Below are 112528 nucleotides of genomic sequence, written 5' to 3'. Positions count from 1 at the left end.
ATGCCAGATTTATTTGGTTATTTTCCATAACTGCCAATTGGGCCTCCTGCTTTTTCCTTTTCAGCGAGACCTTATATTTTCATTTTAAAAAAATCCGCATAGGGAACAACAGTTATCTCTGCTGACCCTATACATTTTGAGTAATTTGGTCTTGGCATCAACACATGTTCAGTCAAACCAAAGCTTAGAATTAAGCTAGGTTCTGCTATTCTTAACCAGAACTTGACCTACTAGTATCTTCTGAATTTTACTGATCTAGTTCTCAGCCCAGGAGTGAGACAGGCTGGTGTTAAAGCAGAATATCCCTCCCATATTCTAACACTATTCAAAGGAAGTTTCAAGCAAGATCTGTTTAGGAATTGATCACCCATTCGTTATTTTACAGCAGTGTTTCTCAAACTTGGCGACTTTAAGATAGGTGGACTTTAATTCCCAGAATTCCCCAGCCAGCAAGCCAAGTTGCAAGATTTTAAAGCGAAACGAGACAGTCGATAATAACAGGAAAAAAGTTTGCGATCGGCCAGGACGGCAAATTTCATGCGGATACAGTTTTCCGCCATTCAAGGACAGGCGGAGAACAGACGGGAAAGACCTCTAAAGCGTTCTTCCGATTCAGCCTTGCTTCCTCTTGTAGAGCGAACAAGTCCGCTATCGGTCCACATCTCTTCCTTTCTCCATGGGATAATCGATCCTTCCTCTCGTGGGATCCGCGCATAACGATTGGACCAATTATTTCCCCCGCCCCTAAACTCACTTTTCCTCTCGTGATTGGTCCCACCGAAACTTGGAGCATAGTCCTCCGCTTCCGCCTCTGAGTCCTGCTGCCTCTCAGCAGCGAAGGAAGTCGAATCCCAGTCCGCGAGCGCCTTTCCCTCGCGGGGGCAGCCATCGCGGCTCCGGGCCAAGGGCGTGCCGTCTCCGCCTCACAGTGATGCTCTGGCCTATGATTGGCGAGCCCTTCCGGCTGGGTTTCCGGTGCGATAAAGCAGCCCGGAGACGGGCGGTGGTTGGTTTCTAGATTGCTGCTGTCCGAGCCAGCAAGATGAAGCGCAGCGCCGAGAAGGTGGGCGGGCAACCTCGTGCGAACGGCTGCAGCTTCCCAGTGCATGGTTGCGACCAGAAAAACGGTTACGTACGAGGCTTCCCGGGGTCCGAGTCCCACAGCAAGGTAAGGCGGTGGTCGGAGCATCTATCTGAAGGCGCGCCCGCCAGGATGCCTGTTCGGGTGACCGGGGCCTGGCCGGTCGTCGCTCCCGGTCCAGAGGCCGCGGCTGGGCTGTGCCTTGCCGGAGCCTCTCGCTGTCAGTCACGCGGCGGGGCAAAGAAGGGGTGGCCTTGAATGGTCGACTTCCTCAGTGGCTGTTTTCTGCCCTCGCTTCCTGGTGCGGCCGAGGCGGCTTGGCGTCTCCTCGCTTTGACCCCGGCAGAGGAAAAACTTTCCGTTTTTTTCCTCGTAGGGGTCCTTAAAATAACAAGGCTCGGCATGGCTTGGTTTCTCCCTTTCTTCTCTTGTGGGATAGGAGGGTTGTCCAGGAATGCTTTACGGATTCAGTTCTGCTTTCTTATAAGGGTTGTTCTTTGCAACTTTGGCCTTATTGGGATACCTACATTGAGGTTTTCCGGGGCCGTTTCTCATCTGTGGGACAAGAGCCATCTGGAAGAGAAATTTTAACCTTTTTCAGCTTATTCTTCTGTTTAAACAATTAACGGACCACTACTATATGCAGTTGTCTGGTTCTTCAAGCGCGTTAGTAAATTAAGGGTGCCCTGGAAAGGATGGTGAAGACAGGAACCACTGCTGTCTTCTGCTGTGGGAATGAGATACTGAAAAGTCGTTAAAAAGCTTGACAAAATACAGGGTTAGGCAGGATGGGACTCCTGCTGATATATTAATGTTAGATACATCTTATTTAATTTGTAATGTAGCTTCTAACCCCTAAAACTCATATTGGCTGTTGTCATGGTACAGTTGGTCAAGATTAACTGAATCATAGTTGACTCAGTCTAGTTTTCTAGGTGTACATGGCACACTGAATCCTAAGTTAACTACACAGGTTGGGTTTACACAATACACTAGGCGGTGCTGCCCTGGTTTGTGTCTCTGTGTGTTGTGCAAATACTGCCTTTTCAAAGGCTAACTATGGCACTGTGTGACATGGGTATGCTGGGGATGTGAGTGCAGATGCTTAACTAACAAAATGTTGGATCTCTCCTATTGAATGTATAGCTTATTTCGGGAAATCCTGCTAAAATATAAACTACTTTATTATAAGCAGTATACTAGGATAAGCCTGCCTTTATTGAAAACTATCTTGGTTTGTGATTAGTGTGTCTTTCTCCCACAATCCAAAGCTGTGCACATTTTGTAACTTATATGAATTGACAGTACTCTTCTGTGCAAACTTATTAATGCAACTGTAAGACGTGTAAGACGAATCTATTTAAGTGGGGCTTGCTGGCTGATGGCAATATATTATGTGAATGTGGAGAAATCCAAGATCCGGCGTATCTGATGGTGTGCCAATTATTGCCGGAGCCTTGTACTGTCAGTGACCTACAGCAAATTAATGACAAAGCTGTGGCAGTGGCTACATTTTGGCAGAGCAAAGTTTGGTCTGGACACAAAATAAATAAAAGCAACTGTAGTCTTTTATTAAGTTGTCATGAGTCTCATCTAAGATTAATAGATAATTTTAAATTATGTTTTGGTAAGATCTTCCTTTTGTCTTTTCATAATAGAGTACAAAGCTCCTTCAGGAGCTTTTGATTATATTTAAATTTGAGTGTCACAAAGGATTTTGTTAAGAACATCTGAAGCAGGAAAAATCTGCTAAACTTGAACTCTAATATTTTTAATCATAGCTGTTCTATAAATGGTTCCTCCCCACTTCTTTAATTTTTCACACACTTATGCAAGTTACAAAAAAATTGGAGGGATTTACTTATCAGGTAACATAGGGTCAGCTTAAAAAATAGTGTGTACTTAAAAGTTATTCTGTCAATTACAGCATAGGTTTTTACATGAACATTCATAGTCTTAGCTCTTGCCTTTATTAACAGGAGACTGATATTCTATCCTATGTTATTCTTTATCTCATTTAGTCTGTCTAGATGTTAAGACTCAAAAACTGAGTTTGCTCAAAACCTTAGCCAGAATTGCAAAGGATAATGTTAACTAAAATCATACCCTGAACTGAAATCAAACAATCTTTTCCTCCTCTCTATTTTTAGTTGGGAAACCCTGCTAACAAAACTAGCAAAAATTATTGACTCAACCAAATGGAAGTTCTCATTCAGATTAGTTTGTAAAGCTTCCTAAATTTCCACAGTGTTGAAACTTGCACACTCTTACAGAAAATACAGTTTAAAGTTTGTCTGAGTTTCAGCCTGGTTAGGCTTTTTTCTTTTTCAGAGTACCTCACCTCTTTGGCAAGTCACCATAGTAACTGAGTAAGGTTAGAGAGTATTATTATAAAATTTGCAGATAACACAAAAATACAATCACCTTAGGGGGCAGTATCACAATATAGGAGGATCTTGACAGATTTGAACAATCAATCCATGAACTGCACTGGCTCCCAATAGGCTTCTAGGTGCAATTCAAGGTGCTGGTTACCACCTATAAAGTATTTCATAGTATGGGGCCAGGATCACCTTTCTGTGAATGTTTCTGCCCAGCCCACTATATCTGAGAGGGTGGGCATGCTTCAGCTCCCATCTATTAAATAGTGCTATGTGGCAGGACCCAGGAAGTGGGCCTTCTTTGTTGTAGTGTTTGCCTTGTGAAATACTACACGCCCTGATATTTCTCTGGCCCCAACTCTATTGGCATTTTGTAAATCCTTGATGACATGGATGTTCCTCATGATATGGGACCTATAGGTTGGATGAGCCCATCATTGTGGTTTTCTTCAGCATGACATGATTTATAGAGCCACCCAGAGTCACAGTTGAAAGATGGGTGGTAATATAAACCAATATGATAGATAGATAGATAGATAGATAGATAGATAGATAGATAGATAGATAGGAAAATTGGTTTGGTTGTGGCAGGATATAGATGTAATAAAAAACAAGGCAGTAGATTTTGGTTGGACATCAGGAAAAAAATCCTGATGGTAAGAGCTGTGTAACTATTGAACAAAATCTTTTGGAAGGTGGTGGATTCTTTTTTGTGGAGGTATTTAAAGAGAGGGTGAATGGGCATCTGTTTGCGGATGCCGTATAGTGGATTCCTGCATTGGGAAAGAAGTTGAACAAATGACCTCCAAGGTCCATTCCAGCCTTTTTCTTCTATCATTTAAGTGTGACAACCAGAACTGTACATATTGTTCAGAAAAACAGAATCATGATGAACATGGAACTCCACTTCTCTACCCATTGCATTTTGTTTACATTGTACAGAGAATGAAGATTGGCGAAGTTGGAAGAAATTTATTTCCACAGTCTCATCAAATCAAGTCTTCATAATACAGGTCAAATTACTACACTTTTCCAAGATCAGATGATGATTATAGGCATTGAGTCAGTGTCAACTCTTAGCAATCACATAGATAGACCTTCTCCAGGATGATTTATTTTCAACCTGGCCTTTTAGGTCTTCCAACAGTGCATGCATGGCTGCTGTATCAAGTCCATCCACCTTGGTGCTGTTCATCCTCTTCTGTTCTACCTTTTCCAAATGGCTATTGTTCTACTGACTTGGCATTCTTCCTCCATTCCATGAAGTGCCACTGCCTTCTACAATGTCCCTCTGGCTGTTTTTCAGTTCTTATGAGAATTAAGCAGTAGTAAACTTAACCTAGAGGTACCAAATCTAAGGTGCAAAAATCCAATTATGCGATGGCATAGAGTTACCAAAGATTCTGCTGCCATCTAATGAAAAAAAAAGGTGAAAGGTCCCCTGTGCAAGCACTGAGTCATGTCTGATCCTTTGGAGGGATGCCACTTTCAGGACGTTTTCTTGGCAGACTATAGCGGGGTGGTTTGCCATTGCCTTCCCCAGTCATCACCTTCCCCAGCAAGCTGGGTGCTCATTTTACCGACCTCGGAAGGATGGAAGGCTGAGTCGACCTGAGAATCCAGCTTCCGCTGGGATCGAACCCGGGTCATGGGGAGAGTTTCGGTTGCAATACTGCCATCTAATGATCCTCCAGATTTTACAATCCAGAGCTGGTAGCCTGCCCTTATCCCAATGTTCTTTGCACTTGTATTCCTAATTGGTTCTGACAGCGGTTCAAACCACAAGTTTCCAAAACACGGATCATCTTAATTTGGCCAATATCATCCTTTCAGAGCTATATATTAACAGACCAATAAATAGACAACATCACCACAGTTGACTGCTCCCTGTTGGATTGACCTCTGCAGTTGCAGATTTCTTTTTAACATTCTGACAGTTAAAACTCATAATTTATTCTTATCATACTTCAACATATTTAGTAATGCAGTTCATAGTTTTGTAGCTATGCAGTTACTGTTTATTTAATTGACTTCTCCCTAGGAACCAGTGGCTCTCAGTTTAAGTCTCATAAAAATGGTAACTCTGTGCTCCAAAAGTCTAACATCCATGATAGACAAAAACTTGGTCATTCTAAGAGAAACCTTTTCAAAGGCATGCTTTTTGAGATTTTTTTATTATTTGTAATTCTTAAAGAAAATACAGGGAAAACAACTTACAACAAAAAACCCACTAGGAACAATTTTTTAAAAATTAAAAAATATAGAAACTGTCTATCAGATAATCTAACTGTTAAATTCAATTACCAAAACAAAAAAAGAACAGAACAGAACAAATTGGCACAACCCCCAATAATTAACATATTTAATGAATATAAATCACCTAAATACTGTATATCACATATATATTTGAATGACAAAATATCCAAATATCCATAAAGATTGTTCTGGTAAAATTTTGTAAAATCTATGTCAAAGTGAATGGTATAATTTTTGATTAGCAGAAAAATTAGCCTTAAAAAAACTGATTGAGTTACACATTTCTTGAATCTAGTCCTGATGTCTGATTTCCCAGTCTCTCAGTATAATTCTCTTAGCTATTCCCGATGCCCTCTATAACCACAGTTCCTCAAAATTGGTCAAATTCCACAATTTTGGAATATAAAACCTGAAAATATTTACCCATAAAACTGTTTTATATCTAATAACATCTATTATTATGTTATAATATTATTCCAAAAAGGAACCATAATGGGCAAGACCAAATCCTGTGGGCTAATGTACCCTCCCATTTCTTAGATCAATGACAAAACAAAGCAAAGTCTACAGTCCCTCTTCTGATGCATTCTTGGGGGTATCCAATAAACTTGGAATGAAAATTAGATGAGATGTTTTAAGACTTGCATCCATTGATGTTCCATTGTTGGATATTCCATCTCTTTATGCCATTCATCATTAAATATATATTTAAGTTTCTGGTATAAAGTAGAATTTTCCCATAAAGTTAAATATTCATGACACTCAGCATCAAATCCAAATATCTCCAGCTGCTCTCAGATCAAAAAATGAAAGAGCTTTTTATTGATCCAAGTAAGTGCCAAGATTTTAACAGAAATAAGTATTAATCTTCCAATAAAGCCTATAAAGATTAATATTCAGTTAAATTCTCATTCCACATAAATATAGGTGGTAAATGCCCAGTGATTTTTTTTAAAGTCAGGTAAATGAAACTTTCTTCATCACAAAATAGTTTCAGTTTAGACAATGAAAGTCTTGGTGGCCTATCTTCCATATAACATTCCTCAATAATGTCTATCTGAATAAAATATCTATTTGGAATTAACATGGGAGTGCCTCTTAAAATTTAAATCAGTTGGTAGCATTCAGTTTAATAACATTAATTTTAACAATATTATCCTTACTGCACTAACTTAATGGAATTTTAATCAATATCCATAGAATTTGTGCATACTAGAATTTAGCATATTCATTTCCATATATTTTGAATTGTCTTTTGGTATATGTTGTTGTTTATTCGTTTAGTCGCTTCCGACTCTTCGTGACTTCATGGACCAGCCCACGCCAGAGCTTCCTGTCGGTCGTCAACACCCCCAGCTCCCCCAGGGACAAGTCCGTCACCTCTAGAATATCATCCATCCATCTTGCCTTTGGTCGGCCCCTCTTCCTTTTGCCTTCCACTCTCCCTAGCATCAGCATCTTCTCCAGGGTGTCCTGTCTTCTCATTATGTGGCCAAAGTATTTCAGTTTTGCCTTTAATATCATTCCCTCAAGTGAGCAGTCTGGCTTTATTTCCTGGAGGATGGACTGGTTTGATCTTCTTGCAGTCCAAGGCACTCTCAGAATTTTCTTCCAACACCACAGTTCGAAAGCATCGATCTTCCTTCGCTCAGCCTTCCTTATGGTCCAGCTCTCGCAGCCATATGTTACTACGGGGAATACCATTGCTTTAACTATGCGGGCCTTTGTTGTCAGTGTGATGTCTCTGCTCTTAACTATTTTATCGAGATTTGTCATTGCTCTTCTCCCAAGGATTAAGCGTCTTCTGATTTCCTGACTGCAGTCAGCATCTGCAGTAATCTTCGCACCTAGAAATACAAAGTCTTTCACTGCTTCTACATTTTCTCCCTCTATTTGCCAGTTATCAATCAAGCTGGTTGCCATAATCTTGGTTTTTTTGAGGTTTAGCTGCAAACCAGCGTTTGCACTTTCTTCTTTCACCTTCATCATAAGGCTCCTCAGTTCCTCTTCGCTTTCAGCCATCAAAGTGGTATCATCTGCATATCTGAGATTGTTAATGTTTCTTCCAGAGATTTTAACTCCAGCCTTGGATTCCTCAAGGCCATCTTGTCGCATGATATGTTCTGCATACAAGTTGAATAGGCAGGGTGAGAGTATACAGCCCTGCCGTACTCCTTTCCCAATCTTAAACCAGTCCGTTGTTCCGTGGTCTGTTCTTACTGTTGCTACTTGGTCGTTATACAGATTCTTCAGGAGGCATACAAGATGACTTGGTATCCCCATACCACTAAGAACTTGCCACAATTTGTTATGGTCCACACAGTCAAAGGCTTTAGAATAGTCAATAAAACAGAAATAGATGTTTTTCTGAAACTCCCTGGCTTTTTCCATTATCCAGCGGAGATTGGCAATTTGGTCTCTAGTTCCTCTGCCTTTTCTAAACCCAGCTTGTACATCTGGCAATTCTCGCTCCATGAACTGCTGAAGTCTACCTTGCAGGATCTTGAGCATTACCTTACTGGCATGTGAAATGAGTGCCACTGTTCGATAGTTTGAACATTCTTTAGTGTTTCCCTTGTTTGGTATGGGGATATAAGTTGATTTTTTCCAGTCTGATGGCCATTCTTGTGTTTCCAAATTTGCTGGCGTATAGCATGCATTACCTTGACAGCATCATCTTGCAAGATTTTGAACAGTTCAGCTGGGATGCCGTCGTCTCCTACTGCCTTGTTATTAGCAATGCTTCTTAAGGCCCACTCAACCTCACTCTTCAGGATGTCTGGCTATAGCTCACCGACCACACCGTCAAAGCTATCCCCGATATTGTTATCCTTCCTATACAGGTCTTCTGTATATTCTTGCCACCTTTTCTTGATCTCTTCTTCTTCTGTTAGGTCCTTGCCATCTTTGTTTTTGATCATACCCATTTTTGCCTGGAATTTACCTCCGATGTTTCTAATTTTCTGGAAGAGGTGTCTTGTCCTTCCTATTCTTTTGTCTTCTTCCACTTCCGCGCATTGCTTGTTTAAAAATAATTCCTTATCTCTTCTGGCTAACCTCTGGAATTTTGCATTTAATTGGGCATATCTCCCCCTATCACTGTTGCCTTTTGCTTTCCTTCTTTCTTGGACTACTTCTAGTGTCTCAGCAGACAGCCATTTTGCCTTCTTGGTTTTCTCTTTCTTTGGGATGTATTTTGTTGCCGCCTCCTGAACAATGCTGCCAACTTCTGTCCAGAGTTCTTCCGGGACCCTATCTACTAAGTCCAGTCCCTTAAATCTATTCTTCACCTCCACTGCATATTCCTTAGGAATATTAGTGAGCTCATATCTAGCTGATCTGTGGGTCGTCCCTAATCTCTTTAGTCTGATCCTAAATTGTGCAATAAGAAGTTCGTGATCTGAACTACAGTCAGCTCCAGGCCTTGTTTTTACCGACTGTACAGATGTCCGCCACCTTTGGCTGCAAAGGATGTAATCAATCTGATTTTGGTGTTGTCCATCTGGTGAAGTCCATGTATAAAGCCGTCTCTTAGGTTGTTGGAAGAGAGTGTTTGTTATGCAGAGTGAATTGTCTTGGCAAAATTCTATCAGCCTATGTCCTGCTTCGTTTTGTTCTCCCAGGCCATACTTACCTGTAATTCGAGGTGTCATTTGACTGCCCACCTTAGCATTCCAGTCTCCTGTGATGAAAATAACATCTCTTTTAGGCGTGTTGTCCAGTAGGTGCTGCAGATCCTCATAGAACTGCTCTACTTCAGCTTCTTCAGCATTTGTGGTTGGGGCGTATATTTGGATCACTGTGATGTTAGATGGCTTGCCCTGAATTCGAATTGAGATCATTCTGTCGTTTTTTGGGTTGTATCCAAGCACTGCTTTAGCCACTTTACTATTAATTATGAAGGCTACTCCATTTCTTCTGTGGTCCTCTTGTCCACAGTAGTAGATCTGGTGGTCATTTGATGTGAAGTGGCCCATTCCAGTCCATTTCAGTTCACTGACGCCCAAAATGTCTATCTTTAATCTTGACATCTCACCAAGAACCACATCCAATTTGCCCTGGCTCATAGATCTTACATTCCAGGTTCCAATGGTGTGTTGATCCTTAGAACTTCGGATTCGCCGTTCACCACCAGCACCGTCGGCCGATAGCCGTCCTTTCGGCTTTGAGCTAGCTGCGTCATCACATCTGGGGCTAGTTGAGCTCATCCTCTGTTCCTCCCCAGTAGCATTTTGACCATCTTCCGACCTGGGGGTCTCATCTTCCGATGGTATACCAACATATCTCTGGTTGTACTGATCCATTTAGTTTTCACGGCAAGAATACTGGGGTGGGTTGCCATTACCTTCCCCAGGGATCGCATTTAGTCTGACCTCTCTGTCATGACCTTCCCGTCTTGGGTGGCCCTTCACGGTTTAGCTCATGGCATCATTGAGGTGCTCAAGCTCCAGCACCACGACAAGGTAACGATCCTTTGCTGAAGTTTGGTATATTTAAACCCTAAATATTTAATATATTCTGCACAGATTACAAAACCCATCCTTTTACATTAATTTATTAATATATCAATAGCTAGTTTGGTCTAGTGGTTAAGTCAACAGGCTAGAAACCAGAAGACTGTGAGTTCTAGTCCTGCCTTAGGCATTAAAGCCCATTGGGTGGCTTTGGGCCAGTCACTCTCTCTCAACCCTGAGAAGGAGGCAATGGCAAACCACTTCTGAAAAACCTTGCCAAGAAAACTGCAGGGACTAGTCCAGGCAGTCGCTGGGATTGGACATGAATGGCAAAAATAATAATAATAATAAATTAATATATCAGATCCTGAAGGAAATTAATTAATTTTCTCCCCAATTAATCTTCCAACTGAAATATTTGCCAGAGTATTGAACCATCAGTATCAGCTTAGACAGTGAGATAGAGTAATTATCCAATTTTGCCAAAATTCTATTAGCATATAAAAATAATTTACACTCAGAACCTACCAATTTATTTATCTTATTAAATTTAGAGGCTGCTTGACTATAGACTACTCTAAATAACTTATATTTTAAAAAGCAAGAACAATAAAATAGAAGAAATTGTATATGTCCCGTTAAAAAAAAATCATATACAACACACACAAAAACAGCCAACAGGAGCTCAACATGTACTCTGCCCAAGAATTGGGGAAAGAGACAGGTTTTGAAAAAAGTTCAGAATATATTATCAGGGTGAGAGCCATACAGATCTCTGGGGGTTTATTGGTCCAGACAGCAGCAGCTGCAACAGCGAAAGTGTGTTTCCTAGGTCCTGATAGGACCTATCATACCAATAATAACACAAGATTACCTAACATGAATTGCTAATGGTTCAAGAATTAAATGAAAAAGCAACAATGGAAGTGGGTGACCTAACTATATGCCTCACTGTAACTCAATTGGTCCATAAATTAACTGATCCCCTGATTAGTTTATATTTATATTATATTATATTATATTATATTTATATTCTATTCTATTCTATTCTATTCTATTCTAATATCCCCCAGTTATTTCTTTAAACTTAAAGGAAAAGAGAAAGGAGTAAAAAGTGCAAGAGAAAAGTAAAAGTAAAAATATAATAAAGAGAAAAGAAATATGTAAAGAAGTGACTTCCAACCTTCATCACAACAGGTATAAACAAATGTAGTGCCCCCCCCTCCCGGTAAGGTTACAAACATTTATCTGTTCATTCCATATCCCATATCTTAATCTATAAATAAATCCATAAAACATCATCTTTTTAGTCCTGGTGTCAGCAGAATGTCCGTAAAGGGTTGCCAGAAGTAACAACGTATCTTATTTTAACCTTGATCAAATAAACCAACTTTACATTCCTTCCTTTTACTTTCAACTGTCTTAATCTTTAGTTCGTTCAAATTTTGTTGTAGGATTTGATTTCCCTTCATTTCTTCTTTGTCCCATCGCACAAGCTTTTGTATATCCAATAGGAAAAAAATTATCCAGGTCAGTCTCTTGGTTTGTCATTTTTATTTCCCTTTTAAATTTTAAAACCTCAGCCAGTTTCTTTTGTAGATCCAGTGAAATATCCTTTTCTATGTCACTCTCTTGGCTTGTCATTTGTAAGTCCACTTTTGTTACCATCTCTATCTTGTCAGATAAAATTTGTTCTACATCTGTCATTTCTTCAGTAACATCTTTTAGAAATAGTCTATCCATAGAAGAAGACATCATTACTGACACTGTTGATATTGTGGCTACTATTTTCTGATTCCATTTTTGAAAAGTCTCCTTCAGTATTTTTATTGTTACAACATTTTGCAACATTTCACAGGCTTGTAAATCTTTCCTTTACCTAAAAACTTTAGTCCCCTCTAGTATCATTTTTGAAATCATGAAATTGCTTATCTTTCTTTTTTCTTATAAAAACCAAACCAGAATCTATTTCCCACAAGAAGCTGTTTGTTTTTTATAATTAATTCCAAAATCTTATTGTTAAAGTTTCAATATTCCAATTTTATCTGGACCCTTAGTCTATTTATAACTTTCTAAGATCAAAACCTTATTTAGCTTTTTGCTGTTTATTTCAGATTCTTTAAATTATTAAGCTTATGATTAAAATTTTCTTCCATTCAGGATTGAAGGAAGACTCACCGGCGCTTTCCAACTTGTTGTTCCAAAGGTCTCTAATAGCTTAGAAATAGTTAATGAGCTTTTGCCAAAAGTGATTAGAAAGTGAGGTTTGCAAACTTAGTGTCCTGTAAAAGTCTCTGCTGCCATTGTGAGCAAGATGGCTAATCCCGTCATCTCCCGGCACTGAAACCTGTGGAAAAGCACTGTCCTGTAGTCTGTTTGCAAGGAGCAGCTGTCTGGAGCACATGTGGGTGATCTCCTGTCCTCTCCTTATCTGGAAAGGTTCCAACGAATCAGTCTACTCACCAGTTCCTTGATCTTTGCCATGGTCATCAGCTCCACTTTCACAGAGCCATTTTCAGTTTGACATACAGTACTTCCCCGGAAGTAATCCCAGCTGGAGGGTTCTAATTAAGGTCACAGAGCTGAGCTTGTTAACTTGCAGTTAGCACTTTTTAGGGGAAAAAGCAGTTAAGAAGAAGTAGCTTATTTAGACAATCTCTCTAGTCTGCAGTGGGGGAGAAAAAAATGGGTCAGGCACCGGACAACACATACCAACTGACTGTAATGGCAAACTTGTGACTGAGAGAGAGAGAGATGCTGTTAAGGTCATAAATGTGAGCATTGGTCACAAAGTTACTTTTTCATTACTGTTGTAACTGTGAACAGTCACTGTCCAAGTTGGTCACTAAACAAGGACTACCTGTAATCCAAACTAATCAAATTAAAATGAGCAATAATTGCAGGTATCCAGTATAGTATAAAAATATTCAAGTAGCAATTGGTGGCTGGGAAAAAAGGGGCGGGAGAAGGGAGGGCTACTAGATTGCTTTTTCTTGTAGCATTTTTTCTTTATCTTTTGTTTGTTTTGCCTTTTTAAAACAACTTTTAAAAATCTTTTTATAGTCATATTTTCATTTCATCTTCACTGTGATATATTTTCCTTTGTTTTGCTTTTTTCCCTGTTTAACTTAATTAATAAAAATGATAAATCCATACTGAGACAGGTGAATTAGGTACAGAAATCTCTGCAATGACCTAGGAAGCAAAACAGTTGCTTAGTATCTACCTTAGTTACTAATATGGGTCTATAACTTGTACAGAATTTAAAATCTTTACCCAGTTTTAAAATCAATGTTATGAGAAAAAGCAATCCTTTATAGTCCCATGCTGTTTAGACTAGTACTTTGCTCTCAGAAACCATAATTTTTATGATTTCCTGCACAAAGTACAATCACAACTTGTAGGTTGCCTATGACTGCCAACATACAATGATTTTCTTGATAATCACAGTTATGTATTGGCATCACTCAAAGTCCCCTTCTCTCCACTTCCTGAACTAATGCTACATTAAGAGCTTTACAACTGTTACCTTAGCTGGCAGCTGTCTCTCAGTGTTGTCCAGCACTATAATGGAAATGCTGTTACTGCTTTTAACCATGATCTGTTCAAAGTGTTGATGCTGCTGCTTTAGTTTTTAATATGGTACTTGATGTCCACTACTCATGTCAGTGAATAGGCATTGGAAGGCAAGAATTCTGACAAAACCATTTGGTTTTGCAAACTGGTCATTCATCAGGATCTGTAATTTAGTACATGCTTCTCAGAAGGCCACAATTTACTCATCATTTCCAGAATTAGCAAAATCTCATCTCATGGGACTTGCTTACGTTTAAAAACCTGCCGGATTAATGTTTCAGAGCATCATTGTTACGGATTGAAAATCAGGAAGAGTGTTAAATAATGTGATTATTGTAACTAAAGGAGTGCGAGGTATAACAGGCAAAACATAACGCTGAGTGTATTTGTTTCTAGATAGAGTAAGAACTTACTATGGAGCTCAAAGGAAATTGATTGCTCCCGTATTGTTTTTCTTATATTTTCCTGTTTCCTCCAGATTCATCATACTGCCCACAATGGAGGTTTATATAAGAAACCTTTCAATGAAACTTTTGAAGAAACACCAATGCTGGTTGCTGTACTAACTTATGTAGGCTATGGTGTGCTCACCCTTTTTGGATATCTTCGAGACTTTCTACGGCACTGGAAAATTGAGAAATGCCATCATGCAACAGAAAGAGATGAACAAAAGGTAATGTTTTGACTCAGAGGCAAAGTAGCAGTTAATGTGCTTGCAGTGAAGTAGACACAAATGTTAAAATAGGCAATCATTGTTTTCTGAGTATACCCTTCAATCTGTATTACAGGTCATCTTTGGCCTATGACCATTCATTCAGCAATAGTTCGAAGTTATGACTGCTGAATGAATGGTGGTTATGACCAGTCCTCAGAGTTATGGCCTTCCCAGCATCCCTGTGGTCACATGATTGCGATCTGGGTTCTTGGCAACCCGTTCACGCTTACATCCAGTTGCCAAGCATCCTGCAATCATCTGATCGCCATTTGCAACCTTCCTTGCTGGCTTCCCCAGAAATTCAATGGGGAAGCCAGCAGGGAAGGTTGCAAGTCACTGGGGTTTCTTCCACCCGCGCACTCTCCCCAGCCTGTCTGTGCTCACACCGGCCCCTCGCACACCCCCATACACCCTCACCAATCCGTGTGGCACCTCTCACGCACCTTCCCGGACCCACAGAGCACCTCTCACATACCCCCATGCACCCTCCCTGACCTGCATGGCGCTTCTTGCATATTCTCGTGCACCCTCCCCAACCCACGCAGCACCTTTCATGCATCCTCACTGACCCTCCCCTGCACCACCACGCACCCCCTCACTTCCACCTCACCCAGCAGCAGCCACTTTACCTGCCTGCCAGCCTGGGACTTGCAACCTCCTGCTGACTTCCCCGCTGACTTTGGTTGTGGGAAGCTGGCAGGAAGTTGCCTCGCCTAATGACTGTGGGATTCAGTTAATGAGAGCAACTGGGACTGCAGGGATTGCCATCACTAAGTGATGCAGTTGTGCTTTATGACTGCATTGCTTAGCAACGGAAATTCCCAGTTGTGTAAGTTGAGGACTACCTGTAGTTGACATTAAAACATAGATTGAAGCATGCTTAGTTAACTGTAGTTTAAAATTGTATTCAAAATGACTAATTAAATCATGATTTGTGATGCTTTAGACTTCTTCTGATATCCTCTGAAACTATCTTAAATCATACAGTACTGCTTTATATCAGTGTGTGAATTACACTCTTACTGTTGGCTGCCAGCTAAGGTGAGTTGAAAAAACTGAGTACTTGCCTCTTCGGATGGGTCTTGGCAGCATTGAAAATAGCACATTCCCGGGTAGTTCGTTCAGAGAGAGAGAGAAATTCCCCCTTTATTGCTTCCCTCATCTCATTTACAATTCTGAGAATTATTTTTTCATGCTTTTTTTAAAATAAAGTATCTTATGTATCAGTGTGATGTAAACAACAAAAGAAAGAAAAGAAAAAAATGCCTGGAAATATTTATCATAAACAAAACTCCTCCCTACAAATTTGACCATATTGGCAAAAGGTTATAGTTCTTTGCTTCTCTATTGAAAATACATATATAATGCTGACAAAACACATGCACACACACACACACACAGAGCCAGCAATCCACTAGTATAAAACACATGACCTTCCACCATTGTGTAAAAAGTCTTTTAGGCACAACTCATGTGCAAAGAGCCCAAAATGTTGTATTTTGATGTTCCAAATACAAGGGGTTCTACCCAAGGAGACATTAGCATCCTTGACAAGCAGCAGTTTTTCTGAAGAAGTGGTATGTGAATCTTTTGTGGTTTGTAAACAGTATTCCTTTTGGGTAAAGTATTTCTTTCTCAGATTTTGTGTGTTGCTGTGAACTGGTTAGAATCATGATATGAGATGGGCAGCCATATCAGTTCTGTAAATAAATAAATGTACCGTCCTTGCCAGTCAGCAGACTTAGATATTCACAGAGACATCCCCAATAAACATCCACAAGCAGAGGCAGATACCCTTAGCCCTTCATTCTCTTATAGAAGATAGAGAAAAGTCTTGTTCTTTTTTAAAATAAGGCAGAAGCTGGGAATCAAAGTGAGGAAGAGGACTTGGCTCTGTCCTTCTCCTCAGTAACTTCAATCCCCAGAGAGTGGGTAGTTCAAGAATAATTGAGACAGAAGGAAAATCTATTTCAGATAATGATTACCTTGGAAAAGATAGGTTTAAAAAAATTAAGCAGGAATTTCTCTTTGAGTTCTTGATTTTTCTTTTTTCTGTGACATTAAGGCAAACCTCATTCCTTCATTGTTGTTATTTCTGTGGTAGAGGACTAATAATATATACATGGCATAGAAACAGAAAAAGAAGCAAACAAACTACCTGATTATCCTGGAGGGAGAGGAGACAGAGAATAGAAACCAGGCTTTTCTCTGGTGTGAAAGGAGTCAGTATATGGACACTTTATATGGACACAATAAAAGTCAATGTTTATGGTATATGGTGCTAGCATCTATACAAGGGGAAAGTTAGTCGTGTTAGTAGAATGGAATTTAGAAGTGCTTGGGCAGCTTGTAGTGTTATCAGATGCTATGTTCCGATTGTAAAGGTCACAACATGTTGTACATTGCTTTCTGTATCATTCCTACATAACATTTCTGGGGGTATATAACCCATAATCTTGCTGAAACCAGGGCTGTTTTGCATTCTTCTGGTTGGGAGGCCAGTGATCACTATAATTGTACATGCCAATGAAAGATACTTTATTTCCAATGAAATATACTTCCTGAAATGCTTTGGTTTCTCATTTAGGTGGGTATTTTCCCACAACAGCATGGCATACTTTGCAGGATCAGAAGGTCAAGAGCTGGGTCAGTCTGCCATGTTCAGTGTGTCTGTGCCATTTTCACAGGTTCACAGTTTCTGCCCATGCCCTTCTTTCTCGCCAATCCAGAAGTGGTTTGGAGGTACATGATTGGAACTAGGTTGCAGAGACGTATGTGTCAGGGACTTGACAGAAGCAAGTCTGGGTGACTTGTAACTCTGAAGGGCTAGTCACCAGTTCCTGCCATCTGCAGTAGAATATTCGAAGGACAGCTTGTATGGATGCATTAGGATAAATTAGGAATTTCAATGCTTGATGTCAGCTTTATTTTGTCTCTTCTTCAGGCTGAGAATGAATATAATATTTTTCTTTAGAATCTTTTTGTCATCTCTTTATGAAGGCTTTGTAGCCAACCAATGGCACCTGTTTAGTTAATCTGTTTATAATATTGTACACTATAGAGTTGTTTCTGAATTAAGCAGTCTTATAAAAGCAGTATAAAAAAATTGTGATCTAGCCAGAGCAAATGTTTTTTTTTAAAACCCATTTAGGAACTGTTTTACTGTTTTATTTTCACCCTTCAACAGGGATTGTTTGCATTTTAATATCTGAAGTTAAAAACAGGCAGTATATGTTTTTAATAAAGTTTTCTTTTGTTTATATTTAATTTATACTTAAAAATTATTTATAATTTTGATTTTTAAGGCCATCCCAACTCAAAACTCACTCGGGTGATGTGCATTTGTAAGATTGGTTTATCTCCTGGGGTGGGATGGAGACTGAAATCTCTATATACTTCACAGCCAAGAGGTTGGACTGTTGAAATTATTTTACTTTTTTTACCTTTTAATTGCCAGAAAGGCAGTATGGGTTATGAGACCCCTATGTCTTTCACACACCAGGGATTAGGGAGACAATGCCAGGTGAAGCTCACCTGGAAGACAGGTAGTGGCAGTGGGAACTATCAACTTGCTGCCTCAAAACAGGGTATGAGGATCTAGAGGGCTATGGGGAGACACCATTTGAGACCTCCAGCCTTTTATCCTATAGACTCAGTCATTTCTGCTACAGTATATTACATTGTATGTCTTAAATCAGGGACACGGGACTGAAACCTGCTCAGAAGATAGATTGATCATGCTATTGTGTAAAGAGCCATAGAGATGACCTTGGAGAAACTATGGAATAACGGTTACAAAAACAAAAACATGCTTTAAACCTGGGAAGCAAAGAAAGTATAAAATACTCAAATTGTCACCACCCTTACTCCATGAAGTATAAGAGGGAGGGAATACACACTCAGCCTTTCAAGATTCTGTACTATAGCCTGTATGAATAAAACTTAGTTCCAGTCAAACTTATGGAGTCTGTTTTCTGACCTGGAATACTCAAAGGGCTGACGTCAATACTGAAATCTTCATATTCTTTATTAAAAGAGGTAGAGAATCTTATTCGTTATGGTAGAGATGACGTCAAGCCCTCAGGGTACCCTACTGTCCATGGAATAGCTTGCTGCAGCATTATTGCAACATTAACAAGTGGAATTACAAATAATTTATGTGCAAAATGCCATGATGCAACTAACAGAGCATTTAGGACAAGAGTTTCCTCAGCCAGCTACCCAGCCACTGTGAGCTAGTCCTGAATTACAATGCACCACACCCTTGGAATTGACAATAAAACATCACATAGAAATCTTGTTGCTTTATGTGACTGCTTCCTTACACATTCCCATTATGCTGGGGAGTGATTGGCAACAAATGAATAATATGGATATGCACTGGAAGCAAGGAACTATTTCTTTTCATCCTCAAATTGTCAACAACATCAATTGCAACCTTCCCATTCTTAGCATCCATGCCTGTGAAGCTTGCTAACTCGCTTACCCTTCCTCCTACTAAGGAAAATACTCAGACTTTGCAGATGTGTTTGGGAATGTGGAGGCAACTGCATTGCTTCCACACTGGATATGTGACTGTACCATTAATTTTAAACTGGGAGCCCAAATGCCAGTGGAGAGGCAGTATCCCATGTCTACTTGAGAGTTAGCCATCTTGAAGAAATTTTTGGATGACAATTTGAAGAAAGGATTTATCCAGTGTTCTAAATCTCCAGCATCTACATCTGCATTTTTCATCCCTAAGGGAGGTGGTTCTGTTAAAACAGTGCATGACCATAAACTCCTAAACCATGTCACCATTAGGGACACTATCTGGTGCTTCACCTGGACAGCCTCCAGAATATACTTGTTTTCATGGAGTTGGTCTTGAGAAGCACAATTTGATCAGGATGAAAAAGGGAATACTTCTGCATTGGACACCAGATATGCCAAGTTTGAATACACAGTAATGCCTTTTGGCTTGGTAAACTGCAGGGTGGTCTTCTCCAGATTCATGAATGAAATACTTCCTGATGTTTTGGACAAATGTGTAGTGGTATACTTAGATACAGTCAGGACCAGAAATATTGGAACAAGGGTAACTATTTGGACATTTGGCCTCTGTACACTACCACATTGAAGTTGAAAGGAAACATACCCAGATGGGAGCTAAGTCAGGACTTTCAGCTGTAATTCAAGGGGTTTGACCAAAATGGGGCACTAACCATTCAGGAAGTACAGCCAGTGGCATACACACATCCCCATCATTGGTGGCTCATAAGTAATGGAACGAATGGCTGACAAGCAGCTTCATGGCCAGGTGTGGCCTGTTTCCTGGGTACCCCAGGACCAATCAAGCAGATAAAAGGCCTGGAGGTGGTTCTGAGTGTTATATTTGCATTTGGTAGCTGTTCATTGGAATTCTCAACATGAGGTCCAAAGAGGTGTCCATGCGAGTGAAGGAGGCCATCATTAGGCTGAGAAAACAAAGCCATCAGAGAGAGAGCAGAAACATTGGGAGTGGTCAATACAACAGTTTGGAACATCCTGAAAAAGAAGGAATTAACTGACAAGTTCAGCAACAGCAAAAGGCCTGGAAGACCACAGAAGACAACTAAAGTGGATGACCACAGAATTCTGCTCATGGTGAAGAGGAACCCTTTCACAACATCTAGCCACCTCAAGAACGCTCTTGAGGAGATAGGCATGTCATTGTCGACATCTAGTCAGGAGACAGCTTTATGAATGTAAGTACAGAGGTTTCACAACAAGGTGCAAACCACTAGTAACACTCAAGAACAGAAAGGCCAGATTAGACTTTGCCAGCAAACACCTAAAAAGCCTGCCCAGTTCTGGAATAAGATTCTTTGGACTGATGAAACCAAGATTAACTTGCACCAGAATGATGGAAAGGAACAGCTCATGATTCAAAGCATACCACATCATCTGTCAAACATGGTGGAGGCAGTGTTATGGCATGGGCATGAATGGCTGCCAATGGAACCAGGTCATGGGTGTTTATTGATGACCTGACTGCTGATAAAAGCAGCAGGATGAATTCTGAAGTGTATAGGGCTATACTTTCTGCTCAGATTCAGCCAAATGCTGCCGAACTGATAGGACGCCGCTTCGTATTGCAGATGGATAATGACCCAAAACATACAGCAAAAGCTACTCAAGAGTTTCTGAAGGCAAAGAAGTGGGATGTTCTTCAATGGCCAAGTCAGTCACCTGACCTCAACCCAAAAGAGCATGCTTTTCACTTACTGAAAACAAGACTGAAGGCAGAAAGACCCACAAACAAGCAGCAGCTGAAGGCAGCTGCAGTAAGGCCTGGCAAAGCATCTCGAGGGAGGAAACTCAGCATTTGGTCATGTCTATGGGTTCCAGACTCCAGGCAGTCATTGACTGCAAAGGATTTTCATCCAGGTATGAAAGGCGATCCTTATGTTTGTAATGAAGTTGGTTTGTTCCATTACTTATGAGCCCCCAACGATGAGGGGAGTGTATGCCACTGGCTGTACTTCCTTAATGGTTAGTGCCCCACTTTGGTCAAAACCCTTGAATAACAGCTGAAAGTCCTGACTTCGCTCCCATCTGGGTTTGTTTCCTTTCAACTTCAATGTGGTGGTGTACAGAGGCCAAATGTCCAAATAGTTATCCATGTTCCAATATTTCTGGTCCTGACTGTACATTCTGAGCTTTTTGGAAGACAGTTTGCATGAGACCCATCTCAGGAATATTTTGGGAAGGTTCCATAAACACAAACGTTTTGCTAAATTAGAAAACCGTGCCTTTTTCCCTTACCCCAATTGGACTATTTGGGCTCTCGGATCTCTACAGAAGGAATATAAATGTACATGCTTTTGTGGCAACTACCTAGAAATATGAAGGATGTTTTCTAGGCTTTGCTAATTTCTTGCTAAGTCCATCCCTAATTTTATAGACCATTAGGCCTCTGCCCCCAGAGGTGAGGCAGGCCCCTTCGCTCCCGGCCTTCCAGAAGAACCTGAAAACCTGGTTCTGCTGCCTCGCTTGGGGTGGGAGGGGCACCAGTTCATCTTGGGGGTGGCTAGTATCATAGATCCCTCCACAACAAATAAGATCTGCGCTGCTTGGATTTTATATTTTATATTTTATATCTATTTTATCTTTTTATTGATCTATTTATATTGTAATTTATATGTTTTAATCTTGATCTTATTGTAAACTGCCCAGAGTCCCCTTTTCAGGAGAGATGGGTGGTGATAGAAATCTGAAAAATAAATAAATAAAGACCACTGTGTCAGTTCCTGGAGAAATGGCATAATTCGTACAGTCTATGAATAGCATGCAGCATTTCAGGACTTGAAAGCCCTTTCTCTTCACAGCTGTTACCCAGACCCCACCTGCCAATTTGTGGTGCGAACAGATGCCTCAGTTATTGCAGACAGGGCCCTTCTTCTCCAGGCAGAGAAGGGTCAGTGGGAAGGTTCCCTTGCCATGCACATTTATTCTGGGTTACTTCTATAGCTCAGTGGAACTATGCATAGAACATGAAAATTTAAAAGTTCTACAGAAATCTCTCATGCCTTAGCAGATCAAGTAGGCACATTTTTTCCCCATTTCAATGTTTATATCTCATATATTCCTGGCTCTAAGAACAAATGTCCACATACCCTATCACATAAGCTTGAATAGGACCTTTCCTACTCATCTTTCCCTACCACAATGATGCAGCCAAGCAACTTTGCCTTTCCCCAGGGATAAGACATTCCTGAAAGACTGAGAGCAAAGAAACAGATGGTACATCTGCTGGACCAGATTAAATGGAACAACAACAGGATGCACATGCTAGGGCTTGGATGAATGACCCCCTGAGAGCACCACAGACTGATTCTTCACCTTTCACTTCAGATGATGGGCAGTTGTTTTACAATAGCCATTCATATGTTTCCCTTCCTTTGAGGAAAAAAGTGCTACATCTCTGGCATGACAGTAGAACTGCTGGACATGTGGGCACTAAAATTCTACATTAGGTTCTTAGAGAGTTCTGGTGGTTGAGAGTGAGAGCAGGTATCAAGGATTATGTTTTTTATTTTTATTTTATTTATCAAATTTGTCACCACCCATCTCCTCCCACTGGAGGGACTCTGGGCGGTTTACAACAAAATCCTCAATAAAACAATAAATATATAAAATACATTATAAAATTACATATTATTAATAGTATAAATAAAAAATAAAGTCCAGATGGCTATATCTCATTCAGTCTTCATGTGGAAGGGGTACTTCAAGGCACTAGCCAACCCCAGGCATGACTCCTCTCTTCCCCGCCCCAGGCCAGCTGGCAGAGTCAGGTCTTCAAGTTTCTCCGAAAGGCCAGGAGCGATGGGGATAGCCTCACCTCCAGGGGCAAGATATTCCAAAGGGTGGGCACTACTGCAGAGAAGGCCCGCCTCCTGGACCCCGCCAGATGGAATTCTCTTACCAACGGGCTCCTCAGCATGCCCTCTCTTGCCAGATTGGGTGGGGCGGGTAGATGTAACGGGGGAAAGGCAGTCCCTCAGGTAACCTGGCCCCATGCCATGTAAGACTTTAAAGGTGATAACCAACACCTTGAATTCGACCCGGAAGCAAACTGGTACCCAGTACAGCTTGCGTAGCAAAGGTATTATATGCACCCTTGTAGGGCGCCACAAATAGCCCACGTGGCTGCATTCTGGACCAGCTGAAGCTTCCGGATACTCTTCAAGGGAAGGCCCACGTAGAGCACATTGCAGTGGTCAATATGGGAGATAACAAGGGCATGAGTGACCATTCGAAGGGCCTCCCAATCCAAGAAGGGGCATAACTGGTGCACAACATGAAGCTGTGCAAAGGCCCTCCTGGCCACGGCTGCCACCTGCTCTTCGAGCAGGAGCCATGAGTCCAAGAGGAGCCCCAAGTTACACACTGGGTCTGTCTGGGGCAGTGCAACCCCATCCAGAACCAAAGATGACAAAGTCCCAGATATGGAAGAGCCCTTAACCCACAGCCACTCCGTCTTACCAGGGTTCAGCTGAAGCCTGTTGTTCCCCATCCAGGCCCCCACAGCCTCCAGGCACCTGGAGAGGGCAGTCACAGCATCACTTACTTCACCTGGGATGGAGATATACAATTGAGTATCATCAGCATACTGATGATACCCCATCCCATAGTGACGGATGATCTCACCCAGCAGTTTCATGTAGATGTTGAATAGGAGAGGAGAGAGAACTGAACCCTGCTGCACCCCACAATGGAGGGGTCGAGGGCTGGATCTCTCCCCCCCCCCATCATCACTGACTGGGACCGGCCCTGGAGGAAGGAGGTGAACCAGCGCAAACCACGCTGCCCACTCCCAACTCCCTGAGCCACCCCAAAAGGATACCATGGTCGATGGTATTGAAAGCTGCTGAGAGATCAAGAAGAGCAAGGATGGATGCACTGCCACCATCCCTCTCCCAACAGAGATCATCCATAAGTGCAGCTAATGCCATTTCCGTCCCATATCTGGGCCTGAATCCTGACTGCAAGGGGTCTAGATAATCCGTTTCATCCAGAACCCTCTGGAACTGTAACGCCACCACTTTCTCAACCACTTTCCCCAAGAAGGGGAAGTGGGAGACTGGACGAAAATTGTCCAATATAGTAGGGTCCAGCGATGGTTTCTTGAGGAGGGGCTGTACCAGCGCCTCCTTAAAGACAGATGGAAACAACCCCTCACTCAAGGATGTGTTTACCATCACCTGGACCCATCCACATGTCATCTCCCGAGCAGCTTTCACCATCCAGGAGGGACATGGGTCTAGCTGGCACGTGGTGGTGTTTACTCTCCGGAGGATCCTGTCCACTTCCTCGGGTCCAACAGGATCAAACTGTTGCCAGATAACTAGGTAAGTCCGCTCCCTTGATATCTCCACAGACCATGCCTCATGCTTGGAGTCTAATGTAGAGCAGATCCGAGCAATTTTATCCTGCAGATGCTCTGAAAACTCCGCACGGCCCTGTAGGTGGGTCACACGGCCCACCGGCCCCAAAAGGGATCAAGTGATTTTAAACAGGGCTGTTGGGCGGCATTGTGCGGATGCGATAAGGGCAGAGAAGTATTGGTGCTTTGCTGCTCTTATCACCACCAGGTAGGCCTTAATAGCGGCTCTAACTAGTGTTTGGTCAGATTCAGTCTTCGACTTCCTCCAGTGGCACTCTAGACATCTCTTAATCCTCTTCAGAACCCTCAGCTCCTCCGTGAACCACGGGGAGTGTCGGGTTCAATGGGGTAAGAGAGGTCGCACAGGCGCAATCCTGTCCAAGGCCCCAGCCGCCTCTCTATTCCAAGCTGTAGCCAGGGCCTCTGCTGGACCGTGCAGCAGTTCCTCGGGTATAACCCCCAGCTCCCTCTGAAACCCTACCGGGTCCATCAGTCGCCAGGGGTGGACCAATTGAATGGGTCCAGCCTCCCTGCAGAGGGGGGCAGCATAGGAGAATCTCGGGGCCACCAGGGCGTGGTCTGACCATGACAATGGGGACAGCTGTAACTCTCCCCTCAGATCACATTGCCGCTGCTCCAACAAGAAAACCAAGTCCAGGGTGAGACTACTGTCTCGAGTTGGGTCCCAAATAATCTGAGACAGGCCCATGGCTGCCCTGGTAGCCATGAACTCCTGAGCCACCTCCGAGGCATGCCTCAGGGACGGCAGATTGAAGTCCCCTAGAACTATAAGCCTGGGGAACTCCACTGCCAACCCCGAGACAGCCTCCAGCAGCTCAGGCAGGGAGGTTGCCACGCAGCAGGGAGGCTGGTACAGCAGCAACACTCCCAACTGTTCTTGGGAGCCCAACTTGTAGAACAGGGTCTCACAACCAGCCACTTGTGGAGCAGCACCCCTGAAGGCCACCAGAGACTCTTGGATGACAACTGCCACCCCTCCCCTGCCCTGGGGCCTTTGCTGGTGCCATACCGTAAACCTGGCCAGGCACATTTCCAAAAGGGGCACCCCCCCTTCAGGGCCCAGCCAGGTCTACCCCTTCCTCAGTGATCAAATCACATATGAGGGGGGCTTTGTTGTTAACAGACCTGGCGTTAAGTAGCTGCCGGAGTCCAAGGCCCCTATTAATCTGCTGACCAGGGCCTGGGTCTGAGCACAGAGGGCCAGAACACACCACTGGTAACAAACATCAGGGGTGTCTTCCCCAATGATGGCCCACCCTCCAGCTCCCGCCATAACATCCCCTACCCATCACCACCTCAGTAGTATAACCCACCCTACAACCCCCAGAGATTCCCTCCAGCTCTGCTCCTGCACCTCCAGAATCCCCAATCTGAAGTAGGGGGCCCTCCATACACTCATATCCTCTTATGCATGCACACTTACCCGCAGGTGATGGCAGGCCCTCCGGCACACCAGCTCCCGCTCTCAGCACCGTCAGGTCTCAGCCATCACCAACCCATTCGCCATTCACTCCAATACCCCCAGCTGCTCAGCCTCTCTCACTGGTCAGCCGGGGGGATATCTCATGTACTCCTACCCACCTCGTGCCTCTCACTCGAGGTGAGTACTCTCCCACACTATACCTACACACACTCCCCGACTCCCCCCCTCATCTCTCACTCCCAGGAGGGAGTCCTCACTCACACTGGAGGGCCTCTACAGCTCTCCACCATTGCTGGGCAGGTAGGGAGGGGATGGCTATGTTTCCAATGCCACATCCCCCACTCCAGGTCACCGAGGCTTGTCGCGCCGACGCCTGTACTCCTGAGTCTGTCACGTCGGCTGGTTGGTTCTTCCAGGCTCTCCCAGCCAGTCTGGTCTTCCACGAGCAGTCTACCAGTCCGTCCCACCGCTGGTTACCGCGCCGCCAAGTTGCCTAACCAGACTAGCCGTCCAAGGCCGGTCTGCCACACTATCGGGCCGCTGGTCTGTCGTGCTACCGAACTCTCCCAGGCTGGTCCTCCAAGGGCGGTCGGCTGGTTCACTGCAACGCTGGTCCGCTGCGCTGCTAAACCACCCCACCATGCCTCCAAACCACCGGACCACTTCAGGTCCACCATCCGACGTCCCCTCTGGGTCCCGCTATTCAGGCTGCTATTTCATTTTGTCATGTTCGCCAAGTCTGTTCTTGCAGCTTACTCCAGCAAAACTACCCGGCTTACTCCAGCCTCACAGCCTCTGTGATCTTGGGAATACCTCACAATGGATTTTATTACTGATCCCCCCCTGTACAGGGGTATACAAACATTTTTGTGATTGTTTACAAAAAAGGTTTATTCCTTGCAAGGGCCTGGCATTAGGAAACCACACTTTTTTTAGCCCACATTTTTAGGTACAGAGGCCTAGACAATCAGGTGATCTCAGATGGTGGGTCTCAATTTATCTCCAGATTTTTGAAGGCCAATTATTAGGCATAAAAATTGATTGGTCATCTTTACATCATCCTGTTTCTAATGGTCAAACTGAGAAAGTAAACCAGGCACTAGAGGAATATTTAAGATGCTATGTTTGTTATCAGCAAGGTTATTGGACTGAACTGTTGCCTCTTGCAAAATTTGTCCATAAGAAATAAGTGCATTCCTCCACTGGTAGATCTCCCTTTGAGGCAGGAGAGGCAGGCTGCTCAGCTTCTCTTAAAGGAACAGCTAAATTCGGCAAAACCACATACAAGCAAATTAGAGATGCACAAAGTAGGAGGGTGTCAGGATTTCCATGGGAGATTTGGTGTGGCTTTCAACTAAGTTTCAACTAACCTAGGATGTGTAATTTATCAGCATAGTATATGTGCAGATCCAAGCAGTGTGGCTTTTTGTAATTGACAGATTGAAATTTTGTCAATGCGCAGGTTTTCTAAGTGCTGTCCAAGGTGTTTTGGTATGGTACCCGGTGTGCCGATAACCACTGGGACCGCCACGGCTGGTTTATGCCATAATCTTTCAACTTTGATTTTCAGATCTTGATACTTTGTGATCTTCTCCAATTCTTTGTCTTCTATTCTACTATCTCCTGGTATTGCCACATCAATTATCCACACTTTCTTCTTTTCAGTCATAGTTAAATCTAGTGTGTTATGTGCCAAGACTATCAGTTTGTATTCGGAAATCCCACAATATTTTAACCTGCTCATTTTTTACTACTTTTTCAACTATATGTTCCTGTATATTAACTATATTATATATTATTAATTATATGAACTATGTGTTCCTATATATTATGTTCCTATATGATGATGTTGTTATTTCCCACCTTTTTTTTTTTAATTTGGTCAACTCAAAGTTGACCAAATATCTAATACTCCTGCCTCCTATGCAACCTGTGCGGTAGGTTGGGCTGAGAGAGAGCACCTGGCCCAAAGTTACCCAGCTGGCTTTCATACCTAAGAGAGGCCTAGAACACCCAGTTTCCCAGTTTCTAGGCCAGCACCTTAACCACAACACCAAACTGGCTCTCTTGAATCAAACACAAGAAGTACACTAGAAGTTTCCCACAAGATAGAAAGAAATGAAGCAGAGGGGACAAAGAGATAGAGGAATGTGATACAAAGGTCTAAGACTCTCAAAAGAGCTCTTATACTTTTGAGCTTCAAAAAAGATTTCAGGGCCTCTGTTTATAGTAAGTGAAAAGCAGCTGTCAGAAGCCTCAGGGACTGGCTGTAAAAAGGGTAAGATTCTTATTTTTGCTCGGCAAAGAAAGTAATGGGTGGTGGTGACAGAGACTCCCTACTAAGAAGGACTGAAGCATCAGTCTGTTGGCCAAATAGCCTGGCAAGAGAAGTGTGCAGTCTTCTTGGGGCATATATTTGGAATTTAACTGAAGGACTCTCAAGACTCTTTAAGCTGCTGAAATATGTCCCATTTTACCTACCCGTATGGAAACAAATGACACAGCTAGACACAGTCTTGAAGACGCTGCAAGAGATTATGTAGTACTTGACAGGAAGGTGGAGGAGTGAGGGACACAATGGTGTTTTCTTCATTTTTTATCAAAGGGCATGGCCCAAGAATAGAGACAAGAATACTGGAATGAAGAACTGGTCACACAGATACTCCTGACAAGAGATAGGTTGCAATTCACAAGAACTGAGAAGGATGTGTTTCAAACTTGCCTTCTAATCTTGATCCAGAGGACCTTAAACTGAATCCAGTGAGTAAGGGAGAAGAGATGCCAGAAAACAATGTAATGCCAAGTACTAGGAATAAAACTTGGATGAGTGTGCATGAAGTGGAAGCACTCAGTAATGAGTACATAGATGCAAGAAGGAATAGGCCAATGTACATAACCTGAGGATTCCAGTGTCTCTGTATAATGCACAGAAGATGGGGAGCAAACAGAAAATACTACAAGTCTTAATGCAGGAATTAGAATATGATTTATTAACATTACTGAACCTTGGTGGGATGAAAGGAATAGATTAATTAAAAAGAATAGTCCAGACAAAAGAAGTGCTATTATATGTGGAAGAAATGCACACATGTATCAAGATCCAGGAATCTGAGCATTCAAGAGCATTTGTGTAAGCATATAAGGATGAGTGTTTTTTTTATTTCAACTTGATTTTTTTATACAAGTTAAAATGAACAGAAGTGAATTACGTTTTCCCCACTAAAATTGGCTTTCAGCTTTAGGAATGTCAAGTAGTATTTCAAATGTTGTTTTGCACACATCTGAACCAGGCTTCACAAATTTGGTGTGGTCCTGGAGGTAACCCAGCAGATCATGTATATCCAGTTTCATGAACCTGAAATTCATAGTTTATGTTTCCCAAGTAATAAAATGTTCCGAAAATGAAAGCTAGAATGCCAAAATTTTGTTTCAACACAATGTGCAAGCCAAAGTGAGCAGAAATGAGTTGGGTGGGTCATCTCTTCCTACTTAATTAACTAGCTGTTATAAAAAGCCTATATATAATTAATATTTGAAGCTTCTCAAAACAAGAGTCTAACGTTCCCTGGGGCTTGATTGGTACATATTCAACTGTTAGCACAGAGAGTGAGAATCTGGTGAATAAATCATCTGTATGACTGTAATGACTGACTATTCAAAATGACACACAGGTATTCTATGGTTATCTAATTTAATAATGAATAGTATGCAGAAACACAGGCAAAGCTGAGAATACTAAAAGCGCGGGACTTCTCCCACTTAATTCCCAAGCAATCTCAAACCCCTCCCCCCAGAGTCAGTACAATTCCAACCCCCTGCAGGTGTTCCTAACAGTTGCTGGCAGTCATTGGGTAATGTCCTTGACCAGCTGAGATAACCCAAACATGCATTCCTCCAGACTCCCATCATCCAGCTCGCTGCCTGGCACCAAGGAGCAGTAGCAGCCCCCTCCTGTACAACAACACGTGTCAACACCAGCATGGCATGGGAACTCATTGCAATGTTTCAGGAACATTGGAACAGGAACCATGACAATGGCTTCCAAATAATTTTCACTTTCGATTTGTATTAATGCACTTCTCATGTTTTCAGGACTTTGTTCCTTTGTACCAAGATTTTGAGAACTTCTATACAAGGAATCTTTACATGCGCATTCGAGATGGTTGGAATAGACCAATCTGCAGTGTACCAGGAGCAAAACTGGATTTGTTGGAACGAGTTTCTCATGATTACAATTGGACATTCAAGTGAGTAAAATGCTTTCAAAACTTCATAAGTAGCTAAAGTTTAGATGACTTCACTAAGTATTGAACAGTTAGTTTTAGAGGTGGGCTATATCCTCAGTAAGAGCCAGAGCCATTTTGGTGCAGTGGTTAAGGTATCAGGCTAGAAACCAGGAGACTGTGAGTCCTAGTCCTGCCTTAGGCACAAAGCCAGCTGAGTGACCTTGGGCCAGTCACTTTCTCTCAGCCCTAGGAAGGAGGCAGACCATTTCTGACAAACCTTACCAAGAAAACTGCAGGGACAATCCCTGAAATCCGACACGATTGGATGGATTAGAAAAAATACACTCAGTACAACTTTAGAACTTGTTGATGAATTTGGTGACATAATTTCCTAGGGCTTCCTAAACCAGAGGATGATAGGTCCAGTCTCATGCGGCAACATATTCCACAGTGTGGGGACTACCACTGAGAAGGCTTGCCCCCTTTTTAAGCTTCCTTCAGGTGGGGGAGGGATCTTTAGCAGGTGCTTTTTCAGTGTTTGGACAAATGGAGAGAATCATGCTTGGTAAAGTGGTCCCTGATTTATCCTGCTGCCATGTTTTATGAGTGGTAACCAATATTTTGAATTGGCTTGGAAGCCTGACTTTAAGATGTGTAATTCTGCATTGGTGAGTTTTCCTGACAATCAGTCTGAACACTGCATTTTGCACTAGATGCAGCTTCTGGGTCACCTTCAAAATGGTCCTGTGTAGAGCCCATTGCAGTAGTCCAGTCGCAAAATAATCAGCATGTGAGTTACTGTTAATAGAGTTCCCTGACCCTGGGAATGAGAATCACTGTTCGCAAAGCATTGCAGAACAAGAATAGATGATCATTCTGTTCATGTCTCATAAATGGTTAGCCAGCACCCCCTTAAATTAAAAGAAAAAGAACATCAAAATTACTAAGGAGGATCTATCTTAATACACTAGCTAATAAAAGGGGGACTAAAGTACACACATATCCAGTTTCCAAGATTCTGTAACTTAATCCCCTTTTCCTTGAAATAAGCCTGGCTAATGGGAATTTGAGAATCTAGTTTTCTTAGATACCTTTAGGAGGCTTGGCAGTTACTGTCACAAAAGTATCCTGGACCAGGCACAAGTGGCACACTAGCCAAAGTTGAGCAAAGCTCTCCCACCCTTATCGCAGCTTCCATGTCCTGCTCCAGCAGGAGCCATGGGTCCAAAAAGATCCCCAAATCACAGACCAGATACTTCAAGAGGAGCACATCCCTGTCAAGGGCAACTTCCAGTATTATTACCAGATAACCCTGATATTTTTAGACATACATGAACTCCATCTTTTTAGGATTTAATCTGCACTAGCTTCCCCCTGTCTAGTCCCTCACAGCCTCCAGTAACTGGTTCAAAAAATTTACAGCATTTTCAGTTCAGCCTGGTGTATCAACATGCAGCTGAGTATAATCAGTATGTTGATGACATCTCACCCCAAAATGAAAGATAACTTGTCCTATTGGATCATATAGATGTTAAAAAACATGAAGGCAAGGACCAAACCCTGTGTCACCTCAGATTGGAGTGAAGGGTTTGATCATTCATTTCCCCTGATTACTATCTGCCTACTCAGGTAGGAGTAGAACCATTGCAAAACAGTGCATCTCACTCCAAACCCTTGCAAGCTGTCCAGAAGGATACCATGTTTGAAAGTATTGAATATCATCAAGAGGTCTAGTGGTCCAGCCAGGGTGCACTTGCCTCATCCTAGTGAAGGTCATCTGCTAGAACAACCAGTGCCACAAACCCATCCCTCTTGTCCTTTCCATCCTTTCTTAAATGGATCTGGGTCACTCTGAACAAAACTGCAGGGTAAGAACGCATGTAATAAGCACAGAAAGAATTGATGCTTCACTGCTTTCAGTGCCATTGAATATGCTCAAGCATGAGCTTAAATCAGTGCTCAGTCATGTCCACTTTTGATTTTACAGTACATCACTCCAGGCGTCTTTTCAGTCACTTCATCCCCCATAGTTCATTGGTAAGCCAAGTAGCTGCCTGGAATTGGCCTCTGGACAGATATTTTGCAGGAGCAGTCTCATCCAATGGTCTGTACTCCAGAAATCAACTAGGCATGAGCTGGAACTGCTTGCCAAATTGTCAGGGAAATCCCTCCAGAGTACTCTGGAACCTGAGCAAATCCATCAGCTTTCTAGTAGATCTTCTGCCCTTGCAGTGGTTTATTGTACTACAAAATCTTTGGAAGGATAAATACAGTAGAAATTAATAGTTTGTTTTTTTAATAATTGAAAGATCTCAGATTTCTGTTTGGACTTGAAAATTATTTCTAGGTGAAATGGCATGAAATGTTTTTCTGATTGGCCTATATAAGAGGTTCAGCAAATAAAAAGTTCTGGATGTAGTAAGTAAGAAGAGGACTTTGCACTTGGGATCAATCTAATTGATCAGGAATAATGACCAATTGTTTCATGTATCAGTATTACAGTTAACATGCTTTTAGACTGTGCTTGTGTGTTAATATGCTTTTAGCATTGTCCTTTACTTACTACAGCACTATACTGGCTTTCAGATGCATTTCCTTTGAGTTTGTGAAGGATATCCTGGATGAGGAAGTGACAAATATTTGATAAATCAAGTTCTTTGTGGACAGGGATATCTTGAAATTAGTACAAAGAGATATCAAGCTGTTTTAAAATGGCTTCAAAGTTCTGCTTTAATTCTTATGAGAGCTTTCATTTTTCAATCTGCACAGTGGCATTTTACTCATTTTATTTGCTTAAAGCCAATTATATTAGAAATATTTAAAAAGCGATAATCAGACAAAAAATACTACTACATTTTGACTAGTTAGCTTTCATTAGTAATCCCAATAGCTTTCCCCGTTGTATTACGGCGTAACTTTGAAGCTTTTAGTTTTAAAAAGCAGTTTTCAGTATAGCATGGAATCACTGCTTTCAGTAAGTTGCTAGGGAACTGAAAGCTGTATGCAGTATGTCCCCAAGTCTTTTATTTTCTAAACACTGTCTAGATTGCAGCAGTTATTGATAGTTAATGTACTTGATACTGTTGGTGCTCTCTATATAAACATACTGTCTTTTCAATTAAAATGTAGGTATACAGGAAACATAATAAAAGATGTAATTAACTTGGGATCCTACAACTATCTTGGATTTGCAGAAAACGCTGGTGTTTGCAAAGATGTGGTTGCTAAAGTTCTCTCACAATATGGATGTGGGGTTTGCAGTACTAGGCAAGAAATGGGTAAGTTCAGACAAGGAGCTTTTTCACCCAGACTTCACAAAATGTATTGCTGCATGTTCTTTCTTAATTCAGCTTCTAATAATTCCAATATTTTCTGTTCTTACTATAAAAGAAAGCATTTGCATATACAGTGGTATTCTACCTAATGTGAACTTACTTTTTATCATATATATATATAGGAAACCTGGATAAACATGAGGAACTAGAAAGTTTAGTAGCCAGATTTCTTGGTGTGGAATCTGTTTTGACATATGGAATGGGATTTGCCACAAACTCGATGAATATTCCTGCTTTGGTTGGCAAGGTATGGCTTCAGGAGAAGGACTGACCTGATCCTGTCTTTGCAAATCTCTGGTAATAACCTCTCATAGTATAAGTTGTTTAGAGCCTTATTAACTGACATATAGATCACAATAATAAATGAATAAATATTTAAAATGTGTTTGGTGACAGAGAGGAATGAAAGCTCCAGTATTTAATGCAATTGTATTTAGCAAATACAGTTTATTAAAGGAAAAAAACAAATTACTGTTGGAGAACTTACGTTACCAGTATTTTAATGAGTCAGCTTCTTGATATTTCAGGCTGCAATGAGACAGGAAGATATCAGCGAGTTTTAAATAATTGACAATATTACTCATCTTGACTTAATTTAAGTAAATGATTGCGTTCTGTCATAGAAAGTATCTGAAGAAAATTTTCAAGTCTAGAATATGGTCACATTGTCTTGGTTTTGTTGCTCTCCCATTATATTTTTCAAATGTAACCACTATTACCTAATGTTTTAAATTGGTGAGAAGTGATGACAGCAGAAAAGACAGCAAAGCATCCATGTAAGTAAGTCATAGATGCTCTACAACTCTTTACATTCCAGAACCGTTACACCAGTGCTGTGTTTTAACTTTACATGGGAAAGTTGCTTCATAACTTCTTATATTCTTGTGTATCTTTCAAATAACATTAAATAAATTGAGAAATTTGGAAAAAAAATGGAATATTCATTGGTTTTAAAAAAAAAGTTTCCTTTCATGAAAATACACTGTCAGCAAAGCTATAAGACTAAGCATTTGACCTAATCACTGCAATATTTTTGCCTTTTTTTTATCATAAACTGTAACACAAGATTAATAACTTTTTTCCTTTTTTTTTTTTTTTTTTTGGTAATGCTTGCCTTCCTTTGCATAAATTTTTTTCAGCCCTATGAAAATGGACTAAGTTAGAAAACAACCAAGAGAGTAATATATTCGTGAATACTAGTAACCTTTGTAATCTGCAGTCCTATTGCCTGCAGTTTTGAGTATCTGTGGTTGGTAAATACAGATCTGACCTTGTTATCTATGGCAAAGGCTTTCATGCATTTGCAGTTTTTGGCATATAATTCTTTTTGGAGAAGGATTTTTGGAGTGGGGTCTGTGTATGTGTGTGTATTTTATGCATGCTCAGTTTCATTATGTGTGGTTGTTAAGTTGGAAACAAATCCTGTGAATAATAAGGGCCATTCATACTCTGTTGGTTGGAATATGTGGATTTGGTTCCATTGTAGAACAAATTCTGTTGCTTTTATGCATTATGCTTCAAATTAGATGGAGGCTAAGAGAGAAAAAGATTCTGAAGGACCACCAAGCTTTCAGAAAGTAGTTGTCTGTATCTGTTTGAACTATTTCTTTTGCATTGTCTCCTTATGATCAGGGTTGTCTAATAGTGAGTGATGAGTTGAATCATGCATCTCTGGTCCTAGGAGCAAGACTTTCAGGAGCAACAGTTCGAATCTTTAAACACAATAGTGAGTATTTGGCAGCAAATTGAGTTATTATTCAAATGTATGCTCTGTCAGTATACCTGGTCACTCTTAAAGACTGGAAGCATTTTTATTTATTTTACATTATTTATAACCTGCCCCAGTTCTAATAGAATCTGAGCTGTATATTGCAAAATGAAAAGTAGCAATAAAAGCAGTCAATAAATAATTAAAATAAAATGATCCAAAACCTAAACTTCATAGTTGTCCATAAAACTAAACTAATTTTAATTTAATTTAACTTTTTAAATTTGATTTAATTTTGAGAGCTGACTGCATGCTGAAAATAGAGCTGCTTTGGCTTCTTTACAAAACACTAGCAAAGTCAGTGCCATCCCTACCTTTTGGGGGAGGATATACTATCAAATGGAGTGCACAACTGAGAAAGCTTATTACCTGCTCTATGTCTTGTGTGTCTGACGTGGAGCAGCAGTCTTCTCTTGATGGCCAGACCAGACACTAGGCATAATCAGTTCTGGCAATTATTTGATACAGTATACAGTATTGCAGTGCTACACCATAAAGGTTTTAAAGGTAAGGACGAGCACGTTGAATCAGGCCCAGAAGTGTACTGGCAACTGATGCAGTAACTTCAAAATAGGTGTCACTCTAAGAGGGTTGACCCATCAGTAACGGCTGCATTTTATACTGGGTGATCTCCAAAGGCAGCCTTATGTGTGTTACAGTAGTCCGAGTAGTGACAAGGAGAAGAGCTACTATTGCCGGGGTATCTTGGCCCAGGTAATAGCATACTGACCAAAGCTGGGTGCCACAACTTCCATTTGTAGTTAAGCTGGAGGTAAGAGCAGAACTGTGCAGGCAATGGTTTTCCCTGTGACACTCTACGGAAGTGAAAGCTAGACTTAGAAGAAGCAGAATAAAAACCCTAGCATTGGAGAAACTCTTGAGAATTCTACGGATAGCCAAGAAGAAAAACAAATGGATCATAGCGTGTTCTTGCATTTAAAGTTGCTGCAACAGTCATACCTTGAAAAGCTCTTTCCTGAGCTGTCCCTAGTGGTGTTCTAGGAAGCCTCTTGAAATTAGAGGTCAGTTAAAGAAACTGATGCTGCTGGTGGTGGAATGAAAACAAGAGAAACAGGACATCACAGCTTCTAGAAGTCTTTCTAAACTCTTAATAGTTCTGCTTTGGTCACATGACCAGAAAGGAGGGGTATTTAGAATGCAGGAGTCAGCAACATTCTGAAGTTATGCCTGATTGTTTCTCCCATGGGGTTGTACGGCTGGAGTAATCCAATTTATTTCCAGTCTCAGTCTTCCTTTAGTCAGCTTCTCACCCTGCCCAATACCAAAACTGGTCCCATTCTGTTCAGTTTTTGAAGAGTTATTGTGCTGATTGATAGACAGATGGGGCCCAGCAGAATACTTTGTGAATATTGTAACCTGGAGTTTTGGAGTGTGCTTTGAAACTATTACAGTAAAATGAGAACTGCTTATTCTAAAGAAATTGTAAAAATGGTCTGTCTAAATCTTTGCCTTTCTATTGTTCTTTAGTTACATACGTATACCTATACATAGACGCATTACACTATTCTGTTTCAGGTTAAGCAGTCTTATGCAAAATGCAGAAAAAGAATAAGAAAATATAGATAAATTTAGTTGATACCAAAGTCATCCACTCTACTTCTCCTTACCTTTCTGTTCCTTGCAAACCATCCTTGCTTCTACCACATCCATATCTAAGCTCATCCATTGCTTTTTGTTCTTCAGATTACTCACATGTCATCAATTCCATACAACCATGACTTCCTCTGTTTTCCCTTTTCTTTTAACCAATTCACTTTTCCTTCATATATTTGTTTTGCAAGTTGATCCTTATTCATTCTTTATGACCAAATCAGTCAATGTACTACCATTGTATTTGTTACTTTCATATTCAGTACACATTCATCACCCATTCATTTCCCAACCTATCCCTTCTTGTTTTTCTACTAACATTTCTTAAGTAATCCATTCCCACTGGATCAACATACTTGTATATTTCTCTTGATATAACTTATTTACATGTAACAAAGTGAGTGAGTGTTATTTGTATTCTATAAAATAGATGCTATTCTGTGTAACTATTTTCACTTCTTTCTATAAATTTATTCCATGCAACAGACAAGGTACTATCTGTTGCCTTTCTGTAAATGTGTGTTTTATGTTTTTCTTTCCTTTCCCCATCTTTAATAAACATTCTACTCAAACTCACCTGCTTACTCTATTTTTTCACCATCTATATACAGTATAATTTGGAATTGTTAACTCAGTATTCCTGGTCAGAGCTATCTTGGCCTTCATTAAATTCATTTATGATCAGAACTTGTATCATACAGTCTGCAAATCATTTGGGAACTCAGCCAAGTACACAGCATAATCTGCATACCAAAGCACCTGTATATTTACATCCACAATCAATAGTCCTTTAAAGTTTCCACAAGCATTCTTTAAACATTATCTATAAATACTTTAAAAACAATAGGACATTGTACATCCTTGTATTATTCCCTACCAGGGTTGAACCATTTACACAATATTTCATTTATTCCCATACATATCACCTGTCTGGTATAAAGCCATGCTATGTTTTATAAATTTTGCTCATTGTCAGTTATCCTTTTCAATCAGAATTCTGTTAGACATTTTCCTATGGACTTTTAGGAAATGAATCCCTTATAATTTTTGCATTCACTGTTGCTACCTTCCCCCTTATATAGGGAATGAATGCAGTCTGATCGGAGTCTTATCAATTCAGTTTAAAAAAACTATGTATTATTTTTGCAAAACATTTTATTCAATTAAAAAGTAGGTCTATATGAGTCAAGGCTGTTCAGAAGATTTCCTTTGTAAATCAAGAATATGAAAGCTTTTCCCACAGTGAAGGAAATTCTTCACATTTCTGAATCTCATACATTGCCTAAGTTAATGGTTTAACCAAAATTCCATGAAAAGCCCTATACAGGTAGTCCTCACTTAATGACCCTAATTGGGACCGCAACTCTGTTGCTAAGCAAAGTGGTAATTACGTGAACATGTGACTGCCCTGCTTAGCAATGGCAGTTCTGGCAGCCCCAGTTGTAGTCGTTAAGTGAATCACCCATGGACATCATGTGACCACGGCCTGCCACCTCCTGCCAGCTTCCCCATTGACTTTCCTTGCTGGAAGTGGACTGGAAAGGTTGGAAATGGCTATCACGTGACCGCAGGATACTGCAACCATCTTAAATGTGCGACAATTGCCAAGCACCCGAATCGTGATCACTTGACTACAGGGACACTGCAATGGTTGTAAGTGCAATGGCTGGTCGTAAGTCATTTTTTTCAGGACTATTGTAACTTTGAACGGTTGCTAAATGAATGGTTGTTAAGTGAGGACTACTTGTGATATATGCAGCAATACTGTCAGTTCCCAGAACTTCATTCAATTTCATTTTTTGTCAGCCTCACCAAGTAAACCAAGCCTGGAAATCAACCCACAGGAAGGCTAAAACTACTTTTACTGAGATTTGCTATAACATCAGAATCTTGCAAGTGTGATTGTGCTGTACCTCTTCCTCCTCATAGTTCAGTGAATTAGGGAGGCATCTACCTGAGCCATTTCTGAATATTTTCTCATTCTCGATTTTAAAAATACTTCAGCCCCTTTTGCCTAGGTAACAGTTCCTGCATATTTCTGTCAAGGTCATCTTCCTCTACAGTTTTTTTAATTACTTCTTTAGTTTTGTCTTCAGTTACACTTTGATTAAGAACTTCAGCCTGTTGATCTGTATATTTTGTAAGTAATGTTCAGATATTCTTTTCCGGATCAAATGTTGGTTTACTATATAATCTAGAATAATAGACAAATTACTCCATCTCCTTTGTTTTAGAAACTTGTCTGGTTCTACCCAAACTGAGGTAATAGTTCTTTTTTCTAGTTCCTTATCTAATTTATAAGCCAGCAGTTTATCTGACATTGCCTTTTCAAAATATTTCTTTTTAACAAAATTCAGCTTCTTATAAGTCTCATTTACTTCTATTAAATCTAGTTGATTATGAATTGCTTTTATCATTCTAAGTCCAAAATTAGGTTATGTTATGCCTTTATTCTAATTGTTTCAAATCAGATAGCAATATGTCTTTCTGTTTCTGCATAATTTTTTATTTGAGGTCAGATAGATAAACAGTCCTCTCACAAATGCTTTGCTAGCATTTCATACCATGGATAAAGAAATATCAAAAGTCAAGTTGGTTTGGAAGAAGCTTTTTACATTCTTGATATCTTCTTACAATAAAAGTTCACCAAAACCTATACATTCCAAACAATTTATGTTGTCATTTTTTTATGTGTATCTCTCAATGACATATAATATCTGCATTTTCTTTTTATAGCTTGGGGAAAAATCTTTTTAAAGGAGTGTTCAGCCCATTAATACTCATTAAGAAGATTTTGATTTGGTCCATAATACCAATTCTTAAATTAATTTACAAAGAAGTACATGCTTTTTGGTCCAGTTTTTGATCTTGTGTCTGTTCTCGGTCTTCATTCCCCTGTTCTGTTATAGTTAAAGGCTTGAGCGTTTTGTTAGCATCATGAAGCTTTATGAATGATGGCAAAGCTTTTCTGGACTTACAATATCAGTTTTTCAAAGTATTACTGAGTGATGAATAGTGTTCAGAGGATTTTTCACCTCTGATTTCTGGGATTTCAATCAATTCATTCCAAGGTTTTTGTTGTTCTGACAGAAGGATTCTGAAGTGGAGGTCACTTCGGCACACTTCTATTGGCAGAAGATGGGAAACAATCTTTGCCAATTTCCCTGTCCCTTGTATTTCCCAGTGCCTCTGCCAGAGGATCCTTCAACCCCCTAGAACCAATGTGGATATTCTAGAGGATCCTTCCAATCTTCAGAGTAGATGCTTTCTTTTTAATTTTTATCTCTAAGTTGCTATGGAGTCAGGTGGCCTCAAAATTTAAATAACAAATAAATCTCTGATAAAAGCCTTATGACAGAAGGATAGCTCTTCAAACCATTAATTTTTGCCTCATCCAACTCACTGTTTACATTACTTTGATCGTACCAATACTAGCTATTCTCTCTATACTTTTGCAGATAAATTTGGCCTCCTTGATATATTCAACCTTTTCCAAGTTTCTTGGTACTACTATCCCCTCTAATTACTTAAAACTGTTTCTTACCTTTTTGCTTCCTCTAAAAAGTAATTCAACCTATGGTATATGTTGCTTTATTTTAGAAAAAAATGTGAAAAATCTTGTGATTCTATTACTATCATAGCATCAGAAATGATGCAGAGGGATCTTAATGTATCTTATTCACTTACTCAGATGTTCTTTGAGTATGTGATGGCAGTTTTTAGTAAAGCACAAAGGGGAACTTCGTGGCCTTTCACTTTTCATTAAAGCACATTTCCCAGTAGTTCAGACCAATATGTGCAATGATGAGGAGTGTTGGCAGTTATAAGTCAGGTCATAGATTCCATACTTTATGCGAATCGTCCATTTCAAAAAGTGAAAGCCTTTTTTCATATTTTATATGTCGGTCCAAACAGACTGTTGAGAAGATTGCATAAAAAATGTAAGAGACAGCCTGCTCCTTCATTCTGTTTCCCACGTGGGCAAAACAAATGGTAATGGGAAGCCCCAGAAGCAAGACTTGTAGCCCTTCCTTGCTTACGTTCCCCAATGATATGAATTGAAAAATATACTATCCCTGATTTTTAAATTGTCATATAGTCATCATAGCCATTGATAGTCTTAGCCTCCATGAATTTATCTCATACCCTTTTAAGTAGGCTGAAATTAATACATCTTGTTGATAGTTTCTTTTGTTGTCCAAGTTATACGCTATGTAGACAGTTTAAATACTATGTGAAATTTTAATCTATCATTCAGTTTCACTAGATGACCCCAGTTTCTACTATAGTGAGAAATAAAACAGTCTCTCTGATCCTCTCTGTTCACTTTAAGGACAACAAAACTCTGTACATCTCTATTAATTCCCTTCCCCATTTAAATCCTTTCTGAAATAAAGATATTGTAGATTTTTCTTCATAGAGGAAATTTTCCAGCTACCAGATGATTTTGACTGACCTTTTCTAGCTTGGTAATAGTTCTTTTGAATGGACAATTAGTATGTGTCATGAGTAAGGATGGCGAGCAGGGGGCTCCCATCCAGACTGTCAAGCGCATGCGTAGCACTGAGGAATTGGTCAGCCATTCAAAGAGACACAGATCGGGACCGCCTTAACCTTTGGGGTTTATATGTCTGGGTTTTCCCATGCTTCTTCAGTTTGTTAGGATTCCTGTTAAGTACTAGCAATAAATATTAGAGACCAGTTCCTTGTCTCAGCGTGTTTCCTGGCTGTTAGGACAGTATGACTGTGCACAGTGAATTAATACTGAGACACTATGATACTATTTGTATCTTCCTTACGTTTATGTTGAGCTGCACTTCCCATTTTACTGCCTCCTCTTGTACAGATCCTTTTTGAATTCTTCACAGTCCCCTTCATTTTTACCATCTGAATATTTAAAGTTGACATAGAAATCTCGTTGTTGTTTATTCGTTCACTCACTTCCGACTCTTCGTGACTTCATGGACCAGCCCACACCAGAGCTTCCTGTCAGTCGTCAACACCCCCAGCTCCCCCAGGGACGAGTCCATCACCTCTAGAATATCATCCATCCATCTTGCCCTTGGTCGGCCCCTCTTCCTTTTGCCCTCCACTCTCCCTAGCATCAGCATCTTCTCCAGGCTGTCCTGTCTTCTCATTATGTGGCCAAAGTATTTCAGTTTTGCCTTTAATATCATTCCCTCAAGTGAGCAGTCTGGCTTGATTTCCTGGAGGATGGACTGGTTTGATCTTCTTGCAGTCCAAGGCACTCTCAGCATTTTCCTCCAACACCACAGTTCCAAAGCATCGATCTTCCTTCTCTCAACCTTCCTTATGGTCCAGCTCTCACAGCCATATGTTACTACGGGGAACACCATTGCTTTAACAATGCGGACCTTTGTTGTCAGTGTGATGTCTCTGCTCTTAACTATTTTATCAAGATTTGTCATTGCTCTTCTCCCAAGGATTAAACGTCTTCTGCATATTCCTTAGGAATATTAGTGAGCTCATATCTAGCTGATCTGTGGGTCTTCCCTAATCTCTTTAGTCTGATCCTAAATTGTTCAATAAGAACTTCGTGATCTGAACTACAGTCAGCTCCAGGTCTTGTTTTTACCGACTGTACAGATGTCCGCCACCTTTGGCTGCAAAGGATGTAGTCAATCTGATTTCGGTGTTGTCCATCTGGTGAAGTCCATATATAAAGCCGTCTCTTAGGTTGTTAGAAGAGAGTGTTTGCTATGCAGAGTGAGTTGTCTTAGCAAAATTCTATCAGCCTATGTCCTGCTTCGTTTTATTCTCCCAGGCCATGCTTACCTGTAATTCCAGGTGTCATTTGACTGCCCACCTTAGCATTCCAGTCTCCTGTGATGAAAATAACGTTTCTTTTAGGTGTATTGTCCAGTAGGTGCTGCAGATCCTCATAGAACTGATCTACTTCAGCTGCTTCAGCATCTGTGGTTGAGGCGTATATTTGGATCACTGTGATGTTAGATGGCTTGCCCTGAATTCGAATTGAGATCATTCTGTCGTTTTTTGGATTGTATCCAAGCACTGCTTTAGCCACTTTACGATTAATTATGAAGGCTACTCCATTTCTTCTGTGGTCCTCTTGTCCACAGTAGTAGATCTGGTGGTCATTTGATGTGAAGTGGCCCATTCCAGTCCATTTCAATTCACTGACGCCCAAAGTGTCTATCTTTAATCTTGACATCTCACCAAGAACCACATCCAATTTGCCCTGGCTCATAGATCTTACATTCCAGGTTCCAATGGTGTGTTGATCCTTAGAACATCGGATTCGCCGTTCACCACCAGCACCGTCGGCCGCTAGCCGTCCTTTCGGCTTTGAGCTAGCTGCGTCATCACATCTGGGGCTATTTGAACTCATCCTCTGTTCCTCCCCAGTAGCATTTTGACCATCTCCTGACCTGGGAGTCTCATCTTCCGATGGTATACCGACATATCTCTGGTTGTACTGATCCATTTAGTTTTCACGGCAAGAATACTGGGGTGGGTTGCCATTACCTTCCCCAGGGATTGCACTAGTCTGACCCCTCTGTTATGACCTTTCCGTCTTGGGTGGCCCTTCACAGTTTAGCTCATGGCATCATTGAGGTACTCAAGCTCCAGCACCATGACAAGGTAACGATCCTTTGCTGAAGAGAGATCTCATTACTTACCTTTACTTTATAAAGGGATTTAAGAAGTCATGGTACCGTTATATAGTTCTTCTGCCTAATCCCATTTTTGGCTGATCAGAAACATGTTTAGCTTTCCTGGTGTATTCATAAAGTCCCCTCACGTTAGGTGCTTCTAGTGTCTTTCCCTTGTGGATCAGTTTAGAAGCTATTCTAATATACTAATATCTAATTCAGTTTCCTCTACAGTTAATGTGGAATGGTGAAATGTTTAATTTTATATGAACGTATATGAACATCATAAATTTAGATAGGATTTTATTTTTGCATGTCATTGTTCCTTTTAGCCATATAAAAGAATATGGCTTTCTTAGTTACTGCTTGATCTAAAAGCATACTGTAATTATGCTTTTTATTTCTGTTCCTGCTTTTAGTCCCTTTCTGAAGTAACAAAGATTTGTAATTGTGCTCTTTGTGTATAGATATGCAGAACCTGGAGAAGCTGCTCAAAGATGCTATTGTATATGGACAACCTCACACACACAGACCATGGAAAAAAATCCTCATCATTGTTGAAGGCATATACAGGTACAGGCCTACAGCACCATTCCATTGGTGTTCACCATATTCAGCTGTTGTTCATTTCCATTTTGAGTCAAAATGTAATTCAAAGCCAAAATACAGGATTCTCACTACTTGATTTTGGCAGTTCTCTTTACTCTAATGTAGCAGTAATAAGTGTCCATGCCCCAAGTAGTACTAATACTAATTAATCTAAATTTTACAATGTAAATATGTATATAGGGTGCTTCAAATCTTAGTACTCATCTCACTTCTTTAATACACATCAGAAATGGAAAAAAAACCCCACTTTCTGAGTCAAATCTAGTCTCCAGTTGTTTGTTTTTTGGCCACGGTTTTTACTTCTCACTGTCTGCCAGGTTAACTTTGGTAATGCTAAGCAAGCTTGATTCAAAAGGTTATATTATACTGGGGATGAACAGCTCACGTTCAGCTTCCTGGTGGAGTAAGTGGAATGCCAGTATGGTAACAAGCAAAAGTGACCTTGTTTCTACTCTAAGCTCTGCAGCATGGCAGTCTTTTATGTGCAGACACATGGACATTTTGGGGAGCCTGGGTGAAATAAAGGAGTGCTTCAGTATTTTAAACAGAAGGCTGTTTCCAAGCTTTACTACAAAACTAGTCAGATTTTTCCACAAAACAAAGAAAATACTGCTTTTGTTGGACTTAAAATGTTAAGTAATGGTTTTTAAAATGGCAGCATTAAAAGTCCTTGCCATGAGTTGTAACGGAACTGATATTCTGATTCTTGAATGTGTGTTATACTAAAAGGTTTGCTAACTTCCCTGTCTATATATAAACCTAATATACATGGTTGCAAAATAGCTTCCCAGCAATTGGAGCTAGAGAACCTTACTCAAAATCTGATCCCTGAAGTTTGGCCACTTCCTTTTCCTTTCCCAGTGGAGGTCTATGACTCCATCTGATTACTATGGGTAATGCCTTCTGCCAACTTTTTGTATAGAAGCATAAAGGCTTACTGTGTATAAGTGTGCCTACTGCTATGATTATTAGAAAATATTGGGTGAACCATTTTTAAAGTTGATTTTGGCACTACTGGGAGATTCTCAGTTTGATCTGTGCTTTTCTGTAACAGCATGGAAGGATCCATAGTCCGACTGCCTGAAGTAATTGCTCTTAAGAAAAAATACAAATCTTACCTGTACTTGGATGAAGCTCATAGTATAGGAGCACTGGGTCCCAATGGCCGGGGTGTAGTCGAATATTTTGGACTTAAGCCTGAGGATGTGGATGTTATGATGGGGACATTCTCCAAGAGCTTTGGAGCTGCTGGAGGATACGTTGGCGGCAAGAAGGTAAAAATAGTTATTGGTTGATTGTAATAAAAAGAGGAAGCTTCTAACTATAATATTAGCAATTTATTAATTTCAGAATGTGGAAGCTGGCTATTAGAATCTCAGGTAAAAAGACTTGTTTCCAAAATGCTGTGCACAAATTTATTTAAAGTTACAAGGAAGAACCAGAAAGCTGGTTTTGTACTGTACTATTTTTGCTTGGTACTGTTCTTACAAAGTGTTCCTATTAAAAAGACATAGCCCAAAGAAGTATACATTTACTACCAACATTTTAAAATTTTAAAGCCAGAAGGTTAGTGACAGTAGTCTGTTCTAGGTGCTGGAGGTGTCTTGCTCAAAGATTGAAATAATATAAAATAAAGCTGTTCAAGGCTTATGTGATTGTTGTTTTAGTGAACATGTCACCTCTTATATGAATATCATGATAGTAGAATTACTTATTCATTTCCTGCGTACTGTAATATGTTTGACTGCCCATTCTCATGTATGTTCCTGTACATATTTCCTTCATGTAATACCATGATATTAAGGTATTCCTGTGCACTTCCTACTAGTGAAAGAAGATTTGATTAACTATATCAGCATTTTTCTGTCTTTTTAAAAATAATTACCATGCAGTTCTACTAAATCTTTGTAGCGCTACTCACGAATAAACTGTATATATATTTGGTTTTATGCTAATTCTATGTTCTCCTTTCAGATGTGTGGAGATACATATATTCTGGATTTTCTATTTATATATATTGATATTCTTTTCACAATAGTAAAATACTATGAAATTAAGTCTAAATATAGGTGAAAATTCATATTGGAAGATGGCCACCTTCTGAAAGAGAAGTGTTCCATACTGATGTACTCTTCATATGAGATGTTGATTTAATTCACTCTGGAGAGATAAATATGGGGTTTGTTTATACTTCATCAGATAGATAGTATGTACACTCTTGATCATTCACCCTCTGTTCCCTCTCTCCACAGAGAACTAGAGTGTAGTAAAGTTTCCTCACTACATTCTAGTTTTCTGGAAAAAAAGGAATGTTTGTATGATAAAGCATTCAGTCATGTGAGCAACCTGTAATATAAAGAAATCAAGCCCTCATACAAGTTTCTCATTCAGTGAAAACAAGGCTTTATTTAAGTAAGAAAATAATTAATGCATTCCTCTACACTTTGCTTTTTTCTCATCTTCATTTCACTATTGCCTAGTCGTATTTCCAATTTTATGTGCTTTCGTTTCTCTTTTGATGGTGGAAAGACCATATCAAGTCAGCTCAGCAGCCCATCCATATCTGTTCTTCTATATTATACTGCCTCAACAGATGTATCCAGGGAGGGCTGCATCTAAAAGTTTGAACACATTGGTGTTATCTGGGAAAGACTATGTACATCGGTTACTTCAAACACATAGCACAATGAATACAATTTTACAGTTCAAAATCAGATGGTTCTAATCTCTTCTGATAACATAGCAACAAACCCAATTGTGGAAGTTGCAGTGGAAGCTGGAATTTTGCAGAGCATGACGCTGATTGTCAGGAACCCAACTGCTATTTAGTGGCAAGCTTGAGAAGTACAAAGCAAGATTTATAGATAGTCCTCAACTTACGATCACAATTGGGACCGGAACTTCAGTCGCTAAGTGAGGTGGTTATTAAGTGAGTCATTCAATTTTACAACCTTTTTGCCACAGTCATTAAGTGAATCACCATGGTTGTTAAGTGAATCACATGGTTGTTGAATGAATCCGGCTTCACTGGGGGGAGGTGGGCGGGAGTACAAATTTGAGAAGTAAATACCACTCAGAGTCCCTCTTTGGGGGGAGATGGGCAGTAGTACAAATTTGAGAAATAAATAAATAAATTCCCCCATTGACTTTGCTTGTTGAAAGCTAACTGGGAAGGTCACAAATGGCGATGTGACCCCGGGAGTTGCAACCGTCATAAATACATGCTGGTTGCCAATCACCTGTATTTTGATCACGTGAACGCAGAGGTCACTCGTAAGTCACTTTTTCCAGCACTGTCGTAACTTTGGACAGTCACTAAACAAATGGCCGTAAGTCAAGGACTACCTGTATTAAACAGTGAGAAAGAAGTGCCAGATTTAAACTGCAGCAAGTATAAGAGAAGACTCACTCTCATGTTAACAGAGAGCAATCAATTGCTTAAAGTGCTCTAATTCTAGTATTCAACAAAGATTCTTATCAAGCCATCCCATGTCTTTCACCAAGAGTGGGCTGGGAGAGAAACTTGGTTGTGATTTTTTAAAAAAAACTTTTTAAGACGGTTTGGAATTGGTTCCTCTTACAAAACTTTCCCATAATGGCCCACAAGATACTCGTTCATGTCATTACATAAATGATGACTATAATTTACCATTGTTTGCTTTGATAACTGGTCCAACCTCATTGTGGAACTTTTCACAGAAGCAGAAATCACAGATAATCAGTGGGTTTGCTGGAGAGTACAAGCCAAGGTAGAATCTCTAAAAGATGCATTTGTACATGATTGGAGTTTCTTCACCCCTTTCTGCCTATCTTGATCACTGATCTTCTAGCCATATTTTTTTGCAGTAGACTACCTGCATATTGAAAACCATATAATAACCAACACAGTGATTGCTTCAGCTGTACAATATTTTGACCCTTGTAAGCAACGTTGCAGCTCCAAAGGATTCTGGATGAAACGGATTATCTGGACCACTTTCAGTCAGGTTTCAAGCCCGGTTATGGGACAGAAACACCATTGGTCGCACTTATGGATGATCCTTGGCAGGAGCAGGATGGGGGCAGTGCATCCATCCTGGCTCTTCTTGACCTCAGTGGCTTTCGATACCATCGACCATGATATCCTTTTGGGTCAGCTCAGGGAGTTGCAGGTGGGCAGCATGGTTCTGCACTGGTTCACCTTCTTCCTCCAGGGCTGGTCCCAAGCGGCGTTGATAGGGAGCAAAAGATCCAGCCTGCAGCCCCTTCTTTGTGGTGTACCACAGGGCTCGGTCCTCTCTCTGCTCCTTTTTAACATCTACATGAAACCACTGAGTGAGATCATCCATCACTACTGGATGAGGTATCATCAATATGCTGATGATACTCAATTATACATCTCCGTCCCGGGGGAAGTAAGTGATGCTGTGACCACCCTCTACAGGTGCTTGGGGGCTGTGGGGGCCTGGATGGGGAACAACAGGCTTCAGCTGAACCCTGGTAAGATGGTGTGGCTGTGGGTTAATGGCTCCTCTGTATCTGGGAAATTGTTATCTTTAGTTCTGGATGGGGTCGCACTGTCCCAGACCCAGTGTGGAATCTGGGGGTCGTCCTAGACTCACGACTCCTGCTCAAAGAGCAGGTGGCAGTCATGGCCAGGAGGGCCTTTGCTCAACTTGGTGTTGTGCGCCAGTTACGCTCTTTCCTGGATCGAGAGGCCCTTCGAACGGTCATTCATGCCCTGGTCATCTCCCATATAGACTACTGTAATGCTCTCTACATGGGGCTACCCTTGAAGAATATCCGGAAGGTATAGCTGGTCCAGAATGCAGCTGCGCGGGCAATTCTAGGTGCCCCAAGGTCGGCACATATAACACCTTTGCTATGCGAGCTGCACTGGGTTCCAGTTTGCTTCTGGGTCCAATGCAAGGTGTTGGTGATTACCTTTAAAGCCGTACATGGCATGGGGCCAGGTTACCTGAGGGACCGTCTCATCCCCATCACATCGATGCTTCCCACCCAGTCATGCAGAGAGGGCATGTTATGGACCCCATCTGTAAAAGAATTCCATCTGGTGGAGTCCAGGAAGTGGGGCTTCTCTGCAGTAGCTCCTGCCCTCTGGAACATTCTTCTCACGGAGGTGAGACAAGCCCCCTCGCTCCTGGACTTCCGTAAAGACCTGGTTTTTCCAGAACGTCTGGAGCGGGAAGGGGAATAGCCATTCCTGGGGATGCTAGCGCCCTAGAATGGCCCTTCTATACTCACAGACTAGTGTAGAATCTTCAGCCATGTGGATTTTATCACATTTTATATTTTTATTGTCTATTTATATTTATATTTATTGTATTTATAATTGTATTGAATTTTAATTTTTTTTATTGTAAATCGCCCAGAGTCCCTCCTTTGGGGGGAGATGTGTGGTGATAAAATTTGATAAATAAAATAAACTTTCTGACCACTTAATGAAATGGGACCCACTTTCACAGAGCCATAGGGAATCTACCAATCTGGACTCTTTTCATTTCATTTTTGTTCATTCCCTCCAGAAGCTCTCATCTAAAGTTCAGGAAGTGCTCAGAATAGTATGCTAACCCTCTACCTGCTTTCTATAATAAGAAATGTATTCTGCTTACATGGGCTTTGGGTTTAAATTGTCTGCTGTCATAGATTGTTTTCCAGGTTTTTTTTTTCATATTTTCCTCTCCATTTTGCCCTTTCATCTTTTAAAGCATATTTTGAGATTATTTCTTCGATAAGATGGATGAGCATTACCTTCTTTTCTCTCATCCACGGATCAAAAGATTTCCAAAAGATCTTGCGGTGTTGATACCTTCCAATGAAGCTTCCAACCCCTGCCTATCAATTCTCTTCATTCTTACATCCAAACCATTCGAACTACTTGCAGCTGAGGTGATCTGGGCTTCTAAGTAGCAGCCCCTGATCTGTGGAACACCTTCCCCACTAAGATCTGGCAGGTCCTTATTCATCTAGCTTTCCAGCTGGAAGAGAGGCTGGAATCTAGGGATTGTGATTTTTAAGCATTAGAGTTGTTTTAGGGCATCAGGACTTGGTGTTTTGTTTTTTGTTTTTGGATGTTGGTTTTTATGTTGTTATCACTGCTGCTGTGAGAATTTGGCATCTTATGAGCCCTTTGTTTCATAAGAACGACAGAATTCCTGAACTGGTGCTGGCTTTTTTCTAGAAATGATTTCTGTTTTTCAGCTAAATAAGAATATTGTTCTCCCCACCTTCTTTCCCATTCCATCCCAATACTTCTCTGGAATGCTCATACCCTGATATTCATGGGGCCATGGTTTTTTGTACAGGTTACATTACTTCTTAGCATCTTTCCTAAAGGCTGATTCCCCAGTCTCTCAAGATGCTTAATTCCCTTTTGGGGAAGTTTGTTAAGACAGTGGTGGCCAAGAATATGAAGCAGATTATCTGAATCCTTTTCAGTCTAGGTTCAGGCCCAGGTATCGAACAGAAATGGCATTGGTCCCTCTCTTGTCAGAACCTGGATAGAACAAATGCACCCCTCCTGGTGCCGTTGGCTTGCTTCTTGGCAGCTTTTGATACCATTGTCCATGGTATCTTACTGGATCACCCATTGGGGCTGGGAATTAGAGACTTTGTTCTTCAGTAGTTCTATTCCTTCCTCATTGAGTGGTTTCAGGCTGTTTCAGGAGAGGGAGAGAGGTGGCCCTGTGATCCCTGGTATGTGTGGTTCTGCAGGGGTTGGTTCTCATCCCAATACTATTTAAGATATATATGCTATATATGAAGCTGCTGCATGGGATTTTTCAACAATTTGGGGTACAATATCAGAATGCTGATGATGCTGAATTGTACATTGCTACCCCAAGCTGTTAAGGAGATGCTGTTAATATTCTGGTGGCTGCAAGGGTCTAGATGGAGAGACCTATAGATTCATTATGCATCAAGGTTTCATTCATTCTCCATCTATATCCTCTATATTTCTTCTTAACAGTCAAAATCACTGGGTTATGATCAGAAAAAGTTCTTCATAATATCTCTGCTTTGTCAGTCCATTTAAGTAGATTCATGGAGATCAAGTTATGTCTCTCAGAATAGTATTTATATTCTTTTGTATTTCCATTTATATGTGACCAAACATCTAAAAGTTCAAAGTTCTCAACCATTAAAAAAAAGTCTTTGGGCGTTTACCTTGTGTTGTTTTAATTTCTTTTACCAAGATTTGTAGCTTTAAAAAGTTCCTCAAGGAACATCTATATAACTACAGAGCCAGTTTGGTGTAGTAGTTAAGGTTCTGGCCTAGAAACCAGGAAACTCTGGTTTCTAGGCCTCCCTTAGGTGTGAAATCCAGCTGGGTGACTTTGGGTCAGTCATTCTCTGTCAGCCCAACCCACCACACAGGGTTGTCGTTGTGGGGAAAATAGGAGGCAGGAATATTAGATATGTTCACTGCTTTGAGTTGATTAAATTAAAAAAAAAGGTGGGATAAAAATCTAGTAATAATAATAAAATAGTATGTGATTGCAGGAATGACCACTCAAAACAACCTGCCCCATTTGCCTTTCCCATTAATTTTTTAGTGTTATGCTCAAATAATCCACATAAAACATAAAATACTTTAAAAACATAGTAATCGGGAATGCAATATTTGATGACACATTTTAAGAGCGGTAGTACGGAACTTAGCTGCAGTACCTGCAGTGCTGATTTTGGAAACTGAAAGTGGGAGCTTGATGTAATAATGTTCTGTTTGTGGAGTCCTTGGTGCTCTCTGAGCCTTGTGGTTTTCTTGCAGACGTTTCATTGCCAGACTAGGCAACATCTTCAGTGTGAGGGGGAAAAAAGCGCTTCTGTTTGTTCTGGATGCTGTCACAAAATGACAGAATTCTATATGACCCTTTGGAAATTACAGTACAGCAATTACAGTACAGCAGTACATGGGCATTTGTTTCTGTCTCCTCTGAACCACAAAGGCAAACTTGTTCAGAATATTTATTTATTTATCAAATTTGTCACTGCCCATCTCCTCCAACCGGAGGGACTCTGGGCAGTTTACAATATAAAACAATAAAATATATAATAAAATTTCAATGAAATACTCTCTAAAACAATTTCTCAACTACCAAATATAATAAAATCCAGATGGCTGTGGTCTCATGATAGTTGATACATCAGAAATTTCATATGTTTCTTAGTTTTCTCTTAGTTTTGTGTGGAATTATTTTTAATCCAAAATGAAAATATGTGAAAAAAAAATAGTACATTCAGAGGAAGCAGATATGTGGACAGAAATTTAATCCTTTTTCCTATTTAACAAAAAAATATGATAGCATAACAAAAAACATCTTCAATTTTTAAATAAGTTATAATATAGCCAGTTTTCAACAGGCTTCTCTGAATTTAAGAGAGACTATACTCAGCTAAATGGTCCTTTGAACAAAATCCTATTCAAAGCACTATATAAGATTAATATTCTTATAAGAATGTATATATAAATAAATTCATATTTACTTCAAGATGCTTAATTTATATTAATGCTATATAGTATAATCTAAATAGAATGTTGCAAAAGTCGGTGATGGCATACTTTCTGTTTTAAAATAAAATTTTAATGTTTGTTTATGATGTTGGGCAGTTAAATAAAACATTTTTACCTTAATAATGACATGGTATGGTAGCTGAAGAGTACAGCTTTATTGGTGGGGACCTGTCAGTGTCTTTGTTTATCATGGAAAAATGCAGAATTTGATTTATACCCTAAGAACTTAAGATCAAACATCTTAGAAATATTCCTCATGTTTTTTCTTCCTTTTGAATATTTCTTGAAAATTGTTGAGGTAACTTTGTGCTAGGATAAATTTTTAATTATCCCTCAACTTCTTTTAGCATAAGGTTTTAAGAGAATGAGTACTGCATATGCAGAAATGCTATAGATCAAATACATAATAATGTGTTCTATTAGTGTTAACAATAACTATGCTTTGTCATTTTCAATGTTTTTAATCCAGTTCTTTTATATAATTAATTCCTAAAACCATCTGGCTGACTGCAATGATTGGTATATTTTCACAGAACCTTAGTTAATACCATCAACTAAGAGAATTCTCTTTCCACATCCTACTCCTTGACAATTGTGAGATACTGTTTCAATATATCAGTTCTAATTTGCCTATTATGAAGAATGTATCTTCTAATAGTTTGCTGTATTTGCTTTGCCAGGAGCTGATTGATTATCTTCGTGTCTACTCACACAGTACAGTATATGCCACATCATTTTCCCCTCCAGTTGTTCAACAAATCATTACATCAATGAAGTGTATTATGGGTGAAGATGGCACTACACTTGGTGAGACTCAGTCACTGCAGTAGTTTTTTATATCTGTACATAAGGAAAAAGATTTTCTAGCCTTGACACAAATAAAGGAACAACTTCTTCGAGGAGCATTAAGAAAAGAATAGGGCTGTATAAAGCATTTGAAAGAGGCACTTCACAAAGGATACTAAGTGTAAACTGCTCTAAAGGCTGTTCCCTGTTGTCTTTGCATCCATGTCCACGCACAGCAACTTCATTTTGCTGGCTGTTGAGTAGCAATATTTTCTGTGCATGTATACCCCTGAGCAATTAAAAGGCAGCCTTCAAAGCAATTGCATGAGCTTGCAAAGGAAGCAGCTACTTTAATGCTTCTAAGAATGGTGCTTCATTTGCACTAATATGCTATCCAAAGCACCTTTCAAATGCTTTGCACAGCCCTAGAAAATAATTCATTAAAAACAGAATGAATCTGTCTTCTAACAGTTGTATTATAGAAATTAGTAGACTAATGCAGCTCTTTCAGAATGCATACAAATTTCTTTTTTCAAATTGCTAAAACAGCCATGTCTTTTTCAAGACTTATATGGCTATATCAGAAGCTACTCCCAATTGTCTTCACATGCACTGTGAACAGGATGCACATGCATATATGTGAAGACACAACTAAGAACAGCTTCTGAAGCAGCTGTATGAACCCTGAAAAAGATATAGCTCCTTTAATAATTCAAAAAGAAGCATTTAATGTACACTGTTATGAATTCCAAAGCACCATTTCCAAAGGAGCTGCACAGCCTTAGTAAATCAGGTTGATTTCCTTGGGTATTAGTGGAATGAGGTATTGAACGTTCATGTCTAAGTCTTTTTAAAATGGCTACTGTGCTGAGATTAGAGCTGGATTTAAATAAGCTAATGCACTTTTTATTGAACATGTATTAATAGAAACTGAAATAAGCTTGCCAGCTTTCACAGGATTTAAGTAGTTCTTCCTACTCAGCTATATCCAGGATGTTAAAAATACTTGATTCACATTAATAGGATTATGTGGGATGTTGTGTAAAGCATTGGACTTAACACAAGAGACTCACAATTTAATTACAACTATCCAAATTTTGCTGTTGACCACTAGATGGCACTATATATTGAACAATGATGCAGGTTAGATTTCTTAAAACTTTGCTTAATTTTTTTATAGAGTGTTTTTCCAAAATTTACAGCTAATTTTTATCCTTTTTATTTCATATGGATATAACTAGGCATCATTGCCAGGCTGAGACAGGGTATCTCTTCTTTTTTACCAAGGGGAAAACTATAAAAACCTTTGTTTAAGTGGCATATAAGTATATTCTTAAATATTTCTGTCACCTGTAAATGATCATGATTGGATAGCCATGCTGAAATTTAGATAAAAGATATCTTAGGCACTATGATGATTTGTCAATAAACTATATGGACAGGATAGATTGTCTGCACTGAAACTATAGTGGTGTGTTTTTAGGTAAGAAAATTCAATAGTCTTGTGGATTGCCTCTGAAATGTATGTGGAAAGTTACTGTTGATATCTTACTAGAACCCTAGAAGTACAGCTCCAAAAATTTTGTTGCCCCCATCTCAAAGAGAATGACCTTGCAATAGATGTAATTTTATTTATTTTGGCCCTAAACTACAGTTTTTGAATTCAGATTAAAGAGTAGCCAGTGCTAAAATAAAGCTGCTAAGTTTGATGAGCTAGTTTGTTCCAGATGGCTCTTAAAAGTAGCAGTTGTGACATTTTATCAAACAATAATATGATGTTCTTCAATTTGTTCTGTAAATAAGTTTGTTTATTCAGATGTGACTTGGTTTGATTTGATTTGATTTATATATCTGCCCATGTCAAGTGCATGACTGTGGCTCACAAAGTTAAAAAAATATATATATATACAAATATTAAAACAAAACAAGAAATAAAACACACAACAACTAGAGAATCATAAATAAGCCTTCAACATAGCCATGAAATGGGCTCCGTCCTATACCTGGGGCCCCAGGTTTGGGCAGAGATGTGGAGCCCCAGATCTTCAAAACATTCTGAAAGGCCAGCAGGGTGGGCATGTTCAGAGGCTACAAGTATTACCCAAATTAGTGTAAGAGATTGGTCTGCTATTATGTCACACAGAGTCATCTCTCACAGAATAATCAAGTTGCCTAGATTTTGTAGCAGTTATGTATGAAGCAGGATGAGATATGAAATATGTTAGAATATGAGTATTGAGATCCACGAGTAAAGTTTGTTATATGTTTACTTGGACTTTCAAATTACATCTTGTTACACACTGGTTTTGTAATGTTTTCACAGAGATAGTGAAGCCCCATATATGATTAAATAGGTTAGATAGGCTTCCTGTTACAGGAATAGATAATCCATCTGTCTGATCAAAGTTTTGATCAGATCTGTCTGTCTGACAGAATTCTTGTATTCTTCATGAGGAGAGGTTTGTGGGTGAGCATCTTGAGTACTTTCTTCATGTGAGCAGTTTGAGCGGTTGGTAGCTCTCTAAACTTGAAGTTCACAATTTATTTTCAGTGTTTGTAGCATATTGTTAAATATTTGTAATTACTCCAAAAAAGATCCTTGGCCAAACGGTGTTAATCGAAGGCATATGGATAGAACGCTTCAGAAAATAGCATTTCCAGAATAGGACAAGAGGCTAATGAAGAGTGAGTAGTTATAATTAGATGACAGCTCATGAACATGCAATTTGGAAGGGGACAGTGGCTTCCTTTCTTTTATTTCTTATTGTTTGTTTCAACAAATCTTTCAATGCCCATTAGTGTTTCCGTCTGGCACTCATAATGATAATCCCCAGGGATTTGTCTCAAATAATTCATGTAATTTAAGAATACAATTTCTGACAGTTTTGTATCCTAATTTTACAACTGAACCTGAATTAGTTTATATACAGGTGCTGTGTTCTTAAAATCTGTTTCCACTATTTTCCTTACAGTAAGCGTATTAGGTATTGCTGTCCAGTAACTAGCAATTGTATGTCTTTATTCTCAGAATTCATAAGTACATACAACCCCCTCTCTACTTGTGTTTTCTTAAAGTAAAATACGGATTTTGAAACCACTATAGTAAGACTTCTTTAAGACAAAATAATTATTTATATGACTGTTCAACTGAACCAAAGAAATTGAAATATGGAGAAAATGTGGTTTCTTTGAGATTTTATTAAAACCTTGAGTGCTGGAGAAGATTAATCTTTCTTTAGTTTATACAGGTGGAAGGGGATTTAAAGGAAATAGTGTGGGACACACTTTGCACATAACTTCAGATGGGGATCTGAAAAAGAAAAATATTGGTCTGAAGGCATTGTGTAAATAAAAAAAATCACTGGAGCATTTTTTTCTTTTATCCAATTGATGAACTTAATAATTAGTAAATTAAATCAAGTAACAATGTTTTAATGTTTGCAGAATTAAATAATATCAAAAAGCGGTCCATAGCTCATACAGGGTTGCTTGTCTAACTATAATTGACTGACCTATAAGTAATCTGGAAGAATGTACATATAATGTACAATCATTGCTACACATTAATCTACTTGAAGGAATTATCTTTTTTATATATATATTCATAGACCTGATTCGTAGCTATGGTTTGCTTAGCTATGGCTTGCTAACCATAGCTTGTAAAATAAACCATAGTTGGCTAGGTTCATGTAACAGCTAGGCTATTAATCATTGTTTATGAACTACAATGCCTAGATTCACACACTATACTAACCTAACATTTTAGCTTTGTACAATGTGTTTGCCTAGCCAACATTACTCAAAAAAACTTGAAAGAATGGGGAAGGAAAAAATATTCAATTTCTTTCCTTATTTGAGAATACAGGAGAACATAGAGTCAGTAGTTCATGTTGTAAGTTCCCATATGTATGGTAGGAATATGTAAACTACCAAAGGGAGATTAGTAGTAAAATTTTTAGAAGCAAATGTGAGTATGAAGTATAAATATGCCTTGCTTTGAGTCAGCCAGTTGGTCCATCTAACTTTCTAGAGCTTTCCAATGACTGGTGGCAGTCTTTTTTGATGGAACTGTGCCCATGATGCAGTTTTCAATGAAGATTCCAGGAAATATATTACTTACTGTTTATAAATTATGTTTTCTACTTCTGAATCACAGCCCTCCCTTGCTTTCTTTTCCCAGCTCAATCCATAATTCATCTTAAGGAAATTGATCTGTTACACCATTTAAATCATGGAGGTGGGTGGTGGGGACTGCATAGCAGAGGAAGAATCAATGGCATATCCTTTGCCTTGTCCAATGAAGTTATTCTGAGTATTCCCATATTGTTGTTCCAGTCCCACTGCCTTAGTTTACTTTTTTTAAAGATACCCTTTTGCTTAATGGCCAGGGAACTCTACTGTACTGCAAATTAAATGCTCAGTCTTCAACATCAGTTTTATTTGAAAAGAGCATATGGGCCCACAGTATCTGAAGAAAATAAAATGGCTGGAGATAGGCATCCAGTGTTTTGAATTGTGTCTATTTGCTCAGAAAAAGGACAGACATAAGCTGGAGATAGAGAAAATTATAAGAAATGTTATCATGTCTGGTAAGTGGATATTTCATGATTTACCATACCCATTGTGACAATCTGAATGAGCAGACTCACTCCCACCAGACTATTTTGTAAGAATATCCGCAACATGCTCAAGACTCCAAATTGGCTGATTAGTCCCCAAAGTTTGAAATCTCTTGAATTATTTCATAGTAGAGTTTCACTCTTGAATAGTCTAGATCCAACTGCATGTTGCTTCAGAGTGTGAAAGACAATGAATATAGCACATGCCTGCAACTCTTTAAAGCAGGAACACTTTTTCCTGAGACTGTGCAGTTCCAACTGCATGATTCTGGGAAAAGACACAGCTGCTTTAAAGAGTTGTAGACAGGCAGTACATCCTTTTTTGAAATTGAATCCATGCCATCACCTTTTGAAATTCATTCCACAATGCTGCACAGTTCTAATATTTACAGTTTCTTGCTTTAGTTACAGATTGCTTATTTCTTTGTACATACATACCACTGCTTCGTTGACTTTGCTGTGCTTCATGGTGCAATGTGACTGCCTGATCAGATCCTATGCATAACATTAATTATTTTAAGTTTATTGGGAGCTCATTCTTTATAATAAGGATGAATATTAATTAAATCTGGTATATTCCCCCCATTCTGTAAGCCCTTCATAACTGAGAAGTAAATGGAAAGCAAATTTGAGAGCTACCCATAACTGTAAAAGCTCTTGCAGAACTATTTGCTATTTTCAACAATATTTTCCAAATAATGCTAAGTCACTTGTAACAAATTGAATTTCTATCAAATTAGACAAAAGGTTTTGTTTTGAAAGTAATGACACACATTTTAATAAGGAGTCTCAGAAAGGATGCCTAAAATTTTAATTGCTCTATGTTTTCCATGCTGGTTAACTTATAAAATGGTGAAATTGAATTTTTATATTTGGTAATCTAATTGATAATAATAGAAAAGATTTAATCATAGGAAATGTAGTTTGGATTTGTTGGGGTATATAATGGTTGTTACAGTTGTTTTTCCCCAAGAGGGATTATTGCAAGAAAGGTAAAAAAAAATTGAAATGCTATAAAAAACGTTAAGGTTTCTATGGGTAACTTTTCAATCAAGAGTCTAGAAACTTGTTAAGAGCAATGAAATACTTGGATTCTTCTGGAATAATGATTCCAAATAAAATGTTTGTTTAGTTGACAAAGCAGAATTTTGCATACAGTTTAAATATAAATTGCTCTTAATTTGGAAATTAGGTAATTTGCCTCTTCATGCCTTACAAATTATTTTTTAAAAACTTAAATCAAGGCTGAAAATGTTTGGTTGTACCATAGGTATTTCTCTCTTGAATTTCCTCCAGTAACACAGTTGTTAATGTGGTGTTGAATTATCACCTTGGGAACTCAGAGACCAGTCAAAACTAATTTGAACAGAGCAAAACTTTTGTTGTTGTTGTTGCTGACCTCAAGAATCCCAAGCTGTGCAAAGGAGCTGTTGGGAAAACAAATACTTTGTGGGTCATAAAGAGTTTCCTGCTTCTCCTCAGGGGACTGACAACTTTAAAACATCACTTAGTAGTGTTGTAGTTCTGGCAGGGGGTCTTTTAAATCTAACACACTGCTCCTCGCCTTGCAGTTCCTCAAGGCATAAAAGAGGCTTTTGGAAAGTTCTCTTTATTTGGTGTAGGTAGAATGTTTTTGGTTCTTATAGAGGAATGTTCAGAGATGCTGAGCACTCGGACTTTTCATTCGGATATTTAGCCGGGCTTTGGTAGTTCTGAATAGCTGCCCACTTGAAACACTAGCTGAAAATGTTAAAAATACTGAAACAATTGTCTGTTGATAAAAGAAGTGGTGGACATCCGTTTTCCTGTAAGAAGGATAGATAGTGTTTGAACCTATGCCTTCTGCCAAATGACAAATCTGTTTGAACATATGTACTCAACTCCAGCCAGCATCATCACAGATAAATAGGTTATGTTCCAAAACATTTGGAGGACTCCAAGTTGCCATCCTTTCTGAAAAAAAATGAAAAAGTTGTCTGCATTATAAAAAATGTGAAAGTGATATTAAATCAATAACTAAACAACTCTTAGCCTTATCAGTGATATGGCCTTATTTGTTTATCCTATATTTTCTTGAATTTTTTCACAGTAAATTGTAGTTCTTGTATGTGAATACTTTTTTATTTTAAAATACTGCAATCCATTTTATTTCTAAAATGAGTTTATGCCATCCCAGTGTGGAAAACATTTTAATTGGAATGTTTGAATATATTGAATTTTGCCTAAGATTGAGGCTTTTTGCTACATTATCAGTGGACTTGAAAAAAATGGAAAATAATAAGCAAATTTTAAAGCCCTAAGTAAAACAGAAAAATCTTCCTGCTTTCTGTAGTAGTAATACAAAACAAATACCAAAATCTTTTTCTAAGTAAGCCTGGAGTCAAGGCAAAGGTTAGCATTATTGATTTCTCTAGAGAAACACAAGCAGATGGCAAATATAGTCTACACTGTCATGTAAAGCAGCTAAATATTTTGTAAGCATCCCAGATTCCATGGCTTGTAAATGAAGTGCTTCTGATACATGTTCCCTATGTTTCCTCCTCCTGGCATTTCTTGGATGCTGAAAGCACACTTGAAAAAAATATAGGGAGAAAGATTCTTGTTGCCCTTAGTTTAATTCCTGCTTATTTTTTTTCCAGTCCTTACTGTGACTTAGAATATATGATATAATATATTTTGGGTTTTATTCAGTAAGGTGAACATTCATATAAAACTATAAAACAGATCAAAATATGTCAGTTCAGTTCCAGAATCTATATTTTCTGGCTAATTTTCCCTCTTTAAGCATAGATTATTTTTTAATTTATTTCGAAACCTGGGATTTAAGGTGTTTCATCTCTCTGTCATTGATATAGGTATATATGCATGTTGAAAAACATTAATGCTATATTTTATTTATCAACTAATATGGATTTTACATATTACTATATGCTTGTATGATATTCCATTTCAGTGGCTAAAGCTCTGTTAATAAAATGCAAGTGCAGTATAGGACTGTGTATGAAATCATTTTGCTGCGTAAAGAAAATGGCATTGTAGAGAAAGAGCTTAACTTTTTAAGATTTATCACCTCAGTGCAAGAGACCTTTACACAACTGCAGTGATATATCCTATCCAGTAATGTATGACTATCACAACATTATTAAACTGGAAGTTACTATCCAATCGCTTTTTGCGTCTTGGGAATACATCCCATCATCAAAGAATCCAAATGATTGCCATTGAGAATCTTCCTAGCCAGTCTTTCACTTCTTGTATTTGTGACTCTTTTCCAACGCCTCATCCTTTTGTAGAAAGGAATGAAGAAAGCTTTATATATGCCTTCAATTCCTTCGCCCTCCTACCAAGCACTACATAGTCCCTTGCAGTGTCTTCAGGGCTATGTCTGGTTGTATCACTGGTTCCCATGAGGTTTATGACAGCTACTCTTCATCTAGGGAAGCATCCTAAGTGATGAGACGCTGGAGTCTGTCTGACTCTTCTTTACAGGCTTGGGCCTTTGGGTCACATTTGTTCATTTCTCCATCCTGTCTGTTTGGCTTTCATCAATATTCTGGGAGGCTTGCTAGTGCTGTTATGCTTCCACAATCCTTCCTCTGTCCAATTTACCACTTCTACAGAGTATCTGCTTCTCACACAAGGATAGTATGCCTACTCAGGGACTTTGTTGGGAACTTAAAGCCATTCACGGCACACGGCCAGGTTATTCTCAGGACCACCTATCTCCAGTTGAGTCAAACAGTATCATCTAGCAGGACCCAGGAGGATTTACATGATTGCCAGCTGGCCTGTTATATTGTGTGTATGTGTGTGCTGGTTTTTATCTTGTTTGTATTCTTATTTTTTTAATTTGACGTTAGCAACCCAGAGTTGCAATTTCCAGTATGGGCAATTTTTTAAAAAATAAATAAGTAAACCTACAGTTGAAAAGAACTTTAGTAGGAAGCACAAATACTGTAGAGGGCATAGAGAATGGCCTTGAAGGACATTGGGAAGTCCTGTTACCAAGGCAACAAGCAGACAAACACAGTTTAGGATAATTCCAAGAGACTAATTGGTTTCTTAGACTGATCTACAGTATAGGGCTGACACATATATTGCATGTGTCCATAGAAATGGCTTCTGCTGTCTCCTCAGTGCTTTCTCAGCCTATGTAGCTACAGCACAGAACTTTCTCTGTAGTTACCATAGCAAGCTGAGAGGGTGGGAGCATCATATTACTTACTTTGCTTAGTTCTTATTTATTTTTAATAAATAAACAAAAAAATACCTTTGTTTAGGACAGGGATCACAGACCCATGGCTTTCAGGCCACAAGTCACTCTATGAGTCATTTTCTGCATCACTGTGAATCACTACATTCCCATAATCATCTAGTTCAGACCTCAGTGATGCTATTGTTCAATATTTACATTATATTTTGAAGGTGTTAATCTTGCAAAACAGCTGTACTGTAATCTGAAATTCTCTAAATTACAATGAATTTAATAATTTCCCCTGTGCTTAGGCTAACTGTCAGCTTTCAGCCCACAATAATTTGACATTCAAACAGAATCCTGTAACTGAAATCCATTCATAAATGTTCTGCATTCTGCAATGAGGGAAATCAGGTTTTGACCTTCTACATGACATTCTGTCAGATATTTCAAGATTGTTGTCCTGTCTGCTTTTATTCATCTTTTGTGAAGGCTGAGTGTCTTCAGCTACTTCAGACTTTTCTTAGGGATTAGTTTCTAGCATTCTGATCATTCTTGTTGCCCTTCTTTGAATCTGGCCTAAATTTTTCTAAATAAATTGGACATACAGTAGTACGTGAGGTCAGATCTGACCAAATCAGAATAAAGTAAAACAATTACTATATGTAATTTGGAAATTATACTTCTCTTGATGCAACCCAAAATTTCATTTGCTTTCTTTTGTAGCCCCATTACTTTGATGGCTCATACTCAGTTTGCAATCAACTACTACTCCAAAACCATTTTACAAGTACCATTACCAAGACATGTTATCCCCCTCCTGGTTCTTATATATGTACATTTGATTTCTCTTTCCTACATGAAGAACTCTGCATGTATCTCTGTTAAATTGTATCTGTTACTTTCAAGTCATTTCTTTAATCTACCAGGATAGTTTTGAGTGTTGTTTCTGTGTTCTGGAATACTAGCTCTTTCACCCAATGTTGTATAATCTGCAGATTTGATACATACCCCCTCTTCATCAAGTCATTACTAAAAATATTGAATAATAGAAGATTTAGGATTGAATTTTGTGACACCTCACTTGATACCTTTCTTCATGTTGTTGAGGAGCCATTAAGAAGCTCTCTTTAAGTACAGTTTGTAAATTGGTTACGTGTCACTTAGTGTCATGCCAAATAATTATAATGCTTGAAAGATCAATATTCAAAACTAATTAAAATTTACAGAATATCCAGTTTTTATTTTCTTTTTGCTTTGTTGTTGTTTATTCGTTTAGTCGCTTCCGACTCTTCTTGACTTCATGGACCAGCCCACGCCAGAGCTTCCTGTCGGTCGTCAACACCCCCAGCTCCCCCAGGGACAAGTCTATCACCTCTAGAATATCATCCATCCATCTTGCCCTTGGTCGGCCCCTCTTCCTTTTGCCTTCCACTCTCCCTAGCATCAACATCTTCTCCAGGCTGTCCTGTCTTCTCATTATGTGGCCAAAGTATTTCAGTTTTGCCTTTAATATCATTCCCTCAAGTGAGCAGTCTGGCTTGATTTCCTGGAGGAGGGACTGGTTTGATCTTCTTGCAGTCCAAGGCACTCTCAGAATTTTCCTCCAACACCACAGTTCCAAAGCATCGATCTTCCTTCTCTCAGCCTTCCTTATGGTCCAGCTCTCGCAGCCATATGTTACTACGGGGAACACCATTGCTTTAACTATGCGGGCCTTTGTTGTCAGTGTGATGTCTCTGCTCTTCACTATTTTATCGAGATTTGTCATTGCTCTTCTCCCAAGGATTAAGCGTCTTCTGATTTCCTGACTGCAGTCAGCATCTGCAGTAATCTTTGCACCTAGGAATACAAAGTATTTCACTGTTTCTACATTTTCTCCCTCTATTTGCCAGTTATCAATCAAGCTGGTTGCCATAATTTTGGTTTTTTTGAGGTTTAGCTGCAAACCAGCTTTTGCACTTTCTTCTTTCACCTTCATCATAAGGCTCCTCAGTTCCTCTTCACTTTCAGCCATCAAAGTGGTATCATCTGCATATCTGAGATTGTTAATGTTTCTTCCAGAGATTTTAACTCCAGCCTTGGATTCCTCAAGCCCAGCTTGTCGCATGATGTGTTCTGCATACAAGTTGAATAGGTAGAGTGAGAGGATACAGCCCTGCCATACTCCTTTCCCAATCTTAAACCAGTCTGTTGTTCCGTGGTCTGTTCTTACTGTTGCTACTTGGTCATTATACAGATTCTTCAGGAGGTATACAAGATGACTTGGTATCCCCATACCACTAAGAACTTGCCACAATTTGTTATGGTCCACACAGTCAAAGGCTATAGAATAGTCAAAAAAACAGAAATAGATGTTTTTCTGAAACTCCCTGGCTTTTTCCATTATCCATCGGATATTGGCAATTTGGTCCCTAGTTCCTCTGCCTTTTCTAAACCCAGCTTGTACATCTGGCAATTCTCGCTCCATGAACTGCTGAAGTCTACCTTGCAGGATCTTGAGCATTACCTTACTGGCATGTGAAATGAGTGCCACTGTTCGATAGTTTGAACATTCTTTAGTGTTTCCCTTTTTTGGTATGGGGATATAAGTTGATTTTTTCCAATCTGATGGCCATTCTTGTGTTTTCCAAATTTGCTGGCATATAGCATGCATTACCTTGACAGCATCATCTTGAAAGATTTTGAACAGTTCAGCTGGGATGCCGTCGTCTCCTGCTGCCTTGTTATTAGCAATGCTTCTTAAGGCCCACTCAACCTCACTCTTCAGGATGTCTGGCTCTAGCTCACTGACCACACCGTCAAAGCTATCCCCGATATTGTTATCCTTCCTATACAGGTCTTCTGTATATTCTTGCCACCTTTTCTTGATCTCTTCTTCTTCTGTTAGGTCCTTGCCATCTTTGTTTTTGATCATACCCATTTTTGCCTGGAATTTACCTCCAATGTTTCTAATTTTCTGGAACAGGTCTCTTGTCCTTCCTATTCTATTGTCTTCTTCCACTTCCACGGATTGCTTGTTTAAAAATAATTCCTTATCTCTTCTGGCTAACCTCTGGAATTTTGCATTTAATTGGGCATATCTCCCCCTATCACTGTTGCCTTTTGCTTTCCTTCTTTCTTGGGCTACTTCTAGTGTCTCAGCAGACAGCCATTTTGCCTTCTTGGTTTTCTCTTTCTTTGGGATGTATTTTGTTGCCGCCTCCTGAACAATGCTGTGAACTTCTGTCCAGAGTTCTTCCAGGACCCTATCTACTAAGTCCAGTCACTTAAATCTATTCTTCACCTCCACTGTATATTCCTTAGGAATATTAGTGAGCTCATATCTAGCTGATCTGTGGGTCTTCCCTAATCTCTTTCGTCTGATCCTAAATTGTGCAAGAAGAAGTTCGTGATCTGAACTACAGTCAGCTCCAGGTCTTGTTTTTACCGACTGTACAGATGTCCGCCACCTTTGGCTGCAAAGGATGTAGTCAATCTGATTTCGGTGTTGTCCATCTGGTGAAGTCCATGTATAAAGCCGTCTCTCAGGTTGTTAGAAGAGAGTGTTTGTTATGCAGAGTGAGTTGTCTTGGCAAAATTCTATCAGCCTATGTCCTGCTTCATTTTGTTCTCCCAGGCCATACTTACCTGTAATTCCAGGTGTCATTTGACTGCCCACCTTAGCATTCCAGTCTCCTGTGATGAAAATAACATCTCTTTTAGGCGTGTTGTCCAGTAGGTGCTGCAGATCCTCATAGAACTGCTCTACTTCAGCTTCTTCAGCATCTGTGGTTGGGGCGTATATTTGGATCACTGTGATGTTAGATGGCTTGCCCTGAATTCGAACTGAGATCATTCTGTCATTTTTTGGATTGTATCCAAGCACTGCTTTAGCCACTTTACAATAATTATGAAGGCTACTCCATTTCTTCTGTGGTCCTCTTGTCCACAGTAGTAGATCTGGTGGTCATTTGATGTGAAGTGGCCCATTCCAGTCCATTTCAGTTCACTGACGCCCAAAATGTCTATCTTTAATCTTGACATCTCACCAAGAACCACATCCAATTTGCCCTGGCTCATAAATCTTACATTCCAGGTTCCAATGGTGTGTTGATCCTTAGAACATCGGATTCGCCATTCACCACCAGCACCGTCGGCCGCTAGCCGTCCTTTCGGCTTTGAGCTAGCTGCGTCATCACATCTGGGGCTATTTGAACTCATCCTCTGTTTCTCTCCAGTAGCATTTTGACCATCTCCTGACCTGGGAGTCTCATCTTCCGATGGTATACCGACATATCTCTGGTTGTACTGATCCATTTAGTTTTCACGGCAAGAATACTGGGGTGGGTTGCCATTACCTTCCCCAGGGATCGCATTTAGTCTGACCTCTCTGTCTTGACCTTCCCGTCTTGGGTGGCCCTTCACAGTTTAGCTCATGGCATCATTGAGGTGCTCAAGCACCAGCACCACGACAAGGTAACGATCCTTTGCTGAAGTCTTTTTGCTTACTTATATTTAATATTCTAAGACATTTACATAATAAAATATCAAGAATTTCAGTATATCATATAAATATTGTATCAAAATAACTTGTACTAAAATTGAGAATATGGAGCAATATATGGTCTATACAACTAGACTTAGTAATATGTTAAAGGATTGAGCTAGTTTTATACTAACCTTTTATGGATATGCTCTTAAGTTCTACAAATGTTACTTATTTATATAAGACAATGAATAAATGAGTAATTTATTCATTGTCTTATATAAGTGAGTAACATTTAATCTAACAAAATAAGTATCTCTTTCTGATTTTACTAGCACTACTATATTTTATCTTCTGGTTGTTATCAGTAAATACGTAGGAAAAAAATATCAGACTTTGATAGTGAATACCCAGAACCCTGTTCTTTGAATAAGGCAGGACCTCCCACACTCATTATACTTCCCACCCTGATTATTGATTATCATTGATTGAAACATCTGACTCTAATTTCCCCTTCAAATGAATTGATAATCCTAGAGATTCACATACTTTGCCACACAAAAGTTTGTTTGTTTGTTTGTTTGTTTGTTTATTAGATTTTGCCACCACCCATCTCCCCCCAAAGGAGGGACTCTGGACGGTTTACAACCAGGATAAAACATTAAAATACCATAAATAAATATAAATACAAATATAACATTAAAAATAAATACAGTATAAAATCCAGATGACGATGCTAGTTGGAATATCACTCACATTTGTCTAAGAGGCCATTTAGGGTGCTAACCATCTCCAGGGGTGATTACTCCCCCTCCCGCCCCAAGCGAGGTAGCAGAACCAGGTTTTTAGTTTTTTTCGGAAGGCCACAAGAGATGGAATCTGTCTTATCTCTGGGATCAGGATGTTCCAAAGGGCGGGAACCACTGCAGAGAAGGTGTGCTTCCTGAACCCCACAAGATGGAATTTTCTTACAGATGGGGCCTGTAACATACCCTCTCTGCATGATCAGGTGGGATGGGTAGATCTAATGGGGATGAGACAGTCCCTCGGGTATCCTGGTCCCATGCCATGTAGGGCTTTAAAAATCATAACCAACACCTTGAATTAGACCCGGAAGCAAACCGGTACCCAAGGCAGCTCGTGTAGCAATGGTGTAATGTGTGCCGATCTAGGGGCACCAAAAATTGCTCGCGTGGCCACATTCTGGACCAGCCGTAGCTTCTGGATACTCTTCAAGGATAGCCCCATGTAGAGCGCATTACAGTAGTCTATATGGGAGATGACCAGGGCATGAGTGACTTGCAAAGGACCTCCCAGTCCAGGAAAGGGCGTAACTGGTGCACAACACAAAGTTGTGCAAAAGCCCTCCTGGCCACGACTGCCACCTCCTCTTTGAGCAGGAGTCATGAGTCCAGGAGGACCCCCAGATTATGCATCAGGTCTGTCTGGGGCAGTATGACCCCCTCCAGAACCAAAGATGTTAAATTCCCAGATACCAAGGAGCCCCCCACCCACAGCCACTCCGTCTTACCCGGGTTCAGCTGAAGCCTGTTGTTCCCCATCCAGACCCCCACAGCCCCCAGGCACCTGGAGAGGATGGTCACAGCATCACTTACTTCATCCAGGATGGAGATGTATAATTGAGTATCATCAGCATATTGATGATACCTTATCCCATGATGACGGATGATCTCACCCAGCAGTTTCATGTAGATGTTAAAAAGGAGTGGAGAGAGTACTGAGCTCTGCGGCACCCCACAAAGGAGAGGTCAAGGGTTGGACCTCTTGCTCCCTATCACCACCGATTGGGACTGGCCCTGGAGGAAGGAGATGAACCAGTGCAGGACCACGCCGCCCACCCCCAACTCCCTGAGCCACCCCAAAAAGATACCATGGTCAATGGTATCGAAAGCCACTGAGAGGTCAAGGAGACCAAAGATGGATGCACTCCCGCCATCCCACTGCTGTCAGAGATCATCCATAAGTGCGACCAGTGCTCTTTCCATTCCATATCCGGACCTGAAACCTGACTGAAAGGGGTCTAGATAATCCATTTCATCCAGAAGCCTTTGGAGCTGCAGTGCCACCACCTTCCCCAAAAAGGGGAGGTGGGAGACTGGATGAAAGTTGTCCAGAACAGTAGGGTCCAGTAATGGCTTTTTGAGGAGTGGGTGCACCAGCAGCTCCTTAAAGGCTGCCAGAAACACCCCCTCTCTCAAGGATGCATTAACCATCGCTTGGACCCAACCACATGTCACCTCCCTGGCAGCTTTCACTGGCCAGGAGGGGCATGGATCTAGCTGACAGGTGGTGTTTACAGTCCAGAGGGTCCTGTCCACTTCCTTGGGCTCAACAGGATCAAACTGCTCCTAGATAACAGGGTAAGTCCGCTCCCTCGGCATCTCCACAGACTCTGCCTCACACTTGGAGTCCAACTTAGAGCGGATCCGAGTGATTTTATCCTGCAGATGCTCAGAAAACTCCTCAGCACAGCCCTGAAGATAGGCCACCGGACCCCCCCTTACCCAGGAGGGATCGTGTGACCTTAAACAGGGTTGCTGGTCGGCATTCTGCAGATGCAATAAGAGCAGAGAAATACTGACATTTTGCAGCTCTTACCATCGCAAGGCAGGCCTTAATAGCGGCTCTAGCTTATGTTTGGTCAGATTCGGTCTTTGTCTTCCTCCAGCAGCACTGTAGATGTCTCTTAATCCTCTTCAGAACCCTCAGTTCCTCTGTGAACCACAGGGAATGCCAGGTTCGATGGGACAAGAGAGGCTGCATAGGCACGATCCTGTCCAAGGCCCCGGCTGCCTCCCTATTCCAGGCAGCAGCCAGGGCCTCCGCTGGACCATGCAGCAGATCCTCGGGTATGACCCCCAGCTCCCTCTGAAACTCTGCCAGGTCCATCAGTCACCAGGGGTGGACCACTCGAATTGGTCCTGCCTCCCTGCGGAGGGGGACGGCATAAGAATCTCAGGGCTACCAGAGCGTGATCTGACCATGACAATGGGGTAGCTGTAAGTCTCCCCTCAGATCACATTGCCACTGCTCCGACAAGAAAACCAAGTCCAGTGTGAGGCCACTGTCTCAAGTCAGGTCCCGAATAATCTGAGACAGACCCATGGCTGCCACGGTAGTCATGAACTCCCGAGCCGCCTCTGAGGCACACCCCAGGGACGGCAGGTTGAAGTCCCCCAGAGCCATAAGCCTGGGGAACTCCACTGCCAACCCTGAGACGGCCTCAAGCAGCTCGGGCAGGGAGGTTGCTACGCATCAGGGAGGCTGGTACAGTAGCAACAGTCCCAACTGTTCTTGGAACCCAACTTGAAGAACAGCTACAATTATGTAGCTTTGGATCATTTTCCTCAATGAATAAATGAACACATATAATTTTTGACTCCTTTGTTTAATTGGGTACTCTTTATCTAGTTTTATGCCTTGTGTGGAGAACAGATCATGTTTTAGGTTACTCTGTGTGTGTGGGTGTCCCGCCTTTATTATTTTTATAAATAATTCAAGGCGGCGAACATACCTAATACTCCTTCCTCCTCCTATTTTCCCCACAACAACAACCCTGTGAGGTGGGTTGGGCTGAGAGAGAGTGACTGGCCCAAGGTTACTCAGCCAGCTTTCATGCCTAAGGCGGGACTAGAACTCAGTCTCCTGGTTTCTAAGTCCAGCACCTTAACCACTAGACCAAACTGGCTCTCTATTTATTTATGTAGAAATACTGAAAATTCAAAAGGATTCACAACTTTTAAGCACCACGGTAGTTGTTTTACAATTCAATCCACATTCATTCTTTCTATCCTCATCACTCATTCATTCTTGACCCTCTTTTTTTTTTACTACACATGCTTAAGTATTCCATTCCTGCCATATTCATACTCTCCTTTATGTTTCTCTTGAAATATCTAACTCTCAGTTCCATAGAACAAAGTGGCAGAACAATGCTTTTATCACACCTATTTTAGCTTTTTGGAACCTTCACAACAGCCCACATATTACTCACTGCTTTCAACTGACTTTTGCAAATCTTAAAATTTCTCCATTTTCTCATAGTTAGTAAACATTTGACCAAAGTGTATAAATTTATCTTGCATAACTTGCAGTCATTCATTTTGTTTACCTGTCAAACACAACCACAGGTAGTCCTCACTTACTGACTGCAGTTGGGACCAGCAACTCCGTCATTGAGCATGTGGTTTTAAAGTGAAACTTCATGTGACTGCACCCAACTTACTATGTCAGTTCCGGCTGTGGCTGTGAAGTAAATCACCCGCGGGCATTAAGTGTGGTGTCACATGACCATGACTTGCAACTTCCTGCCAGCTTCCCCATTGTCCTTGTTGGAAGCTGGCTGTGAAGGTTGCAAATAGTGATCACATAGACCATGGGATGCTTCAACCATTGTTAAGTGCAAGCTGGTTGCCAAGCGCCCAGATTGCAATCACATGACCGTGGGAATGCTGCGTCAGCCGCAAGTTCAAGGACCAGTTGTAAATCCCCTTTTTCAGTGCCATTGTAACTTCAAATGGTCACTGAATGAGCAGTGAGTAACCAAGGACTACCTGTACCTTAGTCTTCAATACATTAAGTTTTAGATCTGTAATGGCGCCATACAATCTGTCTAACACTCATTGCAAATAATTCAGGTTGTTAGCTAGGAACACAGCACTATCTGAAATCAAAAAACACATGCTCATGTCTCCAACCAACACACTGTTGACATCATCACAACAATTCCTTATACATTTATCTATAAATACCATAAACAATCAAGGGAACATCACACATTGTTTTCTTACTTCCTGCTCTGTGTTGAAGCATTTGCTAAGCATTCAGTTTACTATCTCAGTTTCACTTCCATCGTACATCACTCTTACTACATTCAACAGCTAATCTTCAGTTCTGTGTTTGCACAAAACATATAATTCAGGACTAACGATCATGCATTTTTTAAAAATTCACTAACAAGCAATAAGCTTTTTTTCCCCACATTCTCAGATTTCTCAGTGATACACAGAAGAGCAAAACCTAGTTTGCGCATACATCTGCATTGTACTTCCCAAATTTTGCTCATTATCTCCTCTCAGAATTCTGCCAAATACCTTTCCAGGCAGAATGAAATAATAGTTATTTGATTTAAAAAGCCAATTAATAGACAAGTACTTGAGGCAGCCTTATCCCCTGTAGTTTTTGCATTGTGAGGAACATAGATGATCTTGGAGAAGATCTACACTGACTGTTAGCAAAACATGAGCTTAGTCTGGGGAAACAAGACAGCATGAGAAAGTCACCCTGCCTTGACTCTCTTTATTTTTAAGAGGGAGGGAAGTGGAAATGCTATCAGGTTTTCAAGATTCTGTTATTTACCTTATATGAATAATGTAGTATTCTAGTATTTCTTGTGTCTGTTTTCTGACCTGGCCTACCTCAAAGAGCTAATATATGTTTTCCTTGGAAAAAATGTCTTAATTGATCCCCTATACAAACTTTAGGCATGCATGCAGTCTTTACACAGATGTTAAACAAGTTGCATAGGCACTCCATAAGCAAAATATATCATATTTTAACAATTCTCCAGTTGTATCATCTATTCCTGTACCTATTTGTTTGAGTGTTGAAATATACAGGTAGTCCTCAGCTCACAACCATTCATTTAGCGGCTGTTCGAGGTTACGACGGCACTGGAAAAAGTGACTTGCACAGCATCCCTGCGGTCACATGATCAAAATTCAGACACTTGGCAACTGGCATGTATTTAAGATTTTTGCAGCATCCCAGGGTCACATGATCACCATTTGTGACCTTCCCAGCTGGCTTCCAACAAGCAAAGTCAATGGGGGCAGCCAGATTCACTTAACAATCATGTGGTTCACTTAATGACCATGGCAAAAAAGGTCGTAAAATTGGGCGTGACTTACTTAATGACCACATCATTTAGTGATGGAAGTCCCAGTCCCAGTTGTGGTCATAAGTTGAGGACTACCTGTAATAAAAAATCTAAACAATTTAAAGACCCGCCTGTTGCAGAAGCATATATCAATTCAGCAAACTTGAATGATACACTCTGCAACCAGTGGTTACAGAGAAACTGATGCAAGCAAGAAAAGTTAAAAATTGTTAAGCTAAATAGTTAAATTGTAGGATGTACGTAATGGGATCCTTGGAGACAATGGGTAAATAGAAGAGCAGATTGTGGAAAAAGACAGTTAAGTTCTGGGTAGACCTGCTGGCTCCAGGTTATAGTTTAATTAGCCCCAGCCTCTAAGGTAGTGGGAAAGGGAATGGAAGAAAAAAAAGCAGTTTGGGGAGGAGGGAAAGAGCTAGCTCAGAAACATATACAAAGAAGGGAAAACAACGAAAGGTTTGACAGGGATCCCACTCCCTTTTTATTGGCAGAAAGACTAATTGCAAGCAGTGGTTAGAACAAAGATGTGAGGCTTGGCACAGAGAAACTAGGAGAATCAGCCGACACTTTTCCCAAACGTGGAGCATGAGGAGCCCAAACTCTCCTCTATTCAGCTGGGGGGTGATTTGTTGGTGGGAGAGCCAAGAGGAGAAGCAGGCTAGATTCAGATAGGCCAGAGAAGAGGAGCAAAGTGAGAGAAGAAATACACTCCACCTTTAAGAAGACTGTTAACTCAGTATCTTAGTGTCGTTTAAAGTTCCTGTTATGCTGCGTGTTGTAGTATTCATGTGTTTGTGGGCTTTTTCTTAATGATACGTGTAAAAGCCGTAAAAAAATTCACGATTAGAGGTGGGATATTCTTTTTCTTTCTTACTGGATGCTGGGAAGGGAATAACATCTCCTCAGGTACCACTGGATTGGAGCAGTGTTATTTATATAAGCCCCAGCAAGGTAAATAAATAAATAAACCTTAGAGTTCCCCCTGCTGGTGGAAGGTTTGGCAGCAGTTAACGAGAAAAAATTCATAGGAACTAAAAGGGATCCCACTTGGGAAACCTCTGGGGGAATCAGCTCTCAAACTTAGTATCACCTTCTGTTGCTACAGTAGGAGTTACACATCTGAGCAAATACACCCTAAATAATCTACATATTAGTGACTCCAAAACTCAACAAATTTGCCTGGAAATTTGGATGAATGAATGCAAGATTAGTCTAAAAAATGATAAGTGATAAGCTTGTCCAGATAGCACTTTCCATCTGCAGGCACCTGAAGAAACCAACAGGCAGCAAATCTAGGCATAACCGTGCTACTGTAAATCAGACTGACTTGTTTTTTATGTGTTCCAAAATGTCAAAATTATTTTGCAACCTCTTTTTACATAGGCAGGGAAATCTGTAATATATTAGGTCTGTATCCTTGCTTGGTATCTTATGGTTAGAAGTCTTTAAAAATCAAAATACATTCTCCATCTTCAGTTTCTAATTTGATTTTCTCACATAAACAAAATTGGGATTGGCTGTTCTTCATAATATTGATACTGAAGAATTTTGCTTCAGCTATTTTGTACTGTGCAGATATGAATCTGAGAATCCTTTGAATTCTAAACTAGTATTTAAATATCCTCCTTCCAAAACGGGGGTTATGGGTTTGGGTTTTGGTGAATGAATTTATGGAGCAGTCTGAAGTTTTCTATTTAGAACAGTGATGGTGAACCTATGACACACGTGTCAAAAGTGACACGCCACAATGTTTTGGGTGACATGCCAGTGTTCACCAACACTTGACAACAAGGGGTGTGTCTTGGCATGAAGGGGCCCAAAGGGGTGCCTTTGAGCGAAGGGGTGTGCTTTTGCTGGCTTTGCACAAAGTGGCTGTTGTTGTTGTTGTTATTACACCTTCACGCAAAGCAAATTGCAAGTGGCTTCTGCAGGAACTGGCTTTGCGCAAGAGGGAGCAAGAAGACGGCCAGGTGGGCTGGGGGGATGGAGGGCAGGGCAGCAGGGGTCTTGGAGGTGGCAAGGGCAGCTGCGGCTGGGACTGGGCTGGGGCGACTGCGGCTTTCCCGGATGTGGCAAGCAGTCCCAGAGCCGCAGTTCTGAGGCTGCTTGCCACCCCTCAGGGCAGGGTGCAGGGTGGTCAAAAGGGCAGAGATAGGGGAGATAAGTGGGTGGAGGGAGTTGCCTTTTGTTTGTTCGATTTCTTTGGTAACTCAAACCACACCACACATGACTGGATTGTATTTTTTTAAATAAATGAATATGTAAAGAATTGTTTCTCTTTTATTCAGGGGGTGGGTGACATGCCAGCAGAGTCAAGTTAGGCATTTTCCAAATTTTTGACTGACTGAGCCCGAAAGGTTCACCATCACTGATTTAGAATGAAACTAAATGATATCATGATGTAAATGAGCCAGTTTGTTGTAGTTGTTAAGGCACTAGGCTAGAAACCAGAAAACCATGAGTTCTAGTCCTGCCTTAGACACAAAGCCAGCTGAGTGACCTTGGGCCAGCTACCGTCTCATAAGAGGGAAGCAATGGCGAGCCATTTCCAAAAATCTTGCCAAGAAAACTGCAGGGACTAGTCCAGGTAATCACCAGGTGTCAACACTCACTCGAAGGCCGCCCCCCCACAAGATGTAAATAGCAACATTCCTTGTGTATATAATTTTATTTATTTACATGTTAGATTTATATCCCATTTTCCTTCAAGTACACAAGATAGATTACGTAGCTTTCCATCTTCCCATTTTTCTCAGAACAGCCTTGTGGGATTGGTTTCAGTAAGAGACTGATACTGGCCCAAAGTTGCCCAGTGAGCCTCCAGTGAGGCTGAAGTTGAACCTGGGTGCCCTTGGGCTCTAGTCCAACTACTTACATCGTTACACCACATTGACATTTGGCTGTGGCTATAATCTCAAATTATATTTTTGCGTTTCTGGTTTTAGTGGAGAAGTTATCTTGATAACTTCTCAAAAGTTCTGTCTAAAACTTTTAAGTGCAATTTCTGTCTTGCTGTATGGGATCCAAGTATTCAATCTCACCTGAACATACCTTTTTTTATCCAGCCATTTTGTTGATATCCAAAGAAAAGTTAAGACACTCCTTAATAGTAATCTATCACATTTTAATGGATTTTTTTTCTGTCTTGTATATTTGAGTCTTCATAAGATTGGTCATTAGCTAATATTTAAGATTTGTAGAAAAGCAGTATTAATGAAAAAACAAAAGAATGTATACATATCTAATTAGCTTCCTGATTCAAGAACACATTGAAGGTGATACCAAGGCAGAAATAGTAATATCTAGCTGTATAATTTTTTATGCTTAGATTCTCCTTTTCTCTATTCAAATTCATACTAATATCACAGCATGGTTTTGCAAAAATGTGATAAAACTGGATTCATTATTTTTTTCAGGCAAGCTCCGTATACAACAGTTGACAGAGAACACCAGATATTTCCGAAGACAACTTAAGAAAATGGGATTTATAATCTACGGAAATGAAGATTCTCCTGTTGTACCTCTGATGCTCTATATGCCAGCAAAACTTGGGTAACACTTGGAAATGGTTCATAGTTTACACCCTGAAAAGTAGTCAGTTTTAAAGAGAAAGAGCTGTGGCAAAAGATAAAATTTTCTAATGTTGGAGACTCTTATTTTTAATAGTCTGTATATAACTTCAATATCACTTTTAGTTTTCTTTTTTGTAGCACGTAGAATTGCAGAGCAAAAAGACTGACTTTTCTACTCAGATAGTCCTCAGCAAGGGAGGAGTGTAGTAAAATTCTTAGTAAGTGAACTCTCAATGTGAAGTTGCTGTGTTATAGCAGAGACTTCCAAGTTTAAGTTACAAATCCATTTAGAAACAGCCTGCTGAAAGACGGCCCCTGCTACATAGAACCTTTCAACTCTGAGAATTTAATACAGTGAATTTTTTTGGAGAGGGCCACCTTAAGACTAAACAAAAAGATATTCTCTTTCTAAGTCAAAGCAGTCAACAGTAACCTCTCAGGCATTCTTCACCAACCCCGTCCCCTTTATGCTAAAAGCACTGATCTTGTGTTGTTGTGGTTTCATTAGTCCTGCCTTGGTCCCTTTACAGTGCACTTGGACGAGAGTTGTTGAAACGGCAAATAGGCATTGTTGTTGTGGGCTTTCCTGCTACCCCAATCATTGAATCCAGAGCGAGAATTTGTTTGTCTGCATCTCATAACAGAGAGATACTAGATACTGTAAGTACCTACATTTGTGTCTGTTTTGTTCTTCTCTAAAAACAAAATGTTTGGTTTTGTTTAAATATAATTAGTTATAGCAATTAGACATCAAAGAGCTACTTTGTTCAGGAGTGGATCACATGAGTCTTGTGTCTAGGACACATCAGTAAATAAGTGGGGAGCTCTGTTTATTTCATAATTTATATTAAACAAGTAAAACGAATACAACAACCTAATACAGAAATACATTTTAGACAGACAGACAGATAGATAGATACTATTTTTTTAAAAATTAAAAAGTGCAGGAAAAAACCAATACAAAAGAAAAGAAAAAAGGAAGAAAAAAATAGAAAAAGAAACTTCCCCCTTTATCCCCAGCAAGTATAACCAACGTTAACGGCTTATCACTGTCTCTTAAAATATAGCCAAATACTTTTTCATTTCATACCTCACCCCATTTTCTATAAACCCATCTCTAAATCTTCAGTTCTCCTTATTAATCAGCAAAAGTCCAGTAAGGGTTATCAGAAATAACAACTTAAATATTTATATCTCCATTTCCATTTAAACAAATTCCCCCTAATCCCTCTCTTCAAATAATCAAAGTCCAATCCCAAATTAGCAATTAAACATTACCAAGAATAACCATCATCGTCCAGTCCCAATCAAAAAAGCCATTAAACATTACCAGAAATAGTAACCTGTTATTTATATATCAAAAGTAGCAACATATGTATTACAAATTAATCCATTACACCCATTATTTTATTACCAAAAATAGTTATCATCATCTAATCCCAGTTAGAAAAACCAGACATCACCAGATAGCAACCCATTATTTTAACCATGATCAAATAAACCAGTTTTGTATTTTTTCTTCTTTCTCCCAGCAGTCTTTTAAGTCCCACAAATAAAGTTCTAACATGTTTCCTCAAAGTCTGTCTTCTCTCAAAATTCTTGTCATCTTTATCAAAGTCCTTTTGTAATTCCAGTGTAGTAATTCCAGTAAATCCCGTATATTCCAAAATAAGAAGATAATCCACATCACTCTTTTGATTTATTATTTGTATATCTTTTTTTAATTTTTAAGTCATCATCCAATTCCATTTGTAAATACAATATTTCCATCTCTTACTTTTGAGTTGTAATTTTTAAATCCATCTTAATGTCCATTTCAGTTTTATTCAATGGGGCTTGTTCCTCTTCAATAACACCTTTTGATTCCATTATAGAATTAAATAGCTCAAGAACTTCTTGGACTCAAACATCAAACATTTCCTTTGAAGTAGCCATCTGGTGCCCTCTAGTGTGCACCCTTCAAAGTCTTATTATCAGCTTAAAATATAAACAAAAGATTTTTTCCCACAAGAAAGGATCTTTTCAATTAACTTCAAAGTCTTTCTTTAATTCAAATTCATCTGAACCCTTAATCCGTTTAAAATCTTTCTGAAATCAGCATTATAATCATCCCTTTGCTGTATATTGCAAAAAAAAAAAAAAATCTTACAAAACTTTAAACACATAACTTACTTTCTAATCGGATTGGAGAGAAACTCACCCAGTGAATACCAGACTTGTGGTTCTGAAGGTTTTCTTTAACAAACAATAAGAAAAAATAAACTCCAAAGTGATTAAAAAGATGAGGTTTGGTTGAACTTTTGAGTCCATAAAAGGCTACATTAATGGCTACATTAACAGCTCAGGGTAAGATGGATCCTGCAACTCCCAGCTGATCGCAAGAGGCTGCAAAAACTTCAGTTTCTTCTGTCTACTCACAAAAAAACAGCTGTCTAGAGTACATATGGGTAATCTGAAGATCTCTCCTTGCTCTGGAGAAAATTTTCAGCAATTCGGATCCAGTATCCAGCTGCCTTTTTGGCCGTAATATTTCCCACAATCTGTGGAATGTCTGTTCACCATTCCTTACCAGAAGTGATTCTTTCTGAGTTAGAGACTTCATGTGTTTGTTACTTGGCCCACTGTACTGAATCAACTATTGTTTTATGCACCAGTAGTATTCAAATAGCAAGCTAAAAAGACGAGTATATGAAGATATTCTAGATAACTTTTGTAACTTTATCCTGATGATAATATCTGCACTTGGAAAGATTTGAAGTGACTTTCTCACATATGGGTTAGGATAAATCTAGTTAATGGGAATTTATAAGAGTGCAGGTGAGTGTAGGTGAAAGCATTTTGCTTTTATGTGCCAAATTATAATCTAATTTAACAATAACAGAATTTTAGCATATTGTCAAAAGCTTGCTACATACAGTCTTTAGCAGCTCCTGAGAAATCCATTACTTGGGCTTTTTATTTCAATAAGACACTATTAACTTTTTTTAAAAAGATGCCAGATTTTTCTTTCAAATTATTTAAAAGGTCATGATCTAAATAGTCAAGCGTCTTATGTAACCTTTGTACATATGTGTGGGTACACATGTGCGTGCATACCATAGCTCTGTTAGATTGTGGTATAGGGTAGATATCATTATAATTCCATTGGCTATGCACTTGATGTTATTAGATAATCTTTTTCCTGAGGTTTCACCTTTCTTAATGAAACAAAAGGGAATATTGGGAAAGAACTAAAACTACTAAACACTTGTCCTATATAAGCCTCTTCATGACTCTAATTAGTTCTTTAAATCCTAGCTGTAGCACTTCACCGCACCCCCAAGCAGTAAACTTTCTTTGTATGTGTTTTATTTTTCCAGGCTTTAAAGAAATTAGATGAAGTTGGAAACCTCTTGCTATTGAAATATTCTCGTCATCGAGTGGTACCTCTCCTTGACCGACCGTTCGATGAGACAACATATGAAGAGATGGATGACTGAACTCTTTCGATGGGTTTTGTGAATTGAATATGCTCCCCAGAACTTTATATGGCTCAAAGACCAAGGTTCTTGAGCCCAACACTTAATGACTGCTCAGCATAAACAGAATGACTTTTTACTCACAAAACCAAAGTGGCCACAAGAGCTATGAAATTATGTGTGGTAAATGGCAAAACAAAACCATTGCTTCAAGGTCCTGCTATAGGTAGGTGCCTGACTTGCATTCTTAAAATGCTGCCTCCTTGTTTATGTTGCAGTAAGATCCCACTGACTTCTGTTGGCACATCTGCATTACCCATCGTACTGCCATGGAGGCTCTGTTGGCATGTTAGGGGGTGCTGCAGTGTTTCTGTTGCTTTTATTTTTCTCATTACTAATGTCTGACCTTTGTCAGAATATATGACTGGCCAAATGAATCATTTAAGGTTTCTGAGGAGATTACTGAGAGCTAATGAAAATATATTGAACAGAAAGAATCAAATATTTCCTTTTCCCATTATTTCATGCTGTTGGGAGAGTGCCTTTTTATTATTAAAATGATAGCCGACCTACCAGTTTAAGGAATATTATGTTCATAAAGGCACAAAAGAGGAAGTCTTCCAGAACATTGGCCACTTTGGTTTTTCAGGCTGAGTATCAAGCTTTCTGCATTTGGGTAAGTAGCAAATAATATTTGAGAGCAGGAGAGGTTTTTATGTGAGCATTTTCTTTTTCTTGAATGGAATTACTCATGCATACTCGTTTCTATTTTCTTCATAGAGAGTATTACAAAATTGTATCCTTGTGAATTCAGTTGATGTATTCCATCAAGGAGTTTGTATTTTTCCCCAATATGGTAAATATTGACTATCATGTCCTACAGAGTGAAGCTATAATAGTTACCATGTAAATTTAACATAGTAATTTATCTTGGGCAAGCTTCATCATAGAATGACATTGGAAATTGAGTTCTGGCTGGTTATATTAGGAATTTTCTGTATGAAACATTTTCTATATGAAATTCTGAATTTCAGTTGCTGGTATGATGATTTTAGATTGACTGTTTAGATCTCTGATTATGAAGAGGGTTGAAAAGAGACTGAACCAAAAATTAAGAGCCAATTTTGTCTCTATGGGCTTGACATGATATCATTACTCTTTTGGGGACCACTAGCAGAATTATGATCTGATGGAAAAATAATTTATGTATATAGCTATTTGTGGCAACTGGCAAAATGATGTTCTCTCAATAAAAGTGTATAAAGCATTGGACCATTATAGACCATTTTCTATAAAGCATTGACCAGTATGTCAAAAACGTGACATCATTAAAAAAAACCCTCTCAAAGTACAAAACTGCACTGAAAAATGCAAATCCTTCTGTTGTCTTTTTGCCAAATGCACCTTCTTGAGCCAATATTTCACTGAACTCTACATTAAAATTGTTTGCATTTTATGTGTAACTGTAAAGAAAGTTGTGAAATAAACTAAGTGAAAAAACAATGTATGGAGCCAGAGGCTTATTAGCCTGAAAGCTAATGGTGGCCCATATTTTGGTAGTCAGCAGACAGGCTTGCGTTGTAAGTTACAATTTGAAAGTCTTAAATTGCACTGTGCTCCTACTCTTCTCTGTTGGTAATAATGTACATATATCCTAGGTTTTTAAAATAAATGTTAAACATTTTAAATGAACTTTTTAATTAACTTTTTAATTTTTTCCAGAAATACAACTTTTTTACACTGTGAGGAAATCATACAAATTTGGGTGCCATATGGGAAGGGAGGAAAAAGAGAAGCAGATTTTACATTTAAGAAAATAACAATGCATGTTAAGCTGAAAAACTGCTTGACAAAATCTATTTGTGTTCTGCTTAATAAAGAGTTCACAAAAAGGTGTCTGAACATTTTATTTCTTTAAAAAAAATGGTTAAAATTCTTGTAGAATATAAAGCCATAATACTGGCTGATGTTTTTGTATGCCAGGCCTTCATGGAATTTGAATGTTGACAGATGTTGAGCTGAAATTAGGTGAAACCTGTGAGATTGAACACCTAGGTCAGCTGCCCTGTGACCTGCTTCAGACAACTTAAACGCAGACCCTACCTTTGGAAATTGTAAGGTAGATAACACTGGAATAAAATTGACTATGTAGTAGGGAACAGAAAATGGACAAGTACATTCCACTCAGCTAGGATTTTTCCAGGTCCAAATTGTGGGAAAGAGTATGAATTATCAGTGTTAAATTTAGAAGCTAAAAAGCTTCTAAATTTATAGAACATAGAATAAAAGATCAGTGTAAGAATCAGATTTGATTTGTAGAACATAGAATAAAAGATCAGTGTAAGAATCAGAGTCAATACACTTAACCGATATGAAAGAGAATCTGAATAGTTCTGGGAAGAAGTAAGAGACATTATGAAAACTGAAGTGGAAAAAAGTTTTCATAATAGCCAGGATCAGGCAGAGGATGAAATCCTGGTCAAGAAGGAAAATCAGTGACTGAAAACAGCAATATCAAGCAAGAAAGGATAAGGAAAGGTAACACAGTCAAGAATATCAATAAACAGAAGAAAATAATAAGAAAAGGAAAATTAATATTTTTAAGATCAGCTAAATCACAAGAAAAAGCTATAAGTAGAATAATAGAGTTTGTAAGAGGCCATTTAAACCAGTGAATCCAGCTCTTAGCTCAGTGCATTCCAAATTAAAGTATCCCAGATGGATAGCCTTCACTTGAATGCATCCAACGAAGGAAATGCAGTAAATAAATCCTTTCACGTTGTACTGCTACAGTGAACCATGCTTGAAATGAATTATGTTTTGCCCTTTCCAGTCAGGATTCAGGTGTAGGGATGGGACTGAAACTGCTTTGGTTGCTCTTGTCAATGACCATTGGAAGGACCAGATAGCGGGAGTGTGATTCCAGATCCTATGGCCATTGATATCCATGTTAACTTTCTGGACTGACTGCAAAAATTGAGAGTAGGATTGGAACAGTTTTGTTTACAGTGCTGCTGCTTCAGTAGTCGGCCAGTTGGTGGTGGAAAAAAAGTTGAGCACTCAGGCACACCATTATAGGGTGCTGCAAGACTCAATCCTGTCGCCTTGCTATTTAATGTCTACATGATGCAGCTAGCAATAGAGATGTAATTTCAGACTTAACAAGATTGTTGTCAGCCTTGCAAGGTAGTCCAGACACAAGCACACCCAGAAGTACTTGTTCTAACTTTATTGTAAGGTTACGTTAACAGAATCTTGCAAGTCTGAAAGTACATCTCTCCTTCCTTGCCTTTACAGTTCAGGAAACTAGGGAGGGTCCCTTCTGAGATGTTTGCCATGCCCCCATTCCTTCTGTGGGCTCAGCTGTCTCTTACCTGACCATTGTCTAGTCTGCGGCTCTTCATCCTGTCTCCCAAGGTCTTTCCCACATACCATTACACAAGGCAACAAGGGCTAAAGCATTAAGTCCAGAAGATCCAGATAAAGTTTGGAAGTAGCTCAGACAGATATCTCCCTAATTCACTGACCTATAAGGTGGAGGTACCGCAAAATGAAACTTGCAAGATTCTGTTACTATAGCCAATCTTAATAAAGATAACTTGTAGACATCCTGTAGAGTTGATTTCATGTTCTGGTCTACTAGTGGGGCTGTCGTCTAGAAATAGTCAATCTCTGACTCTGGATGCAGTATGCTTCCTCAGGCAAAGCAGGCTGTCCTTGATTCATAGCTCCTGCTTGAACAGCAAGTAGAGGCCTTCACACAATTACATATTCTGTTCCAGTTGCAGCCATTCCTGGATCAGAAAGTGTTGGTCATGGTCATTCATGTCCACATCACTCTGCAGCTGGATTATTGCAATTTTTATATGGGGCTGCCATAGAAGGCCATCTGGAAGATTCAGCTGGTTCAGCATACATTGGCCAAGGAAACATACTAAGGTTTCAATCTAATTTTCAAACTTTCTTGCAGTACAAGCAGAGCCAAAAGGAAACAAATATTCCAATAGTTGAATTAAAGCAATGCTGTGTTTCTGAATCTTGTAGCCCGTGCTTTCCTTCCCACTTCCTGTAAAACTTTAACATGAGATAGGGTAAGTCTTGCCCCCCACCCCTTCACCAACCCAACAATCTTGCTGAGAACAATTCCACCCAGCATTCATTTCTTCAGTCGAATTTTGGAGGTATCTGTTTGGGATTGAGGTGTTCTGTGTGAGACAGCATTCCTAAGAGTGGGAATCTGACCTGAGTAATGATTAATGAAGTACATTTTAAAGTTATAACAGAAATGAGATTTATTTATCTATATACTAGTAAAATTCTTTTGTCTGTTTCTAACCATTAACTGGGCAAAATGGTGTGTCATAAGCCCAAGAAAGCGTCCAAAATCCAGGACTCATGATTTTTTTTGTCATACACATGACAAAATCTGATTTGATGATATTTTCAGGTGAATACCATTTAAACATTACAAAGTTACTTGAGGACCTGTGCCTCAGATTCTTGCTTTAATGCCACAGAGATGCCAAAAATGGCCAGATCCTGATTAGTAATCTTTCAAATGCAGTGAATGGCTTGAAAGGTAATTTAGGAGAAGGAAAATTACCTGTGATCTATAAGATTTTTTTTGTCATACACATGACAAAATCTGATTTGATGATATTTTCAGGTGAATACCATTTAAACATTACCAAGTTACTTGAGGACCTGTGCCTCAGATCCTTGCTTTAATGCCACAGAGATGCCAAAAATGGCCAGATCCTGATTATTCTGGCTGAGCTGGGGACAAAGATAATTTGTGATTACTGTAATTTCTGGTTGATTCCATATAAAAATCAGATGATTTTATTTTTAATTTCCTTTGATTTTGTACCACATTACCACCAAAACTACCACAATGCCATCAAAATTATAGAATCTGTGTTTTTTTTCTAACTAGCCACTCAGAAAGAGGTGGTTTATGGCTTGATGGTGTTTCAAGTATGTTTTTTTAAAAAGTGAAAAAAAGATTATCCATGTCCCAAATACAAGACTCCTGAACTCTAGCAATAACAAAACAAACCTCAAACCTGTTATTCTGATATCTAGTTGTGTACAGAGACTGCAAACTGTGTTTGGGCAATGGCTTCAGGTGAATCTCATGTGAATCTCATGTGGATCCATACTCCTGTCCAAGAACCATATTTTGCACCATTGTGGCTTCCAATATGTCCAATCTGTTACTGGGGTGGGTTAAATGCATTATTTTAAATGGATGAAGGTTTCATAGGATCCCATGTAAAATTTATAGAGCTGCCCAGAGTTACTGGTTTGAGATAAATAAATAAATAAATAAATAAAAATTGAGTGAAACCAGAAAGATCTGTGCCTCAGATTCATGTTTATGAACTGGTTATTTGATGTTGGTTTTAGGTGAATCCCATCTGAAAATCATATGAAATCAAGACAGCCCATGTCTTGGATTCATGTTTTTGTGCCATAACCTATCATAATGATGATTCATGCAAGTCCCATATAGGAATCGTGAAGATCCTTGCCCCAGAACATACTTTCGTGCCATGTTGGACCCCAAAATGGTTAGACGCATGATCACTATGTCTCACTATCAGTAGAGTGCACACAACTGAGGTCTGACCAGTGAGACTATTAGGTGCGATTGTGGTTTCATTTGGAAAACTCGTATCATCTGTAGTGTTTCAGATCCATACTTTTGCACCACAGCAGCATCAAATACTATTATATTTTTGTTTGTGATAACTGGTTTAATGTAGTAATCTGTGGTTTTATAGTGGTTTAGCTGATGTCATGTAAAAGCACACAAATCAAGAGGATCGATCCGAGCCTCAGGTCCACGTTTTGGACCAAGATAGACCCCAAAGCCATTGTAAGTCAAGTCTGTTATAAAAAGAGAATTATATCAGACGGAAGCTGTTGTCAGATGAGACAAGTGGAGCACACCGGATTTCCCCACTTCTCTATTTCCTTACGGGGGGTGGGGGTGTTGCGCGTGTGCGTGTATTCATTCATTCCTGCGGCACGCGCTCACTCCCGGGCGTGGGAGCGACGAACCTCCCGCGGGCAACGTCACCGAAGGCTGCGGCTCGAGGGAAGCCAAACCACTGGAGGGAGAGCAAGAGCTGCAGAGGAAGCTCCACTTCTGGGGCCGCGCGAGGAGACGACGAGCGCTCCGCGAAATCCGAGAGCGGGCAGGTCCGGGCCCCGAAAGTGCCGGATCGCGGCAGCCGGGCTGAGGGAGCCACGGGGGCGCCGGGGAAGGGAGGCGAGGCGAGGCGGGCCAAGAAGGGCCGAGCTAAGGGACCGGGGGCCCTTGGCTGGCGCGGGGAAGGCAGGCGAGGCTGGCTGTGGGGGAGGGGGAAGCGAAAGTGCCTCGCGCCACAGGAGCGACAGCCTTGGAACCGTCCTCCGGGGAGGCTGCGGCGAGGGAACCGGCCGGAGAATTGCAGGACAAAGAGCTGCCCAGAGTCTTCGAGGGGGGCTCGAGCAGAAAGGAGGGGGGCGAGGGCGCGCCCCGCAAAATGCGAACGGAATGGGACTCCTCCGGCAAAGGAGCGGCCGGGAGCTAGCTGCAGCTGCGGCAGGCGCAGCAGCCGAGGCAATCAGGGGCCGGGAGATGCGGCGGCTGCAGGCAACGCGGCGCCTGGCCGGGTCCGAGAGGTGGGCAACGTGTAGATCGGCGGCCGGGGGACGTGGGTTTCTTCCGAAGATGACCCGGGCTTCGGGATGAGGCGGCGACAACTGCGGAGGCAGCGACGGTTCTGAGGAGACCCGAGGAGTGCTCGGCCGGGGGGGACTCTGTTTTTCCACTTCCCGAGCCGGGTGGCTTCGGAAGTATCTGAGCGCCGCTGCTTGAGATTATTTGGGCGACGCGAATGAACCACGTGCGGTGGACAGCCGGAGTCGGAGCGGAAGAAATCGGACTTCTAGCCGCGGGACGACGGAGGGGAGCCGCTCCCTCCTCTTCTCCCTGCACCTTTTCCAATCTGCGGCTCCTCTCGCGCCAGCGTCCTCCTTCATCACCGGGGCCTGACCGGGCGCCGGCCCAGAGGTGGGCAATAAAACCCGGTGCTCAGAAAACGGCGAATTGCTGAGAGGAACGGAGGAAACGCGAACTGCGGCGGAGGCCGCGGGGCGGGGGCCGCAAAGTCTCTCTCTCATTTGCCGGCTCTGATCCCCTCCACTCCGGCCGCTTCCAAAGAGGAGTACACAGGCGGCAAGAGGACCGGGCTGCCTCATCCCGCTTCTTCGGAAAGCTCAAGACCAGCGAGGGTGGACTAGCGCGCGCCGCGGCCGGTCTTCCTGCTCGCCTGCCTCGCGGTGGTGGGGTGGGGAGCCTTGCGAGGAGTGGCGCTGCGCCGGAGCGCGAGGAAGAGATGTCTAAAGTCCGAGGCAGAGTTGTGCTTATTCTGAGCCTTCTCCTTCTGACAACTTGTCTTGCTGCTGTCGAAGGGCTGCCCTTGAAGAAACAGCGCGGTCCCAGTCCGAAAGAAAGGGACTACACCTTAGTGGAGGTGAGTGAAAGCGCCGTCCGCCTTTTTTTAGGCAAGCCTGAACTGACCAGGCTTCCTGACCGCCCCACAGCCCTACCTGAGGTACTTTCTGAGGGTTCTGAAGAAAAGAGGCTTAGCCAAAGGTGAATCAAGACTCTTCAGTCCAGCTGCCGTTACTGCTGGAACAAGTTCCCTGTGGCGTCATCTCTGCCCCGAATGTTCCCCTAAGGTTTGTTTTCTCTTCCGTTTTGTGGCCAGAGGTGAAGGCAGGCTGTTCTCTTTGTAGGAGCCCCTCTGTCTCCAGCTGCTTATTTCCGACCCGCAGGCGTCGCCCTCTCCCTTTAAACGTCTGTCCTTGTCTTGGCAGGAGATAATTGACCTGTGGCAGACAGCGGGCAAACGGTGGCTCCAGGTGGGGACTTGGTGGTGGTGGTGGTGGGGAGCATCAGAAGCAGTTGCTGCTGCACCTTCCCCACACACCCGGAAGGAGGCCACTATATTTGCTGGCTTGCTTGCTTGCTTGCATGTGTGGAATGCATGCCCACCGCTGGCCGCAGCAGGGGGTGGCCTCTGAGTTGTGGGTGGATGTGCTTTTTTTACTGTTTCATTTCTTGAGCAATTAAGCCCTCTTGTCTCCTGCTTTGTCCTTTTCTGAGGGTAGATCTGCAGCAAAACACAGGCACTGAACCATTGCTCATTCCAAAATGGGCTTATTGTGCACAAGTCTATGCTTCGCCCTTTTGGAGCCTTTCTTCCTTTTGAGATGTGCCAGATTATTTTAGTCAAGATTATTTGGGGAGTGGGGGGAATGGATAGTTGCTGAAGATGGGGGGGGGGGCAAAGAAAGATTTGAAACAGTGGAGGCAGCAGCTGGGAGGAAAAGGACCTGTTTGAGGATGTAAGGGAAGGAGGGCATCCTTTTGCTGGAGGAATCCTTTTCTCCGAGGAAATTGGAGAAGTATTTTGTACCACTTCTAATTGCAAGAATTCCAGAGTAGTTTACAAGCCTAAAATCCAGAACTAAAACCTAGCTCATTACTGTTGTTAGTTTATTTTTAAGGTCTCCGTTTCCTGTCTTTTGTGGTGCCCAAAGCCAGCTCCCTCATTCTGAACAGGGTTACGGTTGGCTCTTCTGAGCAATTTTAGGGCATTTGAATCCAGAACATGAATGAGAGGTTAAATCTATTGCTTTCTCCCCGACTCCCCATAGGCAACTAGAAAAGCTGTGGTTCTGCCTGTGGTTCTGTATGTTTCTATTGTCTGGAACTATTGTGACCTCACAGTAATCAGAACGGGGTGTTGCATGCTTACATCTCAGCACCAAAGTACTTTGGATTTTTTCCCACAGACCTTAAACCAATTATTGCTACTTTGTTCAGATGTTCACCTCTCCCCTGTTGTAAGTGCAGGAGCTTGCATTTCATTTTTTACTGCTTTTTTTCTTTAATATCAAGGAGATAACACAATTGCTTATGCTTCATTGAGTAAATTGTGCATCTGTCTCCTAAGCAGCTGTCAGAGCTATAGAAGATGTGTAAGGGAGACACAATATGGCAACCTTAGTTCAAAGAAAATATGCTCACAGAAATAATTATGTACTTATTTTCTATCCCCCCTTTATTATTTTTATAAATAACTCAAGGCGGCGAACATACCAAATACTCCTTCCTCCTCCTGTTATCCCAACAACAACAACCCTGTGCGGTGAGTTGGGCTGAGAGAGACTGACTGGCCCAAGGTCACCCAGCCGGCTTTCAGGCCTAAGGTGGGACTAGAACTCTCAGGCTCCTGGTTTCTGGCCCATTGCCTTAACCACTAGACCAAACTGGCTCTTTTATTATTTTATTATTTATTTTATTTTATTATTATAATATTATGCTTGTGCCTGGCATTGGTTCAGAAATTAAACATAATAACTATTGTCACTGGGGGATCTTTCAATCTTCTTTGGGACACCATAATAATGACTGACTCCCAAGGTAACATTCATAAATATACATAGAAGTAATATACAGTAATATACATAAAAGAATTGGCTTCAGAGCTTTTAATTAGCCAAATTTCTTGCAGAGGCTCCTCTGTTCCTTATAGCCTGCTGTTCTAAGAAAGCCCCAATTAGTGGGGAAGGATTGGAGAGAGCAGATTTTGAGGTGATCTCAAGGCAACAGAGAATGCTCAGGGTTAGTCTTAAATCATCAGGTGCACATTTTGCTGTAATGTTCTTTCTGAGAGCAGACCCTAAGTGTCTTTAGCTTACATTTTTCCCCTGTTCCATAGAATTGCAGCTGCAATTACCAGCTGTTTCTTAAATCTAGACTTTACTTAGGCTTTTTCTCCTAGAATTGATACAATCAGAGGGGTCCCCAACAGCTTTCAATGCTGAAATGGATCTTGCTGCCAAAAGCCAGTTAGGTGAGCACCGTTTGTTCTGCAGCTGCTGTTTGTGTCTGACACATCTCTTCTGGCTGGCTTTCGGTCCAGCAGCTGCTCCCAGGTGGTGAAGCTTACGTTCTTCAGCTGCTAGGCTGCACATGTACAGGAAATTGGGAAGACGTGCTAACCTTTGAAGTCAGCAAAGGGCTTTTCGATCCGGATGTATTGAGGCAAATGGATTGCCATGGCTGAAGTAGCTTGCTGATGTTGTCCACCTAGGAAGGGCTCCCTTTGCAAGTATATTGCAGTTAACTATGAAATTCCCAGAAAGCAACAGTTCACTTCCTTCCAGAAATGGAGAGCTGTAAGATATCCCTGAATATGTTGAGATCTAGAACTGGGGAAAGGGAAGGGATTTTCCCAAAACCAGGAGCTGGTGAATTAGACATTTGCAATGCCTGTTTTCATATCAAACCTCATTTTATTTTGTTTTGCAGAGAAAATTAATATAGTTTTTGCTGTAAGTGTGGTATTCATGGATTTCTCAGTAAAATAAAAACCAGTATGTGAAATAAAAATGCTTTAAGCCTGTATTTGAAAAAGATTCTTCTTTAGGGACATCTGTAGCACTCCTTCAACCCCATGCCCACAGCCAGAGAAAGGGCCCACTTGCTAAAAATTAATTCTTTATTCATCACAGATTTGCCTTTCTATTACTTTGTTGTAGATTTTATTTTATTGTGAGTTTATTCCTGTAAACCTCTAACCCTAACCCTTTGGGAGTAAGAACCAAGAAGAGCAAGAAGAAGTTGCACCTAGATGTAGCATTATGCTAGTGTAAAGTATTTGCAGTTGTGTGAGATAAAAGCATTTGCTATTAATTGAAAAGACAATGGTCATAGTGTACAAGTCCCAGCATCTCATGGGTCAGAACAAGTTAATGAAGCTTATCTCAATCAGATGCTAATTAGATATTTTGAACTACAGCCCTACAAGCTGGTCAACCAATAGCTGGATATAATGGCAACTGTAGCTGAACATCTTTAGAAGCATCAGGTTGAGCTTTAATAATAAAAAGAAAAACTGTCATAATTATCCAACACACTAAGAGCTTAATTTACATTGATTTTTTTAGCACATTCCTTGCTTGCAGTAGCAATATGTCAGTCAACTTAATATGTTGACTGAGAGTGTAGAGAACAGAATAAAATAATTTCTTGCCTGTTGTCTGGACTACAATACTCTCATAAAATTTCTGAAGAATGAATTTAATTTGTTGTAAGAGGCCCAGCTTGTTTTCAATAGCATTGTGTTTTCCTCTGTATATATTTTAAGTAGTTCAGTGTAGTGTGTGTCCATAAGGAGTAAGTATAGATTGTGACATATTAAAAACCAAAAACTTACAGATTCACCTGTATTTCTTCAGTAATCTTCTGTGCCCCAAATATTTGAAAATTTTGAACCAATATAAAAACCTTTATCACAGCATATTAAACTATTTTTCCTAATCAGATCTGATTATGTTATGCCTGCAACTCCCTGATCAATCCCTTTCTGCTGAACTTCAGAAAACAACATAGCATCTATCACTGATTAATTTTCCATAAACTTTACAATGTCTTTTTCTAACACTGTAAAATGGGCTAAATCCAACAACTGGTGATATTTTTATACTTGAACCAATTGAAAAGCCCATAATCCACAGGCAAATTGTCTTGAATTCTTCCATAATGGCTGTTAAGTAATTATTTTAAAAAACATACTGTTCGTTTAACGTGTGTGTAATTCAACCGACCATCTAAAAGCCAATTGTACCCACTTTTGCTATTATTCACTTGAAGTATTAGATTTTATATTTCCAAAAATGGGGCCTTGGTCCTGTCTGCTTCTCTCAAAAATTCTTAGAGAGATGTGTTAAAATGTATTTGTACTGCTGCTGTTCCTACCTGACTGAAGGTAGTTTCAGTCATGGACAAGTAATTGTATGCAAGCATGGCTTCAGGGTATTTTTACTGGAAAGAGTTCAGACATCTTAGTATGTATGTATGTATGAATGTATATAATTTGTCCAGAATGCATGTGTGTTTCATCTTAGATTTGGTGGCTTTTACAGTTGCGAAGATTGAAACCCTGAAGCTGTCGGTCTGTCTGGCTCTGCCTTTAAATTGAAAAAGGAATCTGAGGACTGCAGACTGAAATGTTTCCAACTATTTGCTTCCTGGCCTTTTAAAACAGACCTGCTGCTAAGGATTACATCTAGGTCCTTTTGCCTGAAGTCTATCACACATTTATTATTATTTCATCTTATTCTACATTACATGTCAGACTGCTATGAATATTTTTAATAGAGGGAAGTTATTAAACAAATTGCTTGAAATAAATCTTTTGTCAAATTAATCAAAGTTCCCAGCCTTTGAGGGCATGTTATAATTCCAGTAGAATATTGTGAGCATTTTTGCAAGGTGGCTGCCTTAGGGATTTGCTCATTACAAAAGGGCTGTTGTGGTGGATGTAGCCAGTCATAAGATGCCCATTTAGCAGAGGACAAATTAGTGAGGATGCTGCCTGCCATCCACAATAGCCCATGGATACTTCATTCTACTCCACTTTACTTTTGTCCTTTCCTCTGGGCCGGTGGGCACACTTCCACACACAGAGCAGGAATGCTGCTTGTCACCATTTTTATTTTTAAAATGCTTATGAGTCATGGTGGACTCACTGGCATTTTTGTAAAGAAATATGATAGTAGAGATTGGTGCTTTACTTTGCAGAATACCAGCTTTTAAAAAAACATCTGGTTTTTTTTTAAAGTAAGGGCAGGAAATCTGGACAGCATCATGTTAGAGACCCCAGAATTAAAAAACCTTTTTCAGTACGTAAGGTTCCTTGTTACTAGGGTTACCAAACATCTGGCAAAAGGAGGACATGTCCTTCTTTTTGTCCCCATGTCCTTCATCTGGCAGGCATAGGCTTAAAATCAAATCTTGTTTGGCTTTTTGAGTATCTTGGGTTTTAGAGATTGAGACTGTTTTCACATCAGTAGTAACTTTCATGTATTTCATGCAGACCTCGTAAATTCTTACTTTTCCTTGTCTGTCAACAGACTTGACAGACTAGATTTAGATTATTTAATTTATTTCCCAATTCCAGCAATCAGCTTCAATCCAGCTCCTTCAAATCTACAATCACTGTAGTCTGTAGATCACATGACTCATAAATTTCTGTAGTGAAATTTGAAAAGCACATCATTGTTTTATTTATTTATTTATATTATATTATATTATATTATATTATATTATATTATATTATATTATATTATTCAAATTTCTATCACCTCCCATCTCCTCCCCAACAGGGGGACTCTGGGCAGTTTACAATAAAATCAACCATTTAAAACCATAGACGCATAATTTACAGAACAGGCAACTGACATGATAAAATAAATAAATATGACTAAATATAAAATCCAAGTGGCAAAGATGATATTCAGTAGGGAGGCCTCTACGGTACCAGCCACCCCCAGGAAATGCTATTGCCCTTCCCATCCCAGGTGAGGCGGCAGAACCAGGTTTCCAATCTTTCCGGAAGGCCAGGAGCAAAGGGGCCTGCCTCACCTCTGGGGGCAGAATGTTCCAGAGGACAGGAGCGACTGTAGAAAAGGCCCGCTTCCTGGACCCCACCAAGTGCAATTCCCTCACCGACTGGGTCTGTAACATGCCCTCTCTGCATGACCAGGTGGGACGGGTTGATGTGATGGGGAAGAGGCGGTCCCTCAGATAACCTGGCCCCATGCCATGTAGGGTTTTAAAGGTCATAACCAACACCTTGAATTGGACCGGAAGCAAACTGGCACCCAGTGCAGCTTGCGCACCAGTGGTGTCACATGTGGTGATCTTGGGGCACCCATAACTGCCCACGTGGCCGCATTCTGGACCAACTGAAGCTTCTGGATACTCTTCAAGGGTAATGTAGAGCGCATTGCAGTAGTCTATATGGGAGATGACGAGGGCATGAGTGACTGTTTGGAGGGCCTCTCAATTCAGGAAAGAGTGTAACTGGCACACAATAAGTTGCGCAAAGGTCTTCCTGGCCACGACTGCCACCTGCTCTTCAAGCAGGAGTCGTGAGTCCAGAAGGACTGACGACCTGCTTGTGGACTTTGCAGGTTTGGTTTCCAGCTGACATATTAAGCTTCCTCTTCTGCCATCCCCTATTGCTTTAGTTGAAGTGACTGCTGGTTGAAGATCACCCCCTTCAAAGCTTGCCTGCTCTTCTCTCAACGTATATAAATAAGCCACATTTCAGTCTGTTTCCCTCTTCCAAAGGAAGGTCAAAAAGCATAATACAGCCAGGAAGGAGTGTTCCTGCTCCAGATAGCAGGTGGTAAAAGCAGCTTTCCTCTTCAAAACAATTAAAAGTAGCATTGAAGCCTTTTGATGGCTAGCCAGAAAGCCTGTTCTCAGTGGTTGGTCAAAGGGGTTTTAATCCAGTTAAAGGTGAGAAAGGAACAATGCCAACTTGGTGGAGACTCACTGTGTTTCTGATCTGGGGCCAGAGGGAGCTATTATATATAAGGCTACTGTGGTTTCAACCTTGTATATAATTTCTTGTGTGACTGCTCCAAATGATCCTTTATAGCAAGGTTTTTCAAATCGTATTCCGTGGAATATAAGGATTCTGGGAGAACTTAATGGGGTTCTGTGAATAACCCCCCCTCAAAGTTCGCTCAAACACAGCCAATTTTTTTTTATCACTAGAGCTTTGCCTCTTGATCGGGGTTCCAAGACCTACCTTCCTTCCTTCCTTCCTTCCTTCCTTCCTTCCTTCCTTCCTTCCTTCCTTCCTTCCTTCCTTCCTTCCTTCCTTCCTTCCACAGTTTCTGCAGCCTGAAAAAGTTTGAAACCCCCTGCCCTGTAGTGGGGTAACAAAATTAAAAAATGGACAAGGCTATAATTTTCATACTACACTAAAAGAGGGCAGAATCTCAACGTAGGGTACCATTGCTTACTGGTGATCAGCCAAAAATTGTTCAGAGAGAACAGATAAGGTTTTGGGCATAGCTCAAGGAAGGCTTTTATCTTATTTCCAACATGTTGGTGACCCAACATCCTATTGTTGGATGGAGCTTTCTTCTTGAAAACTCAGGCTTGCATTTGATCATCCTTCTGGATTAAATCCCAAATTTGGCTAACCAGATTTCAGTGATGCTTTTCACAGCTCAAGTTAATATGCCAATTGCACCCATTCCTAGAAATGCTGGATTAGGCTAATATAACACATGGCTTACTTGCAGTTTATTTGGACTCTTCTTTGTGCCTACCACAATAGAATTGGAAAAAGACAGTCTCCATTAAGAACTTTCCTTCCATGAGGAATTTATTCAGATGCTTTTAGTCAAGTAGCAAGCTTTCATTTCAGTTTCTCTTCATAAACATTTTGGTGTAAATTGTGAAAAGGACTCACTCTATTTTATGGTCACCAAGGGCCACATTCGTTCATTCTTTCATTCAAGTTAACATACTGCCAACTACTGAGATCTCTTGGTAAAGAGCATAACATAAAATGAAAATGAAAATTGGAGATATTAGAAGCAATTGATTTCCCCAATTAAAACACCAGCAAAGAGGATAGATCCCTCAATTCAGAAAGGAATATATCCCAAAGAATTGGAGCAACTGCAAGGAAAGCTCAACTGAGCTTTTGGGAAGAGCCTATGGGCTGAAGTGGAATGGGGTGAAGATACAAACGGGCTGGGCTGAGATTATTGTTTTTGTATTCCTGGTGTTGGGAGGGAAGGTTGAGGACTTACTTTGGACATTTTAAAGCTATTTTAAGCTACTTTAGGACTTACACAAATCTTTTCATGCATTTCCTGCCTCGGTAATTAAGGTCATAGGAGAGTTCTGGGGCCACAAAAAAGAGACTTGGGGGCTAAGGGGTGCCTGTCTCTGAGTTAAGGGAAGCAGCTTGTTTTTGTTGGTGATACCCCCTAACAATTGATCTTTTTCAAGAGAGCTTTGAACCAGATGAGGCATAGACCTTGGTCGCTCTTGTTTGTCAGGGAGAGAGATAATAGAGCCCAACCACCCAAATAAACAGAACCAAACAGTTAGAGCCCTTCCTTGATTTTGGTACCTGAGATTCCATGTATCCTATCCTGAAGAACCCAGCTCGAAGCAGACAGAACTAAAATTATTATTATTAGGTATTCCAACTTCACTAAATTTAAAAGGAGCTGGATTGATTTTGTTGGGGCAACTGACTGAAAGAGAGAGTAGCTTGTCCTTTTCCTTCTTCATTTGCTGTTTTAATGGTCAAAACCTGTGCTTTTCTCCTGTTCTTCATGGACCTAGTCATAGCATTTACTTCTCCAGAGGTTATGCTCTGATTCTGGGAGGAAGAAAGATGGCTGTTTTACCTAAAAAGTGAAACATCAGGAACTCCAATAACTAATTTCTCAATATGTAGCCAATTAAAACACTAGGAGGAAAAATATATTTAGATAGTCCTATTTACATACATGCCTTATAGAAAGAATTGATTAATCAAATCCTTACCTGCTGGATTATACAGTTTAAAAACTAACACAGGAAAACAGCAAGAAAGGGGAAAGAATTAGAAGTGGGGAGAGAGAGAACAAATATGCTATTATTTCAATTCTTTCTCTGGCTTGGTTTGGATTAGGGGGTTGTTTCAAAGATTTCCTTGAGAAGGTGAACACCGAGGAAGGATTTGAAGGGGCTAAGGGAGGTGATAGCACAGATATTCTGAGTGGCAGTTCCCAAAAATAGGGGTAGTAAAGATATTCCAGGCATTAGACAGTATGAACTCTGGATAGCTGAAGATGATGAAAGCATGCATACAAAGAACAGAAGGAGTGCTATTTCGCTTTCATACAGAAGTTAATTTAGATCAAATTCATGAGAAATAGTGATTCATCTTTATCAGGCATGGAGATAGCCATTTGCTTATTTGCATGCAATGGCAAAGAATTGCTTTCAAGTGCCAGACAAGGATGTCATTTTAAAATAGACATAGGTGTTCCATTGTGCAGTATGGCTTTTATTTCATTCCACCCCATTTCAGGCTATGGATATGCTACAAATTACACTAGTATACTGGGTCAGTGAGAATGTTTGAGGTAATAGCTTGTATAGGTCTATTTGCAAAGCTGCATAATTATTGTTTTGATTTGATATGTACTTTCAAGCTGATTGTGATATGTATCTTCTGCTCAGAGTCACGTATGTGAGATGGGCAGCTATATAAATTTACCAAATAAAATATCTTACATTTGGGAACTATTTAACCCTAGCCGTCCATAAAACTGAACATCAGATGTCTGATGGGGCTGCTTCACTCTGTCTACTCTCACCATGTTAAGCCAGCCTTGGACAATGGCCTCTGTGGTAGTAGCAGTGACAGATATTGGTTATCTGTTAATTGGACCTGAAAAATCCCATTGACCAGCCTTGGAACTCTTCTTAAGCCTTTATTAGAGGGGTATGAGAATCTCTGCCAAATTGAGCAATCACATTTCCTTCAGTCTTATAGCTGAAGCTTGCACTGGGGATCAGGAATATTACTACAAGCTCTTTTGCCAGTGTTGATCCCGTTCCTTAATAAAAACAGCAGAGACCAGCAGTCTTCCTGCTGTTTTCTCTTATTTTCACTGTGGGAGAGGAAGACAGACTCCAGGCTTTGATGTGCAGCCCTTGTAAATCCACTGATGATGCCTTGTATGTGTGCTCATGTGAGTCCCAACCGGCTCCAGCTCCTTTGAAGTGCTCCAGCGATCAAGATGAAAGTAGTGGAGGGGGAAGAGTCCTTCACAAGCCATCAAGCCTTAATTGCAGGTAATGGAGCCACTTGGTACCCCATATGGAGGAAGGGGGAGCATCCCCAGTGTCTCTAATCCTGCAGCTACATTCTGGGCTCCTGCAGTGAAAGGAAGTGGCATACAGAGCATAAGACTTGGGGAACTCAAGCTGAATGTTGGGAAATAGCTCCTTGTGGTGAGATGCAGTGGGCCTGCAGAAGTGGTCTCTGAAAGAATAGTTGGGACAGCCTTCTGCAATGTGGCTATGGTGCTTCAGGAATTGTAGTCCAACACACGTGGAAGCCTCCAGACTGTGGAAGGCTGAGTTTAAAAGATCATTGGTAAAAATCATTACATGTTAGGTTGCATGTGAATGCAACCCAGACTGCATTCTTGGTAGTGTTTCTTTTAATTAATTTTCCAACCCACAGACAATGCCCATATTTTTTTCACTTGTAATCACACAACTGGAAAAAAAATACTCCAGTGAGTTGATTTCCATAATTTCATTTGCCCCGATTTCTTTGCCATTCTGAAACTTCTAGCCATTTTGTGCTATTTTAATGAGGGACCATTGGCAACCAGGAAACTGGCAGTCAGTTGGGATGTGATTGCTATTTATTATTATAATTCTTTATGTTTTACAATGAAGTAACTAATGAGTCAATCTGCTTGCTTAGGTTTTCTGCAAAAACCATGCTCCTAATTCTATCGCAGTCTGAATGTGCAGTTGGTGACTTTACAAGCAAGGCTTTTCCAACAGCAATGCCTAGAGAATATGGTTCCTCTTGAGTGACCATCACCAGAGCCTGTTCTATCTTGTCTTATATGTAAGGTTGCAAGGAAAGGGCTTAAGGATCATAGGAGTTGCAGTCTAGCATCTTTGTTGGAATAAGTAAAAGCTGGATCTTCAGCAGGCAGTGGGACTACAACTAACTTTCATTTCAGATTGCCACGTCATCTGATGTTGCTTCATTCAAAGAAGAAATGCCACAGTCAAACAAGATGCAGAACTTGAGGCTGAATGGACAGGCCATACCAGACCAACAGAAACACCGTTGGCCATTGCAACATGCTTCAAGGAACCAGCTGGCATCACTCCAACCTGGGGAAATACTCCCAGAAGAGAAAACACCTTTTGTGCTGGATTTACAAAGTCTGACAGGCTTAGCCAATGTGGATCTGAATGCCCAGAATCCAAACATACAGGTAGGCCCATGAGTTGCTTGAGCTATTCTTGCTAGACTAGCAACAGACAAATCAAAAGTGAAAGAATCCTTTGCAAGCATCTCTCTCTCTCTCTTCCTCTCCCTGCCTCTTTTCTACAGGCTCACATTGATTTTTTTTCTTCCCAGCAACTCTGTTGAGGCAAGTGAACCTGAGAATTGGTAACTAGCCTAAAATGACCTGGTGAGGTGGTCTTCACGGGGGATAGTCAAGTTGCTTCCACTATACACAGAAAAAAATGTCTGGGAAATGTATAAGTTTGTTTATTGACTTCTTTTTCGGATCAAATTTTTATTGCAGTCTTTGAGCAATGTAGAAAGTTTCAGCAAAGAAATAAGAAATAGTTATACTAAAATCAAATTAAAAACTATGAGATTAAAATTAATTGAATGAATGTTGGAATCATACATAGAATAGTATAGTATTAATCCACTTTTTGTTGAAATTTTACATCATTTAATACATTAAAGAGAAAAAAGATTAAAATACATTAAGTTTAACACTGACTGGAAACCCCTTATAGACCCTTTGTGTGGAAAAGAAAAAAATGAACTTTTGATATATGGTTTTGATGATTAGAAAAAATAATAGAATATAGAAAAAATGAATGTTATGCTATAACCATAGAGTAAGAGGTTAATTTATACTTACAGCTGCTGTAAAAGAAAATCAGAATTTATTTTTTTTTCTTTTTTCTTTTTTTTCTGCACTTTTGGCTTTGTCTTTTCTTTCTTTCTTTACTTCTCTCTTTATTCTAAATATTAGTTTGTTAGTTTTTATCTTTCTTGTTTAAAATCCTAATAAAGTTATTTTAAAAAGAGAGAGAAAATATATATTAAAAGGTAATACAAGCTCATGGCTATAACCTTTATCTAATCTCCTTAATTGATCAGATCTATAACCTTTATCTAATCAATTGATCAGATCTTATGTTATTTAGAGTGAGAAAAAGAGGAAAAGAAAAAAAAATCTGATATTGTTATATTGTTTATCTTTCTTAACTTCTCTGTGTTGCAACTAAACGGGTCGGTATTTTCCATGTAATGCAAGTTTAACAACTGTGTATGACCTTATTGAATTGTCCATCCAAATAAATACAGAGCAGAATTGTAGTATATAAAATGGGGAATTTTATATTCAAAATGTCATAAGAGAAGGACTTTATTTATTTTCCTGTGCCTCCATCTACTTAATTCAACTCAAATTGCCAGTACTAAAATAAGGGATAAAGAATCTTGGAGTTGTGAGATAGAGAGTTCCCAGTCCAGTTTTCAGAAGATACATCTGACTTAACATTGATTCAGTAACTGCTGTATACATTCAGTTAATGTGTGTCATACAGAAAAGGATTGTCCTTATGTTTCTCCATTTCTATCATTCATTGACTGTTTTGTTTTACAAGAAAGAGGTTAAAAATGTGTATTCACATTCAGTTGACCAATTCCCCAGAATGTGTTTAAAATTTATTTTCCCTTCATTTGGTAATATCTGATCTGAATGTTAGATAAACAACAAGCTAGATAAATATTGAGAAATATTAGAAGGTATATTCTGTGTGAGCCTGTTTGGTATAGTGGTTAAGGCACTGAGCTACAAACTGCAGGATTCTGAGCCCCATCTTATGCATGAAGCTGGGTGGGTGACTTTGGGTTAGTCACGCCTTCTAAGCCCTATGAACCACTTCGAAAAAGTGTTGCCAAGAAAACTGCATGGACTTGTCCATGTAGTTGCCGGGAGTCAAAACTGTCTCAAAGGCACAAATTATTACATTTTCTGTGTATCATGTAGTGGTTGGATATTGTGCTAGTTATATAATTATGGTAGGAACTATGTTGATCCCATTTTTAATTTAGAAGCTTACTTTCTGTGTTTGCTCCTTGTTGACTATTTTGTGCAGTGGCTCTGAAATTCTGTTCTAAAATCATTCACTGCCTCATGTTGCACATATGAGCATTATAACTTTGGAATAGGCTCCACAGAACTTAGTGATACTCACTGATGAAACATGTCCAGTTCTAAATGCATCTAGCTCATTTTAAAATGGTGGTAGATACATTTATCATTATTAAGTACTGACTGTTGAGTACAGGTTTAAGTACTTGGGCTCTGCAAAGTCTTTGAAAGGAGTGCCTCCGAATTCATAGGAGCATATTCAAAGCAACCTCTGTCAAATAATTAAAGCAATTGTGTCTGTCTTGTAAGAGTTCAAAATAAAATGCTTTATACACATTTCTGCACATTACAAAGCAACTCTTTCAAATAATTTGTTCAATCTTAATTTGTTACTTATATTATTTTAATGTAAGTCTTTTGAAGAGTTGTGCCAGATCACATCAAAGGCTTATGTGGTCCACCATACTGTTTTCACAGTAGTTAGCCAGATGCCTACCTCCATGCTGCCCACCTATAATCCTGAGGAGAATTCATAGTTATTGTGATTTGTAGCCATGGTTAGCCTTATTCTCCATGAATATGTTTAGCCCTTCTTTTAAAGCTGTATGTGGTTGTGTCCATCATCACATTCATACAAAATACCTTCGTTTAACTATGCAGTTTGCAGAAGTTCTGCCTTTGTCTTTTCTGAATCTTTCACTGTTGAGCTGTATTGGGTGAGTCCAGATTCAAAAGCTATGAAAGAGGGGAAGAAACTTCAGCACATTCACACAATCTCTCAAATAGTTGTGCTTAAATAGAAATGAAAAATATGCAAATAGAGTTTGCAAATTACTACAGTTGGAAAGAGAATAAGTGAGTTTGAAGAATAGTTTGAGAAAGCAAAGAGAGAAGAGCTACAAGGACAAATTTCTTCAGACAAGAAAGGTAAGATGTGAAAGACATTCAGATAGTTGAAGGTAAAATGTGCTGTTTACCTTTTGGTTTAGTGCTGGTGCTTCCAAAACAGTCTAATCCAATGCCTTGGCTTCCAGGTGACCATTGAGGTAGTGAATGATCCTCAAGCAGAGATGGAGATGGACTTGCTGAAGGAGACTAGCAATGACTGGTCCATGTCTTCCTCTGACTGGTTATCTCATAAGGACCTCTTTTGGCCACTTTTCTGGGAATACACAGATCCTGTAGAGGATGGTGATGACAATTTGAACATAAAGAGCAGGGATGAAGAAGAGGAGGAGGAAGAAGAAGATTATACATCAGAGTATGATGAAGAAGAAATAGTGCTAAGTGGAGTGGGGGGAAACTGGGATCAGAGGTGGCCTAATCGGAAGAACTGGATCTTAAAAGAGAAATATAACTATGGTGAGTCTACCTTTTTTGCTCTTAGTAAGTCTGTTCTTACTAGGGGACACGGTGGTGCTGCAGGTTAAACCGCTGAGCTGCTGAGCTTGCTGATTGGAAGGTCAGCGGTTCGAATCCGCGTGACGGGGTGAGCTCCCGTTGCTAGTCCCAGCTCCTGCCAACCTAGCAGTTCGAAAACATGCAAATGTGAATAGATTAATAGGTACCACTTACTAGGGGACGCGGTGGTGCTGCAGGTTAAACCGCTGAGCTGCTGAGCTTGCTGATTGGAAGGTCAGCGGTTCGAATCCGCGTGACGGGGTGAGCTCCCGTTGCTAGTCCCAGCTCCTGCCAACCTAGCAGTTCGAAAACATGCAAATGTGAATAGATTAATAGGTACCACTTCGGCGGGCAGGTAACGGCATTCCGTTTAGTCATGCCGGCCACATGACCACAGAAATGTCTACGGACAAACACCAGCTCTTCGGCTTTGAAACGGAGATGAGCACCACCCCCTAGAGTCGGGCACGACTGAACTTAATTTCAAGGGAAACCTTTACCTGTACCTTAAGTCTGGTCTGCTGAGTATACCCTCCATCCATTAAGGAACAAAGAAGAACAGCTGGTGAGTGCTTCACTTTATATGACCTCACTGTACATAGAATGAATTTGTTAAAACTATGAGCATTTTTCATTCATGAATATGGCATATGCTGCATAAACTGGAAAATAAAATTTTCACTTCCCTTTATATTGTTTACTATGAACAGTTTTTCCCAATCAGACATTTATGTGTTGGTATTGCTACTACCAGAATTCCAATCCAGCATGGTCAGTGGCTGGGAATTCTGGAAATTGCAGTCCAAGCATATCTAAAAGGCATAGGTTGTATTGGGCTGCAAGTTGAGAATTCTGAGGCAGGGTTTGATCAATGACTGGGACTTCAGGGAGTTGGTCCCCCTTTTTTTTCCTCACTAAGAAATCTGGTAAAAATATAGTGTAATTTGCAAATGAGAGAATCATCTCACATTGAGAACCCTGGGGAAAAACTAAGCCTCTATGGAAGAAGTATGTATCCTGTCATAGTAGTGTTTTCCCCAATTTGATATATTCCAGATGTGTTGAATTGTAATACTTGTTGCCTTTTAACCAGTATGAATGATGCAGGAAAGAACAAAACATAAAACCAGAAGGATTCTAACTTTGTTCTTTACTAGGCTTTGTTGAATCTTTTTTTTTTTTGTCGTCTCCAGATTATGAAGATGAAGAGATTTGGAGCCCTTGGTCTTCCTGCAGTGTAACCTGTAGCAGTGGCCACCAGAAGAGAACCCGGTCTTGTGGTTATGCATGCACAGCCACAGAGTCAAGAACTTGTGACCTGCAGCACTGTCCTGGTGTGTTCTAATTTTCTGGGCTGCAGTATTTCCATAGGCTGAAATGCCTCTGCTTTAACACTTCAGAGCTACTCATTCATTCATGTCAGTCTGTGGGCATGCTCTATTGCTGTCTCATCTGGACAATGTAGAACTTCTCTGAGTTTTGAGAAGTTATCTTTTCAAACATCCTAAGAGAACTAATGTGGAATCCGAGAAGGGAGGAAATGCTTTTGGCTGTGATCCATCTCCCATTCTTTGCCCCTGAATGTTGAGAAGCCCCTCTTCCTCATTTCCTTGATGTAATAAAATGAAGACATTTCTGGAACTGGATGTCTCCTGCAGTGAAGCAAGATTTGATGGCAGTCTTTTAAAAAAAATCAATGGATCTATTATTAATTGTGGCAACTATTTCCACTGGTCCTTTACTCAGCTGTTTGACACACTGGCTATATTGAGGCCATCAGCTAAAAGCCTACTGTGAAGTTCAAAAGGAAACTTTTAGCCCTTTCATATGTGGGATCAGATTGTGGTCTGGGAGATAAGCATAAAACAAATTGGTGGAGGATCATGTTCAATTTCTATTCTTGTAGATCTTTTACATAAAACAGATTGTATCTCAGTGTTCATTCTGACCTGTTTGTTTCTGTGCCTTTCTCAAGGAGAAGTTGGGGAATTGGCTCCTACCACTGAAGAGACACCATCTGAAGCTGAAAATGCCTCAGAGATTCTAAATGCAGGCCAGTAAAGTCCTTGTCCTTAAGACAATAGTATTAGGTATTAGAGAGAAGCAAGAAACTGGTTCAGTTTGCATTTTAATGTGGATCTGTCTCATTTGTACTTTCCAGAAGTATTGGTAGCCTTTGATATTTTTATGTCTCCAAATTTTACTGTCCAAATGTTGATGTTAGAACAAATAGGAATTAAAATATACGAAGTTTTGTGTAGACCTTTGTTAATATTGCAAACAGATGCAGAAACAGGAAGCAATACATTTAAGAGTGGAAAAAAAAAATGAAGGCAATTGAAGTTAACAGATTCCTCCACCCTTAATTGCTGCACCAAGAATTACTTTGTACCCTACCAATGGGGCTATGTGTATCTGCTATGACTGACTGTAGACACAGAAAAATGTGTTCTTTTGTATTGACTAAATATTTCAAGATAGGCTCAAAGATCTCTGTTTTACTTTCCGCGACCCAATTCTGAATTCAAGATGCTTTGCTATTTGTCCTCCAACTTTTAAAAAATGTTTCTTCCATTTTTGCTGTAGTTTTAATAAACACCTGGGCTTATTCTCCAACATTCTGAAAATAACTTCCCCCAATTTAGCACCTTTCAGATCTGCTGGATTACAAACTTCATAATTTCTAGGCAGTATGAGCCCCTTCAAAAGAGACAACATATTCATTAACTTCTTTGGAGGTCATTATGATGGGGAAGGCTAAACTGGACTATGCATGGAAGCTGTAATAAAAGTATTTGCTTTCTTAGAATTTGGGCTGATTTGATTCTTCCTTCCTTTCCCAGATGTGGACAGTTGTGAGAAATGGCTTAATTGCAAGAGTGATTTCCTCAACAAATACCTAAGCAAAGTGCTTTCAGACCTGCCCAGCTGTCCCTGCTCCTACCCTTTAGAAGCTGTTTATAGTGCTGTCAACTTGCAAGATGAGCAGAAGGGCAAGAACTTCCGATGGCAGGATGCCAGTGGGCCAAAGGAGCGGTTGGACATCTACAAACCCACAGCCCGTTTCTGCTTGCGTTCAATGCTGTCCCTGGATAGCACCACCCTAGGTGCCCAACACTGTTGCTATGATGAGAACACCAAGCTTATTACCCGAGGCAAGGGAGCAGGAGCACCCAACCTCATCAGCACAGAGTTCTCCCCTGAGTTACACTACAAAGTGGACATGCTGCCTTGGATCCTCTGCAAAGGGGACTGGAGTCGATACCATGCTGTGCGGCCTCCTAATAATGGGCAGCAGTGTGCTGTCAACCCTCCAGAAGATGAGTACCTTTCTCAACTACAGGAGGCCAGAGAGTATTAATACAGCAACAAAAAGGAGGCGGTGGAAATCAGGACCTTTTCTGTCTCCCTGGCTTGACAGCATAACAAAGTTTATTGTTTCTCCAACCATATCCCAATATTTATGTCAAAGGCCTCTGCAACTTCAGAATTATCTGTTATTTTTTATCACCTTGGTAACAAGGTAAGTTTGTAGGGCAGCCTAAGCAATCGCATCAGAAGTTCCAGCCCTGTATAACAACCTCTACTTTCTCTTCTGACTTTCTCAACACCCAGAAGTTGTCCCAAGCTGATTGGCTCTCAGGGGTGTTTTAGAAGGCCAGCAATTCGTCTGGAGGGATTTTGAGCAAATGAAGGGCCCAAGGATTTAAGGGGATATCTTGATTCATTTGCTCTTATGCTTACCATGTCTTACAATGCAGGTTGTGAATTCCTATTGCATAAATTTGATGGGTACCCATGGTGTATGAAAGTCCAGAAATAGATTAATATCCCATAATTATGTGTTTAGGTAGAAAGGAAACTTTGTCAGACATATGTAGAGAGAACAGTCTGGATGTACTGTTATGTAATTTTGGCATGATCCCAGGAAAGAAAACAGAAGACATCCTGGTATGTTAAATTCCATACATTTGAGGAAAAACTGGAGGATGGAGTAGAGCTGTTAGGAGGTTAGGAATGCAAGGTCCAGGTTGTTTGTGAAACATGCTTTTGCTAAGTGGAAGATGAAGCTAACCTGCATCCAAGGCTGATGGGACAAACTGGATCCAGTTTTTATCCAGATGATCAGATAACATTTTGGATTTTATAATCCTCACCTCTCAATACCCCCTCCCAAAGATGCTAGAGATATATGTGAAAGAATCCAGCTACCCTAGGAAAGTCACAGTACATGTAACATTAGTCCAATCTTTCCCTACCAAATGTGCAACTCTCCATATTATTTGTCCAATAGGACAAAGGCTGGGAATTCTGAGGAATGTATTCCTAACTCGTCTATAAGACACTGGGTTTGGAAAGTCTTTCCTGCACCATGCCCTTGAACACCTTTCAGGAAGATGGAAGGGAAGGCTGTACTTCAGGACCAAAATGTTCCTGCTGGCACAGCTTTGGGGTTGTGGCTGGGCAGATGGTTCTTGGCAGAATCTGTACCTATGCTTACGCATTTTGTACTGAATCCTGTCAGCTACTAATCCAGTCAAATCTCTTTACTGCTGCTGCTAACAGCATATGATCACACTACCTCAGCAAAAGTCACCACTCTGCATATAGAGTCCTGACCCAATTTCTCCTGGAAATGCCTGGCATCCCACGAGCCATTGTACCAAGGGAGGTTTCTGGTCTCTCTTGCAGCTACAGCTGAAATGGCCATGGAGACATAAAAGCCAGCAGCTGGATAGGAGGGGAACTCCTAAAGCTATGTCGCCAATCCATCTGAAGCCCAGCTGATTGCCAACCTCCAAAAACCTCCCCTCCATGTCCCCTGGAAGGACTGCCTGGGAAGTCTTGTGCTGCAGCACTAGGGAAGGCATAACTTCATAAGAAGCCAGAACTTCTTAGACCAGCTTCAGTTGCCTTAGCAGTGGGCTATAATGAGATGGTTGTGTTGTGAGACTATATTGAGTAACAGTTAATGGGTCATTTTCATGCCACTGCAAGCAGGGCATGTGGATGAGCTCTTCCTGAAATCAACAACCTTTTCCCCAATTTAAGACAGGCAGCAATGGGGTATAAAGGAAAGGGAGAGAAAAGGGAGCAAAGGAGAAGTGACAGTACTCCAAGCCCCAATTCATTCCGAAACAACCCCTATCCATTCTGGCTCTTGTCCCTGCTGCCACCCTCGATTCTGGCAATCCCTCTCCCTTCTACACTCCTACCAGATTGCATCTGCTTCACCAGTCCTTGCCCAGCATCATGATTTTCCCACCATCCATGCAGAAAACAAGCTGCCAGAGAAAAGAGACATCTCCAAAATCTAACTACCAGGCCAATCCCACCCAAATGGCCCATGAGAAGAAAATCATGTTCGTGGAAGGAAGGAAGCCACTCTTTTTGGGGGAGTGGGAAATGCAATAGGAAAAGATCTAGATCACCCAGCCACAATAAAGCCCCACGGGGGTAGTGAAACAATCCAGGAAGTGAGAGGAGCTCATGCAAGTAGCAAAACCCTAACTCAAGGCATGTTCCTGTCACCAAGGACACACAGCCATATTTGTCTGGCTCAGTGTTTCCCAGCCGTGGCAACCAAGATGTGTGGAACCCCACCATCTAAGCCAGATAGGATATCAAAACATACAAACAGCATTGTTGGGCACATTACTTATTTATATTTGGAAGTATCTGTGTGTTTCAGAGATTTGGCACAAGAGCCTCTGCTGGGTATTTCTACTCATTTGGAATAATTGTTCATTGTAAGAGCTAAAAAGGGGAGTGACTGCAAGCAAGCCTGACCTGTATGTGTATGTCTTTGGCTTCTGCAGCCAGCCAGTCCTAGGGAGGCATGTTCAGTGACAACTAAATCTGATAGTGAGTTTAATAACAGAGAACCTGGCTTTCTTCCCAGCCATTCTGTAGCCCAACTCTTTTTCTTGGAGGATTAAGTATGGAGGTTTCTATAGCTGTCCTACTTTAGATTAGGTTAGGATGCTTGCGTAATAGGGCTAAGCAAGGAAAGGCACTTTAACTTAAAACAACCTGCAGCATTTTGGATTATAACTGCCCCTCCCACTACCTACTAGAATAGGTTTTGGTGTTTACATGTCATAGTGACCCTGCCCCTGCCCCTGCCCCAGTTAAAATTGTTTGCAATCACAGCCTCTGAGTTTAGGGCTCACGTTTGGTGGAAATGAGTGGGATAAGCAAAATTAATTGCATATCTGTTGGTTTCTGAGTTTGTGAGAAAAAAACAGATTTCCAAATGATATTCTGTTTTTTTGTTTTTTAATTTCAATGGGATTTTGTCTTCTTCTGAGACAATGCAGTTCTTTTCACATGGGCAAGATGAGGAAGGTTAACATTTGGAACATTCAATAATCATTAAGTTGTTGCTGGAGGTTTAAAATCAGAGCTCTTGATACTTTGGACCTTTCTTCAGTTAAAAGAAGCCCAGCATTTTGTATAAATGAATTATCCAGATTAAACCACCTACCTTAATTGTTTTGCATAATTTATTCTGCAAGTGTTATATCAGACAACAAAGCCCTATTTATATGACTTTGGAACTTCTAACTTTCCTTCTCCCCTAAATTGCGGTTTTTACTATGTATTAGCTAGAAATGCTTTTTAAAAAATTAAATCTAATGTTTCAGATTTTGTAAATTTCATCCAGTCCCAGAATATCACCCTTGCACAGTAAATGTTCACATTATATGCATGTTATATAATCCTAATTTGCTCTCTGCAGTATCTATCATGCCAGTTCCTTGGATTGCTGCTACCTTTCTCTTCTGAGGTCACTGCTAGTTAAATGTTGCTTTATTGTTGCATTGTTGCTGTCACTGTTGTTGTTCTCTTATATTATTTTTTATTGCAGAAACTTGATAGAACTTTTGGAAAAACCAAAAGCTCCTTTTACCCTTAAAGATCTAGTTGGTGCTGACGAACCATCTGCACACTGCTGGAATGGGATGGTACCCGTGTGACCTCTAGTGTACAAATAAGGAACTATGGAATTGTTGGAAAAATTGAACCCAAATCTTGACACTATATGGAGATAGGAAAACATTGCTCATTAGCAACTTAATTATTCTTGGATTTTAATCTCCAGTTAGAAATGTTAAAAATGTTTCTTTTTGCAGCACTTGCTGCATTAGAATATGGAATTGTTTAAGATGTGGCATCAGGCACATGGAGAAGACAAGGCCTCTGTGTATTTATTCTACTTGTTCCAAATAGGTTCTCTATTGTGTATAAACCCTACATCTCTCAAAAGTAGCAATAGTAGTAGTTTTACCTCGTGCCTATAACTAAGCATGTTGTGACATATACAACCTGCAGTATGTCGTATGCAAATAAAACTCAATAAAAATTAAAACCAAATCATTCCTCAATACAACATAAACATATCAACAGACCTCTGGTTCAGTAAACTAAAAACTAACTAGCACAATAAAGTCAACTAAATACCACCTAATACATATGGACATAAAATAAATGTCAATATTTCAAACTTTCAAGGAGAGGAACAACTGCTATTCTAATGTTGTAGTGGATTAGGGGGGGTCATCCAATAAAAATCCAGAATTTCATTGTCATCTTTTTTCCTACAGCCAAGTGGTTAGTGGATTATAAGTAGTGTGCCTCCTTTTGCTATTTTCATGTTTCCATCAAATAATATCTCTTCTTCCACAGCAGTATCTTTGGCTTTGTGGTCATTGATATTTTAGTTTGAATATTTGTCTGCAAGTTTTAAACGCTGTTGTCAGCAGTTGGTTCATTAAGTTTCTGCTCACCATTTCCCATTATATTCCATTCATTTTCCATTTTGCTGGAGTAATTTCTGAAGTCATTACTCCTTCAGTCTTCACTGAAACTTCCTGTTTTACTTTGTTTCTTTTTTAGTGTCTTCTGAGTTTTCTTCATCTTTCATTTTTTGATTTCACAGTCTTCTTTTCCAATATATAAAGTAGTAATACAATAACAAGAGCATCACATGGCACCCTGTGTTTAAAATACTACAATATATTGTGTTGCTATTTTTCTGGAACTTGAGATGCAAGAGGAGAAATTAATCAAATCTGAGATTGAGACCTTTAGAAGGCTAAGCTCAAACATCTAAGTTCAAAGTATATATTAAGGAGAACATTCTTGGTCCCCAGCTCCGCACATCCTTTTGTTGCCTTGTGTTCAAACGGTAAGGATCACCCAGTTGCTGAATTTTCTATCACTTCTGCTTTTTTTCTGTTGACACAGACCTTAGGTTTGTGAGATCAAAATTAGACTAGCTTGTAGGTAAGAGATCATTAGAATTTGAATGAAAAAAAAAGCCTGCAGAAGCTTCTGGAAACTAAATACTCTGCTTGGATTGCTATTCCACAGGAGTACCAATGGTTTATCATCTAAAATACAAATACTGGTTGCTAAGCAACTGATTATACAACATAGCCATGTCTATATCCAGCTGTGATGCTTGCCTTACAATCCCCTTTGTGGATGTTAACTCTTATTCTTATTGCCTTGTAGACCATACCATCTGCTGCTGTGGCTCTTACCCTTTTTGGTGGCATCCCCCTTGGACAGGCATAGTTAGAAGGTTCCTCTGCATTGGCAAAAGAAACAGAGCTACCAAGAAGGTGGATAACACTATGTATTAACTAATTCTGAGCTGTTGCAATTGCTTATGGATAAGTCTCAGTCCTTTGTGAATCTCAGACAGTAGCCCATGGCTTACTGTTGAATCTCAGACAGCAACCCATGGCTTACTGTTGTTGGGCCACACTTAAGGCTATGGCATGCTACATCCTGATTGTTAACCCCACTTCTAGAAGCCAGCTGGGGCAAAGCTGCCACATTGCCATGCAGAGGGTGGCTGCTAATGCTACCACCGTTAACCACTTAGAGTAACTTACAGAGTTATCCAACCATTGTTGTGCTGATATAACAGTGACAATGACACCTCAACAAAGTCTGGATGAAACTTGAAGATGGTATAAGTGATAGAGAAAATGGCTTGAGCTGTCTTGTTTTAAACGTTTTGAGATAGATATATAATATACACACATGCAAATATACTGCTACGGATTTTTTTAAAAGAATAGCTTAGCATTCATGAATAAAACATAATGCAAAAGCAGATTCCAGTGACAAATGGGATTTCCCTTTATTTTCACATACCCTGAAGATCTGCTGCAGAGGCCCCCACAACCATCTAAAACAGATTGTGTGAGTGCACAAGAGTGACAAATGACAGTTCACTGTGTGAACTTTTGTAAGGTTAAATTACACCCGTTATGGTAGTCAGGTTTGAGAAAGTGGTTTGCTACATTTAAGCAGCAGCCACTGTAGACTACTGTTAGAGCTGAGCTGTACACCACCATATCCAGATGCTCAATCCAATTCAGTCTGCATAGTAATGGTGGAGAAGGATGATAGGAGTTGACAAAGCTGCCTGTCAGCTTTCAGACAGAATTTGCTTTCCTTTCTTTTACTTACTTCCAAAAAATGAAATATCCTTTGAAATATGGAAGTTTCTTAGAAGCAAATTGAGCATTTTCCCTCCCCACAAATGCTGCACAAAAAGAAGCAACTAAGATGTTCTGTGTGGATGTTCTCTCATCCACTGCTCTGGTCTTCCTTTAGAACTTCTTTCCATAACACATAGGGCCTTTCCCCACTGCTGAGTTAGTTCCCTCTACCCATCTTTGAGGCAGCAGAAACACATTAGCCCAATAGGGCTGATCTCCATCCTGCCTTGACGGCTTCTGTTGAGACAAAGCCATTGGTTGATTCCTCGGCCTGCCTCTTCTGCATGACTCAGCCAGCAGAAAAACATCCTCTAATCATAGTGTTGCAGCAAGAAGGGTGAGGGGTCTGGCTACAGGATTCTATCCATCATCTGTAGGCTTGTTCTTCCTTCTCCTCCTTCGTCACACTATTTTCTTGTAACATAAGCTGAATGGAAAACATTAAAAACCTAAGGAACTGACTCACAAGCAGCACTTTTCCTTAGGAATTCTCCCCCTTTCCTTTCTTCCTATGGGCAACAAATGTTTACCTCCAGATTCTTCCTGGCTCTAGTTCTGTAGGCAAATAGGGCAGGGTAGGGAAGAATTGGTCATAATTTCAGTGCTATTTCAGCCTGCTTTACCAAGAGATTTCACTGTTATCCTGTTTCATGCTGTTTGAAAATGTACTGGCAAGTAGGTTTTTTTCTTAAATTTCACCCTTTGTATCCAGCTCTTTAGGGAGGTAAGAGCAGAATGGCAATAGACAAGGCTGACTAGAGAGAGGCAGTAGGGAGGCATGCTCCCAGCAGCCTGGAATGGGCAATGTGACACTAATCCTCTCTGCTACTTATCATCTGACTTCACCTCTGATACAATGGGTGCCAAAAAGTAAGAGATTTGACACACCTTGCAGTGGTCACTGAGTGCCTCAGAAGAGAAACGCCACCACTGCTACATCTAAGGACTATGTCATTCATGCACCGAAAACAAGATAAATTGCCAGGGCATCTTAGGTGCAAGCGGGTATATCACAGTTGGTGCTCATGGTTAGGTGTTAGGCCTATATTTAAACTACAGGATCTACTGTTCTTCTATAGGTGATGGCTGCCAGGTTATGGGGTATTACAAGAGGATTAGATGAATTTATAGAGTTTTAGGCTACCAGTGGGGTCTATTCCTGATTGCTGTTTACTACATCCAGGCAGAATATTTTTAGGGCTTGGCCTGAGCAAACATGGCTCTTCCTATATGTTTTATTATTATTCTTAACTTCCCT

The 112528-nt window shown here is 40.2% G+C and overlaps 2 protein-coding genes across 2 annotated transcripts; both read left to right on the top strand.

Moving 5' to 3' along the window:
• The first annotated feature begins 969 nt into the window (after nt 1–969).
• On the top strand, nt 970–80793 carry SPTLC2 (serine palmitoyltransferase long chain base subunit 2). The gene is made up of 12 exons (XM_063290174.1): nt 970–1168; nt 14227–14421; nt 29910–30064; nt 33173–33321; nt 33501–33625; nt 35011–35104; nt 43860–43965; nt 45056–45275; nt 53197–53323; nt 75918–76053; nt 76604–76733; nt 79433–80793. Exons 1-12 carry the CDS (start codon nt 1043–1045, stop codon nt 79550–79552), a joined length of 1683 nt encoding a protein of 560 aa, XP_063146244.1. The 5' UTR covers nt 970–1042; the 3' UTR covers nt 79553–80793.
• Nucleotides 80794–86743: 5950 nt separating this feature from the next.
• ISM2 (isthmin 2) lies at nt 86744–105199 on the top strand. The gene is made up of 6 exons (XM_063290173.1): nt 86744–87057; nt 98177–98437; nt 101383–101710; nt 102943–103083; nt 103725–103802; nt 104593–105199. Exons 1-6 carry the CDS (start codon nt 86920–86922, stop codon nt 105108–105110), a joined length of 1464 nt encoding a protein of 487 aa, XP_063146243.1. The 5' UTR covers nt 86744–86919; the 3' UTR covers nt 105111–105199.
• Nucleotides 105200–112528: the final 7329 nt, after the last annotated feature.

Source organism: Candoia aspera, chromosome 1 (genome assembly GCF_035149785.1).
Source record: "Candoia aspera isolate rCanAsp1 chromosome 1, rCanAsp1.hap2, whole genome shotgun sequence".
Taxonomy (NCBI): domain Eukaryota; kingdom Metazoa; phylum Chordata; class Lepidosauria; order Squamata; family Boidae; genus Candoia; species Candoia aspera.
The sequence above is the reverse complement of the archived record's forward strand: the minus strand, read 5'-3'. Positions and strand labels throughout refer to the sequence as shown.

Excerpts from the sequence above, each read along its gene's own strand:
- SPTLC2 (XM_063290174.1), top strand. The coding sequence starts at position 1,043 with ATGAAGCGCAGCGCCGAGAAGGTGGGCGGGCAACCTCGTGCGAACGGC. Across the intron at positions 45,276-53,196 it reads GATACGTTGGCGGCAAGAAG|GAGCTGATTGATTATCTTCG; the intron begins GTAAAAATAGTT and ends TTGCTTTGCCAG. Across the intron at positions 53,324-75,917 it reads TGAAGATGGCACTACACTTG|GCAAGCTCCGTATACAACAG; the intron begins GTGAGACTCAGT and ends TATTTTTTTCAG.
- ISM2 (XM_063290173.1), top strand. The coding sequence starts at position 86,920 with ATGTCTAAAGTCCGAGGCAGAGTTGTGCTTATTCTGAGCCTTCTCCTT. Across the intron at positions 98,438-101,382 it reads CCCAGAATCCAAACATACAG|GTGACCATTGAGGTAGTGAA; the intron begins GTAGGCCCATGA and ends CTTGGCTTCCAG. Across the intron at positions 103,084-103,724 it reads TGACCTGCAGCACTGTCCTG|GAGAAGTTGGGGAATTGGCT; the intron begins GTGTGTTCTAAT and ends GCCTTTCTCAAG.